This window comes from Boleophthalmus pectinirostris, unplaced genomic scaffold (genome assembly GCF_026225935.1).
Source record: "Boleophthalmus pectinirostris isolate CB_2022bp ecotype Guang Dong unplaced genomic scaffold, ASM2622593v1 HiC_scaffold_17, whole genome shotgun sequence".
Classification (NCBI taxonomy): domain Eukaryota; kingdom Metazoa; phylum Chordata; class Actinopteri; order Gobiiformes; family Gobiidae; genus Boleophthalmus; species Boleophthalmus pectinirostris.
Window position 1 is genome coordinate 21,443,404 of NW_026571115.1, and position 105,320 is coordinate 21,548,723.

Below are 105,320 nucleotides of genomic sequence, written 5' to 3' on the forward strand. Positions count from 1 at the left end.
CATGGCAAATGCTATGACAGGTGACTCAGCTCTTGGGGAAGCTTAGTTTTTTCTTTTACTTTACTTTATTTAGAGGACAAAATGTCTACATGTTAAGCAGTTGATACAAGAAGTAACTATTCTCCAAGCTTTCTAATTTCCACTTTCACTTTCAGTATGACACTGTTGGAATTGCACTGAGCATCATTATTATGCGTAGGCTGGACACTGTGAAGCCTAAACCAGAGTAGCAGGACAGAGAACGCTTTCATACAGATTTTGTTTACAACTGTTGTCATTTCAAATCAGATGCATCCCAAATATGTTGGGGGATGGGGCCAAATGTTATCCTCAGACAAATTTGTTTGGCCCTCATTTGTCCAGGTGAATTGGTCCCAATGATCAAAATTATTTAAAAATTAATTAATTTAAATTCATTACCCCTACAACCTTAATAACACCACACTGCAATGTGATAGAGACTTAAAATTAATGTTTTAAGAGGCTTGTTAAAGTTTCTGTAATTATATTTTAATATGAATATGAAGTGTTTAAAGCAAATATATGCAGATATTCTTTTGCAAGTTATTTATTGTTCACTCAAATTATTCCAAATTATATTCACGGATGTGTTTTTCCAAATTTGCCAGGTGGTTTGATAAGTCCTTCTCCATTGTGATTTACAAGAATGGAAAGAATGGTTTGAATGCCGAGCACTCCTGGGCCGACGCGCCCACAGTGGCTCATCTCTGGGAGGTATGTTTATATTAAGATCACATTGTATTCTGCTCTGGATGCACATGTATATGCCCACAATAAGGTGACTTTGACATATGCTTACTGCTCAGCCTATTTGTGAACGTTGCCTTTTCTACAGTCATTGAATACAAGTAAAAATTATCTGTAATTCCCATTTTTAATCATTAGATTTACACTCATGTAGAGCCAAATCCAAACATCCAAATTCGAGACATGTGTTATCTTAGCCGAAAATGCCGAGTCTTGGATACATTATTGTGGAGCTGAATTAATGATAGAAAACGTGCACGAACGAAGGGGCTATTTTGTGTTGAAGTTTTACAACTGGACAACTAAAGAACAGTTTAGCTTATTACTCATGATTATTAAAAACAGTCTTATTTTAGCTTACATTAAAATTCTTAAAAATGTCTGGAACAGCGTAATTATTAGGCTTGAATTAGTAGACTTGTGCCCTTTTACTTTGCATCACTTTTAAAGCATGATTGCAGAAACTAGAACTGTCTGTCCTCTGCAGATATTTTATGTCTGTCTTTCTAACGTTTCCAAATATCCCTAAAGTTTTTGCTCTTGTCGTCTTGATAAATCAAGCAGCGCCTGCTTAATTAGTTCATATGCATTTTCTCCTCCTCATTTGATTTCAGGAGAAAAATTTGCACAGCTTCTGTAAAGCGTCGATAAGAGATGCCAGTCTCACTGCTTAGTGCTTCCACTTTTAGCGTGTCCAGTACATTTATTATGTGCGCAAACAGTTAATATACCCCTGATCATAGTCCATATACCAACAGCTGGTTTATATTTATCAAACCCACACCCGAATATGTCAGTTGATGTCTTTGGCCAAAACAGCCAGAAATAATAATGTAAATAAGGGCTTTATCTTATTGACCTCATCTGAAATTTACTGAGTCCATCAAGTTGAAAATGTCTGTGTGTCTTCAGTTCACATTGGCCACAGATGCGTTCCAGTTGGGCTACACCGAGGATGGACACTGTAAGGGTGAGGTTGACCGCTCCCTCCCATCTCCTCAAAGGCTCCTGTGGGACATCCCGGCTGAGGTAAAGCACATGCCTTCAAAGTAATTCTAATTAACATGTGTATGAACCAGCTCAACCAAGGGCAAGCTTGAAACAATTTTTACTATAACAATTAAATCCATTACATGGAAAGCAGAGACAATACTAGGATATTCACAGACAAAGCTAGGAATCCAGGAATTCTGCTGCTCTTCCCGGGTCTTTCCATAGAAATCTCATATGGAGACCTGGTGGTGCTGGCTTTGCAGGGCAGGTGATGAGGTGCTGTGTTGTATGAGATGTTTGGCTGCACACAAGCTAAAAAGGCTGGTCAGGCTAAAAAGGAATTATTCTGCCTCAATAAAATACACACAATCCATATTTTGAAAGACTGTTTTCTGCACTTTTTAATTAGTTAGATTAATCATTTGTAAAATAATAAAAAGCGCTGTTGGCATAACCTTAAATGAACAGCAAAAAACTGGAGTTTTCCACTCTCTTCATGAATCATTGTTTATCTTTGCATACCTCCTATAAATAATTGACCTTTAAATAAAATGTTTCCGTGGTACTAAGAGTGTACCTCTAGTCACATGCCATAGCAGATAGACAGGGGGAGAAACAGTTTTTTAATTGAATCATGTTTGAGATATCAGACATTAAATTCTTGACATGTCATTGATGATTTGTAAAAGTAGAAAAGCTTGAAGTGCGTAGGACAGGTTTTCATGTTTTTGTAATTATTACGTGGTTAGGTTGAAATAAATATTTATCCCTAGGTTTTTGAGTTTTATCTCAAGTAGCAGTTTGTGGAGAAAGGTTAAGAAAAGCACAAAAATACAAAAAAAAAGTAAAAACGAAGTAGCAGTGAGTTCTAAAAATTTTATTAAACTATGTACAGCTATTGAATCACCTCTACTTATTTCACATCTGCTGCCCATGTCCAACTAGGAAGTTCAACTCACCCAAAAATATTCTTTCTGGATTTCTCTAACTTACAAATATATATATATAAAAAAAAAAAATACATTGTCCTTTGTAGTAATTTTTATTTTGAATAATTGCTTTTGTGCTGGAGTTCTGAGAGACATAGTTGAACATAGGTTCAACATTTAGCTTCAACATTTATATGCACATTTGAGTTCACAAAAAATCGCTGGGAGTGTAAGGCTATTTTTGACTGGCCTATGGTGTCAGTTGTAATCACATGTCACTGAACTACAGGGATAAACTGCCTGCATCTGTGTGCAGCTTTGTGAATCAGCTGGAGAATAAGTGCACGGAGGAAGTTCAGATTGTAATGGCATTTGCTCCTCTGACGCGCCTTTGACGCAGGTCATAGATCGGACCTGGACATTGTACAGCTCCCAGGCCTCATCAGGGAGTCAGCCTTTGGTTGACTCTGATCGGCCTGTTTAAGATAATTTAAAATTACAAAATTAACATATTTTATAATTTTATCTCATGCAGGGACTGAAGCTGCATTTCCTTTATTATAGAGTTTTTTTTTATAGAGTTTTTTTAATGATATATTTTATAAGGCAACCTCACTTTTTCATTGCTTAGTCATATATAAACTCTTACCAGTCTTACCAGCTTGCCAAAACAATGTTATTTACTGCTTTTAATAAAGAAATACAATTAATATTATGCAGAATAGTTTAGCATTTTGGCCCGGCCCTTCAGATTATTTTCTGTTTCATGTGGCCCCATGGAAAAAATAATTGCCCACCCCTGTCATAGACCATCACACATGCTTGTCTGCTGTTAACTGTGCAGTGAAGTTATACGATGCATGTAGTGTATGTGAAACTCGGTAATGAAGAGGTTAATTTCACAGGCGTGTTTGTGTTTATTGTCTTTAAAAATAAAGAGGAAAAGATTACTTGAGTTCAAAAGTGGAAAGGAAATGGCTCTCCCTTCCGCAGCTAAAAATTGTGGAGCCAGTGAAATCACAACACATGGCTGCATAAAGGCCAGTTTTACTTATTGTATTCTTTATAATGTTCTGTGTATACATTTTGTCTGTATTTAAGCTAAAACATCAAACCCTTTTTTCTCTGCAGGTTCAGACGCAAATTTGCAAGTCCCTCACTGTGGCCCAAAACCTGGCAGATGATGTAGACTGCCATGTGTTCCCCTTCCGAGAGTTTGGGAAAGGACGGGTAAAGAAACTGCGCATAAGCCCGGACGCCTTCATCCAAATCAGCCTGCAGCTTGCTTACTACAGGGTACTTTTCCCACACAGAGGGGAGGGGTTTGTGTGTGGAATGAGGAGAATCTTCCTAACACCTATCACTACCGAAACTCACTTATCAGATCTGCAGTATTTATATTTAAGGAGTATGTTTATTACATTTTATAGTATTTTTTGTCAACATTTGCAAGGAAACAGTCCTCAGTTTCCTCGGGCAATTTCAGATATGTTTTTATTTTGTTAACTTTATTAATCCTAATATATGTAGTAATCTTAATGCTTGACCCACATACGTATGTAGAGTGTTTTTATGGAGTGTAGGAAAATTAACAGGAAGGGGTTCAGGGGTAAAATGGGCTTCCTGAGATAGAAGACTTGCATGAAATAACATAAATCAAGAGTTAATGATATGCTAAATATTTTCCATGTCATTTAAATATAATGTTGAGTGGATACTATAAGAACAATAAGAGCATGAAGATATTGATGTTGCAATTGTTTGGACTTAAATTGATATCTTTTCTACTTCCAGGACCGCGGTGGTTTTTGTCTGACTTATGAGGCATCCATGACTCGTTTGTTCAGAGAAGGCCGCACAGAGACGGTCCGTTCCTGCTCCAATGAGACATGTGCCTTTGTCAGAGCACTGGAGGGGGGAGAGGTACGCAAAAAATATACTACTCAACATGATTCTTACTGTGTGCACCCTACTTTATTTTCCTTAGGGCTAGGTGATAAGGCAATTTTTTTTTTTTTAGAATGCTTTTCCCCCTGAAATTCCAAGTCTTTTTTGTTTTCATTTGTTTGTGTCTCAGTCAAACGTCTCAGTGCAGTTTAACAGTAAGACTGGTCAGGCATTTTGTGTCCTTTGAAATGTACCTACTGCACTTCTTACTTGGTTAAAATCCTATGGTGTTAAAAACTGAGCTAAAAAAATTAAAAAACTGCTCAGTGTGGGAGCAAGGCAATCACTCCGCTGCCATGAGAATGTACCATGGCTTTCAGCTGTAGCTAGGGCACTTACTGAGCTGACAGTAAGTGACATTTTTCTGGCCATTTCTCTAAAATTGTGTGCACATACAAAGCGTCAAATCACAGCGCTGACACATTTGCACTAATTAGACTCTATTCGCAAGGCAAACATCGCTCCTTACGCCATAGAAGGGAAGTCTGATGAAAGCACGAGCAGGCAGTACGCAGCATGTGTGAGAGTGGAGAGCAGAGGGGAGACGAGGACGTGCAGTCGGGGAGGCAGATGCTTCACCTGTCCTTTTGGGAATAAAGAACTGCTTAGTGTCAGAAGAAATAAAATGCTGATCTCTACAGTTGTACTTTTCTGTATTGATAGTCAGTGGAGCAGTGCAGACGCCTTCTCCAGCTGGCATCCGAAGGGCATCAGAACCTGTATCGCATGGCCATGACAGGAGCAGGCATCGACAGACACCTCTTCTGCCTTTACGTGGTCTCAAAATATCTGGGCGTGGACTCACCTTTCCTCAAAGAAGTAAAGCTATATCTCGATTTTATTTTCTTGTAAATGCAATATTAGTTCACAGTTTTGATGCTGATGGTGTTTTCATGATACAAACTTAATATTGGTTTAATACTCAATATTGGTTTTGATACCGCAGTAAGAATAAAAGTATACTTATTTACACAATACAATGGAATTTTCAACACAAAATAGTAGTAGTTTCTCTGTTTATGTGATTTTATTTTCTAGATTTAATATCATTTGCTATCTTGGTATCAGTATTTTTGACTCTCCTTGTTATTATCAAATTCACATATGCAAATAAAAGAGTTTTAATGAGAACTCACTATACTTTAGCTACTGTGTACTTGTTCATGCCTGCAGGAAATTTCTTTTTGTTCTGTTTGTGAGTTTATAAATCCTGTGCTGTCGTTCTTTATGCAGGTTTTGTCAGAGCCCTGGCGTCTTTCCACCAGCCAAACCCCCATACAGCAGATTGAACTGTTTGACCTCAAAAACAATCCTGATTACATTTCCCTGGGAGGCGGGTTTGGGCCTGTGAGTTGCTTTATTTTTTGATTCATGTGTAAAGTGTTTATTCAATTTTGATATTGTCTGATAAATTGTGTGGAGCTGGTGGAGTTCTTATAGTTGGGTTTAAGTTTAGATTAAGGTTAATAGTAGATCCCGACCGATATATCGGCTGGCCGATATTATCGGCCAATATGGGCACCTGGAGACATATCGGCTATCGGCCGATATGCTTGCTGATATGGGCCGATATTTCACGTGGGCATGTTATACCTCGTTATAAAGCTTAGACTCTCTACATTATGTTCATTTAATCCAATTTAGAGACAGATAAATGTCCTAATATGTGGCTCCGCATCAGTATTTATCTGCGGTGTAATTTGTCTGTGTCCGTACTGTCCCTGAACACACCACCAGAGTGACGTCACTTCACTCACGTGTGTTGTTTACACCCACAGCCGTGTGCAACACTGAGATTATTTTCTTTTTACGGACAATCGGTTTGAGTCTGGATTAAAAGGACATTTATTAGTGCAGACTTGTGATGTGAGGAGGAGCCTGTGTGAGCGGTGAGTGTTGGAAATACATCGACTTTGAAGCTAGTTTAGGTTTTGTTAGCGATTAGCTGCTGTAGCTCTCACACATAAACAGTCTGTTTTCTATTGGTCTATTGTAAAGTGACTATATTGGCCGTATATTTGTTACTGGACCTGCATTGATATGTTAATGACCTGTGAATAGACGTGTGAATGATCCACATTTATGCATATAATTAAGGATGGAGCGTGAGATTGACAGGCGGATCGGTGCAGCTTCAGCAGTGATGCGGTCGCTGTATCGGACCGTTGTGGTGAAGAGGGAGCTGAGCCGAAAGGCAAAGCTCTCGATTTACCGGTCAGTCTTCGTTCCCACCCTCACCTATGGTCATGAGCTCTGGGTAATGACCGAAAGGACAAGATCGCGGATACAAGCGGCCGAAATGAGTTTCCTCCGCAGGGTGGCTGGGCGCTCCCTTAGAGACAGGGTGAGGAGCTCAGTCACACGGGAGGAGCTCGGAGTAGAGCCGCTGCTCCTTCACGTTGAGAGGAGCCAGTTGAGGTGGCTCGGGCATCTTTTTCGGATGCCTCCTGGGCGCCTCCCTCGGGAGGTGTTCTGGGCATGTCCCACTGGGAGGAGGCCCCGGGGAAGACCCAGGACACGCTGGAGGGACTATGTTTCTCGGCTGGCCTGGGAACGCCTTGGGGTTCCCCCAGAAGAGTTGGAGGAAGTGTGCGTGGAAAGGGAGGTCTGGGAGTCCCTGCTTAGACTGCTGCCTCCGCGACCCGGCCCCGGATAAGCGGAAGAAAATGGAATGGAATGGAATTAATTACCGCGGTGCGCACATTTTTACGGCTAAAGGCTAATAGCGGTAGTTTATTTACTAGCTAGGAGTTATGGGTCGGTCGCGATCGAAGCGGCTCTTAGAGCCGGCTCTTTGAAGAGCATGTTTCTTATTGGGAGCCGTGTTTTCTCTTTTTCTCACTTTTTCTCTTCATGCCGCATGTAGACCCGTAGTTTGACAGCAGCAGCGGCTGAAAACGAAACTTTCAGAAATCTGCGTGTGCATAGGATAAAAAAAAGTGCATATTTGGCTGCAGTTCAGCATAAAATGAATAAAAAGGACTAATCTTGGGCTCGAGTGCAGGAGAGAGATAGAAACCGAGTCCCGACACTCAGTCCTGGTTCAGTTCTGGTTTAGTCCTGCTTGCAACAAAACAATCTCAAGAGTCGCTTGGGAGCCGAAAGAGCCAGCTGCTTTAGTGAGCCGAGCCAAAAGAGCCGGTTCTCCAAAAAAAAAAAAAAAACGGAATACCCATCACTATTAGCTAGAATGTGATGCAAAAATGCCATTAGGCCAATCTACTGTATGTAAATATGATGTACAGAGTCAAAATAATAATAAATGTTGCCTAAATAAACCCAATTTAGAATCCACTAGAGCCAAACCTAAGTTTTTTTATCAATTCAAGATTTACAGTGAATTTTTACATCACTAAATATATCGGTGTTTATATCGGCTATCGGCAGCTCCAACTCCCATTATATCGGTTTCATATCGGCCACAACAAAATCCATATCGGTCGGGCTCTAGTTAATAGGCATACTTTAGTATCCCTCAGTTGTTCTCATCAATGATATTGTTACTAGGCTTGGTCAGGATTACCTGGAGGAAACGAGAGAGGAAGCACAGTCACCCAAATATGTAAACTCTGCACAGAAAGGGCAACCCAAAGCCTAAAATGAATATAATTTAGTTTTTATATATTTAGGTCAGGTCTCTAATAGAAATTATCAGGTTCAACATTTGTGAATTTACCTATTGAATATTTCATGCCAACGTGGGGTATGACAGTAGCATATTTTAGAATCTAAAAACCATCAGTAAGGACGCTTTTGATCTGTTTGTCTTGCCAGGTTGCTGATGATGGGTACGGAGTGTCATATATTATTGTTGGAGAAGATATGATCAACTTTCATGTTTCATCAAAGCATTCCTGCAAGGAGACAGTAAGTCAACATGATACGTGAGCAAGGAAGCTGAAAATTAGCCCTCAAGTCATGAATGTGTGTGTTTTATGGAATCTTACAAATCGTATCTTCATTTTATCTCAGTAGATTCTAGCTTCTTCTTGCCTTGTAAAATGCACTTTATATACTTTTTCAAAGCCTCATAAAAGCACTAATGTAGTTATTATTCTTTCCACATTCCATATCAGACTGACAAAAGCGATCAGAGCCTCAAGGCACCTGCTCACCACATTCATACTGGGCTGTGTTTTTACAGTTTACAATTTACAGTTGTTAGGCTCCTGCTGGTGTGTTTCACTGTTCAAACCGAAGCGTATCAATGACTTCAATGCATTGCTTTTAGTTTGAGTTTTTTCTTATTCAAGTTCTACCTAAAGAACTTCTCATATTCACCATTCATTTTTTTATTCCCCTTTTAGGACTCTCATAGGTTTGGTGCTCAGACACAAGGCTCTACAGGACATTATGACGCTCATGTCGGCTGAACCTAAATCTACAGCTGCATTCAGAGGAACATCCCAGCCCAAGAAGCAGCTGTGAAGAGGTCACCAGTTACTTGTGTCATATGGGTTTATTTACTCTATGTCCAAGGTACTAGATTCAACACATAATAGCAAAGATGCACCACTTTCTATGGAAGTATAATTCCTAAATGTCCATAAAACATCCCTGCTGTTTGATAATATTCTACAGCTTGTAATCTAGCTTTAAATTAAAACCTGTTCTGAATCAGATACATATACAGGATTTCATTATTGATACTTTGCAGCGACATCAGACTGGGGGGGTCTATATGTATGTATATGGCAGAATGTTCATGGTGACACAATTTGCACATGAGCACATACTGCCAAAACAGTTTTAAAATAGTATGTAACTCAAGAAAAAATACAAAATGAATTTAAACAACACATTTTAACAGTTGGCGAACCCTATCGATCTTGTGACAGTAATGTTATTGGAGAGCGACTTGTTTAACAGCACAAATTAGCTCATTTGTTGTAGTTCCAGCAGCAAGTCTGTTCTTTATGGTCAAATTGTGATTAAAGTCTAACTTTGATAATTGAGCCTCAGACAGAGCAGTGCCTACATTAGCATCACATCCCCAGGGGAGTTTGATGACATTAGCTGTAAAATGTCAATTAGTTTAGTACATTGGACCAATTATTCAATTTGCTTCAAATTTTTATAATATGAATGGATGTTTAATTGGAAATACTGCAAACATGAAATGTTTACACTCTATATCAAGGGACATTCAGGTTACCAACATAACAAGGCATAGTATATTAAGTATGCAAGTTTATAACATTTAAAACTTCATTTTAAATAGATTGCAACTACATGATATGGGAAAGAACTTCATCCCAAAATGAAAGTAGGTGCAAACTACTGTAGTAAAGAACATGTTTAATTATTATTTTTTTTTGCATAAGAGCATTGTGTACATAATTTTAGTTTTGGGTGTATATTGTTATAAAATTGTACTTTTTATCCAGTTTAAAGGGGCACTATGTAAGACCACAACAAAGAAAGCACAAGCTGGTGATGAACCCTCCACCAGAAGACATACTCAGTGCACCTTTAAAAGTCTGATGAATGACTTATCAATTTGCTCCCATACAATGGCATTTGCCAGTAAACAAGTTCATGTTACATTCACTTTGCCCAAAATCAAAAGACTAGACACTCAGAGAGTGAAAGATGACATAAAGGAAGCTCTGTGCTTAAATTAAATTACAATTACACTGTTGGAAATACATTCAAACATGTTCTTGGCTTGAAATCCAATTTGTGCGGCTATAATAAAATTGAAACATGAAAAGTCAGATGGGTATAATAGTATAACATGTATATAATGGTGGTGTTGTGTTTTATACAGTGCAGGGAGGAGAAGAGAGAAGGCTTATGCTTCTTTGTTTTAGTCTTAAACTTTTAACATTGTGTGCAAGTTTGTTTTAATCTATTATTACTTACTGCTCAAATCATGTCTAGACTTCCTTGTTTAAACTGAAAGGCACCTCTCAGCAGTGCTTGGTACTTTCCCCTCTGCATTTCCTTTCGCTATCAAGCTTAACAGTGACCACCCACCCCCGGTTCTGTAATACAATTTTCAATTCAAAATGTCATGGACTTTCCGAAAAAAAATATTTTTGGAAAGTTTGCTCATTACTAATGACTACAAAATCTATAATTTTATTTAAAATCTGTTTCTGAAACTTTATAAACCTCAAAGTTATTAAAACAATTTTCTTTTGGACTTAAAAAAACATTATGAACATCAGTTACTATTGAATTTTTAATATTTGAAGTCTATGGGTAAAATTAATGGAATTTTTTACTTCCGGAATCAGAGCGGACTTTGAAGTGGGCTCGTCTGTTGTCTCTTTTACTCACTTGGTTGTAAAACTAGTGTGTGCCTCATGTCTGTTCCAGGTTTATTAATGCAATCTCTTAAATCAATGCAATTTGGAAAATTTACTGTAAGCTCGTTGAATGTTGCTCTGTTAGAAGAAGTGATATAAGTAGTCATGGACCACTGTGAGTCTAAACATCCCCAAATAGGCATGTAAGCTCAAAGTACATTTTTGTGGTCTGGTTCATTTTCTACTTGTAGCTACTTGTTTTCCAGTTCTGTTGCATTTTCGGCCATTCCCCAAAGATGAAATTAACATGTTCTACCTCTTCTCTTTATAATACAAACCTTTACTGTATTAACAAACTGGTGATCCTCAGTAGCAATTATGCTGGACTAAACACACTCACAAACCAATACTGTGCCTAATGCCACTTTGCGGGGATGGGCTGGCTCTTGCGTTAAAGACTACAGTTTGGACGACAGGGCTGTTAGCATAAGCACTGAACTTCAGGTTGTGATTGTATTCATATTTACATGTCTGCATTTTTGGCATTTTTTGTACATTTTGCTAAACAGCTGTTCTTATGGTCTTATTTTCTTAAATACTGAGCTTTGCACTGGTTGGTGTGTAGCCTACTCTTGGCTGAGTTAAACGTGTTAAATAAATAAACAGTTATGGAGCTATTTTTGTGCTGTCTTTAATTAGATTAGGCAGATCAGTCATTCACAATTCACAACTGAGATACACCTGTTTTTTCTTCTCAACTTTCCTTTTCATTGTTCTCAACTTTCTCTACTCAACTTTTTCTTTTGCTTTGCTTTATGGTAATTTTCAAGCTTAGTTTTCAGTATTTTAGCAAAACAAATCACAATATATGCTCCTCTTTACCACTGGCGTTTATCAGATTGGTCAAAAATTGGTTTGATATTGGATATTCAACACATTCAAAGACATTTAACTTGTAATACATGTCACAGATTTTTTTCAAACAACTTGTGACATCTTCATAATCCTCCAGGGTATATATCACAAGACAGTAATTATTTAAAAAAATATACTATGAGCTGATTTAGTGCATATTTGTGAATTCAACACTCATTTAACTTGGACAAAATTGTTGGTACCCCTCTGGTAAGGAAAGAAATAAACAATGGTCAGTGGTCAATGTCTTTTTAAAAAATAATTACTGTCTTTTGATATATACCCTGGATGATTATGAAGACATCACAAGTTGTTTGAAAAAAATCTGTGACATGTATTACAAGTTAAATAGCTTTTAATGTGTCAAATATGCAACATCCAATATCAAACCAATTCAACCGCGGTTAGAAAGTGGGACACATGGGGCATTTTTTGTAGTCTGGGTCAAATCAGTGGTTTAGAATAAGTCTGCTGCCATAAGTATGTTTGATTAATCTAGCACTTTACTTTTACCCTAGCTATTTATGATTTACTCTTTTAGTTTCTGTCTGAGCTTGGCAAACTTTGGAAAGTCCGTAATGATGTCACCAGAGGGCGAAGTATAGAAAGGTTGAAAGCGAAAGTAAAGCTTGCATAAGGAGAATGTGTGCTGTCCTGAAAACCCAGCTGGGGGGAAGCGGCTTTCCTCAGCTTGACAGGGTGGGTTTCATGCGCATTTACTTAAAAGAACGTCGTTTTGACAGAAGGCACAACACGTGGACGTTCGGATTGTTGAATCAGAGCTGCGGGCGAACTGAAATGTGATCTGTCTGGACAGTTTTGGAAAGCGTTTAGGCATCAACGTTTAAGGTACAAATATTCGCCTTTTGTTACAGTTTTCCTCTGTTGCTTTGGCACATTTTCCTGACCAAAACTTACCAACTAACGGACCAAGTCACTGATCCCAAACCATGTGACCTTTTACTTGCTTGTTTTTCCAAAGAGCAAACGCATCGTTTTGGGCATATTTTCTGAAACAATCTGGAAACATACACTACCAAGCAAAAGTTTGGACTCGCTCCTAATTTTCCTGTATTTGTGTCAGAACAGCCCAATTAAGAGTTAACTTTAGTTATTTACATGTACATTTATTGCTAGAACATTCATAAGTATACTAATAACACAATTTAAGCAAGTATAATGTTCAGGTAGGGATATTTCTAAGCATTTATGCATGAACGCATTTCTGGAAAGTTTAGCTAGCAACATTACCCTATCTTTTGTTTGGTTAAAACACTCAAAATATCTTTCTAAAGGGTTTCATGTCTCACAAATATTGTGTGTGGCTTTTTTGAGTTTATATGAAAGACTGATAATTTCTAGAAAGAAGCATATGTTTAGCTAATTTGAAAATTATCTGAATCTGAAGTAGTACGAAAATGGCCAGAAAACCTCAGATAAGTAAAGAAAAAAGGATTGAAATTCAGGTTTTGAAAAAAGAAGGCTATTCTACAAGACAAATTGCCCAGAAAGTTAAAGTCTCACAAAGTGGAGTTGCAAAAACATTAAAGAGATATATGAAGAAACAGGTTCACATGAAGACCGATTTCGTTCTGGTAGAAGCAGAGTCACATCTAAAGCTGAAGATAAGTTCATCAGAGTTACCAGCCTTCGAAATAGACAAAAGACAGCCCCAGAGATAAGAGCTCAGCTAAACTCTACTAGGAGCAATAATGTGTCAGTGGATACTGTGCGGCGTAGACTGCGAGAATCTGGTCTGAACGGCAGGGTAGCAGCCAGAAAACCACTCCTAAGAAAGCAGAACATAAAAAAGAGACTTCAGTGGGCAAGAGAACATAAGGATTGGACTGTAGAAGAATGGAAAACAGTTCTGTTTACAGACGAATCAAAGTTCGAAATTTTTGGATCAAAGCGGCGCAAGTTTGTTCGACGTAGGGTTGGAGAGCGTTTGAATCCTGCATGTGTTGTCCCCACAGTAAAGCATGGTGGAGGTAGCGTCATGGTCTGGGGCTGTTTTGCAGGGGGTCAGACTGGTGATCTGCACAAAGTAACAGGAATTCTAAATCAGCATGGATACCACAGTATCTTACAGAGGCATGCCATTCCCTCTGGGCTGCGTTTAGTGGGCCAGCCATTTACACTACAACAAGACAATGATCCAAAACACACCTCTAAACTGTGTCAGAGGTATCTGGCCAAGAAAGAAGATGAGGGGAAGCTCAGGGTAATGACTTGGCCAGCTCAATCCCCTGACCTTAACTCCATCGAACTTGCATGGGATGAATTGGACAGAAATGTCAAGAACAAGCAACCCACAAGTGCTGCAAACCTTTATGAGATGCTGGTGGAGGAATGGCGGAAAATTTCAAGTGACTATCTCATGTCCCTGATTGACCGAATGCCTCGAATTTGTCAAGCAGTTATTAAAGCTAAAGGAGGCTATTTTGATGAGTCGCAGATTTAGACGATTCATTAACAATATTATTTTGTCAGACACTTCAGTTTTGTTTTCAGTGTTGTTATCTATAGTTTTACAGTGATTAAAAATAAAATTTTGTTCATAATGTTGTCAATATGAACCAAACACAGAAAAAGTAGGGGTGAGTCTAAACTTTTGCCTGGTAGTGTAAATCTGGCAAATCTTTATTCACACACAACCCAAAACAATTCAGAATTTTGAAAAAATTTACTTTGTGAACAAAACACTCTTATAAAAAGGACAGTTTGTGCTTAAAGTATAAATAGGTCGTCATATTATAAATTTAGCTCTAACTGGTACTGATAAGAGAATGTTCCGTGTGGTGTGAGGGAGTCAGACTTGCAGCACCCATATCACTAAAATGTAAGAAGTATTACACAGTCATTTACTGTTTTGGCACATTTATCTGAAAATTGACAATTACAAAATGGCTCACACAGCATCCTAAGAAAAAACAGATTTTTTGTTTCCTAAACAAAATTTAATCTCAGCAAAATGCAGTTTTACATTCAGAACTGATCAGTTATTCTTCAACAGCAAATTTGACCATCAAAACTTTCTGTGCTCTTTCATTCGACAGAGCACTCAGAAGCTTTAGTCCTGCTCTTGGTAACCGCAGAGAATCACTAGTTTAGTGCAGTTTGCCATTGTCATTTAAGTCTAAATTTTGGTATAAATTCCAAAACTTGCCTGTCAGGGAGCAAATACTCAGTTCATGTTGCAAATGTGAACGTGAGTATTTTAAGCCTAACCCTCAAATCTAAATTACAAAGCAACAACAAAGTTTTTGCAGAACCTAAAACACAACAATCAACTATTTAAACACACATTTCAATTCTAAAACTCTGTCTGTGCATGCTATAGTCTGTGTCCATAATAATAATAATAATAATAATAATAATAATAATGATAAGGGAAGACAAAGGGAACCCCTTTCATTAATAATTTATTTACTGTCTGCATTATAATCCAGTCATCAGATGTAAGTGTATTCTGTGGTCACTAATAACTTTTCTTGTGGCAAGCTTTATAATGCATAAGGGCATACTGCATACTATTTGATTTGGTGAAAAAGTGTTCATAATCTGTATTATCGTGTAGTGTATACTGGTGACTCTATCTTGTCTCTGCAAGCATGCACTATACAGTGGCACGGGCATGAGGCTCCATTTTAATGTCATCATGGGCCAGTCCAGATACTGCTACCCCACAATGAATAAAGTTGTCTAAGAGGGGGTATTAGATAGTGAAAGATTTCTAATAATAATTCACATTTTTATTTAACACATGTGAATCCTGTTATTTTCTCAATAAAACACATCGGGTTTATCAAAGGGTCAGTCCATATAAAATCAGTTGCCCTCCCCAATGAGCCATCTCAGATTTGTCTGAGATTGTGGGATAGCAAATTATTTTTCTCAAATAATAATTTTGTACAGAGATAATAGTTGAATTTTCTGAAAGGATTAATTACACTTTTCCAAGTAATGTAGACACAAATAATCTCCAATTGTCTTCCCTTATAACAAGCAACTAGTGTTTAAGGCTGTTGATTTAGCCTTTCTAACAGGTGGAAAAGTACCCCAAAAATTTAAAAATAAAATTGAGCGGCAACCAAATTTGAGATTTTGGGGGCCCACAGCAACCCCCTTAATAAAGATACCCAATATTTGACAACAGATTTAGAATCTATGACCCAAAATCTACAATATTACAAATTTTCAGCTTCCTCGCTCTATTCTTTATGAAATTATGGTCTCTCATAAATGCTTATAAATTAAGGCTTCCGAAAAAGTGAGCACGGCCCCAAAATTTCAACCGGCCATAACTCAGGAACGACTGAAGGGATTGAGCTAAAATTTTAGATTTGTTCATTTGGTGATTTTAGAAATGTTTTCAGACAAATCCGAGATGGCTCATAGGGGATATTCCTTGAAAATATGGACTGACCCCAAATTAAAACATTTCGGTCACATTTACAATAAATTTTTAGTGTACCTTTTTAGTTGCTTTCAATTCAGACCAAATAATAATGCATATTTTCAACAACATATTAAACACAATGAAGCTACAAAATCGGGCAATAGTTTTGTCTTATTAGCCTATCAGGATCAGAGGTGCATAGTCAGAGTTACTCAAGTCTGTTTACCTATTTAATTTTGTAATAAAAGTTTACATCTTTACTTTTCATTTTTTCCAGACACTAAACTTTTACTCCTTATAACTGGGTAGTATATTTTACAGTGGTTGTGATTGCCTGTGTTGTGGAAAAATGTTGTTTAACTATTAGATTCGGTTTTGTTTCCTTTCCTGATGCATGGAGCTTTCTAAGAGGATCTGAATGGACACTGGCTTCTGTTCTGGCTCACCACCAGTGGATTCATGTCAGGTAGTGTGAAGATTGGCTCCTAAAGACCCAGAGTCAACGCAGTATTAAGCGGGTTTTTAATAAATCCAAAAGGCTTGCAAAAAACACAGAAACATCCATAGAACAGAAAGACAATCTGACAAATGGGGGAAGACAAGACACAGACTAAAAAGGGGAGCTAATGGGACACAGGTGCAGCACATTAGGGCGGGGCAGTAATCAAAGGCGGGAAGTAAATCTGCAACAGAAAACGGGGCAAGTAATAACAAAATAAAAAGGGAACAAACAGGACATGACAGTCTGTCCATTGGTTTGGGATGGTGACCAGAAGACAGGCTCACAGTGGCTCCAAGAAGATGGCAGAAGGCTTTCCAGAACTGGGCAATGAACTGTGGACCCCGGTCAGAAAGCACATTCCTAGGAAAACCAAACACTCGACAGATATGCGTTAGGAGTGCCTCAGCTGTCTCCTTGGCAGTAGGCAGCTTAGGCAATGGAATGAATCTGACCATTTTAGAAAATCTGTCAACAGTCAGTACAGTGGTATTACCATCAGAGCTGGGCAATCCAGTAACAAAATCTAAAGAAATGTCCGACCAAGAGCGACGAGGTACCGGCAGAGGGTGCAGGAGTCCAGAGGGAGGTGAAGTGGAGGACTTGTTGTGGCAACACACATCACAGGCTGCAACAAATTCTGTTATGTCTTTCTTCATTTTAGGCCACCAAAACCTCTCTCTGGCTCTGAATAGAGTTCTTTGCACACCAGGATGGCAGGAGACGAGAGAGGAATGTGCCCACACGATTACCTCTCCTCGGAGCTCAGGGGGAACGAACAGACGATTAGGTGGTACGTTCAGAGGAACTTCAACATTACTCAAGGCCTCTCTGACTCTGCTCTCGATGCTCCAAGAGATGGCGCGAACAAAACAGGAGCTCGGCAGAATAGGAGCGCTGGACTCTGGGAGAATACCTCGAACAAAGAGTCTCGACAAAGAGTCAGGCTTAAGATTCTTGGATTCAGGGCGATGAGACAGTAAAGTTGAATCGTGAAAAGAAAAGTGCCCACCTTGCTTGCCTTGGGTTTAGTCTTTTCGCTGACTTGAGATATTCCAGGCTCTTATGGTCTGTCCATACAAGGAAAGGTTGTTCAGTCCCTTCCAGTAGATGTCTCCACTCCTCCAATGCCACCTTTATAGCCAGAAGCTCTCGGTCCCCAATATCGTAGTTGCGCTCTGAAGAAGAAAGTTTCTTGGACAGAAATGCACGGGGATGCAACTTATTGTCTCTGACTGACCTCTGTGACAAAACTGCTCCAATGCCCACATCCGATGCATCAACCTCAACCATGAACTGCCGTGAGGGATCCGGAAGAGTCAACACAGGCGCTGATGTGAACAAAGTTTTCAACTTTTGGAAGGACTTCTGCTTGAGTGGACCAGGAGAACTGAAACTTAGAAGAGGTAAGTGCATGCAAGGGTGCGGCAATGGAGCTGAAGTTCTTTATAAACTTGCGGTAAAAATTGGCAAAGCCCAAGAAACGCTGAACGTCCTTACGGCAGGAGGGCGTGGGCCAGTCCTTGACTGCTTGGACCTTGCCAGGGTCCATCTTCAGCTCTCCCTGGCCAACCACCATGCCTAAAAATGACACTGAGGAGACATGAAACTCGCACTTTTCTGCTTTAACATATAATTGATTGTCCAGGAGTCTCTTCAGCACCTGTTTTACATGGGAAACATGAGATTCAACATCAGGAGAGAAGATGAGAATGTCATCTAAATAAACAAACTTATTTAACATGTCCCTTAGAACGTCATTGACCAGAGCCTGGAACACAGCAGGTGCATTAGTCAGGCCAAAAGGCATTACTAAATATTCATAGTGGCCACTAGGGGTGTTAAAGGCTGTCTTCCATTCATCCCCCTCCCTTATTCTAACCAAATGGTAAGCGTTTCTCAAGTCCAATTTGGTGAAAATCTTGGCCCCCTGCAACAACTCAAAACCAGAAGAAATTAACGGGAGGGGGTACCTGTTCTTGATGGTGATGTCATTAAGTCCTCTGTAGTCGATGCATGGTCTGAGAGTTTTATCCTTTTTGTCAACAAAGAAAAATCCAGCGCCAGCAGGGGAGGAGGACGGGCGAATAATTCCAGCTTTAAGAGAAGAGGAGATGTAGTCGTCCATAGCTTGGTGTTCACGAGCTGACAGTGAGTAGAGGCGTCCCTTGGGCGGTGAGGTTCCTGGAAGGAGGTCAATAGCGCAGTCGTAGGAGCGGTGAGGTGGTAAAGAAGTAGCCTTAGCCTTGTTGAAGACCTCTTTCAATTCCATGTAACAATCAGGAACAGATGACAGATCTGGGAACTGTTGATCTGCCGGCGTCACAGAGGGAAAACAGATTCTTGCAGCTGGGACCCCACGAAACAATAGCACCCGTAGACCAGTCTATGTGGGGGCTGTGCTGAATAAGCCAGGGATAGCCAAGGATTAATGGGTGATTGGCAGATTAAAAAAATGTGAAAATGCATCTGTTCAGAGTGAGAGTCAGGGAACTGAAGAGTAATGGGACTGGTGTTACGAGTTACAGTGCACAGAAGGCGACCATCAAGAGCGGTAGCTGTCATGGGCTGAGACAGGGGTAGCATGGAGAGGCCCAAGTCCTTAACTAAAGACAAGTCCATGAAATTGGAGTCGGCTCCGGAATCAATTAGCGCTGGGAGAACAAGAGGGGGTAGTAAGGTGAACCTTGGTAAGCTGGCGTTTAGTACAGGACTTAACAGTGGCGGAACTCACCAGGACAGAAGACTTTATAGGTCCAACATTCTTCCTCACAGGGCAAGAGGCAAGGGAATGGCCAAATTGGCCACAATAAATGCAGAGTCCCTCGTCCATGCGACGCTGACGTTCAGCGAGAGAGCCTAGTGCGACCAATCTGCATGGGTTCTCCTGAATCAACAGTAGGCACAGAAGGCACCGAGGAGACAGAAGGAACCTTCTCCCTGAAGTTCATTCTTCTAGACAGTGGGGGAAGCTGACGGGTACGGACTCGCTCCCTCTCGGTCAGCCTCTTATCAATTTTAGAGGCCAGTGCAATTAAAGCCTCCAACTCAGAGGGTAAATCAAGGGGAGTAAGGTGGTCTTTAATAGTCTCAGAAAGTCCGTTAAAAAAACCATCCACTAGGGCCAACTGATTCCACCCACTGTCAGCCGAGAGAGTACGAAACTCCAAGGCATAATCCAGCATGCTGCGTCGTCCTTGTCGTAATGAGACCAAGGCCTTAGCAGCCTCTCGACCAGGTGAAACAGTCTGGAAGATTTGGTTGAAGGTCTTGAGGAAAAGAGGAAGGGAATTGCAGATAGTAGAGCGCTGATCCCACTCCGCTGTAGCCCAGGCTCTAGCTCGACCAGTCAAATAGGAGATTATATATGCAACTTTAGCACGGTCAGAGGGAAATGAAGCAGGTTGGAATTCAAAATGCAACTCGCATTGAGACAAAAATGGCCGACAGTCCCCGGACTCACCGGAAAATCTCTCAGGACTTGACAAAGGAATGTGAGAAGATCCAGGAGGAGCAAGGGCAGAAACAACTTCAGGAGTGGGAGGTGGAGTAGCTCCTGCAGGTGGAAACGATGTAACCTCCATTTGCTTGAGTCATTCAATGATAAAGTTCATCTGAGTAGATATCTGAGAAAATGCCTCCTGGTGACCCTCATTGGCAGATCTGAGTTCTTTTCTGAGGCTACTCACTTGCTCCTCTTGCTGTTGAATTCTCTGTCCTTGGGCTTGGAGTGCAGCTCGAACTGGGTCTGGGGAGTCCATGTCTTGGTCAGATTGTACTGTCAGGTAGTGTGAAGATTGGCTCCAAAAGACCCAGAGTCAACGCAGTATTAAGCGGGTTTTTAATAAATCCAAAAGGCTTGCAAAAAACACAGAAACATCCATAGAACAGAAAGACAATCTGACAAATGGGGGAAGACAAGACACAGACTAAAAAGGGGAGCTAATGGGACACAGGTGCAGCACATTAGGGCGGGGCAGTAATCAAAGGCCGGAACACAAGAGGGAGGAAGTAAATCTGCAACAGAAAACAGGATAAGTAATAACAAAATAAAAGGGAACAAACAGGACATGACAGATTCAAACAAGTTTTGCTTGATTATTTGACATCAACCTGCCGAGGGATTGAAGATGGAAATTAGCCAAATAAATAAGAAGAAATAAGAATTTAATGAATCCAAATCCAACTTCTCACAACTCAAAATTCCACCATCTCCATCACAACAGATCTCTTGCCTACTGCTCTGAGAATACACCACCATGCTGATAAAGGCACAATGTGTACTATGCCAATGGTTGAAGTCTCTGGTTCACAGTTTTCCATCCATGGATTTCCTCTGAGATATCTGCAGCATTTTCACATCTGCCCAATCCCACAACATCAGATCACACTTTTGCTAAAGAATTTATCACCAATTGTCAAGATTTCAAGCCCATTGTGAGTGAACTGAGGAGAGTACTGATCATGAAAATGAAACCTACTGAATGGCACAAAATAACTGATCAGCTCCAGAAAACTGAACTGCGATGCAATAATGTGGAGTGGAAACATGCTCCAATGCTCTAAGCTGTGAACAATATCTGCACAGCTTTCACCAAAGCCTTTCCTGCTGATACTGATGAAGTCCAGTCCTGCAAACAAAAAGACACTGAGGATCCACAGTAGATTTACAACACCTGATCACTTTGAGATGTTTGGGAAACATACTTGTGTAACTACTTAACTAAAACAGGCATTTCTTCATCTGTGAAGAAAACTTGCATTGGCTGGAATGCTGCTCACCTAACTGAAGTGAAAAGACACACCACACATGCATATGAACAGCTACTGAGAAAGAAAGTAATGAAGCAAGAGTGAATGCAGAAAGAACTGCATATGGCAGCTGTAACAATGTACAAAAAGGCCCAAAGACCCCCCACCAACTAAAGACTCATCAGGCCACGCATAAGCAGAAGAAATGTGGGAGGAAAGCTAATTGAAAGAACAGGAAAAGATTTTCCAAAGAGCCATGCTTCATATGTTGTCAGACTGGGTATTGGGGATGAGAGTGCCCTCTACGCCATGAGCCCTCTGCATTTACACCATCTTCTGAGACACATTACATTGACAATGGATGGAGGAGATCTAGACAGAAATGGATAACAAGTTAAGGGTCAAGTCAATTTGTGACCATCAGAGTAAAGCACCTGAAATCCACTATTGAACTACAAAACACCAACACCCAGCCCCTTCCCCTGTGATGCCTCTTCCCCCTGCTCTGCTGACTGTGCCCCAGTCACTAGCCTGATCCAGCTCCAGTCTATAGAAGCGTAATGACTGTAATCCACAAACTAAAAACATGTTTATTTTTTTCTTTCTGATTTACTTGTCCTAGTGTTTTAACATAATTTTTTAACATGTTTAACTAGAAGCAAATTTTGTGAACACTCTAGAAGGTGAACATGGGTTTAGTTTGCTACATTTTGCTAGTATCTACTAACTAGCATTGAGACAACTTGAATTTATTCTCCAGAGTAGAAGTAAGCAATTAGTTATTAGTTAAGTTATTACTGCTAACTACCAATCACTGTGTGAAATTCCTCTCAAGTTGTAACTAGCTAGTGAACAGTCACTCACTTGAAGAAAATTGTGCTTTAAATACACAATGTGACACCAGAAGTCAATAAGCCAGTCAGCTACTATGTGATGATTGTTACTCTACATGACTCAAAACGCTGTACGCAATACCCCCAATATTTTAAGCCCAAAATGAAGAGCCTGACAAAAATAGATAGAGGAGTAAAATGTGCATTATATAATTTTTCTGGTGAAGGGTTCACCTCTTGCTTGCGTCCATGGAGATTGTATTGCTTTGCCTTGAATGTTTTCTACATGTTATTCAACTTGTGTTTCTGTTGCTTAAATACTTAGGATATTTAGAAAAGCATGCATTCATACTTCTACATAGATCTGACCTGCACTGTCACCTGCTTGTCCATATAGGTACAGAAGTATAATGCCATACTCTGAAACATTCCAGTCAAAGCAATAACAGAAAGATTTATTTTTCATTCACTCCCCTAACTTTGTAATGGGAGTTTTCACTCACTGCTCCCTTCATAAATCTCATAAAGGTTTCTCCCCATATGTGACTTGCTCCAATAGACAGGACAGAATACTTGACAAACATTCTGGATTGGCAGTGCAATTCCAGCTCCCACAGATGAATGCTGTTGTTGTGTCCTTGGGCAAGACACTTAACCTACCTTGCCCCTAGTAAGGGTGCAACAATCTCAAATGAATTGTTTGATAGTAGTCTCAAGATTCAATACACACGTTTGGTCGATACATATCCTTCATGTGCTCTGTGTTATAATTTATTTTGGTCCGAAAGGAAAACAGTTATTGCAGCGTCTTTCTCAGATGCAGCAAGAAAACAGCTCCATAGGGACAGAGGTGGGTTTTATCTTTCAGTAACTTTTTATTTTACGCTGATAGACCCAGGTCATCAAATTATCACCAAAAAAGTACAAAAAAGTCTGATAGTTTAACTCCCTTAGTAGTGTATATTAAGAGTAGACTAGCTGTATTATAAAATATAAAAAATGCCTGAGAAAGCACTGTGCTTATTTTCACTGAATAAAAATTTTGAGCTGTAAATCATTGAACCAAATGAGCTAAAACACTTCACATATAACCTACAACTTTACAGTAGTTGTACTGTAATGTATTGTTTGTAATGTATTTAATAATGTTATTATTTCAAAATTGAATCAGTATTGTAACTCATGTATAGAGATATGTATCGAATCATGGGAAAACTGTATCGTTGCATCCCTAGTGTCTGCGTACACTGGTATATGAATGTGTGTTTGAATGGTTGAGTGGTTCCTTGATGTAAAGCGAGAGAACTAAAGGTGGAAAAGAGCTATATATAAATGCAACCATTTACCATCTTAAGCACTGATGACTGTAGATCAACTCACCCAAACTGTTACTTGGTTAGATTTGTTGATAATACTGTTCTATTGTCTCTGCTCTCTGCTCCATCTTTGTGTCATGGTGTGAGAGCTCCAGTTTAGAGCTTAATGGAAACAAAAGAACGGACACGATTGACATTCTCAACACAGAAGCGCTCTTGAAAAAATGTCACCAGTGTCCAAAACAGATCAAAGTCACAAATGTTTCTTCCAAAATAGGTCAGCATGCTCCGTGTGACCGGCAGGTCGTGAGAGTGGCCTGGTGGATTCTTTGGGAACCCTGTCAAGCAAACATTTTTGTTATTTGTTTATTTTATCTCATGTTTTTTTTATAGTACATATAAAAAGTTACAAGTTTTTAGTCTTTTTTAAAAATATATAATTATTGTTATGCACAGTTTTCTATAGAAATGTCTTTTCCTTTTTTTCAATTGTGAAATAATATAAATACATTTGTTTTCAGCTCATATATAACTTTTGTATTTGCAGACTTGGTGTGGATGTCAGTAGCAGCATGGTATCGTGGAGGAGCCTGCATTTTGTGTGTGTAAGTGACTTGCTTTTGCACCGACAAGATTTGTTTGGAATTGATCTCATGAAAGATAAGCATTGTTCCTTCTAGTATATCAAGTTAATAACAGAAAAATTGATGGGTCAAGACACAGAATTGGGTCCATCAGATTGAGTCAAGGCGAGGTTTTGACATAGTTTATAATACACAAACTCTTCAGGTTACAATGTGACTTCACAATTTTCACTTTAGTTTTATGTTAGAAAATATTTTTTTTTTAAATCATAATTTTTTAGTGCTTAACTTTATGGCAATAAATCTTCCTGTTTCTTTTTGAGAAGTGAACTCGCAAATGTTTAGCAGACAAACTCAATATGTTATTTATATCTGCAGAGAGCAGTGCATTGGTTCTCATTTTTATAAACTAATACTAGGATTCAATATTTTAGATGTAGCATCAACTATTGCATCAACATTTTGTACTTTGTAAAATATTTAGGAATGAGGAAATCTGTGAAAAACAATTAAATAATCAGTCATCATAGTAATTGTGTTTTATATTATGACATCATAATTACATCAGTACATATTGTTGTATGTTTTTATTGATTCAATTTATTTTCCCCCAAATCCATACAAGCCTTTTAAGAACAACATGAGATACTATCTCCTTTTGAGAAATAAACCCATAATAAATGTGTGAGAAGGATTCATCAAAGTAGTATTTATTCTTTTTTGTCCTCCAGCTGTTTTTGTGCAGTATTCACCTGACCAAGGCTGGTTGTGATGATTACTTTAAATCCATCAGTAAATTTGTAAGTCTTGTTCTGTAGTTGATATATATGTATATTGTATATTGTTTTTATAAGTATGTCATTCTAACATTCCAGTTGTCTCCAAACACAAAGTTAACATTTGACAACTTGACACAAGATATTTCACTTATAGCTCTTCCAACTTTTAAGGTAAACCTGTTATTGTGGTCACAGTATAATAAAAGCAACATTGAGTTTATTTACACCTGGTGTTTGATGACTTGAGACTTCTTGTTTTATTACAGGAAATTGTGTTTTGCACTTTAGAAAAAGAAGCTGATATTTGGGGTTTGAGCCATGTGGTTCGGTGCAATAAAGATGTAAGTATATTCAATATCACACAACAACAGAATGCTTTAATAAGCACTTTTGGGGTGTTCCTGATGCTCACAAGATAGTAACTTGTGAGACACCACTGCAGTGGAAGTAATCACTACATGTAAAAAGAGTCATGTACAGTCAGACCTTATAGTGTTTGCTTAAGTGGTGAAAGTCTGAGCTCTCCGTCTTTTATTTTGACTAATGTATATGAGTATGTTAACCTAGCTTCAGGAGCTATACCTGCTGAAGCAGAAATGCTGTGCATGCACTATAATGGAATCTTAGAAACTTGTTTCTGAAAGTTACTTAACTGGTGAGCACAAGAATTACCCCTTTAAAAGTGTCTGTAGTGCATTGTTTAATGTTTATTTATTTTTTAGCGCCCAAGCTGTGAACATCAAAATCTTCTTCCTGAACGTGTGCCCTTCTTGGACTTCATATGCTTGGTCGCCACAGCATTTAACAAAACTATGAATGGTAAATTTTAAATTATGATTTTGTTTTATTTTATTATTATTATTTAATAATAAATTATTAAATCACACAACTGTGCAGGGGTATACGGTATAACCAGATCTATTTTTTCTTTTTACAGGTTGTTTACACGGTGTGTATCCCGCTGTCTACCCTTGTCATCGGAAAATATAATACTCTACTGATTTATTGTAGGCAAAGTAAAAAGAACAGGCAGTAGAAGAATGGATCAAATTAGGCATACCAGTAACTTTCACCTAAATTCACTTTGATCAATTAATATCCACAACTACTCTGACCCTACATACAGTACATGTATAGAAAATCCCAACATTCAATTCACATATTTGTATTTATGCATTTGATTTGTTAAGCCAATAACTAACCCTTGTGCCTTGTTGAAAACGTGTGAACACTGGGAGTGTTTGGTAAAAAATGTGCATTTTGTGCCATCAAATCAAAGTCAAACATTAATGTATTTCAAAGATTTTTTTTTCATGAAGGGGTTATCTTCAAAATGGCAGACTGGGATTATAATTTACCATAATTTAATAACCCATTAGATGTGCCAGTATTTGTCCCATACCACCTATTGCAAATTTGGGGGGGAAAAAAAGACACTTCTATTATAAGCATTTTTTTTTTTTTTTTTTACGGGCCTATCAGTGTGGATGTTCAGTGTGAATATGGAGTTTGGGTCATTTTTTGTTTTTGAGAAAAGTTCATTTGGAAAAAAGTCACACTGGGAGTGTTTCATACAAATTGTGTATTTCATTTTTTAAACTGCCATAAAATCATCAAACATTAATATTATTCAAAGGTTCTTGTTTTTTTAATTGACTTTCCAAAGTTCAAATTTTTTCTCATCTTTTCACAAGGCATGTTTACTTCCCTCTTACACTATATCAGACTATACAAATCGACATAAGCCTAGGCTTTTAAATGAACGCTTACCTTCATGATTTTGATTTTTGATTTTTTGTCTTTTTCAAGAAACACTTTTTTTTGTTTTTTGTTGCTTTGTTTTTTAGAGCCATGGATTTGAATAGCCACAGAAACGTTCCTTGAAATATTTTTTTTTTTACTCCAACCATTTTGACTCAAAGATATTCACTACAGTCACATACACAACACATACAGTCCATTTTGGTGGCTTTCTCTAGTTTCATCTGGTTTTCCAGGCACAAATTGTCTAAGTGTGTCTATGTTTTGTGTAGGGTGACAATAGAGGCCATGGAGGGGAGGGTTTAAAAGGAGGCACATTTTTTATTATTATTTTAATTTTATTTTTTTCTAAAATTCATTCCATTTTTATTGCAGAGAAATGAAAAAAAAAAGTAAAAATTATTTTCACCTTGATTTTGTGAGGGAGTGTCAAATAATGAGTTTATAATGGAAATCAATTGATACACAAATTTCTGAAAAACTCTCAGTGTACACAAAACTTCTCGTGTCTCCAAAATTGATCAGATCAGGATGATTCATTGGGTTTGCTCCAAAAAAATTTGAACTTGCACCAAAAATTATTTTGAGTTCAGGTCAAAAAAATGAGTTTATAATGGAAGCCTATGGATACACAAATATCCGAAACACGCTCAGTGTCTACAAAACTTCTCACATCACCAAAATTGGTCCTACTGGGATGAAACTCCCTGTAAAAATACTTTTCATGGTAATTGAACCACCACAGCCAAAATTATCGCTATAAATGTACCTTCAGATACACAAATTTCCCTTAACAAGGCACAAGGACTAACTAGATATAAGCATCCCTTGTTGAAATCTCTTAACTTTATCCTTTTTCTTTTTTGCTCTTTTAGATGTGGCTAATAAGCTGTTACTGAGATTTGGTAAGTAAGCCTACCACTTTATTTCACTTGTCACAATCTCTCTATGCTTTAGCGTGAATTTGTTTATTGTTGGGCAGCTACAAACATCATGGATGATCTTTTGCCACTACCACAAAACTAATACAATGGCAAGGAGCACCAATCAAGATAAACAGATTTTATTAGATAATAATAATGTAAATGAAACATACATTGCCTTGTGTTGCACTTTTAGGTCTAATTACTGCAGCAGCAGCAGCAACAACAGAAACAACAACAGCAACACCAACAACACCAACAACAACAGCAACAACACCAACAACAACACCAACAACACCAACAACAACAGCAACACCAACAAACAACAACAAGCAACAACACCAACAACAACAGCAACAACACCAACAAACAACAACAACAACACCAACAACAACAACAGCAACACCAACAACAACAACAACAACCAACAACAACAGCAACAACACCAACAACAACAACAACAACAACAACACCAACAACACCAACAACAACAGCAACAACACCAACAACACCAACAACAACAGCAACAACACCAACAACAACAGCAACAACACCAACAACAACAGCAGCAACAACAACAACAACAGCACCAACACCAACAATACCAACAAAAGCAACAACTTTTCCAGTGTCTATGAGCACCTCTACTCCCACAGAGAACGCATCGAACCCCAGTCCTCCCCAAAAAACCTCAGGCTCTCCTCTTGGTAAGGATAACCATAACATGCTTTGAAGTGTGATATATTGCTAGAAAAAAAAAATTATGCCACTAATAACAGCTGCACTGCAGAATAAGCCCAAAAACCCTTTCTCTAAGTAAAATGTACAATATTGTTGAAAATATGAGCAGCAATAAATAAATAATAAATAGCAGAATGCAACTCTGCAGCAAGTTGCTAGACACTAATAGTTAACTCTTAGGAGTTTGTTATTCGACCATCAACAGCTCATATAATATAGCCAGGCTGGCGCCTACTGCCTCTGCTCAATTTCATTTCTCCCCAGCAGCTAGGTCAGGAATCAAAATACAATAGACAGTTTGCAAAAACCCCGAAAGTGCAAGTTCGGGCACCAGCCAGTCAGCAAAGAGCCATATATTCAGTGTTGTCAACAATTCCCCAGATCGAGGATTTAAAGCCAGAATAAAGAGAATGCTTGGTGAATTTCATCAAGGGGAAAAGACTTTATTGCCCTTTTTCATATGGGATATGGGAAAAGCTTAATATACTAGTTAGCCCCGCTAGCGGCGCATTACACACGTGACTACCAAATAGCAGCGATTGGTTAAATGATAAAAAGTACCCGCCTACCGTCGAGCGAACAAATTCTAACACTCCGAGGTCAGATGCCGGCTGATGAATCAGGTTACAAATAATATGGAACAACAACAAAATAAGAATCTGTCAGATGCGGCTACAAAAAAATATTGTTCCAGATTCCATATTTTGAAGGATGCTTTGATATTAATTATGTAATTATTAACAGTCAAATATTGGGACAGGATAATTTGTTATCTGCAGTGAACAATATAATACGGAATTGTACATTTCTAAAGGTAACCAAACAAACTGTGATTTTGATATACGCTGAAATTATAGGCTTAGAGTGCCTTTAAAGAGAGAACCTGGCAAATCCAAAGTAGCAGGATGACATCTAAATAAATGGGGGGAAAAAATGCTGTCAGTGTTTGTTGTGAGTACAGGAAATTGTTAAGATGACACCGGTTTCACAAATAGAAATGTGTCCAGTTGTCTGTATCCTCCTCACATTTTGGACTGTGTAATATAACTTTCAGTCGACTGCGTCTTTGTTATTAGGTGATTCTTGGCAAGCCTATCCTATCCTTGGCAAGTCTATCCTTGTATCTAGGCAGCAGTGATTTACTATACAAGACAAACACGGGATGTTTATATTGGCTTCTGTCAGGTTTATGTTTGATGAAGCTGTGATGTGGCCCACCCTGGGCAATGGAAATCGATGAAAGCACTTGGTGCCCTAGGCTCTGTGCGTAATGTGCGTAATGTTCGTAATGTGCATTAGTAATGTGCGTAATGTGCGTAATGTGCATAATGTGCATAACGGGGAACAATGGTACTGGATGAAGTAATTAAACAAATTACTTCTAGAGCAGTACAAAAGATAGAAATATATATAAATATATATAAATACTTCTTTACATTGTCCCAGTAATAAAAACTATACCATTATAATTTTAGATTTTTTTAGATAAGAATCAAGCAAATGAAGGTATTTCACTTTTCTTATCAATTTTTTTTTCACAGACATTTGTAATATTTATTAATTCATGTTGTGTTCTAGTGGGCACCAACAGAATTGCGTACACCATGTTGGGGCTGTCTTTGATTGCCAATATGCTGTTGGTGTTTTTTGTTCGGAAAAGACACCGCACATCAGAGAGTGAAAAGGTAAAAAAAAAAAAACTAACCCTAACCCAAAGAAAGTATTTTAATCACTTAAAGCACCTGCTCGTGTTGAATCCAAAATTTGCTTTGTTAGTGGCTTTTGTACATATGTTGGACCATTAACCTGTAATGTAAAGTCACAATGGTTTATTGAGTTTTACATAGGAAAAGCTAAAAGTGTAGCTAGGCAAAAGTAAACTGCACAGCTAAGTACACTCCAGGCAGGACAGAAAAAGAACTGTATGTGTTTACAGTTCTTGTAGTCTGTAATAGTGTGTGTATGTGCGGAGGATCTTCTGGTCAGCTGAGAGTTATCTTAAAAGCAGCACCTAAGGAGCTCACAGTCCTGTCTTTGACTCAAGCAACAATGTAGTCTGCTGTATTATATAGGTGGGTGCATCTTATTAGTATTCACCAACATTAACTTGCATTAGTACTGTTGTGGAAAAAATTATGTATCTCTCGATGACAAATAATTATAAAAACCATTTGTGGAGCCCGATGAGTTTTTGGAATACAGACAAAGGGTTATTCTTTGTTACAGCAGATATGGACAGGACCTAGGCCTGCCCTGACCAAGTCACCTGTCTCCAGTCTCCCCTCCCCCCTCCAAGTCCCTCTTACCCCAAGAGCACAGGTGTCAAACATATGGCCCAGGGGCCAGATCCGGCCCTCCAAGACCTTTAATCTGGCCCTCGGCTGATTTTCTACTAAAATATTTTAATTATACTTTCTACTAAAATATTGGTAATTTTCTGTGGTGCTTAGCATAGCAGCATCTCCAGCGTCTCTGTACGTGGCCCCTCCCACCAGAGCAGCACAAATGAAGACTTGTCTCTTTCCAAACACTCTTAAAGGACAATGGTTTTGACTGTTGACCATGACACCCTCATCAGAAAAATGTCCAACATGAAAAAAGTGGAGCCGAGTGCAGGATTTTACAACAAAAATGGACTTATTCCTATTTGCAAACAAGTTAAAACGTTGTGTTGAAATTGCATTTTTCTTAAAGTTTCAAGTTCTTAATAATATAATATTTTGTAAAAGAAAGAGTTCATCAATTTAAAAAGATTTCTGTAATACATTTGCGTTTTTCTGCACAAATATTTGAATTTATTGCTATTTTTGGGGTTTATATGACATGGGTTTTCTGATCTGGCCCCTTTGGGATCAAAGTACGTTGGATACGGCCCCCAGAACAAAATTAGTTTGACACCCCTGCCCTAGAGCATCTGAGCTCTGAGTATTTATCCACAAATAAAAGTTACATACAAATCAAAGCATAGTGTAGTGGCTCAGACTTGTGCTAATAACGTACATTTGAGGACTGGTAGTACAACAAAGGGCTTCCTGAGAGTGGAGACAGTTGTGTTTTTTGAGCCTTTACACATGTTAATGACTGGTCTGGTCTAAGGTAGAAATCACATTAATTTACACAAAAACAGATTGAGAGAAATCTTTACACAATATATATTTCCATCACAGTACGCTAGCTATTTTAGCTAGCTAAGTTTATAGTAAAATGCATAAACATGGATACGTTATACATTTTGTCTAATTAATCCCTTCATTTGAATTTATAGTGAATTTTCTTCACCTCTGCTTCCTCTAGTACTGCATAGACTGGTTTATGAATGTGTGTGCATGTGTGTGTGCGTGTGCGTGAAAGGGTGAATAAATGGTTGTTGCAACACTGGATAAGTGTGAATAATATAAATAGTGTGGACATTCATGAGTTTCAGCTTTCTGTCTCATCTTGAGGATGCTTGACCATTCAGAAAATATAATATTTAGCTTTGTTCTACAAAATGGTCTCACTGCATCATTTTAGGTTTAACTTGTTTAACTTATGTCTTTCAGAGTCATTTATCACAGAATAATGGACATTTACGGGATGATTTACATCTCATAGAGGTGAGAGAGAGATAACATTAATTATTAAACTTTTTAACAACTGAATTTCTGACATTATGTTTTTTCAGATGAACCATAACTACAAACAGACGTCAGATCATGAACAGCATGACATGGACTTAAGTACATCATGTGAGGAGTGAACATGTAGCCAAAGTGGACTAGATAGGATACTATCTTGGTTTATCTGGATGTTTCTCAAAGTATGTGCTGCAGTGGAGTGAAGTACAAAGGTTTTGAACTCTAATGAGAAATTCAACCTGCACCAGGCCACGAGCAGAGCGCATGTCTGTGGAGAGAATGATAAGCCTGCAAAGTGAGCTGCTTCATTCTACACAGTCCTTTCTTCTTCTACAAAATGGTCATCGTGCTACTGTTAGAATAAATAACTAGCCTCAGATATGTTTTTTAACCACTGCCGTAGTTCATTATTGTATCGAGGACATGTGACGATACGGACTATGATGACAGCTGTGAGATTCATGGATCCAGTATATGTCATGACAAATGCATGATCCATCTAATAGCAAACTAACTAAATAGGACAAGAACTATTAACAGGGATGATGCCATGACTTGCCACCCAGATAACACCCCGGATGGAGGCTGACTGGACTGTGCAACGTGCCAACAGGCCTGGCTGGTCTGTGCACCAATGAAGAGGCACTAAGTCTAATCCATGGTAGCCTCCCACTGTAGTTTGAGTATAAAACTCATTGCATAGGTGTAAACATTGAGTCTGCATGGGAATGTTGACACAGACTCATTGTACAAGTATTGCTCTCTTGTATGTGAGTTGTATGTAAGTAAATTATCTGGACTTTATTTCTGTTTCAAGTGTATTCTTTATCTAAGCAGAAATTAACACAAGAGGAAAATGGTGTTTTCCTCAACACTACAAAAATAAATAATCTGACTGTTCCTGAAAGCTCACAAGATGTTTTTGTGCATGATGGGATTCTATTTCTATATATTGTATATTAGGATATGTTTAACCACTAATCCTTATTATGTCATAGTCCAGATACACTGTGCCTTGTTCTTGTTGTTGTGGTGTCTATTAATGCCTTGGCTTTTTTAATGTACCAGTGCAAAGTTATAATGCACCAGATACTACATGTTTTGTGTCCAGGTAAAATGTACAAAGGAAATCTTATAATATTCCTATTACAGTTCAAACGGAATGCTCTGGAGGCTAATAGTCCAGTAAATGTGCTACTGGAAGTTGATTCGACTAGCCTATTTAAGGTGTCATTCAATTTTTAGCAGTTGCCTTTGGTATATTTGCACAACATAGGCCTGCCATCCAAGAGTACAGGAAACTATGTGAATGTTGTAACTTAATGTCTTATGAAACAATTGCAGAGGAATCTATGATCCTATCCCATTTGATGTCCTTTGATAAATCTGGTATTTTGGGGAGAGATAGAACTGTGTGTGTGTCTCAACTACACATGTGGTTCCTACATTCCCACTCTCGGATGCAAACCACCTGGGTGCCACTAATTAACATTCTGTCTGCGACTGGCCTCCATCAGCTGAATGGAGGTTCAGTGTTAGGGCTGCTCAATGTACTCTCGGTGTACCCTCAGTGTCTGAGTGGAAATGTGCCAATGTGCTCATCTCCTCTCCCTGTAAATTCAGTAGGCCTACCTTATGAAGGTTACAGTTTTAAGTTAGTTTAAGATAGGGTAACATTCCTATAGCCTAACATAAGCGGACGTTTTTCTAAGGTTAGAATCTATAGGTTAAATTGTACTGAGTAAAAGACCAGATTTTAAGTTTGAAACGATGTAAGGACTTCTGGAGTCTTCCCACTCTCTACCGGAGTGTGGCGGTAATGCGCCTTTCAGGTGCATGCCAACATTAGCACTGAAGGCTGAAGAAGACCGTTTTGGTTTGTTTTGGTTGCTTGGTTTTGTAGCATCATTTTGTAGTGATACGGACATGTCCTCCTTGTTCTTTCAGACAGCACAAATGTCTCTATAGCACCTGCAGTCAGCCGCTCATTCACCAAACTCTCAGCGTAGACATTTATACTATTTTTAGCTTTAGCCCAAGCTAACCACACGCTGCTGCACTGCTGTAGTCTACTGCAGCGTGTTCTTCCCTTTGACTCCATTTGTTGCCATTCTCATTCAGGGGTCTTGTCTCACACATCTCACTCAAGCTTCGGAAAAGGTAAACATTTATTTACACCAAATCTTAATGCAGCAAGAAAAAAAGGGAGCCCAGGTATAAACTCCAGGCTACGGATGTCACGTTATGCTGCATTTTTTAATCATGTATTTTAAAGGCAAAACTTTCTAACTGTTATAGAAATGCACAGCTTGTGAAACCCATAGACATAACTTATAGCATTTTAACCGGGACTGAGGGAAATTATTTGCATTGACTTCTCTTCTCTGTATGTCTCTTCAGTGAACCCTCGTCCCCCATTCTCATCGTCATGACAACGGACTCATCTCTTCTGAACTCTGAGCTCGAGCTCCAGCAGCAGGAGGAGCTGTACCAGCATCTGCTCCTGCAGGTCAGAACAGTTTATTCAGTGCCAAGGGGGTAAAGCTGTCAATTGACCTTTCCTTTAACATTATACTAAAACGATAACGTCATACTTACAACTACTTAAAAGTAGTGAAAATGGTTTATTTACAGCAGGCAGATGATCATAATATTCAAATAAATCATTAACATATTGTCTTATGTGGAGATCAAGATGTCTGGTATAATTTTGTATTTTTGAATTCTCACTGCAGTTTCAAATAGGGGTGTCAAATTATCGTGTTAATTGCGATTAATTAATTACAGTCATATTTAGCGCGTTATGTTTTTTAATCGCGTTAATCTCATTTTTAATCTCTAACTTTAGTGTTTCTGTATGTGAGTTGCTTTATTATAAAACCTGTTTTTATGTGTTGTTGGGACAACAACACACACACACGCACAAACAAAAAACACATTTATACATTTTTTAATTTCGGCAATTCCACTCATTGTCGGAAACCCGCACAAAACACGCGCAGTAAGAGCGACGTTTACGGCGTCAGTCGCACAATGGACGAGGTCGTAGAGCCAGTAGAACAGAGGCAGCAGTGCACAGGTAAAAACGCATTCGTGTCGTGGAAATTATTCTCCCGACGTGAAATATAAAAGAAAATAACAAATATAATATCGCCTACAACTTAAATGTCACTGGTGAAAACAACCTGCATAGGCTCTTGATGTCTGCACTACTGTCCTACAGTGACCTGCCACATGAGGGGACACGCACACAAACACAACACAACACAAACACACACCTTCATCATCGTCATTAACCTGAGAACGCGCGGACCACGTTTCCTTCCGTAGACACTGCGCGGACACCGACGTGCTCCCGTGAGCCGCGTGTGGATCGTGTTTTCTCGCGTACGCTGCGTAAACCGCGCTTCCTCCTGTGAGCCTCTAAACCAGAACTAACACCAAGACTAAAACCAGGACTAAATTCAGTAAACCAGGACTAAACCAGGACTAAACCAGGACTAAACCAGGTCTAAACCAGGACTAAAACCAGGACTAAAACCAGGACTAAAACCAGGACTAAACCAGGACTAAACCAGAACTAACACCAGGACTAAAACCAGGATTAATCCATTCCAGGACTAAACTAGGACTAAAGTAGGACTAAAGCAGGTCTAAACCAGGACTAAAACCAGTGATCTCATATATAAAGCATTTCTCTATCAATAATATTTTTAATATGGTTAAGGAAAGACTGGACTTTTTATTGTCTTTAAGTAGACAAAAGTTATTATGTTCAGATTTCCTCGTCTTTGCTACTTTACAGCAAACAGTTTCTTATTCATGGAGACTTGGGCTCAACAGCCAAATTGGAGAGATTTGTTAAACAATAAATGACTTTATAAAGTCACTTTTTTAAATCTATATCAGTCTTTTGATCTGCCACAATAATGTAATAATGAATTTAAATGAAAATACCTCAAATTGAAGGCTTTTCTCAGCAATTTTTAGGTGAGATTAAAATGAGATTAATTAGATTAATTAATTACAGATCATAATTAATTAATCTCTCAATTTTTTTAATCGCATGACAGCACTAGTTTCAAATATACCTCTTATGTGTGGACTGCCAATTGTACAATACCCCAGAATGTTTTCCTTTTCCTGCTTTTTTCAAGAAAGAAATGTAAATGATTCTAATCATCGTCTATATTTTTAACAGACAATGGGAAAAATGCAGGATGAAAACCCTGATTCTAGAGTTATAAAACCACAGCCAGGTAAGCGGTTGTCCATTATGTGTGTAACTTTTCATTATGATTTGTTGTGTTTGATCAATTGAAAAATGTAACCTTACAACTTCTTCGTGCTCCTCTTTCTAGGCATATGTATCAAGACTGTACTAGAGCCATCAAAGCAGAAGGTTTTCATTAATATCTGTCAGTCAAACTCAGTCCCGCCCCCTCCAGACATGTCCCGGGATGAGCTGGTGGAACTGCTCCAGTCTGAGGACCCCAGTGGATACAGGGTTCCTATGAGTCTCGGAGAGCCACACACAGAAATGGATAACAGTATGGATTATTCATTCTCCAGCAAATTTGTTTAAACTATAGATTTCTCACTACATGTCTACAGTTAGTGAATTTGCGCAATGAGCCGTATGTATTATATCTCAGTCTCATCCATTGGTTTCTGTTAGGCAAACTGGTGGAGAAGTTAGGGAATCCATTCTGCTAATAGAGATCTAAAATGATTTTGCAAGTGCAGACTTGATCAAATAAAACTGCTGTATGAAAGTGATGATTAAGTGTGTGGTACTGAATGACACATTATATAAGAGAGTTTCAACGGTGTTCTTCTTGTGTGTATCAGGCTCCCAAGGCTGCACTGCGTATGATGTGGTCATAAACCAAGACTTTTTCCAGACCTGTCGGGTGTGTACTCAACCATTCATTGTATAGTATTATTTTAACCAAATCTAATTAAACAGTCAAAGCAATGTCAAAATTCATATATAAACATTAACATCAACATTATCACTGCCACCTTTACTGTTGATTGACTATAATTAATAATTACATATAATACAATAATATAATACATGAAAATCCCAAAACATGTATACTAAGAAAAACGACAGAATGAACAAGACCAAGAAAACCTGGTGCATAATTCTATATAAAGGATCTACAAGACTGATCCTGTTGTTGCTAATCTTGTGAAAGATGAGGAAAAACTTGATTTGTTTGTGGTTGCAGAAGGATCCACTCTTTCAGCAGTTTATAATCCTGGTGTCTGTGGAAGGCTTGGAAAATAAGTATAATCTGGAGCTGAGCAGAGGTACCCACTATCTCTGTTTGAAGATTTGTGTTTGTCCTACAGTCTTATCTGTGTGTTTCTCCCTCCAACAGAGTGGAAAGTCCTTAAGAATAGGAAGTTTCTGGGTTCAATTGGAGAACAGAGTATTCGGACAAAGACTCGACCAGTTATCCAAGAGCTACAACCTCAGTATGTCACAAAAATAAATTTAGTCTAGTTTTTGAACACCGATGAAATGAAAAGTTACATTTTGTTGAAAAGCTAAACAATAACTAAAATTACTCACTTGACACTGGTATAAACCCAAATAATAATATAATAGTTAGAAAGTTATATTTCTCAACTTTTGATAAATACATTATTTTTAGTTATTTGTAATACTGTTGTCTGTTTGTTTTCTACTTCAGGGAGAACCAGATTGCTGCTAAAAGGTAAATTGTCCATTTCCAAATATTTATGACGTGTCCATTGTAGATTCATGGTGATGACGAGTTCTCTGTCCACAGACCTGACTTCACTTTGCTGGTTGAGCCCCCAGCTGGTGATCCACAATATCTCATAGCAGAGATAAAGCTTCCTGGAATAGTAAGAGGACACACACTCAGTCTCTTTCCAATCACACATTAAATAACCATGTTAAAATAGTTACCCTATATCTAATATGGCTTGACATGGTTTAAACATAACACCCAGAGGTCGTTGGATTACTTCACAAGACATGCATAATAATATAATATTACCATACTCACTTTTTTTTTTACTAACTGTTTGATCAGACTTCAGTTCGCTCTCTGCTGCTGGACGTGGGAGAGGACAGACTGGTTCTGAATGCCCGCCCTTCTCTGTACCACATGGACATTTTCCACCCTTTTCTCATTAACCAGGAAAGCAGCATGGCCCAGTACAACACCACTACTCAAGTACATAATTTTACAATATTAGATGATCAAATACGATGTTTATATGTGAATGCCATTAACGTCGTCTTCTTTCTTCTGCAGATCCTTACAGTTACTATGCCTGTTGTATCTTCATAAATCATATATATATATATATATATATATATATTTTTTTTTTAAATTGTTTATATGTAAAGTAATAAATCAATTTTGTATTTCTTGAACACATAACATGGTTTGCTTATTTCTCTATTAAAAATAAAGCAATTCTAGCATGTTGAAATTGCCAGCATTTACTTTGAATGAAATTAGATGTGTGGCACCAATTTCTACAAGGATAAAATGTGTAATTGTTTTACTACTTTGGCAATCATCCACACACTAATTGGGAGAGCTCTTTATTCGTGAAAAATCAAGTTCGCTGCCAGTTGCCTATTTCTGGATCATGTGAACAATAATCTCATTTCATACTTGATGCTTAGTACAGTTAAAGTGCAAAATGTTCTGCTCAGTGCCCTGGATGATGCTTGTTGATTTATGATACAAACTACAGAAACTGAAAGATTCCCAGGGTAAAGACAGCATTTATAAATGGACAATATTAAACCTTTGTTTAGACTATCAGACCCTCAGACGTTCAGAAACTATTTGCTAGATGCTTACAGACCCTGATATTTTTTGCCTGTGTGTCACCTGATGCTTTGAATCCATGCTGTAACATCATAATGGTACTGTAGAACGATCTCCATGCCATTGCACAGCTCCTCAACTACCACCACAAAGCAAAGTTGCATTCATTTAAAAATAAATATATAATATATATATATTGATTGTCTTGACATCTGTGTTAACATGAACATTTTTCCAACTAAAACCGTGAAAGTAGTCGTCGTAGAGACTATACATTCACTAGCCACTCAGATGAATTTTATTCACCTAACACCCCTTTACCACTTTATTGTTATGTTATGTACGCACACATTTAGCAAAATATATTGATTAAATACATTCAATAAAAACAACACCAACACTTTCAAACTGACCACTTTGTTTTCTGACTTTTGAGGACTAGCCTCTGTGGCCAGTGAATAAAAGAAAACCAGTCATCCTTGGGTATTGACTTGAAAACCTTGTATCTTTTACTTTGACTTTTTTGTTTTCATTTTTTTACCTTGACAGACAAAATGGACTGTTAGAAAAACAAAAGTTATCTGAGGAAAAGACCAAATTAACTTTTTTGGAATAAAGGTTGGAATAAATCAGTAGAGTATTGGCTATTGAGTAAAATTAACTATTAGAGCTGGCATGTGTTAAACTCTGAGTTCTTGCCTGTCCTGTGTACAGTTGGTGTGTGGTGGCGGTAGCTGTGCATTTGTCCAGTGAGGTCATCCCTCTGTTCTTGCCTTATCCCAGAGGCTGCTCATCTTTCTAATCCACATGTGGCCCTGGCCCTGCAGCCATGCTCACAGTTATTCTGGTAATGTATAACCGTTATATCCCCACTTACACACTCAAGTGCCGCTCCCACATTTGGTATAAAACCCCTGGCTCCACACAATAGTCATTCTCCAGTCTGCCACTGTCCCCCGGTGTCCCTGCCAGTGCTCATCACTTCACTGCAGGTATGTCTGTGTGTTTGTTACATGGTTTTTTGGGTCTTTTGGTTATTGCAATGCCAACATTTCTGAGTAAATGATACAAACGCAATACATTTACAGTGGTAAATAAAAAACAGATGAATAATGCAATTTAGGTTTCAATACTGATGTTTTTGTTTAAAATCTATAACATCACAATCAAAAAGGCTTGAAAGAAGATACTTGCACAATTGAATAGTTGATATGGGAACACTGTATACTTTGTTTTTTATTGTTTCAGTGTTGTTTCTCAAAATAATCTCAAAATTAACTAAGTTGTTGTTGACATAGATGAAGGTGTTATGTAAAACCAAAGGGATAAGGTCACGGTAAACTTAAAAACATCATATTTCTCCATTCTTTAATGCTACTTGTGGGACCTGTCAAGACAGAACCAAACCAGGACCATCTCATGTTCTATCTTATATGGGCCTTATCTGGCTCAGAAAAAAACACAGACTGGACCCTAGATCTGAGCGATATGGCAAAAAAATTTCCTGGGTGTTGACCAAATCTTGATTTTTGATTCATTTCTTTTTTTATAAAGTAGACAGACTTTTTATTATTGCCATTTAACACTACATTAAAACTACCCAATTTCTCCAAAGTCTGGATTCTGCTTCACACCACATTTCTTTACTGACAGATGACCCAAGCTCATCACTGTCACTTAGACATGACCAAAGAGTACTTTTTATAAACCCGGCCTATCGGAAAGGCTCTATTACTTTTGAACTCTGCTGTTCATAAACATTATTTGAGATTTTTTTCAGTATGTCCAGTATACTGCTGGTCCTATTGCATCTACAGGTCTGCTATTTTGAAACATTAAAAAGTTATTGAGCTGGATTGATTTGAATGATGCTGGAATCCGGTGAGTTATCCCTAGTTAAGCTCTTTCAGCTGAGCACAAGCATTACAATGTTAAATAGTTTGTTTGGGAACACTATTGCTGTCTTTGTCCTCTCCGTGGCAACAGCTCCAAATGCTAACAGCATGAGATCAGGCTTTAGCTAACTTTAGTGTCCAGCTACCAAACAGGTGTCTACAAAACCCAGTGCTGTTTGGGCTGATGGACTGTGTGGGCCTGGACAGTCTCTCTGTGTTATTGTCTCATTAGCAGCTCAGTACAGCACCACATTGTAGAATAAATGCTTCTAAACATGTAATAGTGCATTCATTTGTGGGGTGAGTTAAGGACACAACAGTTTTTTTTTTTTTTTTTTTTTGGAGAAGCAATTTAGCAATCAAGTAACTTGTCAACTTGTCAGTGCCTCTTATATCTAATCTTTTCATATCCGTGGACATTCCTTCTTCTCATGTGTGTGATGTAACTTGGGATTTGATGTGTCTAGAATAGGGGCACTGTGTGAAAACAGTGTAGCGTGATATGAATAGAAAATATTCAGAAGGTCTACACAACACACTTTTTCTCATACCACACACAGACAATACCACCCGCACCTATCGTGGTTTATCTGACATGTTGATTTGAATTACAACATTTATAATCATTAGCCCAACTGTTGGAGCATTTGCTTGTAACATGTATTCATTACAAACTTAGACTGCTTGTGAAACAGGTCATAAATCAAGATAAAAGATTGACAAACTACCACAGGACAGTAGCCATCATAAAAGCGCGGTGTTGTCTAGTCTTTACCCTATGTGGTTCCACACATGTCCTTGACTAAAATAATCTGAGCTGTAGCTGATGACAGTGGCCTGTGGAACTTGAATCGTGTCCAGAATCCCGGCACAGGTTCAGCCTCCCTTCCCCCTTTAGCTCAAACTGACAGTTTCCGAGAGGACTGCCCTGCTGTCACTGAGGTGATGACAAGCATTCATCAATGCTACTGTCATCTGTAATCCCACAGTGAGGGAGATCCATACCGTGCGCTCTCATAGTGTAAATTTAGAGTAAGGGTATTTATGCCAGTATTAAGTAAAATGTGTTAAATGTTATAGGCAAGATAGAAGCCATAAAGAAGTAGTTCTGCATTACTAGTATGTGCTTGATTGTGTTATTGTTAGCTGTATCAGTCCAGCAGCTGAAAAATACTATCAACAGCATCATAGATACTAGTATATAAGGAGCAGCAGTACCTTGCAGTACTGGACACAGTATGTGGTTAAGTTAGCATTGATATTCAAATGTAGTAGGCTACATAGTGTTGAAGTAACATACCTAGTTTTTGTTTTTGTTCTATGTATTTGTTTGATATAATAAGCATTTCTGCCATTTATACTGTGAAGCATAGATTTTCTTCTGTTAGTTTGTATTTGTTCAGCACAGTATTCACTTCACACAGTATACATTTGTGACCACATATGTGCAAATTGGTTTAGTTTGCACTCAAATTGTAGACAGTAGACAAAGCTATTCAAACACTATATAGAGTTTAGTAGTAAAAAGTTAAGTTCCACTGTGCTCACACTCTGACCTTTCCCAGCCTCTCACTGTTGTTGGATCTAGGCCACACTGAGGAGCATGATTTACGTCTGTTTGAGCAGCATCCAGAATAGATGGCGAAATGGTCAGGTCAAGTGATCGTTGACTTCTGACGTGGGAAGTGCTGTCATTGGGATGAGTTTTCCTTTTGCACGCTGGATGCTAAAGGGCCATAGTTGAGTCTAGAAAGTGTTAGAAACCCTATCTGTTACTCTTACTATGTGAGAACCTGTGTGGCATACTCACCTGTTGTCTCCTCATCAATCAGGATGCTTGTGCGTTGCCAGATCTGTGTCAGTGCTCCCCCATCGTACCAGTGTGTCTTAGCCTGGTTTTATGTGGGGACAATGGCAGCCTGCCTGCCCCATTAATAGCCAAAAGAATGTATGAGCGTGTCATTTAATGTCCACAGAGAATAATGGCAGGGGCATGAGGAGTATGTCCACCTGTGATGGACTGATAACGAGTGGCAGCCAGTGTATTTTATCTTGTGGTAATAATAGAAATAAGTAGAGGACACATCAGCACTATTGTCTTCGAGGATCTAAATACTTCACATAATATGTAATTTTAGCTACTGTTTGTGCACCAACAACTGTGGGTTAAAATTTCGATATTATATATATATATATATATATATATATATATATATATATATATATATATATATATATATATATATATATATATATATATATATATATATATATATATATATATATATATATATATATATATATATATATATATATATATATATATATATATATATATAAAAAATGTGTTTCTCACCTTCCACGGTGGTAGGTCTCTCTCACCCTCATTGAGCTCGGGTCCTCTACCAGAGGCCTGGGAGCTTGAGAGTTCTGCGCAGTATCTTTGCTGTTCCCAGTACTGCACTTTTCTGGACTGAGATGTCCGTTGTTTTTCCCGGTATCTGTTGTAGCCACTCTTCCAGTTTGGGGGTTACAGCCCCGAGTGCTCCGATCACCACAGGCACCACTGATGCCTTTACTTTCCAGGCTCTCTCCAGCTCTTCCTTGAGCCCCTGGTATTTCTCTAGTTTCTCGTGTTCCTTTTTCCTGATATTACCATCGCTTGGTATTGCGATGTCAACCACCACGGCTCTGCTCTGTTTCTTATCCACCACCACTATGTCTGGTTGGTTCGCTATCACCATTCTGTCAGTCTGTATCTGGAAGTCCCACAGGATCTTGGCTCGGTCATTCTCCACAACCTTTGGAGGTATATATATATATATATATAATATATATATATATATATATATATATATATATATATATATATATATATATATACTGTATGCAGGCCGGAAGGAAGGGGGCCGAGGACTAGTGAGTGTGGGAACCACTGTCCAGGATGAAACATCCAAGCTCCTTGAGTACATCAAGGACAAGGCCCCGGCAGATGAGGTGCTCAGAGAATGTCTCAGACAGTGGGGTCCAGAGGAAGAGGTGCTGGAGGGACCATCATGGCAGGACAAACCCCTACATGGGGCGTACCACCGGAACATAACTGAAGTGGCTGATATCAAGAAATCCTACCAATGGCTTGAGAGGGCTGGTTTGAAGGACAGCACAGAGGCACTGATCCTGGCTGCTCAGGAGCAGGCCCTGGGCACTCGAGCAATAGAGGCCCAGATCTACCACACCAGACAAGACCCACGGTGTAGACTGTGCAAAGAGGCTCCTGAGACAGTCCAGCACATAACTGCGGGGTGTAAGATGCTGGCAGGGAAAGCATACATGGAGCGACATAACCAAGTGGCGGGCATAGTGTACAGAAACATCTGTGCAGAGTACGGGCTGGAGACCCCAGGATCAAGGTGGGAAACACCTCCAAAGGTTGTGGAGAATGACCGAGCCAAGATCCTGTGGGACTTCCAGATACAGACTGACAGAATGGTGATGGCGAACCAACCAGACATAGTGGTGGTGGATAAGAAACAGAGCAGAGCCGTGGTGGTGGTTGACATCGCAATACCAAGCGATGGTTATATCAGGAAAAAGGAACACGAGAAGCTAGAGAAATACCAGGGGCTCAAGGAAGAGCTGGAGAGAGCCTGGAAAGTAAAGACATCAGTGGTGCCTGTGGTGATCGGACACTCGGGGCTGTAACCCCCAAACTGGAAGAGTGGCTACAACAGATACCGGGAAAAACAACGGACATCTCAGTCCAGAAAAGTGCAGTACTGGGAACAGCAAAGATACTGCGCAGAACTCTCAAGCTCCCAGGCCTCTGGTAGAGGACCCGAGCTCAATGAGGGTGAGAGAGACCTACCACCGTGGAAGGTGAGAAACACATTATATATATATAATCTTTTACTTTTAGTCTCAAATTTTAGAATAAACTAATCTTACAGGCAGCAATAGGCCTTTTTTTATAGTGTCAACTCACATCAACTAAATCATGTAATCTGTGTGTTTGCAGCCATGTCGGACGTTGAAGAAGAATATGAGTAAGTATCTGTTCTATTCATGTCCATATTTGTACTTTTTACAATTTCCCAATGCATTTTTCTCTTTTTGTTTACCTTTCAGGGAGGAGCAGGCAGAAGGTATGACCAGCTATCTTTGTGAAAATATGCAAATTGTGCTTGCAGAACCACATGTTGTCAGTGCTCTCCCAGTTTTATTTGAGAGATTATGGCGACACAAGCAATCCATATATTTTAATTTTATCCCATTTTGGAGTAAAAATGTTAGAATCACTGATTATTATGGATGACTTATAGTTACTTCTGAATCTGCTTATGACAACACTGTCTACAAGCATAAATTTGTATCACTAATGTATTTAGATTGTGAGGGCATAAATAAGATTATGGGGGGCCAACACAGTCTCCTCTGTTTTATTGTAAGTTTATGTTTGTGCTTTGTTGTTCGGAAAATGAAGAAGAGCCAGAGGAAGAGGCAGAAGGTAAAAAGATATGAAATACCTTACAAAATACTTTACAAGCAATACTTTAAAATACTAAAAAAACTAAACAAAAACTACAGTATAAACAACTATACCCATAATTCACAATATCCTTGTCTCAGTTTCAATGAACGCTAACTTGTATATTACATTCTTTGTTGTTATTGGCTGGTCTGGACTTTCAGAGCCACACCAAGGTACATCTATACTATAGAAATATAGTATATTCTGTATGGATCATTTGACATAAAATGGTACATACACGTGGGCATACATGAATAACAAATGCAACATTCAGTTCACATGTAATAGCCTGTATATTTTACTATGCTTTTTGCATAGAGCTACTGCTGTGAACATGGCTTCAGTACAGTTTAGGAAGTTGAACATCTGGCTGTTTTCTTCCTGTTCAGCCTGCAATAGTCTGTTATTGTACTTTTGCCTCCTGTGTGTCTGTATGTCTGTCTGTCTCTTGGCTTGGCTCTGTCCCATGGTTCCCCTCGCATTGTAACATCATCCATCATCGCTTGTGTTGACTTTGTGCCTAAGAGCAAGACATCTTGGAGGAAGGTGAGTGATGGACTTCCAGTTGTACACTACCCATCTAACACACATAAAGGATGATGGTGTATAGTAGTGTGTGATATATTTTATTTTAAAAACATAATTAGATAATCTATGAAAGTATTGATTACAAGAAACTGTAGAATCAAAGGTTTGTTCAATATCATTTTTGTAAAGCAAATTTGCAATTATCTTTACACAAATAGAATATTTTCAAATAACTCAAGTAAACTTTTTGATAAATAGAGTGTAAATATGGTAAGTACTATAAAACTACATTTCCCAAACCCTTGTTGAAACTGTGGCTATGTTACACCATGGGGAATTGTAGTTACATTTGATTTAAACTAAGCTACATCTTCCTGCTTTTCTGTTCATCCTTGCTCTCTTTTTGTTCTTGATCCTGCTGACATGATGCTTGATCATGACCATGATTATGCTGCCTTTGCTTAATGTTGACATTTGTGGCTGCTGCTTCAGAGCCAGATACCCCGGAGGACGGTGAGGAATGGCTTTAGCTACAATTATTTATCAAAAGCATTTTAATCCTGTGCTATTGACATTTGTTTGCTCTAAATCACATACCATCAAAATGCTTTAACAGACGATTAAAAGCATAGCACATTTTACATTTCTGCAAATTTTTTCTGCTATACAAAGCATTGTTGGTATAGTGGCTTCAGTTTGTGCTTAAACCTAAATGTATACTCACATATACATCATCTTTTCTATGTTCCTATTTTTTATTTTTTTATTTTTGGCATGGCTGATTTCCATAATGCTGTTCTCATCCTATCAACCTCCATCTTTGCTTATGCTGACGGGTGTGTGGCTGGTGTTTCAGAGCTTGATGCCCTGGTAGAAGGTAAGTGACGGACACAAAACACTGAAAAAATGTACTATATATTTGACAGTCAAAGCTTTACAGAGTCCAGTGCAGATAAAACTCATAATAGTGACAAAATGACGCATACCTATATAAACATATTGCTTGAACGCTAATTGTCTTATGCTGTAAATTACATTTTGTTCTGATGCATGTACAGAGTTGTAGTTTTTCTTATTTTTCTTTTGCTCTTCACTGCTTCTGTCTCTTGGCTTGATTGATCTTTAACCATGACGCTGTTACTCTTATCATCACTACATTATTCCATATTGGCTCTGGTCTGGGCTTCAGAGCAGGAAGACCAAATAGAAGGTGAGTTATAACCTAGTAGTTAATGTAACGTAAGTAAAGTCGTAGTCCCATGTGCATCTGTGGTCCATATGTTACAGATGCAACAGAAATATTGTATATCATTTATGCTTATCTTAAAACTGTCAAAACTACATCTTGCTACCTGTGGATTATGTAGTTTTGAAGCATCTAGTGTGTTTTTTCATTTTTGCTAATTGCTCTCTTTTGGCTTGGCTCATGTATAACCATGATGCTGCTTCTCTTATCACTACACTGTCCACCATTTTGGCTCTGGTTTGGGCTTCAGAGCAAGAAGACCACTTAGAAGGTGAGTTGTAAACATAATAGATTAATGCAATTTAAGGGACAATAAACTGTACTTTCTTTTAAAGGTGCATTGTGTAACTTTTCTGGTGGAGTCTGGTCCATCAAATGCTTTTTACCGTGGAGATGTTATTGCCAACCCTGTGACTGTGGCATGCATTGTGACATTTCATTTTCTCTGTATTTGAGCTATAAATCCACTTGTGATCGAATAAATGTAAAAAAGAGCTGTTTAATGTCATACTGTGGAACATTACAGGCAGAGTAATGACATATCCATAGAAACAAGCAGGTGATGGACCCCAAACCAAAAAGTTACATAGTTCACCTTAAAGTCGTTGTCCCTGTATTGCTTGTATTTGTGATCTGTACGTTACAGATTCAGCTGAAATATATAACTATGCTTCTTTTAAAACTACCAACAACTATCAAAACTACATTTTGCTTTATTACAATAGAAAATGTAGTTTTGAAGCATCTAGTGTGTTTTTATTTATATTTACTAATGCCGCTGCTCTGTCTCTTGGCTTTGCGGATGCTACACCTTGATGCTGCTCGTATCTTTACTGCACTATCCTCCATTTTGGCATCTTGTCACCCGTGTTAGCTTCAGAACAACACACCCAAGAAGATGGTGAGTTTGCTGAAGTTCGAATACCCTATAAAATCCTACTTCTTGTGCTTTTTGCTATTTTGGTATTTAGATTCTACAGAAATGGGTATATATTCTGAGTGATTTTTGCTTCCATTCCATCTTTGAAACTACATATTCCCTCAGTCTCTAACCGGCCCTGACATGATGGGAAATGTAGTTCAAAGCATCTTGTGTTTTTGTTTTACTTCTGTCTTTTGGCATGGCTGTTCACATCATCATGGCGACTGTGGCACTGGTGGCTCAGGTGATGAAGACGCACATGAGGAAGGTGAGGAATAAGACTAGGGAACATAGTGATCGTTAACACTTCTCCAAACTAAATAATGCTAGCATGACTATAGTTCACACCAATACCTTACCACTTTACCATTCTATTATTATTATATCTTATATATTATGTGCATAGATCCTTGCAGTGCTGTAAAACTACATCTTAATGTTTCTATGCATGATGGAGATTGCAGCTGTTTGTTTTCTTTCTCTTGCCATTGCTTTTGTCTCGTGGCTTGGCTGATATCCCATGATGCCGTTCTCTACTTGCTTGCTTGCTTCACTTCAGATCAAGATGCCCAGGAGGAAGGTGAGACTTGGTAGCCAATGTTTGTTTTCTCACTTGTTCCCATAACTAATAATTGACTTGAACGACTAGGCAGTTATGATTTATTGAAAACCCAAACAAAAAAAAACATGTATGAATTACTTTGTGTTAATGTTTCCATTTTTTCAGAAGAGGAACGCCCCAGACCCAAGTATGTGTGGAGTTATATAATAATATTGATGAAATACTTTTTAACATGTACATAATGTATTGTATTTGTTTTTGAAGACCTTTGGTTCCTAATTTGGCCCCTCCGAAGATTCCAGAAGGAGAGAGAGTGGATTTTGATGTAAGTCCTAGCAAGGTCATGAGACATTTTTTAGAGTCTTTGGTTTGGTTTTATGTCTAACAAGGTTTGTGTTAGATTATTTTAAACAATTAACAGTAGTAGGGCTGCTAAATTGTAAAATGAATGTAATCACCATAGTTAAAATGTGCATTTGCAATAATTTTCTGGTGGAGGATCTGCCCCCTGCTAATCTTGTTATTGTTTTGCCTGAGATGTTCCACACTATGGCATCAAACGTCTTTACTTTTCTTGATTTTAATATTTATACATTTTTAAAGTGTCAAAAAACTCTTTCATGCATTCTTACAGTGAGTGTAATCACCTTTAGACAGGCTTCTGACTTGCTACCTACTTGTTTCCATGGAAATAGATGAGTTTAATGCCATACTGGAGAAATTTCCAGGCAAAGAGATAACATCCTTACAAGCAGGTGACAGACTCTCCCCCAGAAAAATTACATTGACTTTGATTATGTTTTACACTTTGTGCACAATTATTAGGCAAGTGGGTATTTTGACCATATCATGATTTTTATACATATTTTAACTCCAAGCTGTATAAACCTGACTTGTTATTGGATTTAAGCATATCATATTATGTGTATTTGTATTTTAATGAGGGAGGATGTGGCCTAAGTAAGGTGTACAGAATTATTAGGCAGCTTCTTTTCCTCATGCCAAACAAGCCAAAAAAGATTTAACTGACTCTGAAAAGCCAAAAATTGTAAAACATCTTTCAGAGAGATGCAGCATTCGTGAAATTGCACAGACATTGGGGTGTAATCACAGAACCATCACACATTTTGTTGTAATTAGTCAACAGTGTCGCAAGAAATGGGCTGAGAAAAAAAGACGCAAATTAAATACAAGAGATTTGAGAAGAATCAAACATGAAGCTACCAGGAACCGTTCCTATTCTTCAGTGCTGTCATTTTCCAGAACTGCAGCCTACCTGGAGTGCTCAAAAGTACAAGGTGTTCAGCGCTTAAAGACATGGCCAAGGTATGGAAGGATTAAACCCAACACCACTGAACAAGAAACATAAACTGAAACATCAACACTGAGCCAAGAAATATCTCAAGACAGATTTCAGTTTCAAAGGTTTTATGGACTGATGAGATGAGAGAGACTCTTGACAGACCAGATGGATAGGCCTGTGGCTGGATCAGTATTGGGCACAGAGCTCCAGTTCAACTCAGACGCCAACAAGGTGGAGGTGGGTACTGGTACTGGCATGAGCTGGTATTATTAAAGATGAGGTTGTTGGACCTTTTCAGGTTGAAAATGGACTCAAAATGAAAAAGGAAAAAGTCTGCGTTTTTCAAGAGGACCATGATTTTTATGCAGGACAATGCTCCGTCGCATGCACCAAATGCCTTAAAGATGAAAAAATAATGTCATGACTCCCTTCCTCACCTGACCTAAACCCTATGGTGAACTTGTGAGTCCTTCTTAAACAGGAGATGTACAGTGAAGGAAAACAGTACACCTGTCTGAACAGTGTTTGAGAGGCTGCGGTGGCTGTTGCGCAAAAAGTTAATTGTTAACAGATTGAGAAACTAACAGACTCCATGAAGGCTTATGAGCATTATTGAGGAGAAGTGTGGCTATATTGGTTACATTTTTTTTAATGCCAGAAATGTTGATTTGTAAATTTTGAGTTGTTTACTATTCTGACAGATGAAGATAAACAAGTGAGAATGGAAAGTGTTTCATTTAGTTGCGTAATAGTTCTGCACATTGGTAGTTGCCCAATGATTGTGCGCACTTTCTCCTAAGACAGCCAAAACCTCAATTTTACTTTCTTAAATATTCACATCTGAGGTTTATTAACATTTTGAATTGACTAAGAGCACTGTAGTAGTTCAGTTATAAAATGAATCCTCATAAATACAACTTGCCTAGTAATTATGCACACGGTGTATACTTTAAACTGTAATATTTACCACAAAGGTTTTCTTTTTTAGTAATTGTACGGTTTTGTGCCCAGGACATCCACAGAAAGCGAATGGAGAAAGACCTGACTGAGCTGCAGACTCTGATAGAGGCACACTTTGAGCAGAGGAAGAAGGATGAGGAGGAGCTCATTGGACTCAAGGACCGGATTGTGAGCTCAATATTACATCACTCAGAGGACAATATACTTCAACTGATGTGTACTTAAAGGTTGTATGGAGGATTTTTTTTTGTTTCAAATTGTCAGTGAAAGTTTAAAATACCATTAGAGAGACGCAGCAGCCTTGTAATTATGATGACCAAAAAAAAAAAAGAATGAAAATTTATCAACTGTGGACGTGTTGAGGCCAGATAAACATCAGCCAATAGAAAACGAGACTGCCTCTTTATCTATTGGCTGTCAGGTCATCAATCAAACTCCTTACATTTCTAGTGTAACTGACTCGTCAGGATGCGGGGATTACGTGGTTTATGCGGCGGTTCTTAGAGGCTTTTTCAAAACTGTCGCTTCCTCACATTTTGCACAAAGTTTGTTGCGATGGCCGACGAGAATCCACGAGCAGTTCGCCGCAAAACAAAGTTGCTTTTTGAGGTCGCTGAAAGAAGAAGAGAAGAAGGGGAAAAGGAGCAAAAACAAACCGAGGTGATTCTTGGAGATTCCTTCCAGCGATTGCGCGAATGAAGCAGACGAAGGGTCTAAAAACTGACGTGTCGTTCGATAAATTATTTCTAGACAGGTCACTTCAACAGTAATTCTGAACGCGCACTGGCTGGAAACAAGCATGATTTCTAGAGTAAGGAGGCAGGAAGAGGTGTTTCTACTGAAGGAGCTGTGGAGGAGGCAGGTGGTGTCACGCATGCACAACATTTGAAAAAGGACTGCCGCTGTATTTCTCTTCCCTTAAAAAAATCCTCTATACAACCTTTAAGAGCCTCAAAATACTCCATGACCTTTGTGCTATTATATGTGTATTCTTTTGTTGTTAAACTGAAATAACATGATGTTTTTTCACATCCAGGAGCGCCGCCGGTCAGAGAGAGCAGAGATTCAGCGGGTGCGGGCAGAGAAAGAGAAGGACAGGCAAAATAGGATTGCTGTAAGTTGAGAACTAGAAGGCTACCCAATAGATAATTACTATATTTTGTTGTTTTTTTTGCTCATGTCCTATAAACTTAATTCAAATGTTCAGGAGGAGCGCCACAGAAAAGAGGAAGAGGAGGCCAAGAAGAAGGCAGATGATGATGCCAAGAAGAAGAAAGTGTTGTCTGGAATGTCCAACTTTGGGGGCTTTTTGGCAAAGGTCAGATCTGTTTGTTTAATCTGTGGTGTCTCCAAAAAGGCCGGAAATAAAACGCATGTGTGTGTGGTGCAGGCCGAGCTGAGGAAGGGCAAGCGTCTGACAGGAAAAGAGATCAAGAAGAAGACTTTGGCCGAGAGACGACAGCCACTGGGCATTGACAACATGAGAGAGGATGCACTCAGGTAACCCTTGTGTATGATTATGGTCAAGGGCTGTGGTGGATGAAGTACTCAATTTTATTACTTCTGCAAAAGTATAAACACAGGAACATAAGATAACTCAAGTAAAAGTAAAAGTATCACATGGAAAAATCAATTTAAGTGAAACTATTGAAGTATTTGTTTAAAAATTTACTTAAAAATAGTATTTTGCAGAGATTTTTAGAACAACTAAATCATCAAATGTGATTTTGATCAAGTATTTAGCAGATTTTAAGGTATTCAATTGGTTTCTTAATTTCTAACAGTTTTTGTCTATTTAGTTTACTCAAAGTTGGGACATTAACTCTGGTTGAGGGTTATGTTTCTGCCTTTTGTTTTTATATTGTAATGTGTAAGCTAATGAGTCCAAGTAATTTTCCTTGTGTCTAAGAAAAAAAGGTGGGTGGTGTTACATTTACATTTACTTGAGCAACTTTTATTTTAAGAAGTTTAACTTTTTCAAAATTTATTTCAGACACAATACTTCAGTAGCATTTAGTTTGAAGACTTGAATAAAGGTTTTGATAACTCTTTGAGCCTAAGGGGCAAAAATGTATCTGAATAATATTAAATGATCTGAACATTTGCGCTTACTACACTTTATCCTTAGATATGCTTCTTTTTGTAATATTTTGTCTATTCTATTCTATTTGTCTATTCTTTTGAAAATTACATAATTTGTGTTTTATTTACTGTGTTGTCTGTACAATTACATAAACTCATAAATTAAAATACAATACATTTTACACCCAAACTGTCACCAGTTGCACACATATTAGTTTCTACAAATACTGTGATATTATGTAAGTGATATTATTTTAAATGTCTTCTGCTGTAAGCCCTGTTAAGGTGTTATTAGCTCCTCAAAAACATTCCTGGAGCACTGTTATGTTTCGTTCACACAAGTTTGAATAATCCTTTATAATTGTTGTTTCAGTGGTTATTGGTCTGTCTAAAGTTCAACATGCTTCTTTCCACCTGTGCTACCGTTTACCTTTAGGGTAGGGAGGGTTTTCTGTTTCCCTAAAAATGCATTGTTTGTGTGTTTAAACATGTGTGAATGAAACAAAATACAGCTCCAGGTCTTTTTGGTGAGGAAACAAAACATCTGGTGCATTGAATTCCCACTTTGGTTTTAAGGCAAAAAGCCCAAGAGATGTGGGATTGGATCTATCAGCTAGAGTCTGAGAAGTTTGACTACATGGAGCACATGAAGCATCAGAAATATGAGGTATGACAAAGTTCATCGCCCCCTTTTATAAATGTGTTGCATATGTTACATATATATGTTATATTTACTGTTTGTGTAGATTGTGGTGCTGCTGAATAGAATCCAACATGCCCAAAAATTGTAAGTAAATGCTCACAAATTATTCACATAACATTTTTCTTTTTCTTTTGTTTTTCTACCAACACTATGCTGAGTCACATGGTGTGTGTTTACAGCAAAAAGGTCCATGGCAAAGGGAAGGTTGGTGGTCGCTGGAAGTAAACAACAGAGGGAGAATTGACTCTTAAATGTTAGAAAAGACTATTGGAAATAACAACTTATGGTAGATATTTGTGACGGTTTCTAGTAATAAATAATATGTAATAAACAAACTGCTTGTTCATTTTGTCACTTTGTCAGTAACAACTAACCCAGTTGTATAAGTGCATTTTTTATTACAAAAACATAACAACAAGACAGAACAACAAATGTATATACAGTATAAAGTGCAGATTGGATTGTTGTTGCATCAATGCAAAGTCCAGTTCACAGTTATGGCAGGAGTGAGGGGTGGAAAATATCCATATACCTTCATACACAAAAACATACATACATCCGTCTTTCTTTCTTTCCCCCCCCCCCCTACATTATGGGGGTGGTTTGCAAATGATCATACAGGGGAGCAGAAGGAATAAAACCAAAACTTAAAAAGAAAAGAAAAAGTCATAAATTAAATAAAGCTATTCTATACTTTCTGTAGATATTGTAAGTTTTGACAGCTTTTTTTGTTTTAGACCTGTTTTATCGTTTGAAAGTATTGTTGGATTTCAATATTATATTGAAGAATATTTGGTTTATTTTGAGACCATTTGGTTTTGGTTATATGATATTTTGCCAGCAGAATGAGAGTCTGAATGAGGAATCCGAGATCTTTGGGGATGGAGAGGCTGGTGAAAAATAACAGAATGTGACTTTCCTGGAGGCAGTTGTATAAGTGCATGCCATAACGTATTTCTTCAGGGGGGTAAAAGGGTTTTTGGAAAGCATTTTCATTACAGCCAAAAGCACCCACTGGTGGTCATACTATGTCATTGAACACTAATACAAGAAGAACTTTTTTCTGAATTGTATGCTAATTATTTAATTCTAGTCCACAATTTTTCTGAGCATGGATTTTAAATGTATAAAATGTACATACTGATGCAAAATAAGCATAATTCGGGCTAACCCAATGACGAACAGCATTACTGCACACACTAATACTGTATTTTGTAGCAAGCAAGATGAGGTGCAAATCTGTGAACTGAGAAGCTATCACTGAAAATATTTAACTTAGTAATAAATATTTAATTTAGTAATAAAATATTAACTTCAGTCCTAGCAATAATTCCTGGTGGACACATTTGGCTTGGAGCGTGAGATAGAGCTAAAGAGGATAATCCACTCATTCCATCATTGTCTGTTAAACTAGAGTATGACCTTATCACACAGCAGCTGTTGTTTAGAAATACTTTATTTTGAATCTATTTAGTTACAATGATCTCTCTAGTATCTTTAAACACATAATGCTCAAAAGACATTCAATATTAATACAACACAGTCACATTAACAAAGAAAAATACATGACACAAAACAGCAAAAACAAAGGTCAAACAAATAGAAAAGGTACTCCCTGCCCCATTGCTGATTGCTCCTGAAAACATGTAACCATAACATAAAAGTTTGCTTTTTTAGAGGCGTAAAAATAAACGCCATACATACAAAGTCATACAGAGATCAATTTGAACAGGATGGACATTTTCGTACTCTGGAATCCTGTCACATTGCCTTGTTTAAATGAGATCACAAAAATCTTTAATCGTGCAGTGGGGTAATGTTTTTTTAGATGTAATATTTAGTTTTAAAACACTAATTATTATAACAACAATTTTTCATAATTCTCGAAAACCACAGATTTGTAGCCTGCAGATTTTGATGTGTGATTGGTTATATACTCTCAGTAACAAGGTCAGAAATAATGGACAATTATGCTACTGTGAAAGCCTAAAAACCTCCTGTGAAGCTTGTGCTGAGCATTTGTTTTAGCGGATGGGCGCCTTGAGTGCTGCGTCTATCTCCTCCTCTGGCTGAAGCGTGTGCCACTGAGCCACTGGACGCCTGGGGTTGGCCAACATGTCTGACCAGTGCCGCAGACCTACCCCCGAAGCACCGTAACCAATCCAGCACTTCCCGATGGGGTCATTACTCCCCAGCTTGTCGTAGTCGTACACAGTCACCAGTAACTGCACTTTCTGTGAGCCGAGAGCAGGTATAAAAAATGAAATGATACTTAATATATTGTTAACATGAGTATACTCTGCATAAGCACACCATTACAAACCTGTATCTGGGAGAAGGGGATCTCAAAACTGAAGCTCTCATTGAAATATGGATTCAGCGTGTTCTGTTTGACTGATGTCTTCTTCTTTTTTATACGTTTGCCATTATGCTGTAGCACCAGTTTCACATAGGGATCTAAGGAGAAACCAGGTTAGATGGACCAAAAACATCACTAGTATTATTTAGTTTTCATTTTTTAACAGTGATCTGAGTCTAACCTGAGAGTCCTCCCACATCCATCTTCTTCAAATTCTTGGCTTCCATGACGTTGACGGTGAGTTTTCCAGCGGTTGGGACGTAACGCAGGGAAATACAGATGTCACCCAGCTTCTCTTGCTGTCAATAACAAGATTTTATTTCATTATCTGAGTGTTTTGACTCTATTAAGGAACTTTTAACTTTTTAATAGTTATTTATCTTGGTATGAATGATTGATCTCATGCTGCAACCATAGACAGTATGAAGTATATATAAATACAGGGAGTAGGGGTGTAACAATATCCAAGTCTCAGTATGGTATGAGGTCATGGTATGAATCTCACAGTACGATATTTATTGTGATATCGTGGGAAAGCTCACGATATGGACGGGAGGCTCACGATTAGGGATGTAACAATATCCAAATCTCTCGGTGCAATATTTTCACGATACACATCTCACGGTACGATATTTATTGCAATATTTTGTGGAGGTTAACAAAATTGAATATGATACTTTTTCCTCTTCAAATACTTTGTCAAGACTTAATACAAAGAACTAAGACTTTAAAGTGCTTAGAACTGTTATTTCTTCTTGTAGTCTGCACTGAAATGGAGCAAAGGATCATGGTCTATGTAGTTCTCTTAATTTAAGCAAAGGGACTTGTAATTCGATATAGGTTAGGTTGCTTTATTCGTACCCGTAGGTAAATTTGCTTTGCAGATTTGAGAGACAGGTTCCACATTTCACATTTCATTCATCCACAAAACACACATAAAATCACAATTACAAAATAAGGTGTTACAGTGCTCCAGTGCAGAATGGTTTGTTCCATAAACAACCAATTAAAATCATCCATCACGCTTGGCTAAAATCACAATAAATATTAAATATGTTAAAAACACACAATCGTAGATAAATAGATTACAATTTATTCATAAGTACGATAGCAGCCGGAACGAAGCTCCTTTTAAAACGATTTGTTCTAGATCTTGGGACTAAAAGCTGAAACTCTGAGTTTAGTGGATGTTGCATATATTGTGATGGTCCACGATATTATTGTGAGAATTTTGATAATACAATATCACAATATTTTGGTTATTGTTACATCCTTAACAGAGAGTGTATATAGTCTTTTGGTGCAGCATTAGAATTTCCCTATTGTGAGAGAAATAAATGTTATCTTATCTGCTAATGACAAATGATTCAGCTCTGTAAACAACAACTGTAACTGATAACATAAATCTATTGCTGCCTTACCTCTTCCTTCTCTCCTCCGCTCAGATCCTTCCATTCATGGATGGGTTGTCCCAGGTCAATAGTGTTCATAGCGATCTTAATCTCTCCAATGAGATCATGTTTTCCAAATCGATCAAAGTCAAAGACCTGCATCACTAGGGTCTGTCCGCCGAGCTCAGTGTATGGGATCTGAAAAGACCACAATAATGATGTTAAAATCAAGCATTTTCTCTATAAAGTCTATGTTAACAGCCCAGGGTGGAGACCTTAAATGTGAAAGTCTCATTGAAGACTGGACACAGGTTTTTTCTCTGGACTTTGGTCTCAAACTTCTTCTTCTTGTCTGGGAGCATGAACACTTTAACATAAGGATCTGAAGTGCCTCCCATGTCCATAGCTGCCAGGTCCTGGGCTTGGAGGATTCCTACGATCAGCTACAAAAAATATGCAAAACAAATATAAAAGTATGAAAAATGACCTCTTCTGTATAATATTTACATGAATAGTGACTTGCATCAACAGAAATGTGAGTTTTACCTGGTTATCGTTGAAGTTATAGTCCAGTGAGTACTCCAGTTTACCAAAGAACTCCTTCTCTTCTTCTTCTTTAGCCTCGTCTCCCTCCTGTGAGACACAACCACAAATACTACGTCAACAATTAGACAAACCAAAACAAAGGACTATAACCAAATGTACAATGATACAGTATACTAATGAAGTGAAATGTTATCCAGTGTCAGGATAATGCAAAGACAAGTAATTTAAAATGTACTATTTATGTTAGTAGATAGCAGATAGTAGCTATTATTATTGTATGATATGTATGATTTGTGTTTCATGTATAATTTTTAGTATAATCTCTTATTCTGTTTGTAGTTACCTTACACCTCATTATAACTTTATTATGATTGATTATGATTTAAAATGCATTTTCATCATGTATATCTTGAAAAATTCAGATATACATTATCAGTATTATACCAATTAAATTCCACACAGTTGGACACACACACACATCCATAGGACACCATTACCTTCTTGTCATCGTCCTCTCCTTCCTTGTCTTTTTTCCTGCGTCCCCGGCCTCCTCCAGCCTTTCTTTCTCTCACTTTCTTCTGCTTTTTGCCTTTGTTGAAACATTTCTTGTAAATGCAGAACCCCATACATGCCACTAAAGCCAGGACCACCACCACGATGGCACCCACAGCCCACATAGGCACTACAGAAGAGACCAAAGGAGGTTAATTATAGCTTTAAAAAAAAAACAAAAAAAACTAATAACCTTGTACATTGTTCTTACTTAGACTCTAAAAAAGAATATGATATCTAAATACACAATTTATCTCCTTTAAAATATACCAAACTTACTGCGAAGTTTATGATCTTGATTGTAGAGACGAGTGGTTGCATGAATAAAATACATGTAAAAGATAAATTGATTTCATTAAGGGAAAATGCATGTGTCATGTGTAAAGATATATATGTACCCACACTTTACATAACTGTAGTATTCAACATTAGTGACCATTATGACATAGTAGAATTGACTTAACATTATAGATAGTACATTGTGCTTAGTGTAAATCTTTGCTGTCACTTATTGCAATATAATGTGTTATAATATAATAATTAATAATATTATTTTATCACGTTTGCCATTATGTACAATGATGTTGGTGAAAGTTGGAAGTGCTCACTTGGCAAATGTGTGAGCTCATCGAAGAATTTATTTTTGAGGCTGTTGAACTGATGGTGTGAGACAGGGGGCGGGGCAGGTGCGGCAGGGCGCTCCTTCTCTCTCTCCTCTTCCTCGGCCGCCCTCCGAAGCCGTGCCCCGGACACGCTGACCAATCGCATCTTGGATCTGTGTGCAAAAATTGAATATTCATGTCTTATCCCATATGAACTCATGACTGCATCAAGACTATATATATACTGTACTATGGTTGTGTAGTAATTTAAGCAAAAACATTCTTCACAATGTTTTAGTATTTATCTGACTCTGAGTTGTCCCTAAGCTTCATCTGACCTTTCACCTGTCTCTAATCCTCTAATCCTTGGTCACTTGTTACAAACACGATACTCCTAGATACTAACTCCTGAAGCAAATGAATATAAGATCATAGACAGAGGATTTTACATGCAAGAAAGCAATAAGAAGGCAGATTCACCAACAGCAATGCAGTAAATAATAATTACTTTGTTTGGGAGTCTTGGCGCAACATATAACCTGCTGCTTTATGTTGTGAAATGGTGGTGCTTGACATGAAGTATTGAAATGAGGCTGGCAGCAGTTAGCTAGTTCATCTGATAATGTCTATGGTTTCTCCTCGCAGTCTGTGTAACAAGATTAATTGTCAAGGGTAATCCAGAAATCCACAGCTTAAACAAATCAAGAGCAGAGTGTGTCTCCCTATGTTCTGATCTGTCACTGTTTCTGCCATAATCCTCCCTCACACAATACAGATCCACTATAAAAGCATATTTTAAGTCCATGGCAGTTCTGAGGGACAGCCCCAGATCCACAAGAATCCACAAGATCCACATGAAACTCAATTGAAGTCACATGCATTACACTTGGCTGCAGCTGTTATGCTATAATAGTCGTGTCATTTTTATCATATTTGTTCATGCACAATGTGTTGTTAAATTAAATTACACACTTATTTCTCTATAGATTTGGTGTCAAGATGACGTTGCAGGTTGCCCAATAAAAAAATGACAGAACTTTCAGTGAGAGAAACAAGTCAAGGTCAAGATAAGAATAAAACACAGAAGTTTTTATCAGTTTGATTACTAAATATGATGACCAGCTCCATCTTTCAAATCATCACCAGCAGGAAAACACTGTAGGCTAGTGACTCCACGTGACATAAACCCTGAAAATAGACGCGCAATGTGGCCACCGCTAATCCACCTGAACTAATCTGTACCTCTTTTAGAAAATAATCGTAAATTCAAGCAGATTGAAAAGCAATACACAGCAACAGTGCAAAAATCTTTAGGTTATTTAGGTTCGTTTTTGTATAATTGCAGATTTGATTTTTCTGTTTTTCTATTCTACATTTCAGTGTGTATTAAATATTAAAAGTGCAGCTAATTAAATAATGCCAGAACGTATATAATCAGCATGCCATGTTCTGGTCAACTCAGAAACTCCTATTTTATTTTATTTTTTTACATTTTTCTGTTGAATCTTGAATCCTCTTGAATCTATACAATCTAGTTAAAATATGGCTCAAATTACGGGCTAGCATCTTTAAATCCCATTTCATTTCCTTACCTGTTCTCAGCACGCCGGTGTGATACTCCTTTTGTTTTTATTCATTTATAACAATCTGAAGTGGAAACTCACGCGGACTGGAGATGCGTCTGTGCCATAGATCCATGGTCTGTGCGCGCGACACTCGGCGTCTGCCCCTCCCTCCCTCCGTCCCGGTAATCTCCTCACTATCCTCATGCCAATTTAACATCACCTTTCCCAATACAAGACAGGAGATAGGGCAAATGTTATTGACTTCATATTAATCTGTTTTCTGTTATTTCCATACAGGCATAGGCATCCTAAGAAGAAAAGAAAAACAAACAAAAAATCCAGGATAAGTCCTTGTACAAAATTAAATGGGCTGACTGGCTATCAAGAGCTATCAAGTTTTGACCTTCTTCGGCCAATTGTCATAAAAAGTGAGGTGGTCTAAAGGTAAGTTCTTAACCTTTTCAATCTTCTGAGCAAAGTAACCTGGGGCCCTATCTCATATTAAATGTATTATATTGTACACAGATTCGAGTGTTAATTCAACTCGTATTTTGTTAATTTTAACACTTTTACCATGTGATATGGGGTTCACAATAAAATGAGTTAAAACTACACTTTCCAAAGTGTAGAAGGCTCAACACTGGTGATGTACCACACTCCTCATAGTTGGATTTGACACTGATTAAGATTAGATTTTTTTTACACTAATGTATAGTGAAAAACGAATAACTCTGTATTGCTATGTTTTAACACTTTATGAAGAAAGTAGAAATAGTGTAGAGTGTTCTTCATGTTACACTATTCAATAGTAACTCTTTCTTCACTAAATACAGTCGAAATGCTGTGGTCATTCTAGTTCATAATCCCTTTTACAAATGTAAAATAATGAAAACCACCACAAAATTCCATTTCAACTTAACTTGTATTAAAACAATGCACATCATACAATCAACACAATTTAAATAAATCATATGACACAATACTGTTTTTCCAACTGTGAACACTGTGAATCAACAACTACTTATTTTACTCTACAGCACTGTCATAGTTAAAATAACTCTTGACTATGTTGAAACATATCTGGATTTTCTTCACTTTACTCACAACACCAACGTGAATTTAACACTTTTGAATTTGATGTGTACTGATTGTAGGGCTCCTAAGGAGGTGGTTCCTGTCCTACTTGGAGCTCCGGCCCCGTGGTTAAAAATCACTGGTCTAAAACACAAGAATAATTTGCAGGAAACTTTGTCAATATTGCCATCTTGTGGCAGTATAGCGCAGTGGTTTCCAACCTTTTTGGCTTGAGGCTTAGGCTACCACCTATATCAAATAAAGGTGTGTTTTTATTGGCCCGAGTCAGTAACGAAGTAACTGGCGAGGGCTATTGTTCTTCGTCGGTTTCTTTTTCTTTTTTTAAATTATTCTTTTACCCCACATTGAATCGCATTTTTGACCCCCTGAACATCGACGAAAAGTCCCCAAACCGGGATTCAGATCGACCGGTCCGGCGAAAAAATTCGATAAAATGGGCATCGCGACAATGACCGATGTGACCAGACTCAACAGCGCCGCCTAGAATTGGACCCCTATGGGAGTGGGGACTGGCAAAGTTTGTCGCAGGGAAACGAAATTCGGAACAGTGATAGAGAACAATGAGACAAGCCAAAAGATGAATTGGAGCATGACCCTATGACGAACAGGAAGTCGGCCATATTGGATCAAACATTCGGCGCCGTTTTGACTTGGGTGTCTACAAAAAGATTCAAGTCCCCGAGGTTTGGTCCAAATGAGCTCAGATTTGACATGTCACATCTACAGACATGAACTCACAAACGTTCAACTTTTTTTTAGGATACTCCTTACGGTTTGCCCGTAGACGCCGGCGAAAAACGCCTTCATTTCCTGTTTCTTCGGTGACCTGTCACGGCCACAGGCATTGTTCAAATTACAATTGCATGATCTAGGCCTGAATGTAATGAAATATGAAATTTAATAAAAGTGAACTCTATAGCGCCCCCTAGCATAGACACGAAACGTCAGTATTATCGGATTTGGACCAAATTTGGAGATTAAATTCTATGCATGATTACAAGCCAAAAAGTCTATTACGGACATGGGGTATTTTTCACTGTTGGCCAGCAGGGGCGCAAAGAATCCCCCGAAAAAATTTGTAAAAATTATTATACACACTTGTTTAGTGCGATCGTGCTGAAATTTCTATCAGTTAAACACTGCATGACCCTGAGTCCATTGATATGTCAAACACAATTATCAGTGCTACAGTGCCACTTATAGGAATGCACAAAATTTACTATAAGGAGAAATAAAATAACTTTCACGTTCATTCGTGAAACTTTGCAGAACATTCCCTGACGTGCTCCTGATCAGAAAAGTCAATGAGACCTATGCCCTAGTTTTTACACTTTTGCCTCTAGAATCGTTATACGATACATTATCCAATTTTAAAGGTGCACTATGAAACTTTTTTGGTGGAAGGTGTGTTTTTATGCACAGTCTTAGTGTGACAGTTCTCCTGACCATAAAAGTCACGTGACCTGTGGCCTAGTTTCTATAGTTTGTCTCTAGAATCATTCACATTATCCAATATTAAAGGTACACTATGTAATTTTTCTGTTGGACAAGCTGTCGGCCTGGGCAGCTGTCGGGCAGAGAGACTGGGACGCCGGGGCGGTTGCGAGTCCCTGGCGTCGCGTGGGAGGGGACTGTGCGCCGGGGCGAGGGCCACCATCGCCGCGCGCGGCTTTAATTATTATTACCTCCGCCAAGGAGGTTATGTTTTTGCCGGCGTTTGTCTGTTTGTTTGTTTGTTTGTTTGTTTGTCTGTTAGCAACATAACTCAAAAAGTTATGGACCGATTTTGATGAAATTTTCAGGATTTGTTGGAAATGTGAAAAGGAAGAACTGATTTCATTTTGGGGGTGATCCGGAAGAAATTCTGGATTCTGGATCACTTTGAAATTTTAGTTAACATTGTGGTAAATGGGCCAAAAATTTTGTTTCTCAATATCTCGGTTAATTATTGACCAAACCCCATGAAATTTGACTCAGGGATGGACAATGGGATCCTCTTTCATAATCCAAAGGCTGATCTGGATCTGATCCAGAAGACTGATTTTATCGCAATTTATTTAAAAAATGGGGGTAGTCCTTGGCGGAGGTCTGCGCTCTCTGAGTGCTTTTCTAGTTACTATTATTATTTTGCCATTATAGCCAAGAATCGTAATTCTACAGAAACTTTAATCATAAGAAAGTATTCAGAACATTTTATATTAATATACTCAATTCCCTTTCTTTTAAATCTGATATTCCAAGTAACACTGGTGCCAAAAATTAAATGTGGCACCCCTTATAAAGAAAAGAGGACAAAACTAAACCCCGATACACGAATGTTACATGCTGAACATAGTGGACAATGTCAAATCACTACAGGTAATAAGTTTCATGCATAGTATGTTTATAACCCTACATTAACAGATAATTACTTTTCACCCCAGTAAAAATGAAGTGTTTGTGGATATAGTCAAAAACAGGCCTAATCTGCACTAAAAATAAATACAGGAAAGGATTAATCCAGCTCAAACGGTTTATTCAAGATTGGGCAGAATTACAGGTGCAAAACAACCCAATAAACAAAACACAGATGCCATTTGGAGAGAACGTTTTGAAGATTAGATATGGCTTGTGGGGAGAGTCAACAGGAGCAGAAAGCAAACTATTAAGCCTGTTGACTTTATAGGCTGTGACGTTAGCCTGAGCTTTAGCTCTTGCCTCCGCCCAGGGTGTGCTTGTCAAACAAGTATTCAGCCATCTTGTTGTTTTGGGCATCCATGCGGCTCAGGTTAGAAATGTAGTCACCCAGCTTCTTGATGCTCTCCACCTGCTCATTCAGGTAGTGTGTCTCCAAGAAGTCACACAGCTAAAAAGGGGATAGAAGAAAATCAGAACATTAATCATTTACTTTTACATCAACATTACTCCAAAAGCAATGTGGTTTAGACTTACATGGGGGTCAGTATGATCAGAAGCCAGTTTGTGAAGGTCCAGCAAAGCCTGGTTCACCTTCTTCTCCAGTTGCAAAGCGCACTGCATGGCCTCTAGGCCATTGGCCCAGTCGTCGCGCTCTGGTTTCTGCAACAACATTTATAATTGAGGGTTAGAAGATGAAAGACAAATGCACACCGGTACCAGTTCTATGTGTTCAAACTTCGAGGAATTACTGGGTGTGGTTCAGGTTCTTTGGAGACTTTAGCAATTTGTTTTATGTAATGCACCAGTTAAGGCAAGACTGAACTCACCTTGATGTCCTGGAGAAAGATGCGACCACCTCTCTTGTTCTGGAAGGACAGCAGCTTGTCTGCGTGCTCCCTCTCCTCATGGGAGCAGTCCTTGAAGAAGTGAGAAAAACCAGGCAGGGCCACATCATCGCGGTCAAAGTAGAAAGCCTGTAAAGGGCACAAAAACAGTCATTAAAACATGGAGCATTATTATTAGCAGATCAGCATGGTGACAAATGGTAGTTAAGAAACCAAGCAGTGGTCAGCATTAATCATGGTGTGTAGAGCTAGACTAGTCCAGATAATCAGAGGCGGACTGTCTAAGCATGACGCAGCATTTTTCACTACGTAGGTGGAGAACAGGATGGTCCTTGTGTAACAATTCAAGATTCAGTATGTTTCCGCTTTCAAATAAATTTGGCCGATTTAACCAGTTTAGTTTGCATCGAAATACTGCCATGCACCCAGCGTACTTACCATAGAGGTGTAGGTGTAGGAGGCGTACAGCTCCATGTTGACCATTCTGTTGATGGCTGCCTCGCAGTCACGGTGGTAGTTCTGGCGCACTTGAGACTCCATTTTAGCTGGCGTTTTTCTCGAGCTTTTCTTATCAAAAGTACAAAAATATAGCTCTGCGCTGACGGTATTCAGTAGTGTTCAAGTAAAGGTTTCTTTGTGCCCAAAATGAGGAACAGTCGGAAAAAGCTTGGGACGAAGCAAGAAGTTCCGTTCAAACACTGTTGAAGCAAGAACTCTTGAGGATCACTTCCCGGACTGAAATGGAAGAGCCACACCACCTGCTTTTATACTGGTGGGACCTCGTGATCGCAGCACGCACAGACGCTCAGCCAATCAGGAGCCACGGTTTCATATGACGACGATTACTTTCCAGGCAAACAAACCATGACACAGCACTTTAAATGATTAATTGAGTAATACAATCTTGTGACTATGACATATAGATCAACAATGACAAAGAACTTTTTATATGCAAAAGAATACGTGGTGGGTAAATAAATAAGAATTAAAACTCTAAATTTAGGTAGAGAAATCACTGTGGACTGTTTTATTTTCGGAAGTCAAAAATAAATTACTTTGTTATGTAGTAAAATCATGGGTAGCATTTCTAGAAAGAATAGCACCTCTCTGGTTTCAGTCAGATAAAATCAAATATTTATCTTTTCCCTTGAGCCCATTTCAAGGAACGCTGTGTCCTGAAGTGAGATCAGCAATTCAGTGCAGTGCCATATTTTTTTTTACATTGTGTGCACAATTACTAGCAAGTGGGTATTTTGACCATATCATGATTTTTATGCATATTCTCCAACTCTAAGTTGTATAAACTTGAAATCTTACTGGATTTAAGCAGATCATGTGTATTTGTCTAACAAGGAGGATGTGAACGAAGGAGATCAACACACTATATGTGGCTGAATCAGTAATGGACACAGAGCTCCACTGCGACTCAGACGCCAGCAAGGTGGAGGTGGGTACTGGTACTGGTATGAGCTGGTATTATTAAAGATGAGGTTGCTGAAGATGGATTCAAAATGAACTCCAAAAAATACTGCCAGTTTTTAGAAGACACTTTCTTCAAGCAGTGGTATAGAAAAAAGTCTGCATCTTTCAAGAGGACGATGATTTTTATGCAGGACAATGCTCCGTCGCATGCACCAGAGTACTCCACTGTGTCCAGTGAAGGGCTTAAAGATGAAAAAAATATTGTCATGGCCTCCTTCCTCACCTGACCTAAACGCAATTGACAACTTGTGGGTCCTTCTTAAACAGGAGATTTACGGTGAACAGTGTCTGGGAGGCTGTGGTTGCTGCTGCGCAAAAAGTTGAGGCTTATGACCATTATTCAGGAGAAGGATGACTATATTGGTCACTGATTTATTTTTTAAATGTTTTGAGTTGTTTACTATTCTGACAACTGGAAATAACCATTTCATTTTGTTGTGTAATAATTCTGCACATTAATACTGCAATAATAATTGGGCAGACATAGATTCTCTCCTAAGAAAGCCAAAATGTCACTTTTACTTTCTTAAATATTTTGGTTTGAGGTTTATTAAAATTTTAGACTGAATGAGAGCACTGTAGTTGTTCAGTTATAAAATTTATCTACATAAATACGACTTGCCTAATAATTATGCACACCGTGTAATCTAAATTCTAAATAATTAAATCTAAAAGAGATTTTATAATTTTGATCACATACACAGCTGTAAGAACAAGCCCTTCAAAAGATCACTCAGATCTATATTAGACAACTTATGGTCTTCACACAGGGAAGACATATTCTTAAAGATTCTACAAAACAAAAAAATGTTGACTTAAAAAGCAAAGAAAATTTTTAGATATTTCAGCAGAAACCTACAATTAAATGAGTTAACAAAGATTAAAACCCTTACATCTGAAATTACATCCTTAGTCCATCGTTTAATAGTGCTGTAAACCAAGATGCAAGAAATCTTGTTATCTCATTTATCAAGGCAATGAACAACTAATGGAATGAATAACTATTGATAAAATGATCAGGAACAAGGGTTGTTGCCATTTTAAAAGACTAATGTAATGTAGACATAACTTAACTTGACATGTAGACATTACAGAAAGACACTAATACAAATAACTATAATAAAGTGTCACCTGAATTACATTTTTTCATAGTGTGACATTAAGCATAAAAAGAAATATTATAAAGAAGTTATTTTCAAGTAATAATGATTTTTTTAACCATATGGTTCTGGTTGTGTCTGGATGTGGGTTAGGCATAAATGTGCTGTGTCACTGTTATGAGTCAGCATTCCTGAGTTTCCAAGTTCAACTGTGGCTGAAAAAGGAAGTGCAGTCAGACAGATCTTTGAGATAAAGATAAATGTAAGGTTAAACGAGGCCTTGATCAGCTGGATTAAACCAGTCTGATAAGGAAGCAACTACTAGACATACTGATGTTCTCATATACTAGACCAGTCATAGGTTATTGTTACCGAGTTATTGTTTAATAAATGAGAGATGAGCGATATATAATTTTGGGCTAAATGTGTATTCACCTTTTATTTGCAGTAGAGATGTTTTTTTGTTTTTTTTAACATTAATTTAAACTTTGAACTGTAGAGGTTTGAATAATTAAAGGTGTACTAGTAATTTTTCAGGAAAAGATCTGAACTATAACTTGGCTTGGTGGCATCATCTGCTTATCTCCATGATGATAAGAGAAGTTTAATGCCATACTGTGGAACATTCCTGGCAACACAATAACATCGCAATGGAGACAAGCAGATGGCAGACCCTCAGCCTTAACAAGAGGACCTTATCCTCTGCCGCCCAGTGTTTATGTTAGAAAAGAAAATAATGTCTGTAATGATAAAAGTTTAAAAAAACAAACAAAAAAAACCCCCACACATTTCTCTTCAGTTTTACTTTTTCTTTACTTAAAACACAGCAAGTAGATCCACAAATATTTTTTTATTCATAAAGGATGTATTGTACAGTAATACATTATACAGTATTATGATGTATAGTTGCTGGATCCTGATTCTGTGTTCTGTACTATTAAGGCAGATATTTTGACCTTTCAGATGAGGGTACAAATGAGAATGACCAAGGCCAACCCAGTGGAATGTGACAAACAGTAGAAGAAAGGTAATTAGGTTTTCAATTGACAGTGATAATAATTATCATGTAAACAATACAAAGGATTTCTAAATATCAAGAGGTATTTCATTTACACAAAACAGGTCTGACAGCAAAATGGTTGCACAGGAAATACTTCTAGAATTCAGTTGCAGGAGGCAGCTTTACATGGTGGAAAAATTACCAACTTTATTTTGTTGACAGTAGCACTTTTAAAAAGTCTTATGTAATTTCCCTGTTCTGCTTCCTCAAACTGTATGGCCATATAACAAACAGGCTGGTGCTGTTTGTTACAGGCCAACATAAATGTATCACAGTTTCTATAAGGCGTACAACACTGAAATTATTCAAAAATACCATTGTTTTACAATGCAATTAAAATGAAGCCTCCGTAGTCAATTATTAATAATTTGATTTCAAAAACATTGTCCGGAAACCTTTTCTATCATCACTATGTACTTAACTATAATGAAAATAAAATGCTACAAGATTGTGGGATAAATTCCCGTTTTTATTAGTCCACCTGAAAGAATTGCTGAATACAATATATTACTTAATGTTAGTATAAGCCAACAATGTTGTTGGCCAATATTTGTACAGTCTCGTATAGTCCTTGTTTCATTTCCTCTTTTTTATGATTTGGCTTGCAGCCCAACTGAAGGCTTTCTATTTGTTAACAGAATATTCAAAGCACTAGTTTGACGTTAATGTATTAGTATCTGAATTATTGACTGTGTCCTTCATATTGAATGTGTGTTGTGTTGTGAGACCTCAGGCGGTTGGGAGCCACACACTCTTCCACTGAACTGCACTTCTCCACTTGTGTTCCAGGAAAGCCAGGTCACACCGGGCCCAGTCACCGTCCTCATCTTCCCTCTGACAAAGCAGAGTTTTCAAAGGGCTGGTGCATGTGTTCTGGAGGTACTGGCAGCCCTACAGCAGAAAAAAACATTTTAGTATTAGAGAGAAGGCACCTAAATAATTGCCCTTGTAGTTCAATAAAGTTTGTCTAAGTCTAAACATGCATTATCTCATATAAATAAATGATGATGCACAAGATCTAAGAGATAGTTTTAGGCCCACCTCAGCAGTGCCCCAGTACCAGATGCCCTTGATAACACTGTGGTTGGCCAGAGCCACAGTCAGCTGGTCTTTACTGCCACTGATAATGCTGACCAGGCCTGGAGGAAGATCAGACAACTGCAGCACCTACAGAGGACACAGAGGTGAACGTAAAAGATTTTGACCAGGATAAAAGTTGTATGTTTATATTTTTAAAAAATGGTAAAGCTTGGAGTTACAAACACCCATTTAGGCCAGAGCTAAAAATGAGGCAAATGTAGAATGTTATATGTAATGTGGCAATCCTTGTATTTTAGGGAATAGTAATTTGGAGGATTAATTAAATAATATTTTGGTTTAACAGCCTTACGATCCAAAGACATACTGTACGTGTAATTAGGGGTGTCAAATTATCGCGTTAATTGTGATTAATTAATTACAGTCATATTTAGCTCGTTATGTTTTTTAATCGTGTTAATCTAATTTTTAATCTCTAATTTTACTGTTTCTGTATGCGAGTTGCTTTATTATAAAACCTGTTTTTATGTGTTGTTGGGACAACGACACATACACACACACACAAAAAAAACCACATTTATACAATTTTTTATTTCGGTAATTCCACTCATTGCCGGAAACCCACACAAAACGTGCGCAGTAACAGCGATGTAAACGTCATGTTAACGTTGGCGGCGTCAGTCGAACAATGGACGAGGTCGAAGAGCCAGTAGAACAGAGGCAGCAGTGCACAGGTAAAAACACATTCGTGTCTTGGAAATTATTCTCCCGACGTGAAATATAAAAGAAAATAACAAATATAAAATCGCCTACAACTTAAATGTCACTGGTGAAAACAACCTGCATAGGCTCATGATGTCTGCACTACTGTCCTATAGTGACCTGCCACCTGACATAAATGTGTTTTTACCTGTGCACTGCTGACTCTGTTCTACTGACCTCGTCCATTGTGCGACTGACGCCGCCAACGTTAACATGACGTTTACATCGCTCTTACTGCACGCGTTTTGTGTGGGTTTCCGGCAATGAGTGGAATTACCGAAATAAAAAAATGTATAAATGTGTTTTTTGTGTGTGTGTTGTTGTCCCAACAACACATAAAAACAGGTTTTATAATAAAGCAACTCGCATACAGAAACAGTAAAGTTAGAGATTAAAAATGAGATTAACACAATTAAAAAACATAACGCGCTAAATATGACTGTAATTAATTAATCGCAATTAACGCGATAATTTGACACCCCTACGTGTAATATCCATAAACATTGCCAAACTTGTGGATAAGTGGTAGTAGTGTTGTAAGCAGAGACCAGTTTTGTACCTGAATGAGCGTCAGTGTTGGTACAGGATACTTCTGACTAGGCACCATGACGACAGCGTTGCCCGTGGCGATGGCAGCCCCCAGGAGGGTCACAGTGGAAAGGAGAAGGTTTTTGTCAGGGAGGACAATCCCAATCACTCCAAGGGGATCAGGGATAGAGAGAGCACAGCCTGAATTTGGCACAGGCTGGAGAAGACAATATCATTTTGCATCATCAAAATGTAAGGACAAGTGACTGAACATCACATTATTCTTGGTGGATATAGTATTATAATAAATCTATGGTTTTATGAGAGTTTAAAGTAAATAATAGTCATTTTTTTAATACATTAAATATTGCATTTTTATAATGTATCATTCTAGAGCCTTACCAGAGTCCCACCATGCATTTTGTCACAGAAAGCCGCCCAATCATTGAGCCTGGCAATGCTGAGCTCCACCTCACTGTCGACACTCTCTGCTGACACACCTGTCTGTGTACTCAAAGAAGCCACAAAGTCTTTCTTCTTTGCTTCTAGGCCTTTTGCCAAAGAGTACAGTGATTGGGAACGTGCTGACAGGCTTTTTTTCATCCAACTGTCACATAAAGAAAAGAATAAATAATCAAACAATAGTATGAGGTGTGTCTTCTATAATTTAGACAACACGTGCCTGAGAAGAAGTAAATATTTATGTCATAGCAACTATTAAGTCCTATTAAGCTATTTTACTGTATTCACATTTGTGTGGTTAGAAATGTAACTATGGTAATGACAGCACTTTTTACTCCTTATCAGAGGTGAATTGGACTTTGGTCGGTGATAAAATAATTAAAGCTGACGGTTTTCCATAACGGTGCTCTCATAAACATCTTAACAGCTGTGTATCCAACTAACAACTGCCAGGGGAAATCAATCATTATAGGTGTCCTAATTATGTGTGCTAAAACTGGTAATACATTAGTATTCTTGAAAGAAAGTAAAAAATATATGTGCAATATATTTTACACCTAACCATCACATTCATAGACTCAAGATAGGACACATGAGATCAACTGGCTTTTTGAAGCACATGCAAATGGTTTTTCCACGTACAAAGTAATTGCATGAATCACTTTGGTTTAGCCCAGTTCTCTGAAAGTTCTCTGCATTCAGAAGTGGTTTGTATAAACATGAGAAGGGCCACAGATTTTCCATTGCCCATTTATGTTTTGTTTACTCTGGTCTGTTTGCGTGTTTGGGTTGGGAGAGGCTGTTACCCAGGTTGGACTTTGGTTGCTGCTTCCACTGCATTACGAACATCCTTCCTGCCCCCATCTGGACAGTATGCCAAAAGTTTAGTGCCATCTGCTGACTGCACAGCCACACTGCCTCCAGATACAGATTTACAGGTCTTTCCTCCAACAAACTGTTGATAGATCTTTGGAGCACTGAAGAAGTGAGGGAAACATTAGTCAGTGAGTTGTTATTTTTGTTTAGTTTGATGCAAAACTGTTCTGTTACCTTGCAGGATCAGAATCATCTGGAATAATAGTTGTGGGAGCTGCAACTCCAAATTTATCATAGTCCAAAGAAACAGGTGAGGATCGAGGAAGTGGTGTTTTGGAAGAGGACAGTCTTAGGAAATGGTACAGACCCTAAAAATATAACAACAACAATGATCAGATGATATAGGAAAAAGTCAAATCAACTTTTGCAATAAAACTGAAAAAAAAAGAAAGACAATACCTCCTGACCTCCATCAGTGCAGGTTCCACTGTCTTTGTGTCCAAACACAGGCAAGCAGGGGTCAGAAAAAGAGTGGGAGTTCACCCACACACACCCTACAGACAAACTGAAGGGAGAGAAGCATCTTTGAGACTTAAAAGTAGGTGACCTACTCTAATCTTGCCCAAAATATAAAAGAAGCAAGAGATTCAATTAATGATTTTTGACATGCGTGCACCTCTTTGCGGTCTCTAGAGCCAGTGTAAGGTCCTCTGTCCAGATCGAAGCTGCCATACCATGAGGGCTGTGATTCCCTGAAAAACAAGAATAGCAGCATGTTTTTATATGAAGGGTGGGAGGAATGAAATGTGAGGTGAAGTCTGGTAAACATGAAGGAATTAAATGTTATATTATAAATTTGGAGTGGGTATTTCGCTGCTAAAGTTAAATGGTATGAATTATTCAGGGCCCAACATTCCAATAACGATGACGATGAAGATTTAAATCCTGAGCAACTTTCTGGATCTTATTACCATGTTCAAATGTTCACTCATCTAAAACAAACCAACACGGCAATTTTCCACACATATGCAAAAGCGAGCATAACATATAATACAAAACAACTTCACAAAACCGCGATGTGCAGTAGGTTCATTAGTGAGATGCATGCTGATTGTGCTGTGATGGCACTCTGAAGGGGGAGGGACTTGGTGCAGAAAGCAAGTTAAATCTTACCCACAGTGACCCCTTCTGTGTTAGTCCTGAATGTCATGAGAGGTAGCAGTGGTCCTGGAGCTGGACTGACCACACATGGAGAGGAGGGGGCTGTCCCACATAGCACAGTGGGGGGGTACATTGCACCAGAGGGAGCAGTATCAGAGGGACAAATGAGCTGGGACAGACACAGGTTTTTGTTTATTATCTAAAATATAAAAAATGAAATAATACTTGTTGTAAACAGCTTCTAACCATGGCCCCCTGGTTTTGAGCCTCCTTTACTACAGCATCAACTAGAGCTCTCGCTCCATCAGAGGCCAATGGAACACTTTTCATTCCCGCCATTCGCAGTTTTAGACGGGCCATGACATTGTTCAGCACACTCTCCTGGACCAACAGAACCCAGTGAACCTGAGAAAGGACAGGACACATTAAGCATCAACAGGCCTCTAAATTAAATTTGATGTCCCTGATTTTATTTAACCTAGAAAAACAAATAGAGCAAAAATGCAAAGCTTTCAACAGTTTAACTTTACTAGAAATGGACAGATATAAGCATACAGTAATGGCGCACAATTAAATTACCTCTTTCTTCTTCTTAAAAGCAGCTTCAATCACTCCATCCACTGCACTATCAATATCTGCTGTATCAAAGATTATAAAGGGACAAGTGGCACCAATACTCGCAGAAACAGAGATAGGAACGCCAAAAGCAGAGGAGGCTTTACAAAGATTCACTCCATCCTAAAAGGGAGAATGCTTTGAAACATCATGTAACACTGCTAATACAGCATCAATTACTGACAAACTTAAAACCTGCTTGTTGCCGCAGTAGGTGACATAGTTTATACTCAAATTCTGGGCCACCTGAGCGCAAAGAGACATGTCACTTCCTGTTAGAACATTTAGAGCTCCCGCAGGTAGTCCCGCCCCTATGAACAGCTGAGCCAATAAGAGTGCAGCAGGGGCAGTGCAGTATCCAGGGACAATGATGACAGAGTTACCTAGAATATGAAATCATTTAAATGCATTTTATTACATGAGTGAAACAATATTATTCCACTTGCAACATGCATGTTTACCCATGGCTAGAGCTGGCAGGACTTTGGTCATAAGAGAATAGAGTGAACATTCATCGGAGCAAGCCACCTCCACCACTCCTGCATAAGAAAATAAAATCTCTGTAGAATAATTTGGTGGCCATATTTAAGATGAAGCAGTGTACCATTACTGACCAAGTGATGTCCAGCCGGAGAGAAGAGTGTCTCTGAGCTGGGCCCAGCTGCTGTAGTACTGCAGCAGTCTAACCACAGAGGAGGGAGAGCAGGGGGCTTCACACAGCTCACACAGCTCTGAGACGCAGGCTGCATGCTGACCCAGAACACCCACCAACCTGCGGAAACACAATATACAATTTGCATTTGCTTACAACAGGTTAAGAACAATAAATCATTATAATCAACTATGCTCAAAACAGAGATGGGATATGCTATAGCCTGTATTTTCTTAGGTGTTTTAGTTGTACCTGAGCAGGACTTTAGCCCTCTGCTGACAGTTCAGACTACTCCAGGATTTAAATCCATTCACAGAAGAAGAGGCACACTGCGAAATATCCTCCTCCTCGGCGCAGACTGTACTACAGACTTGAACACCTGGAGGTCAACAACAAATAAGGTACAGAAGAGATATAGTTCTGCTATGTCAATGGTAATGTATATCAAATATGAATCCCAGACTAAAACGTGTGTACCTTTTGAATCCACCAGAGAGCGAGTCTGTCTGTTTGCTGGAAGGACAAAGTTGCCATTGATGAACAAACCAAGAGAGCGGGAATGACGATCTAGCCAAGCCTGAGAAATCATACAGAAAGGAAAATGTTAAAAACTACTAGTAATCACGCCAAAATAAATATAGCGGGGATGACCTCCATATTTCTGCAGACCTCTGAAAGATAAAGAGGGTAGTGTGTAACCATTTACAGACACCAGGCCAAAGGACACAGCTCAGATTTTTTTTTTGTTTTTTGTTAAACTACAAATTTACCATGTTTTAATCATCATGTTTACAATAGATACACCTTAAGATGAGCCTACATAACTCTAAACCTATAGCTAGGACTACAAGTCTTTAACACAGGATAGACACTTCATTTGCCAACAATTTGTAACATTTTGCTTTTAATGGGTGTTCATAAGACATTTCACCCTTGACTTGTCCTCACTAGATGTAGTAGGCAATCAGTCACATGTTTGTCTTGTGAGAGACTGGTGGCTCACTGTAAATGAACTTCACATGGGCCACATAAGCTACCAGGTGTGTGCTACTTACTGACAGCAAGTAGTAGGCTATAAGCTTTATGGTTATATGAATATGCAAACAAGGTAATAAAGAAGTAACTACATTTCTTGTATATTTAGAGAAACCATCATGGCAATGTGAACACACTTTACCTGTGCAGTGGCAGTGTTTGAACTTGCAGTGGGTCCATATTCCATTGTTTCAAAGATTTCTGCAACAGACTTGTTGGTGCTGCCAGCCATAATAGCCAAAGAAGTCTTTTACTAGAATTCACTCCCTTTTCTAAGAGTTTTTGGTCAAAGAAACGCAAGAAGAATCCACTTGGCAGCAATCGCAACGTGTAGTCTTTCCTTGCCCCTCTCTGTCAAACCTCCTTCGAAGACTTACTTCTTTGGTGTCAGAGCAGAGCGACTCCTAGATATTTACTGCCACCTACTGTATTGTAGGAAACAGACAGTTAATGAAGAAAACAAGGAAAAAAAAACAAAAAAACAAAAACAAAAAAAAAAACATTGTTTTTTTTATACAATTTTAGCTCTTTTATTTATATTATTATTTGCCCATGATGGTAACACCTTTTTATATATGTATATGTATACATAATTAAAGGTGAGGTGTTGTCTATTGTCTCAGAAATAACTATGCTAATTGGTTGAATAGATTCAAATGCCACTTTAATAAAATCAATAAATAATTTGATCATAACATGCAAAACTGTTTATGTGACTGTTTACGGGAACCTTTGTCACACGGTGGTGTTGTTGTGTTTCACCCGGACGAAATCTGTTGACGGACCACGCAGTAACGAATGGGCAGAGTCGTAAACATAACTGATACAAATCATTTATGTGCATTTTTTCCAGCCAATTTTGAGTCTAGACGCGAAAAGAAAACGTCTATTTTCATAGAGGTTCCGGTAACTCTGTCTTTACAGTGGGGAGTACATTACAGCAAGAATCAATAAGCCACACCTTTAATATGCCACGGAGAAAGGTAAGTTAAGCTTTGAGCGGACTGCGGACTGTCACACCACAACATCACGTCATTTCTAATGTTAGCCACCCACGATCCATAATAAAAACAAAACGGATGTAGTATGTTAGCCTGAAAACTAACTTTGGTCGTACTAATACATTGGTGAATCACAAACCGAGACGTGGAGCGTTATTGCTAAAAGCTAATCTAGCATTTGCGTTGCGTAGTGCTAAGTTGCTAAACTTGTGCGTGCGTGTGTATTTGGGGCATTGCAATAAACTGTTTGCACAAATCAGACTGTAAAACCTAAAGCGTTTGTGTAAAAGCTTTTGCGCACTGCCGTTTGAGAAGACATGTTTAATTCAACATAAGGAACAGGCTGTTCTTTGGTTCAGACTGAGACACACCAAAACAACACTGTGATTGGTCAGAATTAAAAACAACCGCCCTGATGCTTTGCTCTTCCTCTTCTCTGATTGGGTACATGCAAATAAGGCGCTCGTTCTGCAGCTTCACCAAGGCGCAAAAATGTCTCTGGACTGGACCCAATGCTGGTCTGGATATTCACATTTTAGTTATGGGCGCATTTTTAAGAGAATTTACTGTCTTATTCCTAAAGAATGTAACCACTTGTTTTATGTGCATTATATGTATATTTCACTGGCTCTATGCAAATGAGTCAGCTGTGGAGTCCCCGTACCCCACCCCCCATTTGATCAGCGGGTGAAGGTTTGAGGAGAGCCCCTCACTAGCCTCTCTTATCTGCAACCCCCACTCACTAGCGAGACCATTAGCTTGGCAGCCATAATTTCCGATAAATGGAGACTTAAAATGCTTATATTTTGAGGATACGCCACAAAGAAATCACCTGTACGTCAAAAAGTCGGGTGAATTTTATTTATTTTTTTAGACAAAGTTATGGCAGAGGCGTAGAGACGCACTTGTTCGGTTCAACAGAGCTGTGATTTTTTTGCTATGTTAAATATGGGCAATAATGTGTATTTCTAACAAGCGAGGACATTATGGGAACAATGTGGAACTACCCGCTGGTAAAACGAAAGCGCATGCACTACATCCTAAGCTTATTATTATAATTTTTTTCCTATGTTTCAGTTCATTCTTTGACTTTTCACTGATTGTTGTTTCCAGCGGACGACAGGGAGCAGCTCAGATGGCACAGAGGATTCAGACTTCTCAGCTGAGGAACCTGCTGAGGTTGCGCGCAGACGCAGCAGTACCCGTCTGACCCGTGCGTCCCTCCGTCTCAGTCGGAGCTCACAAGGTACACAGAGTTCTGGCAGAATTTTATACGGTCAAAGGTTCCCAGATGCAACTGCAGTTTTATTACATCTTCATATGCCTAGTTGTAAGAAAGGTGTTAAAAAAATAAAATAATGTTGTCTCTCTAGATTTGTAATTTGGCTTTGTGAGGAGAAAAAACAATTAACTCAGTCTGGAGTATGGATATAAAACTAATTCAAGGATTAGTAGGTGCTGTTAAATTTAACTTTCCTTTGTCCATGCCACAGAATTATAAACAATGACAGCTCAAAAATGTATCATTTATAGTATATCCCTGTTTAACCTTCATTCTCCATTCATATATTTATATTATTTTTATTTGTGTACTGTATGTCCAAATCCACTGTATTTATTTAGCACATTTTACAAACTAAGCAGTTTTTCAAAGTGCTACACAGAGATCATAAAATGAAGACAACAAAAAGATAAACTGCTAAGATTTGGTTATACCAGTCCTAAAACAATAAAAAAAAAAACAGTAAAAACAATTAATTAAAACTAAATTAAAACAAAACCATAAAAAGCAGTAAATGAGTAAAATAAATAAAAGACACAAATGACCACATAACTCACGTGGTGTTAAAAGTCAGAGAGTACCAGTGGGTCTTAAGATGAGGCTTAAAACACTCCACTGTGAGGGCTGTTCAGACGTGGGGGGGGCAGAGCGTTCCAGAGTTTGGGGCCGGCCCCAGAGACGACCCTGTCCCCCTTGGTTTTAAGTCTGTGATGTGTTTTTATGTTACAAATAGACAGTTGACACATGCTTTTGTGTTTGTAGACAGCAGAGTCCAGAGCAGTTCTCCTGTAGCACCAGAGGAGAGCCGAAGAGAAGATCCAGTTGCAGCCTCTGTCTTCACATCTGGGCGAAGAATCACTCGCAGCCAGCTGGGGGCAGCAAACGCTACAGCCAAGAAGTACCCTCTGCGCCAAAGCAGGTCATCAGGCTCAGACACTGAAACAAATGGTGAGAACATATTGTGTAAGCATTGTCTAGGGAGAAGAACTAAAATGAGGTGCATAGGTGGAAAAGAGCTCTTTATTATAATGAATCAACAGTTTTCCTCGGTGTGTCCTCCTCATTATTAGAAACAAAAGTACTACATCATACAAATATTTTTGCAAAACCAAGATTTTTTAACATCCATTTATTTATGACCAACTTTTTCTTAGAGCAAAGCTTTTTGTCTGCACAATTTGGTTGGCCTTTTCACACTTGGTTCATAATGTTACTGGTTACTGGTACTAATGTTGGATTTAAAATTACTCCTCAAAATGTATTTCACAGAAGGAATCCACTGAAGATTAACATTTTATTCTGATTATTTCTGAACTACTGAATGAAATCAGAGTAATTACTTGTATAGCACTGGAAAATGAATTTCTTCTGTAGCTCATAACAAACCTAAACTCTTCTCAAGATTTTTAATGCAATTTTTTTTTCATGATTCATAGAAAAACATGGGGCAGACCGAGACGAGAGCCCTCCTCGAACCCCTACAGGTAACGCCCACTCGTCTGAGTCAGACATTGAGGTGTCCAGTCCTGCAAATGACATCACAGAGGATGAGAGGTTAGCCAAAGAGCTGTCACTCAAAGAGGCAGCTGCCCACGACCTGTCCCATAGACCCAAGAGACGACGCTTCCATGAGAGCTACAACTTCAACATGAAGTGTCCCACTCCAGGATGTAACTCACTGGGTAGGATTCATTGCCAATACTAATAGTAATTTCAGTTGTTTTAGCAAATTAATGGTAACTTAATGTGCAGGAAGATGATGTATTCATTTAAATGGGTTCTTTCCTTTAGGTCATCTAACAGGAAGGCATGAGAGGCATTTCTCTATATCTGGATGTCCGCTTTACCACAACCTGTCTTCTGATGAATGCAAGGTATTGCTAAAGCCCTGTTATTTCCTATCTGTAATATAGAGATTACTAAAAATGTTACTAAATAAAGTAAGCAGAAGAAGAAGAATAAAATAGATGTTGTCAGCTTGTGATCTCACTGAGTGCTGTATAATTGCCATGGGGGATCACAGTAACCCAATTTGTTGTTGGTTTTTTTTTTTTTTTCAGGGCAAAGCTACAGTGCGCGACAAGCAGGCTGAAGAAAGGGCGCTATCACACCGGCAGGACGAAAACAGGCACTCCACAAGAAACCAGGTATCACCCATGTTTTTTCCCTCAAGGGTAAAATAGAACTGTGACCTGCCTGTGCAATCACAGGTACATAAAATAATTCTAGTAAAATACCTGGTGGTAACATGTGAGAGAATTCACAATGTTGGCTGAATGGGGTTAAGCAATATTGTGAAGTTAAACCAATCCTTTGTATCTTTTGGTCCTTCCTTTTTGTGGTTTTAATGCAAATGTGTTTTGTTTTCAATATTATAGAAGATTAACTTGGAACTAGATGTAATAACTCAACACATTTTACGCTTAGGCACCTACAGACCGTCAGTTGCGTTACAAAGAAAAAGTGACAGAGCTGAGACGAAAGAGGAACACTGGGCCAAACAAGGAGCAGAAAGACAAGCACATAGTAATGTTCAAATACAAATCTTTTTAAAGTATCATTTTTGTGGTATTGGTTAATTTACAGTTCTTTTCTTGTCCCAGGAGCACCGTCAGAGCCACGGCAGCTGCAGAGAGCCTCTCCTGGAGAACATCACCAGTGACTATGACCTGGAGCTGTTCAGGAAGGCTCAGGCCAGAGCTTCCGAGGACCTGGTGAGAGAGAACAGCACCTATTTATCATTGCATTATTTGTTCACTGTAAATGCTAAAGGCATATTTTTCAAAACAATAGTAATGGTACTATTAGGTCTAGTCACATACTAAGTTTTAAATAATTGTTTAATATGCATAAAACAGACCAATGGGACAATGAAACAATTAATCTGGATCTTTGTCTGGACTTTCTTGTTTTATCAAATCTTAGATGTTATTTCTGCCTTTTAGATATTAATCTAATATCTATCCATAATCTGACCTTCAACTCCCTGTGCATTCTGTTACGTCCTCTTCTATTATTCTATTAGCCATCTCTCTCTTGTTTTGTGCCATCGTCTTTCCACAGGAGAAGTTGCGACTGGCGGGTCAGGTGTCAGAGGGGGGCAACATGATAAAGACCATCGTGTTTGGCAGATATGAGCTGGACACCTGGTACCACTCCCCTTACCCTGAGGAGTACGCCCGTCTGGGGAGGCTCTACATGTGCGAGTTCTGCCTCAAGTACATGAAGAGTCAGACCATTCTCCGCAGGCACATGGTAGGCTGCTCTGTGGTTTGACCAGAGTTCATGAAAATCATTTTTGTGTTAGTGACTTTGAGTAACTAGACAAATAACACTCATAGGCTGAGTAAAAAAGATACATTATATCCTTGATAGTTAAGCTTAATTTAATTTTATCTTTTAATTCCTCAGTAATTTACATTTGTCTTATGATAAGGCTCTGCCCTTTATACTGTATGTTAACCCAACAGAAATCAATATATTTTGCCTAATCCAGGTACAACCACAATCTTATGTTTAAAATATACAATCTATATTATATTGATCTAATCTTATGTTGTTTATTTATCCAGTGTATTTCCCAGCGATTTATGCTATTATCACACACAATAGGTCTGTGTTTTTAATGGTTCTAGTTCAAACTAAAACACCTTCAAGGGACTTTAGTAATGTGGTGCTTAAAGCCAAACACCAGCATATGTCTACACAACACAGAAATGTGTTGTTTGTGAAGACCAAATTGAAACACAGATATATCATATCGCTTTGTAGCAGTATAAAAGTGCATCCCCAATGATTCTTTATTTTTCTCTTCTGTCCAAAGGCGAAGTGTGTGTGGAAGCATCCTCCAGGTGATGAGATCTACAGAAAGGCCAATATCTCAGTGTTTGAGGTGGATGGCAAGAAGAACAAGGTAAAAATCTCACTTTGATTCCAGTAATTTAAAAATGCCACTTTATTAATTAAACTGTGCTGTACAGATTTATTGCCAGAACCTGTGTCTACTGGCCAAGCTCTTCCTGGATCACAAAACTCTGTATTACGATGTTGAACCATTTCTCTTCTATGTTATGACTGAAGCTGACAACACAGGCTGCCATCTTGTTGGCTACTTCTCCAAGGTACTAGATGCAATATATTTTAATAAACAAAATGAAACTGGCATTTTTTAAATCATTTTAAAAGTTTGTGGTTTAGCCATAGTGCCATAATCATTTTGCCAAATGTTAAAATGAATGAGAAGCCATGATTACAAGTTTTATCAAAAGATTGACAAGACATATTCAATTAATGTTGGATTGTTAAAGCATTGATTAACATGATTGACCAAAGAAAGTTAAAACGGAAATAAATTTTAATTATACTGCATGTGCTTTTTATCAATGGGATTAATCAAAAAGAGAAGAGAAATTTACAGCCAAATACTGTTTTTAATTGGCATCGGAAAGGTTTTGGTTGTTTGTCACCCCAGTTTTAACACTGATCCATTGTTCAGGGTTAAGACTTTTAGTGACACTTGTGAACTGTCTCATTTCCATCACACAAAAAAATAAGCAGTAATATCAAGGAACAATGCACTTGCAGGAGAAGAACTCTTTCTTGAACTACAATGTCTCCTGTATCTTGACCATGCCACAGTACATGAGGCAGGGCTACGGCAAGATGCTCATTGATTTTAGTGAGTACATACTATGAGTAACAATACAATCTGTATACAGGTGTGTTTAAATAAATGTATGTTTCTCTAGGCTACCTACTGTCCAAAGTAGAGGAAAAGGTGGGGTCTCCAGAGCGCCCCCTGTCAGACCTGGGCCTCATCAGCTACAGGAGTTACTGGAAGGAGGTTCTGCTGCGATATCTCAACAACTTCCAGGGCAAAGAGATCTCCATCAAAGGTGTGGCGGACTTCAGTATATTATATATGTTTTTTAAATTGTTTTATTGTTATAGTGGATTTAATTTAGTCCTTAATTTATCTTTACCTCTCACACCAGATCTGTTTTTTTTTACTTGTGCCACAGACTCAACAGCCCAGCATATACTATGTGTTATTGTTTAGTCATTATTATTATTATTATTATTATTATTATTATTATTATTATTATTATGTAATCATTCAAAAAATCTAATGAACAGTGTGGAACCTCCCATTTCCTAGCAAACATATTTGAAATATCACATACTCTGTATATTAGTTTACTATTTAAATTCTTGAACATATGCCAGGTTTGGTATATATTATTCAGTAAAAATGCTTCATGGACAACTCTGTTATCAAAGCACCTTTTTTGTGTGTGCAAAAATGTGATAAATGCTCTTGACATCAACTCAAGTGTTTTTCAAAACAGGTCAGCACATATACACTAAAAAAACATTTTAAAAGATTTCTTTTGTAACACACACTTTGCAGTTTCAGTGATGTTGGCTAGTTTCCTTTTTAATCCTATTTGCTGGTTCTGAATTTCTGAGTGATACATTTAGAAACTTTAATATTACATTTTCCTTTAGTGGTGTATTCTGCTTTCAAAATGAATTGCCACCTCAAGCCAAGCCCTTTTCTTTGATCAATATCAAAGAGATTAGCAAAAACACTATTTGATTTCTTCATCGTTGAAAAATATTTTTATTTTAAAATGTCATTACAGTTTAAGAATATACAGTAATAAAGTATGACTGAGGCCATGGGTTTCGAAGTAACTTTTTTGGGAGTAAGCTTTTTGTTTCGTCAATATGTCTTTATGCTATGTTTAACTTGATTGAAACTTTATTTTATAAAAAATGTATTAGATTGAAATAATAAATTAAACTTTTAAAACGTGCATTTACCGGTATAAAATGCAGTCAATACTATATCTGGGGCACTCTTTGATCTTGATTATTTAATTTGTTATTTTGATACCACTTTATAATAAAAACACCTTATTAAGCCTTAATAAAACATTAACAAAAACTTAATTTCTAATGAACAAATAGTTTATTATGAATAATTAAAGCTTATTTTACTAAATTAAGGGGTAAAATTAAATTAGTTAGTTAGTTGGGGTTAGGGTATTAATTAAATAGTTATTAAGCCTGAATCATAATTTTTAATGAACAAATAATTTATTAACAAAGTTATCTTACAGCTATTTTGAGGTGATTTTACCACACACATTGTGATGAATTTTGCACTCCTACCTGCCTGCAAACCCAGACTTTTTATATAAATCCAACAGTATGTGATGTGGCCTTGTGTTGACAGAAATAAGCCAGGAGACGGCAGTGAACCCTGTGGACATTGTCAGCACACTGCAGTCACTTCAGATGCTCAAATACTGGAAAGGAAAGCACCTGGTGTTGAAGAGACAGGTACCACAAGGACAACTACACAAATAACATACTGGACACTGCCTGGCTGCTAGATATTTATCTAGACTTCCTTTCTTCTCTTTTAGGACCTTATAGATGACTGGAAAGCCAAGGAAACCAAACGTGGGAATGGAAAGACAATTGACCCCACCGCCTTAAAATGGACACCTCCAAAAGGAACGTAGAGGAGGTTCTGACACCCATCACGCCTACACGTGCACAGGCACAGACATTGTATCTTTACATAACATGACGGTCTATCTGGGTTCAGCAGTCATTGCTGGTAATGACACTTACAGACAGTTATAGCTCTTGTTAGGATCACATCACAGCTCACTCAGTGAATCAGACTTGTTTCTAGTATTTTACTATAGTAATTACCCCAAACAAGAATCTCCTTTGGTTATCACTGTGAATCATTTGTATGTTTTACATACTGTGTACTCTTGATATCTGAGCTGTAGCTTTTTAACAGGAACAACTGTAGGCCTTAGGTCATTTTACCAATTATATACATGTGGCATGCTAGAGATTAGGTTCTGCAATCAATATGCTCAAATCTTAAATGTAAAATAATGAAACATAGGTAACAGCCTGTGTCTGTTATATATCTGATCTTGTTCATTATCTACATGAGGAAATAATTTGTGTGTTGCAAGTGCAAGATAATCACTTCAGATTAATAGAAAGAAAATACACCCTTATATATGCACATATTCATAAAACTATTTTAGAGTGGCTGTTTAAACCCAGAAATGTTCACCTGCTTAAAACCCAATAGCTGTCACTGGCCAGATTTCAGTGTTTAAAACACTTTATCAAATGTTCTCTGTCCACATTATTAGAAACATATTTTCTAAGGTTTCAGAATCTTAAATATATAATCACAAGAACACAAAATGTTGTTCCATTGCTTTTAATGGTAGGGGTGTAACGATGTTGGCGATATCACGATATCGTCGTAGTAAAATTGCCACGATATTGTCGTGGCCTCGTCACGGTATTAAAATGTATGTCTTCAGGCAAAAATAAGAATTTTCAGGCCGCTGCTGTGGTGCATAGCACAGTAAATTACATGGATCATAATTGTTTGCGACCGCGTCATCGGCCATCAGAGAGGTCCCAGTGTTCGCCGTGTTCAGGTAGCAAATAGCATTTGTTATTTTAGGCTATTAATTAACCAAATACGTTTATGGCAATAGTCTGTTCCATTGATCAACTTCAAAAATGCCCTGCATTTAGCCTAGTGTGAGAAATGTTACAGTTGGACTAGATCCAAACCCAGACTCCTGAATCAGTGGGGAGCAGCTCAGGTTCAGACCGGGCTCAGGTGAGTTTGAGCGAGGAGTGGTTAGGTGCCTTGGCCTGAGAAGCGCTTTCCCTGAGAAGAACCAAGTGCACGGAGGACAGAACAATATATATACGAACCAAACTGGATTCACTTCTGTCCGGATGTTTTGCACCACCTCGGAACCAGCCACAGTCCTCGAACGCGTAGGACAAGAGCGGCCCACCCGGACCTATAGTCCACAGCGCATTCTCGCTTTCGTTGCATGGGTTCAGCGCACAGAGGACGGCACAGAACCGCTCAGAACCAGTTCATTGTGCACTGGTCTTACTCGCCCTTGTCTGGAACCAGCACATGGAGGACGGGGCCTCTGGACCTATCTGACCAATGCGCTCGGAGGACGGCACAGGACCAAGGACCAGACCCCAGGCCAGTCCTGAGGGGCAGTGTGCTACGGTGAGTGTCTCCGTGTCTTTATTGCTGTTACCCGAAGTACAGAGCATTACACAGTCAGAGAGCACCTCACTTACCACTGATGGGTGGACTTCAAGTGCAACCCAGAGATGTATTACAGTTGTTTATTTATTACTTGAATTTTGCACCTCAACTTCAAAGGCTTTTCAAGCTGTTCAAAATGTCATTGATATGAATATGATAATAAATGTTGTACCAAATGACTTATTATGTATAATATTGTAATACCATGAGCCTCCCCACCATATTGTGAGCTTTCCCACGATATCGCAATGAATATCATACCGTGACGTTCATACCGTGAGGTTCATACCATGACAATATCGTATCATGAGACATGGATATCGTTACACCCCTATTTAACGCCCATCATGTAGATGTGGCCAGGGTAGCTTCCTTCATTTCAAAGTCTGGTAGGGGATTTTGTCATTTGTGCAGCTTCCATTCTTACTGTATATAATTCTACCTCTAAGGTTTTGCCACTGTTTAAAAAGCTAGAACAGTCCTATGTTTTGTTATTTCCCTGTGTAAACACATAAAGCCAGAAAGAGCATTTTACTAGATTTTTTACTATTTATAAAATATTCTTGGTACGTAAAATTTGTTAAAGATAAAAGAAAGAATGTTTGAGAAAAAAAGGTCAGATAGTTTTAGTTCATTTGTTTAATATTTTATTTACTTTTTACCTTTTTATTTTGGACAATCCTAATATTTATTTTGCCAAGCATTGGCTGTGGGTCTAATGTTCTGTGGCTCAACATTTGAAAAGTTAATATTTGTTTTGTATTGTCACCATTATTCATTTTCATCATTGATGACTCTTATTGCATGCATTGGCACATACTTAGATATACTTGTCTAAAATAATAGTCTAAATTCATATATCTTAACCTGTTATAATGCCAGATATATTCAAAGGCCTTTTATTTGCAAACCTCTCAGTTTGTTCAGTTTGTTTAGAAAGACAGGTGTATCTAATAATGTGGCCAGTGAACCTTCTCTTCTGTGTTCTGTGCCATTTTTTTCCATTTCACACATAGAATAGATTTTGCATTTTACTTGCCATTAAACAGAATGGAAAGCATACATTATCATTTTAGCAGATGCTTTTGAAATATAGCAATTTGTCCGTGCGCTGAAACATTTACAAAAGTGCATTTACAAATCTACCATGTGCATAGAAATTGCTCAGACCATTAGAATCAAAGGGATCAAAAATCATTCTTTTTATTTGTATTCATACTTTTTGTGTCATAAAATAAAACATGCAGAACATGTTATTAAGGTGTCTGTGTCTAATTTACTGTTAAATGAGATGAGATGGTGTTGATGCTATTGGTAGTTAGGCCTATATAGTTTGGGAGAGAATCAGAGCTATTGTCAAAGTTGTTTTATTGTCTTTGCCTTTACAAGATAGGCACTTTTCTAACCTAAAAATCATAACAGTGGCCATAATGCTACTTTTGAATCAAATACTTATTATAAACTACCCCCACAAGTGAACAAAAGCAGCACTACAATGTTACACTTCAGTAAATTAACATAATCTAAATAATCTAAACATAATCGTTGCCTCTAGAGTCTTTGTCTCCACATCCATCCAGAATCTGGGCTCAACACAGCCATTTACAATGAGTGGATGGGGCATTTCACAGGTGCTAATGTTTTCCAAACTTTTGGCAACACAATTAAAATGTCTTATTTCTTTAAAGGCCCTATATTACACAAAATATTCTTGTTAGAATATTGTTACCTCCTCTAAAACATACCTGGAGTTGTGTTGAGAAGAGAAAAGGATAACAGAGGCACTCTGATTTGCGGTGTATTTATTAGTTGTCACACCAATGTGTTTCAGCTACTTAGTCTTCATTAGGGCTGATCCTTTTTTATACTCAACAAGAATTCAAGCCCTCTTGTCTGATGAGCACCTGTATGCGTAAGTTTTGATCCAGTGCAGCACTCCAGTATCGTTATTTTTATACCTGGAGTTGGGTTTTGTTTCCGTCACACATGTTTGGGTAATCCTGTTTTATTGGTCTGTCTCCATCTTCAAACTCAAAATACTCTGTTCCATCTTGTGATGTCATGCAGTGGTAGTTTTCAAGTTAACATCTATCTTTTATCTTGAATTCAGTAGAGATTGACAATTCCAGAGCTGAAATTATCCAAATGATTCTCGTGAAGGTCTGTAGATCTTAAAAACACAGTGGAGCACTTCCTATATTACCACTTGACATCACAAGGTGGAACAGATTGTTTTCAGTCAGAGAGAAGAACTCAACCTAAATATACAGGTTTCGTGTACTAAACATGTGTAAATGAAACAACTCCAGGTATGTTTTTGATGAGGAAACATTATAACATAAAGTAGGTCAGAAAATAGCATAATATGAGCCCTTAAAGTCTCTTATTGGTTAAAAAATACAATGTTTTGCAACTAAATTATCTGGATTAGTAATGCATCGATCAATAATGTCTTTTTTTACTGTATAAACATAATTGACAATAAACTTTAGGGGGCAGGAGTGCTAATTGGATATACAGAGATTGTGCAGAATTGTTCTTTTGGTGCTCTTCAGTCACAATAAATTGGTTTAATTTCAGTAATATAAGTAGCAAAGAGTTCAGCATGTTTCTCAGAGCCAGAGTTTTAGGGTTAGGGCCCTAAAGTTTTAGGCCCACCACAGCACTGAGCCTGCTCTTATCGAGGTAAGAAATGACATTCGCATGAACACTGATGCAGGCAAAGTCTTGTCTTGTGTTTTGATGCTGTTACAGATCCGGATCAGATCTGTGTCTCACTGGCAACAGGTGAATATGGATCAGTGGATTCACTCTGTCACTGCCGACAACAGATCAGTGTGTGGATGCAAAACAACGTTCTCCAGCTAAACTCAGACAAGACTGAAGTCATCGTCTTTGGCCCACAGAAACAAAGAGACAGTGTCAGCAGTCACTTCCAGTTTCTCTCTCTAAAATCTGGGGGAAGCAATAAACTCAGATTTGAACTTTAACCGCCACATCAAATCAATGAACACTCAACCTTTTACCATCTAAAAAACATCAAAAACTTAACTAAACTCTAAATTAGACTTAGAGAAACTTATCCACGTGTTTGTCTCCAGTAGGTTAGGTTAGTGTAACAACCTGCTCACTGGCCTCTCCAAACAAGTACATCCAGAAAGCTGCTGTGACATGTTAGTGTCATATGAACCATCTCGCACTCTGACGCCCTCAGGGACCAGCCTCCTCCTGCTGCCCAGAGTCAGGACTAAACACGGAGAGTCACCATTTCAATTCTATGCACCTAAAATCTGTCTTTCTGAAGATGTGCTCTGCCAACCTTTGGATCCAGGCTTGATGATTATTTATGTTTTTCTTTGTTTGTATCGTGATTTTAATGTATTTCTTATTCTGTAAAGCATTGAATTACTTTGTATACGAATAGTGTCCTACAAATAAAATTGCCTTGCCATTTACCAGTGTGGGGGTGGATGTCCTCAAGGTATCTGAGGCAAGGACGACTATATAATTATGAGGCATGTACAATAGGTCTCCCTCACCTGTGGGACCAGACTAAGGACTGTCTTGGTTAAAAAAGGTCAAAAAATGAATCATAGACCTGGAAGGTGAAAGCTGTAAATGTTTGTATAACTAATTTTCACAATATAGTTTCGATGACGTATTTTCTTTAGAAATTTAATCCACTTCAAACAGTACATCCTTTTTGCATGATGGATATTGTTGCACTGAACCATTTGGTCAATTTAAAACTCTCTTACAGTGTCAAAGTGATGACATCCTTATAACCTTTTAACTTTCTATCATGCCCATGCTAAAAGTAAAATAATAATAATAATACAAACATTTCTGTTTGAACACTGGAGTGCAATAAAGACATGTATGTGGACAAAATATTTTTTTTATTTAATAATCTTCCATTTTATCAACAAAAAGACAGGACAGGCGGACAGGGAAAGATGCTCTGGCTCATTCGGTAAGCTTTTAGTAACGTGATATGAATACATGTGTACACATATTGTTCTAAATTTTCTTATCAGTGTTAATAATTTCTTTTTTTCCTTTACATGTTCCAATCCTCTTCTGATTCTGGAAAACAGACAAAGGCATGCATATTATTTGATAAAATTTCCGGATAATTGCTACATCAAGATTATTTTTTTATAGAACCTAAACATTGCAATTCTAAAAAAGCTTAAAGTCATCTGTCATCTTACCTTTTCCTAAACTTCTTCTGCCCATGAGTGCACCATATAAATCTTCTGTCTTTGCTGCTGAAAAAATGTAAATTTAAATACAAGGACTTAGAACAAAATAGAATAAAATAAAAACTTGACTCACATCGTTCATTCGAGGGTTTCCTGTCCAATGCCAGAGAATGAGACGTCCCTGTGGATCACACAAACTACTTTTTAATCCTCGGCTAATCCAGGTCTGAAAACATTTATACTGTGGCTGATGGTGATGTGTACCTGAGCTTCTGCCCATGAGCCCGTGGAACTGCTGTGCTTTGGAGCGCTTGATGATCTCTGCCAGCCGCATGCTCAGACCCCGCTCCAGAGGGTAGTCCTGGACACACACAGGCGCAACACACACACACACACACACACACACACACACACACACACACACACACAGTGGGTGACATGTCTACCTGCGGGCGCTGTCCAGGGTGCTGAATCGAGCCGACCTTTCACTGGGGGTCAATAATCCCCGTGGTTTGCCAAATAAATAGGCTACGACTTCTTATAAATAATGGACTGAGTGTTAATGAAAACTATCAATGTTTATACTAAAGAAAAATTGTCAAATACATGGAATGCTTCTACTTTTACATACACATTTTTGTCATCAAATTACGCTCATCAATCACCTCATTACATAATTAATTATAGTTTATGATATTTGTGGTTTGGTATTTATGTATTTCCTGTAATAATAACAACTTCTATTAACAGTCTATGGTCCTACGTCAGTTTCGAGGATTTATTTTTGACGGAATACGCGGAAGTGCGGAACATTTTCTGTCGCACATGTGGCCGCTTTTCCAGGCTATTTATAACTAGTAATAGCCAACAAAAATGGGCATACTTTTTACTTTCCTTTTTACCACTTTTTTTTGTAAGTATTTTTAAGTGACGCGTACTGGTCCAACTTTACTTTGGTCCAGTATTTTTAAGTTTTGAGCGCGATGGAGAGCGACAACTTGTAAGTAGCCAAGTCTATTTAATTACAATTGCAATTAATTACAATGTACAGTAGTTAAACTCGTGTATTTATACCTGCCATGTGTCCACGCTCCACACGCCCGCCGCGTCCTGCTCCTCCCCGGACAGAGGACCGGAGAACACCCCCATCACCTGCAAAAGCACCACCAGCAAGAAGACGATCAGCAACTTCGCAGCCTCCATCTGCAGTTCTGGGCGCCAATAATTTCGATGATGAGGTTAAAATCTTCGGACAAGACGCATAAGAAATCAGAGGTGAAGACAAGCACTCTTTCTTTCTCCTCCTCTCTTCTTGCTCCAGAGACACTTGTGGTTTGTGGCTTGTGGAGACGTGCCCTTATATGCGCCCGCTGTGCCCCTCCCCAGTCCTATTTTTTATTTATTTATTTTTTTTGCCTCACTCACATAGCGTAAACTTCACTAACATTTGGTGGATTGGGATTTTTGGTAATGCTACAACCGGTCTTCCTCTTTCAGACTGAGGACTTACAGGTGTAGTAGGATGTGTAGTACGTTTAAGCCTTTCTATAACAACATTTTCTGTCTTGTTTGATTTAGTCATTACATTATTACATTACACTAGCCTATAAGTTTACTTTATTTATTTATTTATTTATTGAGACAGGGACAGTGCACAATATACATAACCTTAACAGGAGATATGCATTTTACCAGGTTGTAGCGCCAGTACTAATTTCCACCTGTAATCCCTGTGCAGGTTAATTGTTTGATTGTATTTAATTGACCTTAGCTGTCAGGTATCAGATATTCTTCCTGGAGACCTGTGTAGCATGTTTTTGGTTTGGGTTATTTGTTTGGTAAATGGTCAAGCAAAGGTAGAAAGTTATTTTCTGTGACAGTAACATTTTTATTATTTTTCATTTAACTGGGTGCAAAATTAATTGGCATAAGCTGGTAGCCCAAAATTTTTATTCTTATTTATTAACAGGTTTTAGCTTTATGTGGTTGGAGAGTAGCCAGGCTGGCGCCACCCAGTGCCTCCGCTCAGTTTCATTTCTCTGCAGCGACTAGGTCGGGAATCGGAATACCGTTCGTAAAAACCCCAGAAGTGCGAGTTTGGGCACCAGCCAATCAGCGAAGAGCCATACATTCTGTGTTGGCAACAATTTCCAAGATTGAGGATTTTAAGCCGGAACAAGGAGAATATTTGGTGAATTTTTTCAAGGGGAAAGACGTTATTACCCTTCTTCCTACGGGATTTGGGAAAGTCCAGTTATCTTCGTTAGCGGCGTATTACATACGTCGTGACCAAATAGCAGCGATTGGTTAAATGATAAAAAGTACCCACCCACTGTCAAACTAATGAATTCTAATGCTGCGAGGTCAGATGATTTCTACGAAGTGAAACCGGCTGATGAATCAGGCTAGTTGGAGAGAGGATGAAGAATTATGGTAGATCATTATGGAAAAAAAACAGCAAATCTTATTATGGTTTAACAAGATGATTAAACGGCCCATATTACTCTATTTTCTGATCAATGTTATAATGTTGTTTCCTCATCACAAACATACCTGGAGCTGTGTTTTGTGTTTCCTACATGTTTAACACACAAATCCTGTAGTCTTCTGTTATTTTGAAAACTACTTACGCTTCATGACATCACAAGGTGGAACAGAGCATTTTGAGCTTTGGATATGTAAACAGACTAATGATAAAGCTTTAGTCAAACATGTGTGAATGAAACAAAACACAACTCCAGGTTTGTTTTTGAGGAGGTAACAACATTATAAAATGACTTAAAGCTCACAAGAGTAATTTTTGTGTAATATAGGACCTTTAAACTGAAATGATGATTAAATGGCCCAACTCAAAAAAAGAAAGCGGACTTGACCTCGCTCATACCTAGAAATATTACAAAAACAGTACAAAAGATTTGATATATTATAAGCACCTCATACTAATTCTTAAAGCGTTTCAGTAACACTTTATTTTCGGGTACACTTATATATCTATATATCTATTAATTTGTCATTAATTAGTATTTATTTAGCCCTTATTAAAGTCTAATTCCCCATAAGATTTTTCTGCTATTAGTTTACATTTACAAACACTCTCCGATTAATACAGTCCTTGTTATTGTTTATTAGTATGACACGAAGCCATTTTTGTCCATGAATTGTTTTGTACAACTACCTATTCATATATGAACTATTAATATGCATGTCACAATACATGAACACTACATACACTTTAGAATAGGGACCATATTTCATTTTAATTTGTGTTAAACTAGTCATTTATTAACTACGATCAAAACATCACTTTAGAATAAGGAACATATTTAGAGCTTAATGACATAATTCATAGCTAGTTGGACTCTATTACCACCTCTTAGAAAGTGTTTTATTACACAAGAGTAAGCAATAACAAGGAGTGTATTAATCGGAGAGTGTTTGTAAATGTCTAACTAATAACAGAAAAATCTTATGGGGAATTAGACTTTAATAAGGGCTAAATAAATACTAATTAGTGACAAATTAACCATCTACAACCATGCTAATTAGCAGGTAGTTAGATGTTAATAAGTGTACCCTACAATAAAATATTACCAGAGTTTCATTAGTTGTCGTTCTTTACACCTATCTAAGAAGAGCTATACTGACTTTGTGTGCCTGTGTTATACTTGTTGTTATGTTTTAGATTTTATAGATATATGATTATATTGCTCTATTTCTTTCTGCTGAATCTTAAATTATACTCTTTTTGAGCTCATAAGTTCTTTAAGCCGCGTTAGTGTTTTAGGATGCTTTCATTCTAGAGCTATTCTTCAAATGCAGTGCTACTGTTATCAAAAATCACATGTTTGTAATTGTTCATTTGGGTCCATCCTTGTTGTAATGAATCAGACTGCCTGTTACTCTTATTGCCTGAGATGGATGGGTTGATAAGTCTACCTTTTGGCTTCTCTAGGCCCACATGATGAAGAATTGATGAGTTCATTAAGCAGCACACAACACACTCCAGGGTCGCTGTGGTCCTCATCGGGATACACTGGCTAATAAAAGTAACCGAACGCACCCACCATTATCGCGGGTCATGGCTACCGTAGTTTCATCAGTACCACCTTGTGACATTTTTAGGAATTATCCCATAACCTGCCCAATGTGGTGTTTTGTGGTAATACTAAAGGGTCCAAATTATGTTTTCTGATCTATTTTATAATGTTGTTTCCTCATCAAAAACACACCTGGACTTGCGTCTTATTTCATTCACACATATTTAACACACAAACCCTGCAGATTTAGGCTCAGTTCTTCTCTCAAGTGGAAAACTTTGTTGCACCTTGTCTTGTCATGTGGCAGAGTTGGGACCAAGTCACTGTTTTGCAAGTCTCAAGTAAGTCACAAGTCTTTGACCTCAAGTCCGAGTCAAGTCCCAAGTCAAGTCCAGGTCGTCTGCTTTGAGCTTCAAGTCATTTCAAGTCTTTAAAACAAAGTATCAAATATAGCTTTGATATTTGCAATTTATACAAATTTTAAGATGAATTATACTTAAAAAAAAATCATAGTATATTTATATGAGCATTTATAGAATATATAAGAGTTGCAGAAATGTTAATTTTTTCCTTTTTAAATATCTTGGCAAGATCTTAGTGTGAATCATTATGATCAGAATAGAAAGAATTCAGATTTAAAGTGCTTCTCAATTCTTCTCAAGTCACAGGCCTCAAGTCCGAGTCAAGTCCCAAGTCATTGACCTTCAAGTCCAAGTTGGGTCTTAGTCCATTTTATCAAGTCAAGTCTCAAGTCCTAAAAATAGGGACTCAAGTCTGACTTGAGTCCAAGTCACGACCCCACCTCTGCCATGTGGCCATACAGGATATGCTCTGTGTTGACAAACTCTGTATACACCTTCACTTGAATCATTGGAATAATTGTAGCTCTGGAATTGCCAATCTCTACTGAACTGAAGGTAAAAGGTAGCTCTTAAATTGAAAACTGCTGCTTCGTGACATCACAGTGTGGACTAGAGTGTTTTGAGCTATGGAGATGTAGACAGCCTAATGATAAAGGATAATTCAATCATGTGTGAATGAAACAAAACACAACTCCAGTCAGGTTTTTTGATGAAGGACTTTTAATGTGAATTCATTACTGAAATAAATAGCCCCTTGTATAGACTTGGTAGGCACTACAGACAGTGAGAAAGTAAATAAAGGCACATTTTGTAACTTTTTCTGGAAGGTGGAAGGTTTGCATCTTGCTGGTCGCTATTCTTTTTAACAAGTTCTCAAATAGTGGAATCTTGTTCACACAAACCCTCAACTCTCTCATGAGTTACATTTAACTGAAGTGCAACTAATGACTACAGGTCCACTCCTATTACTTGTAATTTGTGGCATGTGTCAGTGACCACTGGGGAAATCCCTGATGAAGTGTTGCTTTATTATGAGTCCTTTGTTGGGGGTAACCTGTGTTGTTCATTATGTCTAAATAACACGTCATTATGTCTCACTGCTCGCTGGTGCTAATATGGACTACCACAATTAAGACTGTTACAGGCAGGGATAAATGAAGACTAATGAAACCTTATCAATCCAGCTATTGACGTGCTTGTATAGTTCATGTGTGTCCAAAAAATCACAGTATTGACGTATTTTTAGCGTAATTCCATGTGACGAAATTACAGATCTGAAATGCGCCTTCTATACCATCATCACAGCATTTATGGTGCTTTAATCAACATTACAGACGATAATGCTGAAAATTAGGAGCTTCAGTTTTCAGGGTCACATAACACAATCAGGAACTCAATCTAAACACATGTCTACTCATTTATTTTAATATTTCAGACAATACTTTTACTGACCAGCTACAATCAGTCTCCTTTGATAATCAGCATCTATTGACCTCTTTTTGCGAGATATTTCATACTGCATCACTGAAAAACTGTCACTGTGGTACCTTGAGGATGTTAGGATCGTTACAAAACAGTGTAATGTAATCTCCCATTGTTTTTTACTAAAAGACTATGGTTGACCCTATAGTCTAATTTTCATACTCAGAGCTAAAAAAGTTGGAGCTGTAGAACATTTTATGCAAAGCAAGAACATTTCCATTGAGACAATCAGGTGTTGAACCCTAGGCCTGTCAAAAAAGATTTTAGAACTATACAACAACAAACAATATTATTGAAACTACTTAAGGGCAATGACACGATAACAATAAAGCAAGATAATCTGAGTTAAAATTTTGTTTAATTAATACACTTTTACCATAGGCTGGATTACAAAGGAAATAAATTCTGTTTTCAGTTAAAACTAAACTTTCGACATCAGTATTTTTTATTATTTTTTATTTGTTTATTTATTTATTTATTTGATCCAGCAATGCATGTTAATGAACATCTGGTATTTAAATATGCCAAATTATATCAGAAATGCTCATTTCCATCTGTTGTCCCTAGGCAGGTGACACAGAAATAATACAAAATACAAAATTGTTACAAGGAGACATAAGCACCAGAAATAGCTAGATCAGTGCATCTCTAATTTAAAGGCCTGAAGGCCTTTAAAATATATTGTTCCCATTATCATATATTGAACGATAAGTCTGTATGGTAATTATTGTGACAGGCCTATTTAACTCTCCCAAAATATTAACTCTACAATTTTCTGTATAGTCTTCTAAAATAGATCAACCAAAGCATTATAACGAGTAGCAGCAACAATTCCCCACACACAGCCTTGGGTTTCCAATTGAGACATGTAAGTAATTAGAACAAAGCTATCCAAAGCTGATTCTTCTCCCCAGAGGTTGTATACACTAAACATCTGATGTAAACAACACCTGCTCTGGGAGAAGAGGCGTGACGATGGACCACCACATGAGCCACACTGACACTTGTGCGATTCATTACTCCAGTTGTACGGAGCTGCTGTAGCGTGAGGACCATGTGACTCATGTAATTGTTATGATTGTCGAACAGACGTCAGTGATCGGGGTGCAATGGCCTTTACCTCTTTTATTCATTTGAACACCATTATTTAGGGGCTGTAATTAACAATTAGACACAGGTAAAGGTCACAATGATGAGTATTCAAGGGGTTATTGGTAACTATATCTTAATTAATCTTAATAAAGCATGAACAAAGGCTTAATTCAAAATTAATAAGTCATTTATTACAAAAGATTCACTAACTGCTTATCTATTCATTATCTTATTTATTTATTTATTTATTTATTTATTTATTTGAGACAGGGACAGTGCACAATTTCTGCATTTACCTTAACAGGAGAGATGCATTGTACATCAGGTTGTAGCACCAGTGCTAATTTCCACCTGTCATTCCTGGACAGGTTCATTGATTGATTGTCTTTAACTGACCTTGACTATCAGCTGTTCTTGGAGACCTATGTAGCATGTTGTGGGTTGCACTTGTGTACTTGTGCCTTGTTTGTTAGTTAGGTTTAGTAACTACTTAATTAATACCTTAATTTGGGCTCATTCTTAATAAACTACTTGTTCATTGATTAAGTCTGTGTTCATGCTCTATTAAGACTAATTAAGATGTAGTTTTTAGTGTTGCCTGGACATCCAAAAATGAATCGCAGGAGAGTTCGTATTTTCAATTTTATATTGTGTAGGACTTTGGAATCATGATCAGTAAACCCACTACACACTATTTCATACAAAATTGCTTTTGAAAATTTGATGAAAGCTAAAATATGGTATTCCCTTGTAAGCTATGAAATAAAAAATGAGAACATTTAAGAAGCAATAACTTGTAGAGTGAAAATCTCCCATAAACTGGACACCATGGTTTTGCCACCACACAGTTTTATGCTTCTCTTTTGAGATTTGGGCTGTTGATGTCATTTCTAAAATCCTGACCTTCCCATTGATCTAGTCTCTTCCATTATTAATGTGCACATTCAGTGTTTATGGTATTAATTATAATTTTTTTTTAATCCTACCTTACTGTTTTCCAGAACTTGTTTAGTAAAAAATTGGCATACAAGTTGAAGAGTATTTTAATTGCAATTTTCCTTATAGAACAGGTAATAACTGAAGTAAATCTTCAGGAGATTAGTGCAAAAATATGTTTATTATTTTAAAGACTCCCACCATATTTCTTTTCATAACTTTTTACTTCAAGCCATTTGGCTGATTGTTCCAACAAGACTCTCATTTGGTCTCTGAGTTGAAATGATGAGACCTGATATTCAACTTGAGAATGTATGTGTGTATCTCTTGATCTTGAATGTATTTTAAACATGTTATTTATGTATTCATATAATATTACTTACTTACTACTATTACTATCATTATTCATTTGTTTGTTTATTCTGCTGCATACAGGAAGTGCATCATATTGTATTTAACAGACACTGGTACCTCTTCATATTGTAGTATCTAAACAGCGCCATCCTAAAAGCTTGTATTTGGAGGTCCACAGTGCACACTGTCAGACAGTATATATACACTATAGACAGAACTTTTCAAGACATGTGGCAACCTGATCATTAAGGTTTTAAAACTTTTAAAACTTTTCTGTTTTTGCACCAATGAACGCAGAAGAAAATATTATTTATACATGTATCCATGACGATGTTGCTATGTCGTATTCAAGGCCAGTTTAGGTAATCCGCTGGACTCAGAGGACTTGGACCGACTTGTCTGATGGATGCTTTGTGACTTGTAACGTCCACATGTTTCCATTCATATATCAGGTTAGAAGCATGTTCTTTTGGGCCAGAATTGCACTTGGCTGAAACTAATGCATGGACTTTTTTTTTTTTTTTGGAGAAAATGTTTTTAACAATAAAACTAAAGAATGACACCACACTTAATTAGATTTTAGTAAACCTTTAGCAAGAAAATTACAGCAGCAAATATGTTTACTTATTATTATACATTATTATTATCAAAAATATATACATTTCATACAATGCAGAAGAGAGAAACTGTTACAATGTTGAATTAATATTTATTCATGTTACAATCTTGTTTACACGGATATATGCATTTGCTATTGAAGGATTTTGTGTGAATCTATGCTGGTTCCAGACTAGTTTTATGATAGTATACGTATATTGAGGCTTAAGCCCAGAGGGATGTTGGATGTATTGTCAGAAGAGGATGGCTTCAATCTCACCCCAAATGCTCAGTTGTATTTCAAATAAGCTGTAAATATTCTGTGACTGGCCACACAAATGTGTTGACATGTTGCCAATCATACCACAGCAGATCCAATCCCATCTGATGCTTTTGATCCAACTCATCTGACCACGGCTGGATCTCATCTGCCCTCCATCCAGACATTATATTCCACACGGGCCAAACAGGAAACTATCACAACATATTACTTCACACTGGCTACAACACACTTCGTGCCCTCACCTTCACTTTGAGTTGTTAGAGACTTCCTTCCTTCTAGAAATGAAATATTAAAGAGTGAGTATCATGAACCCAGGGAGAGGCATCCTGTTCACGTCACCTTATACACAGGTCCTAGAGTCATCAGCATTGCATCATTTTGGCAGTGACTTTTGTAGTGTAACAACTGTGTCACTTAAATTATGAGGATCTTGAGGCAGTTTAGTGAATTCCTAAATTATATCTAAAAAACATAATTGAGACTTTCCATTGACGTGGGCTAAGTGTGGTCCATCTTTAAAGAAAAGGTTCTTTCTGGATGCAGATAAGATGGAGAGGATGGGGAGGTGGCTGGTTTTGCTGCTGCATAAGAAAGGCAATACAGTTACAGCCAACGTGAAAAGTTTCTATTTTGTATTAGTTTCGTTTTGGCCGTTAACTTCAAAATGTCTAACAGTAGAAACATTATTGGTCTCCCAAGCTCTAGAAAGTACACAGCAATCGCCCCTCAGAGACAGCGATTTTATGTGTGCATATAACCATGCGGGCAAGTAACCACAAACATCATCATGAGGCCAGACACTCTAGTTCAACTATGCTTTAATTTGAACCATATTTTACAAGGTTGCACTGGTAGAAAGTACATGAATCCTGAGTGCCTTCGCCAACCTACTAATTAGACCACTCAATCTTTTTCGGTAAAGGAGGTTGTTCTGTTTGTGCATTTTGAGAAAACCAGACACATCCGAGCTGTATGTTTGGCATTTCTGGATAATGGTCACACACAATACTAACAATACCAACATAGATAAGATTTAGTGTAATTTTTAATAAACTTGTGATTGACTTGATCATGTAAATAGCTGAGGTATAATTTTTGACACAAGTTTAAGTCATAGAGGTACGGAGCCCAGCTGAGGATCAAATTGTCTAAAAAATGAATATCAACTGAGCTTGAGTGCGAGTGTTTGTCCACTGATCTGAAGATTGGAAGTTTAAATCCCACTCTCAACATAAACAACATTGACTGACCTGACCCACAGGTTGGCGGTGCAATGAAGGTGGAAAAGCACAATATAAAAATTTTACCATTTACTGTTTTATATATTTTTACTATTTTCTGAATGTGGCAATATTAATATTTTTATTTACATTTAAATTTTTCAATATTGCAAGTAAAAATATTTTCTTCCAACTATGATTCAAAAGCTATAAAATAATGCCATCTAATGGTAAAGAGCCCTTACTACATTTCATAACATCACACACCTAACATGAACTAATTTAGTGTGCAGATGTGTCAACTAAGAGTGTGAACCCACTGAACAGAACTAACAATTGAACGAACAATGAACTTAAGTATAGCACTCTGAGAAGGTTGAAAAGTAGGTCTACAATATAAATACAATTTGGCATTGATTGTTGAACCAAAAATATGTAACACTTTTATGAGTTACATCATCATAACTAACAACAATAACTGTTTGTTTTTTTGCAGCTGGGATGCAGTCCTGTACAGATGCCCGGCTTACACAGTGGTGGAGGCCTGCTGAATAGTGAAGGTACGTGTCCGGTGGATCTGAGAGGGAGACTCCGGCTGAATGAGGCTGCGCACGGCCAGTCTGTACCTGCCCGACATCAGGTTGTACAGTAAGGGGTTAATGGCAGCACTGAGGTAGAACAGAACTGAAGACACCAGGTTGAAGTACTGAGACAGGTAGTATATGAAGTACAGGTGAGTGTCGGGGTACATCATGTAAGTGGAGTTGTAGTGTGCAAATGAGCTGTTAGGGGTCACTGTAAATGTTTGCATCTCTGCTGCGTCTGTGCTCAGGTTAGACAGGTCAAGGTCCCACTCAGCACTCTCCTCTGTACCGGAGTCGGCGGTTGCAGCCCCAAGTGACAGAGAGAAAATGGTCCGACCCACGTGGAACGGAAGCCAGCACAGCACAAACGCGAGCACAATCACACCTGAAAAAGAAAGAGGTAAAAAGGATGAATAAAAAAACAAACCACAGGTGCAAAACAAAGGTTTACAATGTAGACTGGCATGATATAAATGATATAATTTCAAATAAATATATCCCCTTGGGGACAATAATGTTTGTCTAATTTTAAATACTAACTGAACCAAAAAACTGATTGCCAAATCTGGTCCATTTAAATTTTAGCATTGCAATATGCTTCAAATGTTGACATACCATTTGTTAATTACATGCCAGAAATTTGATGCTGCATTTACTTGTATTGTCTCTAACTAAACTATAGATTTGACTGTTGAATAATGATAAATGGATCTTTCTTACCCAGCATTTTGACAGTGTTCTTGTTGCTCTGGTCTTTGCGATTGCTGTGTGGACGCAACCAAAGTGTTCGTCCAATCAGGCTGTAGACCAGTCCCAGGACGCAGAAGGGAACCAGGAAGTAGAGGTTGGAGAGGATCATCATGGCTGACAACAGGCCAGAGGAGGCCGCATACTGCGTACAGCGACACTCACTGCTGTCCATGTCTTTAAGAAAAGGCATATCATTTCCACCTCCTTCATCCTCTTTCATTTTATTCTGCTTTTCTGACTTTTCTGTATCTTTTACAACTCCATTATAAGTCTTAACACTGTGATTCCACCCTGTTTGGTCCTGTCCACGCAGAGTTATCTCGTGAAACTCTGCGACAAACTGCCCATTGACATTGTCAGCTCTTAATGATTCTGCCTTTGGAGTTTCTGTCCAGAGTACATCATCCCTCCAGACCCCAAATCCAGAATCTTCTCCAACGTCTTCCACTCCCACCATGACCAACACTGGTGCAGCGCTGAGGGCTGCCCCTAGCCACAGACAGCCAATCAAAACTCGGGTGCGCCGCCGTGTGACCAGGGTCTTGGCTGTGATTGGCCAGCAGACAGCCAGGTACCTCTCCAAAGATAAGAAAGTGATGTGAAGGATGGTGCAGAAGGTACAGCACTCAGACAGAAACATGGTGAGTTTACACACCAAGTCTCCCAAGGGCCAGGGTCTGGGTCTCCACAACTATATATAAAAAAAAAAGAAGTACTTGAGAAAATATATTACCTAGGATATTACCTACCTATATAATAGATAATACTCCCTACAACTGTGCAACAACTCACCCTTATGTAACAGATAATACATCCTACAACAGGACAACAACTCACCCTTATGTAACAGATAATACTCCCTACAACTGTGCAACAACTCACCCTTATGTAACAGATAATACTCCTTACAACTGTACAAAAAACTCACCCTTATGTAACAGATAATACTCCCTACAACTGTGCAACAACTCACCCTTATGTAACAGATAATACATCCTACAACAGGACAACAACTCACCCTTATGTAACAGATAATACTCCCTACAACTGTGCAACAACTCACCCTTATGTAACAGATAATATTCCCTACAACTGTGCAACAACTCACCCTTATGTAACAGATAATACTCCCTACAACAGGACAACAACTCACCCTTATGTAACATATAATACTCCCTACAACTGTACAACAACTCACCCTTATGTAACAGATAATACTCCCTACAACAGGATGTAACAGATAATACTCCCTACAACTGTGCAACAACTCACCCTTATGTAACAGATAATACTCCCTACAACAGGACAACAACTCACCCTTATGTAACAGATAATACTCCCTACAACTGTACAACAACTCACCCTTATGTACATTAACTTGTAAAGAAATTATACTGATACCATACTTTTACTGTTAGTTGAATAAATGTATGTTTTGGACTAGTTCTTTGAAGCAATGTTACTCTTACTTGAATACATTGTTTGGCTCCTCTACTCATGGTGTTTTACGCTTAAGGAAAGCACCCAGCCAAACAGCCATTCTTGGTAAATGTGTTACAAAACAGTGTCACCTTCTTTTCTAAATATATATAAAAGAGTAAATTGAGTTGTCAAAGGGGCAGCATCTCTTTCCTTCACACTTCAATATTGTTTGATACTATTGTGTACAGATGACTGATCCCAGGACACAAGGGCCAAGACATAATACACCTAAACCTAATTTTGCGGGGGTTCCCTCAGGGCAAACAACATCATATCTCATTTTATACACTTAAATATAGACTAAAACATAAAAATACCTCATATTAATTATAGTGTGGGATCGAAATCCTACCTTGTACAGATCGAGCGGCAGCAGAAGGAGGATAAGCAGGTCGCTCACGGCCATGCTGCTCAGGTACAGGTACGTGGAGGTTCTCATGTGGGGACGCAGCCACACCACCAAAATGGTCAGGACATTACCCAGAAGGCCGAGCAGCATCAGAGGGATGTAGATTACAGTGACACATACTGATGGAAACAAGAAACAGGACATTATATTATATAATTGAAATATGACTTCAAGCACAAATGTCAAAAGGAGGTATGCATTATTTATTTATGTATTGTTTATTTGAATAGGGGCAAGTAAAATAAAGAATTAAGTAATCTGATGCAGGTATCATAGTGTTTATAGCCTAGGTAATTAAACACCAGCCCCCAAAGTGCTTTTAACAGTTTTAACAGATTCACAAAAAAACAATGGGTTTATTTGTAGAAAAAGCTATTTGTCAAAAGAATCAAATAATATAACAATATCACATGCTTACAAACTCTACTTAGTGTGTTTTTAAACGTGAGACAGACTCATGGTGCTTGCAAACAAAGACACAGGCACTCTCAAAAGATGGGTAATCTTTGTTCATCCTGAAACAATTCATCCTGCAAATGAAGAAAAGTTGCTTATTTCACCCTGTAGGATTAGTCTACATTTATCTCCTCAAATGTAAACATATACTTCCTCACTAGTTCCTAAATTCTGCTTACTGGGAATCATTGATTCCTGAACCCACCCAGCTCAATGAGTCCAAACATAGGCTGATCCGCATGGCAATCGGAGCAGTCCTCCAGGAGGTCCAGTGCACAGTGTCTGTCCTCACAGCCACTGCCTTGGTCTACGGCCTCCATCAGATCTGATGGACCCTACAGGAGGTCCTGCAGGCTGACGCATGCACATCGATTTCCTATGTCACTCAATCACTGCAGAATGAGACAGGACAATCAAAGTCAGATCTGTTCATATAAAATAAACAATAAAGACACAAAATAAAGAAACAATAGAAGAGAAATGATACAAACTATTCTATACAATCCTTCAGTCATTCAGGTAGGTTCCTTTGCAAAAGAGAATTAATTTCTGTTTTCTGGTCAAACTTTTTGGAATGATTATGTTTCGCCACATCCAATAGGCTTCTTCAGTTCAAGTCAGTCTTGAGTCTTTAGTTTGAACTGAAGAAGCCTCTTGGATGAGTGGTGAAAAGCATTCACTCCAAAATCTACTCTGGTTTTGTGATGCTTCATAAGGACTGAGCAAGGCCTATTTTAAATTAAATTAACAGTCACTGTGGGAAACTCTTCAATGTCACCAAAGCAAAATTGTATTATCCTTATATTATATCAACATACAGCTAAATAATTCAGATATTTTATTATGGGGTAAAGCTGACTCTTGTTTATTTTAAATGCTCAAGCCAGTAACATTATTATTTTTTTTAATCCTGATTCAATAATACGTAATGATAGTATACTTACAGATTGCTCTGTGGCTGTTGTGTCGTTTCTGATCACCTCAAGCCCGCATCAAGCTTGTCCGGTAACACCATAGACCGT

At 38.1% G+C, this 105,320-nt stretch overlaps 8 protein-coding genes across 29 annotated transcripts in view; 4 read left to right on the forward strand and 4 right to left on the reverse strand.

Moving 5' to 3' along the window:
* Window positions 1–11,568, forward strand: part of cpt1a2b (carnitine palmitoyltransferase 1A2b) — a 16,926-nt gene extending 5,358 nt beyond the window's left edge. The window contains 10 exon segments of the mRNA XM_055153076.1: window positions 1–20; window positions 630–735; window positions 1,681–1,797; window positions 3,822–3,986; window positions 4,485–4,613; window positions 5,301–5,456; window positions 5,871–5,984; window positions 8,412–8,504; window positions 8,945–8,970; window positions 8,972–11,568. Of these exon segments, the coding sequence (XP_055009051.1) occupies window positions 1–20; window positions 630–735; window positions 1,681–1,797; window positions 3,822–3,986; window positions 4,485–4,613; window positions 5,301–5,456; window positions 5,871–5,984; window positions 8,412–8,504; window positions 8,945–8,970; window positions 8,972–9,065 (1,020 nt within the window). The 3' untranslated portion in view covers window positions 9,066–11,568.
* Window positions 11,569–28,026: 16,458 nt separating this feature from the next.
* On the forward strand, window positions 28,027–39,670 carry pih1d1 (PIH1 domain containing 1). Of its 2 annotated transcripts, none has more exons than XM_055153061.1 (14): window positions 28,027–28,362; window positions 29,975–30,081; window positions 31,939–31,992; window positions 32,061–34,173; window positions 34,414–34,522; window positions 36,215–36,272; window positions 36,375–36,563; window positions 36,865–36,926; window positions 37,251–37,332; window positions 37,404–37,500; window positions 37,719–37,742; window positions 37,818–37,896; window positions 38,088–38,231; window positions 39,555–39,670. In XM_055153061.1, exons 5-14 carry the CDS (start codon window positions 34,442–34,444, stop codon window positions 39,591–39,593), a joined length of 855 nt encoding a protein of 284 aa, XP_055009036.1. In that variant the 5' UTR covers window positions 28,027–28,362; window positions 29,975–30,081; window positions 31,939–31,992; window positions 32,061–34,173; window positions 34,414–34,441; the 3' UTR covers window positions 39,594–39,670. The 2 variants fall into 2 exon arrangements, with proteins under 2 accessions (XP_055009036.1, XP_055009037.1); XM_055153062.1 differs by lacking the exon at window positions 39,555–39,670 and adding an exon at window positions 38,313–38,536.
* Window positions 39,633–53,904, forward strand: tnnt1 (troponin T type 1 (skeletal, slow)). Of its 19 annotated transcripts, none has more exons than XM_055153040.1 (19): window positions 39,633–39,687; window positions 44,751–44,778; window positions 44,861–44,877; window positions 45,216–45,239; window positions 45,789–45,809; window positions 46,981–47,001; window positions 47,288–47,308; window positions 47,912–47,938; window positions 48,204–48,227; window positions 48,519–48,539; window positions 48,687–48,708; window positions 48,786–48,846; window positions 50,836–50,952; window positions 51,821–51,898; window positions 51,992–52,102; window positions 52,175–52,284; window positions 53,443–53,533; window positions 53,613–53,653; window positions 53,749–53,904. In XM_055153040.1, the coding sequence occupies exons 1-19, from the start codon at window positions 39,648–39,650 to the stop codon at window positions 53,792–53,794; spliced, it is 921 nt and encodes a 306-aa protein (XP_055009015.1). In that variant the 5' UTR covers window positions 39,633–39,647; the 3' UTR covers window positions 53,795–53,904. The 19 variants fall into 19 exon arrangements, with proteins under 19 accessions (XP_055009015.1, XP_055009016.1, XP_055009019.1 ...); XM_055153041.1 differs by having other exon boundaries at window positions 48,690–48,708; XM_055153047.1 differs by lacking the exon at window positions 39,633–39,687 and adding an exon at window positions 39,794–39,832.
* Window positions 53,905–55,007: 1,103 nt separating this feature from the next.
* syt5a (synaptotagmin Va) lies at window positions 55,008–64,037 on the reverse strand. Of its 2 annotated transcripts, XM_055153039.1 has the most exons (10): window positions 60,684–64,037; window positions 59,026–59,192; window positions 58,697–58,711; window positions 58,363–58,547; window positions 57,866–57,952; window positions 57,595–57,762; window positions 57,350–57,517; window positions 56,110–56,227; window positions 55,893–56,026; window positions 55,008–55,803 (listed from the first exon to the last, which is right to left on the reverse strand). In XM_055153039.1, exons 1-10 carry the CDS (start codon window positions 60,707–60,709, stop codon window positions 55,594–55,596), a joined length of 1,278 nt encoding a protein of 425 aa, XP_055009014.1. In that variant the 5' UTR covers window positions 60,710–64,037; the 3' UTR covers window positions 55,008–55,593. The 2 variants fall into 2 exon arrangements, with proteins under 2 accessions (XP_055009014.1, XP_020792641.2); XM_020936982.2 differs by lacking the exon at window positions 60,684–64,037 and having other exon boundaries at window positions 59,026–60,638.
* A 140-nt stretch (window positions 64,038–64,177) lies between these two features.
* Window positions 64,178–65,667, reverse strand: LOC110172851 (ferritin, middle subunit). The gene is made up of 4 exons (XM_020938801.2): window positions 65,360–65,667; window positions 64,904–65,050; window positions 64,611–64,736; window positions 64,178–64,524 (listed from the first exon to the last, which is right to left on the reverse strand). The coding sequence occupies exons 1-4, from the start codon at window positions 65,459–65,461 to the stop codon at window positions 64,366–64,368; spliced, it is 534 nt and encodes a 177-aa protein (XP_020794460.1). The 5' UTR covers window positions 65,462–65,667; the 3' UTR covers window positions 64,178–64,365.
* A 2,667-nt stretch (window positions 65,668–68,334) lies between these two features.
* aldh16a1 (aldehyde dehydrogenase 16 family, member A1) lies at window positions 68,335–76,023 on the reverse strand. Its single transcript, XM_020938365.2, has 17 exons — window positions 75,775–76,023; window positions 75,075–75,174; window positions 74,850–74,976; window positions 74,560–74,717; window positions 74,407–74,484; window positions 74,141–74,328; window positions 73,910–74,068; window positions 73,577–73,735; window positions 73,343–73,499; window positions 72,846–72,921; window positions 72,629–72,734; window positions 72,404–72,537; window positions 72,160–72,330; window positions 71,294–71,498; window positions 70,923–71,108; window positions 69,605–69,730; window positions 68,335–69,454 (listed from the first exon to the last, which is right to left on the reverse strand). The coding sequence occupies exons 1-17, from the start codon at window positions 75,862–75,864 to the stop codon at window positions 69,293–69,295; spliced, it is 2,382 nt and encodes a 793-aa protein (XP_020794024.1). The 5' UTR covers window positions 75,865–76,023; the 3' UTR covers window positions 68,335–69,292.
* Window positions 76,024–76,331: 308 nt separating this feature from the next.
* On the forward strand, window positions 76,332–87,293 carry LOC110171979 (histone acetyltransferase KAT7-like). Of its 2 annotated transcripts, none has more exons than XM_020937786.2 (15): window positions 76,332–76,615; window positions 77,747–77,879; window positions 78,678–78,863; window positions 79,352–79,597; window positions 79,707–79,789; window positions 79,976–80,062; window positions 80,343–80,441; window positions 80,519–80,629; window positions 80,979–81,170; window positions 81,739–81,828; window positions 81,896–82,036; window positions 82,500–82,593; window positions 82,664–82,810; window positions 84,157–84,263; window positions 84,350–87,293. In XM_020937786.2, exons 1-15 carry the CDS (start codon window positions 76,601–76,603, stop codon window positions 84,446–84,448), a joined length of 1,830 nt encoding a protein of 609 aa, XP_020793445.1. In that variant the 5' UTR covers window positions 76,332–76,600; the 3' UTR covers window positions 84,449–87,293. The 2 variants fall into 2 exon arrangements, with proteins under 2 accessions (XP_020793445.1, XP_055009013.1); XM_055153038.1 differs by lacking the exon at window positions 76,332–76,615 and adding an exon at window positions 76,931–77,646.
* A 13,850-nt stretch (window positions 87,294–101,143) lies between these two features.
* Window positions 101,144–105,311, reverse strand: LOC110171296 (growth hormone secretagogue receptor type 1-like). Its single transcript, XM_055152684.1, has 5 exons — window positions 105,243–105,311; window positions 104,504–104,690; window positions 103,786–103,961; window positions 101,922–102,642; window positions 101,144–101,586 (listed from the first exon to the last, which is right to left on the reverse strand). The coding sequence occupies exons 2-5, from the start codon at window positions 104,616–104,618 to the stop codon at window positions 101,144–101,146; spliced, it is 1,455 nt and encodes a 484-aa protein (XP_055008659.1). The 5' UTR covers window positions 104,619–104,690; window positions 105,243–105,311.
* Window positions 105,312–105,320: the final 9 nt, after the last annotated feature.

Excerpts from the sequence above, each read along its gene's own strand:
- LOC110172851 (XM_020938801.2), bottom strand. The coding sequence starts at position 65,461 with ATGGAGTCTCAAGTGCGCCAGAACTACCACCGTGACTGCGAGGCAGCC. Across the intron at positions 64,737-64,903 it reads TCTTTCTCCAGGACATCAAG|AAACCAGAGCGCGACGACTG; the intron begins GTGAGTTCAGTC and ends ATGTTGTTGCAG. Across the intron at positions 64,525-64,610 it reads CTGATCATACTGACCCCCAT|CTGTGTGACTTCTTGGAGAC; the intron begins GTAAGTCTAAAC and ends TCCCCTTTTTAG.
- pih1d1 (XM_055153061.1), top strand. The coding sequence starts at position 34,442 with ATGACAACGGACTCATCTCTTCTGAACTCTGAGCTCGAGCTCCAGCAG. Across the intron at positions 34,523-36,214 it reads ACCAGCATCTGCTCCTGCAG|ACAATGGGAAAAATGCAGGA; the intron begins GTCAGAACAGTT and ends TATTTTTAACAG. Across the intron at positions 37,743-37,817 it reads AACCAGATTGCTGCTAAAAG|ACCTGACTTCACTTTGCTGG; the intron begins GTAAATTGTCCA and ends CTCTGTCCACAG.
- LOC110171979 (XM_055153038.1), top strand. The coding sequence starts at position 77,620 with ATGGGAACAATGTGGAACTACCCGCTG. Across the intron at positions 77,880-78,677 it reads TCTCAGTCGGAGCTCACAAG|ACAGCAGAGTCCAGAGCAGT; the intron begins GTACACAGAGTT and ends TTGTGTTTGTAG. Across the intron at positions 80,442-80,518 it reads AGCAGAAAGACAAGCACATA|GAGCACCGTCAGAGCCACGG; the intron begins GTAATGTTCAAA and ends TTCTTGTCCCAG.
- tnnt1 (XM_055153040.1), top strand. The coding sequence starts at position 39,648 with ATGTGGCCCTGGCCCTGCAGCCATGCTCACAGTTATTCTG. Across the intron at positions 45,810-46,980 it reads GCAAGACATCTTGGAGGAAG|AGCAGGAAGACCAAATAGAA; the intron begins GTGAGTGATGGA and ends TCTGGGCTTCAG. Across the intron at positions 48,228-48,518 it reads TGAAGACGCACATGAGGAAG|ATCAAGATGCCCAGGAGGAA; the intron begins GTGAGGAATAAG and ends GCTTCACTTCAG.
- LOC110171296 (XM_055152684.1), bottom strand. The coding sequence starts at position 104,618 with ATGGAGGCCGTAGACCAAGGCAGTGGCTGTGAGGACAGACACTGTGCA. Across the intron at positions 103,962-104,503 it reads GTTTGGACTCATTGAGCTGG|TATGTGTCACTGTAATCTAC; the intron begins GTGGGTTCAGGA and ends TGTTTCCATCAG. Across the intron at positions 102,643-103,785 it reads TGCCGCTCGATCTGTACAAG|TTGTGGAGACCCAGACCCTG; the intron begins GTAGGATTTCGA and ends TTTTATATATAG.
- aldh16a1 (XM_020938365.2), bottom strand. The coding sequence starts at position 75,864 with ATGGCTGGCAGCACCAACAAGTCTGTTGCAGAAATCTTTGAAACAATG. Across the intron at positions 75,175-75,774 it reads CAAACACTGCCACTGCACAG|GCTTGGCTAGATCGTCATTC; the intron begins GTAAAGTGTGTT and ends ATGATTTCTCAG. Across the intron at positions 69,731-70,922 it reads CAACACTGACGCTCATTCAG|GTGCTGCAGTTGTCTGATCT; the intron begins GTACAAAACTGG and ends TGTCCTCTGTAG.
- syt5a (XM_020936982.2), bottom strand. The coding sequence starts at position 59,239 with ATGAGTTCATATGGGATAAGACATGAATATTCAATTTTTGCACACAGA. Across the intron at positions 57,953-58,362 it reads GAGAGGACGATGACAAGAAG|GAGGGAGACGAGGCTAAAGA; the intron begins GTAATGGTGTCC and ends TGTGTCTCACAG. Across the intron at positions 57,518-57,594 it reads ATGAGACTTTCACATTTAAG|ATCCCATACACTGAGCTCGG; the intron begins GTCTCCACCCTG and ends TGGTCTTTTCAG.